The following is a 143874-nucleotide window of genomic DNA, read 5'->3' on the forward strand; positions in this document are numbered from 1 at the left end:
GTCTCTACTTTAAAGAGTTCTCATACTGCCTGTGCTGTAGCACCTCTTTTCACCCTCTGTATGAAACCAGAGCCCAGTCTGCTCTGATTGGTTAGCTGGCCGGCTCTGTTGTGATTGAGCAACAGCTTACAGATGTCCCACCCATGACGGTCCGAACACACCGGACGCGGTGCGATTACATGTGAAATCAATGTAAAGACGCGGAGAGGCACAAATTCGCTCTCGCGGCGCACGCATGAAGCAGATGCCGCGCCGTGAATGACGCGTCTGAAGGGGGTCACGTCAATCGCGAGTGTTATCGCGTTAACCAATCAGCGGTACGGTTCTCAGCCTGCCGTCACTGACGTTGCATCAGAAAACCAAAACAGCCGTTAGCATGCAGAGCCCCAACTCCTCATATCTGTTCAGAAACTGGAGAAACGTTATACATGTACACAGCACAGACTGTCTGTGGCGTGGTGAATACAGTCCCTGCTTTATTTGTGTCTGCATGATGTTGTTGTGAGAGAGGACGGAGCAGCGTAAGCTCAGCCTGACCCATCCGACCTCCACTCAGAAAACACACATTTCAAAGGGTTTTCCGTCTGCCGTGATCAGACGTTAAAGCACTAATTCATGGTTTTTACAAACCGGTATCAGCGAGTGGTTAGTGCGGCATTATTATTAAACGTGTGGTACAATCAGGGTAAGATACGTTCATGTGGATGTAGTTAGTACCGTAGTATTGAATGGCACGGGTACACAACTGACAGCCGCGGTGAAACTTGAGCGATAAGAGCGATGCGACTATTCGCATGTGTCCGGTGTGAACGCACCATTAGTCTATCACGTACAATATGTTGGGACGCTAGCCAATAGGAGCGCGAGTGTTCCATAGTGATGTCACTATGTTCCAGAAGTAAACAAAGGAGTCCAGTGGGAACAAAACAGTTTTTGTGTTTCCTGGCAGAGTGAAGCTGGTGCTAATGCATTAAAACATCAAACCAACACTGATAGTAAAAAACAGGAAGCAGTAACTCAGACACACAATCTTGATAAAGTCAAACCGTTTATTTTCCGTAACGCTGCAGTCATTGTGCTAATGCTACAGATGTTGTTTGCTAACCCTCATACATGAGGTCAACCATCTCCTTATATCTCATATCCCTGTGGGAGCTAACATGCTAACAACAACCTGAGTCTTCTTAAATCATCGTTTCCGTGTCTGAAGGCTGCATTGCATTCAGGGTCAGCGCAGCCTTTAAACCTGTGGTGCATTCAGGTTCAATGCAGCATCTCAGGAGTGTTTAAACCCGCTGTTTGTCAGGATCCACACAGCATCTCTGGAGTGTTTAAACTGGCTGTGTGTCAGGGTCAACGTAGGCCTTAAACCTGAGGTGCGTCAGGTGCTAGCAGGGATCTGGTGCTGGGAGGGCACTTCATTTTGGGTGGCGGTTGGGGGAGTGTTGATGTTGGGGTCCTGGTCTCCATTGTAACACTTCCCCAGGTTCTTGATGACGCTGACAGTGAAGCTACTCTCCAGGATCCAGCCAGACGAGTCCAAGTCCGGATCCCCGAGACGCAGAACGTCCTCCATCGCCGTCTGCAGGTACCTGACCCCCGTCAGGACCAGCAGCTGAGGGGGAAACCACATCCTGTTTACTGGAGCAGGAGCTCTTACAGTGGGGGTGAACCACATTCTGTTTACTCGAGCAGGATTACTAACAGTGGGGGGGCAACCGAATCCTGTTTACTGGAGCAGGACCACTTACGGGGGCGGGGGGGCATACACTTCCTGTTGGCTTCTTAAGTCCATAAATAAACATCTAGAGTATATCTTTAAAACAAAGAAGAAAAGTGTTGTTTAATGCATTAGTGCCGAGTCATGGTTACTGCATTAGTGCCGAGTCATGGTTACTGCATTAGTGCCGAGTCATGGTTACTGCATTTGTGCTGAGTCATGGTTACTGCATTAGTGCCGAGTCAGTCATGGTAACTGCATTAGTGCCGAGTCATGTTTAATGCATTAGTGCCGAGTCATGGTTACTGCATTAGTGCCGAGTCATGGTTAGTGAGTTGGTACTGAGTCATGTGTAATGAATTAGTGCCGAGTCATGGTTACTGCATTAGTGCCGAGTCATGGTTACTGCATTAGTGCATAGTCATGGTTACTGCATTAGTGCTGAGTCATGGTTAATGCATTAGTGCTGAATCATGGTTAATGTATTAGTGCTGAGTCATGGTTAGTGAGTTGGTACTGAGTCATGTGTAATGAATTAGTGCCGAGTCATGGTTACTGCATTAGTGCCGAGTCATGGTTAATGGCATTAGTGCTGAGTCATGGTTAGTGTATTAGTGCTGAGTCATGGTTAGTGTATTTGTGCTGAGTCATGGTTCATACATTAAAGCAGGGGTGTCCAAAGTACGGCCCGCAGGCCATTTTGGCCCACAAACTAAACTTCATATATTACCTCTAAACTTCGATATTCACCTCTATAAGTGGCCCAGCTCTCTGATATTTTTCTGTATGTGGCCCTCGGTGAAAAAAGTTTGGACACCCCTGCATTAAAGCGAGACCATCCTCTCAGTAAACAGTCTGCAGTTATAGTATTGCAGTACCCAGAGGGGGACGAAGTACTTCAGTAAAAGTAGAAATGAAAAGTCTTAGGTGAGAAATGGTAGGGTGGGATTGTACCTCAAACAGCCAGATCAGCATTACGGTGAAGCCAATGGTCTGCAGGATGCCGGTGTAGTGGTCCATAAGCGCCAGCCGGCAGCCCACCCCCCACTGGTTCAGCTGCTGGCTGCGCTGCCCGTAGTTGAAGTGTTTGGAAGCGTCCCGGAGCTGTGTCTGGATGCAGGGCCGCGGAGATGCAGGACTGCAGCAGCTGAACGGGACGCTGTCCTGCAGGAACTGCCCCCCAATGTTACTCCTGAGGCGGCTGCACGACGCACAGTGGTTTGAGTTAATTGAAAATTACAGATTATTAAAAGAAGAGATGAAGAGAAAAACACAAAGTCTTAGAATCTGTGATGTGTTTAAGGTCTGTTTAAGGTCTCTGACTACAGAGGCCTGCACTATAGAGACCTGTACTACAGAGACCTGCCCTACAGAGACCTGCCCTACAGAGGCCTGTACTACAGAGACCTGTACTACAGAGACCTGCCCTACAGAGGCCTGCACTACAGAGACCTGTACTACAGAGACCTGCCCTACAGAGGGCTGCACTACAGAGACCTGCCTACAGAGACCTGCCCTACAGAGACCTGTACTACAGAGGCCTGCACTACAGAGACCTGCACTACAGAGGCCTGCACTACAGAGACCTGTACTACAGAGACCTGTACTACAGAGACCTGTACTACAGAGACCTGCCCTACAGAGGCCTGCACTACAGAAACCTGTACTACAGAGACCTGTACTACAGAGGCCTGCACTACAGAGACCTGCCCTACAGAGGGCTGCACTACAGAGACCTGCCCTACAGAGACCTGCACTACAGAGACCTGCCCTACAGAGACCTGCCCTACAGAGACCTGCACTACAGAGACCTGCACTACAGAGACCTGCCCTACAGAGGCCTGTACTACAGAGACCTGCCCTACAGAGACCTGCCCTACAGAGACCTGCACTACAGAGACCTGCACTACAGAGATCTGCCCTACAGAGGCCTGCCCTACAGAGGCCTGCCCTACAGAGACCTGCCCTACAGAGACCTGCACTACAGAGACCTGCACTACAGAGGCCTGCCCTACAGAGGCCTGCCCTACAGAGATCTGCCCTACAGAGACCTGCACTACAGAGGCCTGCCCTACAGAGGCCTGCCCTACAGAGATCTGCCCTACAGAGGCCTGCACTACAGAGACCTGCCCTACAGAGATCTGCCCTACAGAGACCTGCACTACAGAGACCTGCACTACAGAGACCTGCCCTACAGAGGCATGCCCTACAGAGGCCTGCACTACAGAGACCTGCACTACAGAGGCCTGCACTACAGAGACCTGCACTACAGAGACCTGCACTACAGAGACCTGCACTACAGAGGCCTGCCCTACAGAGGCCTGCCCTACAGAGGCCTGTACTGCAATCTGAACTCAACTGATCCTTCTCCAAAAGGGAGGTCCATCTCAACCCGAAGACTAACCAGGAGGTCCCCCTTTTGGCTTTGTTAGCCAACATTAAATTAAGGAGCTGGATCCCAAACTGTAGGCCTTGCTGCAAGCCTCGCATGATGTGGCTCCAAAAGAAGGACCAGGTTCTAGTGAAAACTATAGGAGACTTACTCCACCACACTGCTGCTGGTCATGTCTAGGTAGCGGTTGCTGATCCACTGGACCTGGAACCAGTCCCGGTACCCAGCATTCCCACAGCACTGAAACTGGATCTGAAGCATGTCCACGGTCTTCTTCAAGTAGCAGCGGCCCGGCGTGTCCGTGTCCTTGTAAAATCGCATGGCGTTCTGCAGGCCCAGCAACAGCGAGTCCTCCAGATGGCTGCGTATGCCGTAGCACATGAGCGCCCCGCCCAGGACGCAGGTGGTGAAACAGAATGTGCAGACCACGTAGGGCATCAGGACCAGCTTCCAGCGCAGGAACCTGTTGCTGTCGGCGCAGTCCAGGCAAATCTTTCCCCCCAGGAAGTTGATGCAGCAAGCCGCCAGTCCGGTGCTGATCAGCATGTTCGGCACATAGAGGATCCCCGGCCCCGACATCACTTCCTGCCACTTCTGAATCTCCACTTTTAAGAACAGGCCGAGTCCGAAAAGGATGGCCCCCATCAGGACGGAGACCCAATTGAGCAGCCAGAGGACCTCAGCCAGCTTCTCCCGCTCTGCCTTGGTGAAGGTCCGCTTCCCGACTGCCATGTGAGATCCACTTCCTGTGTGGATCACGTCCTGGCCGCCGAAAACATTGCTGACAATAGAGTGCTTTAAGGCGCAGTTCCACCCTAGACAGGGGGTGCCTTCACAATGCCTCTCTCTGGAGGTGAACAGGTCTTCCCCGCTCCATGATGAGGTTTCTTTGTGTCCTTCAATCAGGTTTCACATCCTGTTGCCCATTTTTGGAAGTTCCTCGATTGACTCAGGAGGAACAGGCCTCCCATCCAGTCCACATGAGTCTGAGAGGGCCCAGGGTCCAGGGTTCAGGGTCCGGGGTTCATAGTTCTGATAGTTTATTACCTGTGTACAGGAAATAAAGACAGACTTTACCTGGGGACAGGAAATGGACACGTCCACTGCAGTGTCTCTCGGCACAGGTTTTGCTGCAGAGTTTGAAGCGTCTGCTAGCTTGCGCTGCTAATCTGCTTACAGCTAATCAGCCTTGTAATACCCCCCCCTTCCTCCCCCCCAGCAGCACCATCACATGTAACAGGTGTGTATATATGTATTATACACAGCTGTTACATGTGATGGTGCACACTGTATATATACTGTATGTATACTGTATATATACAGTATATATACAGTATATATACAGTATATATACTGTATATATACTGTATATATACTGTATATATACTGTATATATACAGTATGTATACAGTATATATACTGTATATATACTGTATATATACTGTATATATACAGTATGTATATATACAGTATGTATATATACAGTATGTATATATACTGTATATATACAGTATATATACTGTATATATACAGTATATATACTGTATATATACAGTGTATATATACAGTATATATACTGTATATATACAGTATATATACAGTATATATACTATACTGTATATATACACTGTATATATACAGTATATATACAGTATATATACTGTATATATACTGTATATATACTGTATATATACAGTATATATACAGTATGTATATATACAGTATGTATATATACAGTATGTATATATACTGTATATATACAGTATGTATACTGTATATACAGTATATACAGTATATATACTGTATATATACAGTATATATACTGTATATATACTGTATATACAGTATATATACAGTATATATACTGTATAGTATAGATATTTTATATATAAACACCTTATATATGGTATAGAGTAAATGAATAAAAGAGTAAATGAATACATATTTCATAAGTATGTATTTATTACATTTTAATAAATGAAATATTGAATAAATATGTATTCATTAAAACAAATTATTAAATATTTATTTGTATTTATTCTGAAATCTAAACATCAGAAAACATGCTGTGATGACGTCAGAATCGGTGGTCTGTACCAACCCCTCTGTCAATCACGGCTTGACGTCATGTATCCAGAGCGTTTCCTGTGTACGAGGGCGGGGCTTCCGTGTTCGTCAGGGAGACAGGCGAGTCATTTCCGGGAGAGGGATTTCATCCTTCAAAGTAAAAGCATGTACATTGTGTTATGAAGTATAAACAATATTGAAAGATTATGATAACTGTACTCTCACTGTCAAATTCTATAAAACAATAAAACAGGTTATTCTTTATTGTTGAGAAAATGTTCTTTTTCTACATTTTTTTTACATGTTTAGTTTTTTATTCATTTATTTTAATAAATGTCCTTCCATTATTTTTTTTCCACCTAAATTGATTTTCTAATAAATGAGTTCTTTATTTATCTTTATTCATCTTGTTTTTGTTCCTTATTTATTTATTCTTTATTTTATTTATAACTTTAAAACTAATGAATATTTTCAGATGTTTTTAAATGTGAATCATTCAACCTCCCCGGAAGTGCGCCCCCGGTGAAACCTACCCGTGGCCAAACGGTGGTACTGCAGCTTCTGTGACGTCATTTTGGCCCAGAAATACTTCTCCCCATTGGCTTACATTGGGAAAATATGTATGCAAGTCAGAGGATCATTATATTTAAGCTAAATAAATGTGGCGGAGTGGATCACGGAGTGACTGACAGTGAGCGACACACACACACACACACACACACACACACACACACACACACACACACACACACACACACACAGCGACCAAACATTTCCTGCTCCCTTTCGGTAGTAAGTGTATTATTCTGCTCCTATACATATAAAGGGACTACAGAATAACTATATAATAGCCCAACAGGGCAACTGGTTTATTAATTCACTCTCAAGCGAGTCTACATTCAGCATGACCTACGTGCATCTCACGTTCCACTCTCACTCAGGTGTCACACTCAAACAGGTCCGTGTGGACACAATTACTATTGTTACATCCTTTCTCTTTTTTCTTTCTTAATTAACTGTCAAAAATGCACACAATACAAATGATCCCTGCATGACAGAACTAATGAATTACTCATGAAAAACTACTCCTCTTAACCGGAGTGATATTCCTTGTTAACACACTCACATTTGATGAGATCAAAACACAGATCAACATTTTCCTTTTTTTTTTCTTTCTCAGTTACACAGTGTCTGTTTCACTGGATTTTCTATTTCAGTCTAAACCTATGACTACACACATTACTAAAACATGTGGTGCTTTTCTTAACTTTTTTCTTTAGTCCATGAGTGGTCCACAACTATTAGTTCACAAAGTCTTTGTAACGTTGTGGCTTCACCACTGTGCGACCAGCCCTTGTGGTCACAGGCAGGACCTCGTCCCCAGGTGAGTCTGTGTCAGCCATGTCTGCGGCTGTGTGTGGTTCAGGAACAGTCTGTGGAGGAACAACAACAGTCTCTAAGTCTATACACTCAGTAAGGGTCTGTCCGTGAGCACGCCTGAGGTGTTTGCGATTCCTCCGCAGAACACCACCAGACTGCAGCTGGACTTCGTAGGATCTCGCATCCACAGCCCTCAGAACTTTGCCTAGTCTCCAGAGAGTATGAGGTCCAAATGGCTGTATTCGCACACAGTCCCCTGGTTTCAATGAGTCCAGATCTCTGGCTGATCTGTTGTAGTAGGCAGACTGACGTAGTTGGTTACTTCTTAGTCCTTGCTGCACCTGTTCGACCTTTGGCTGCAGAAGGCTTGCTTTTGTAGGCAGTAGTGTTCTGGTGCGGCGACTGAGAAGTCTTTGTGCTGGACTGGTGTCCAGGCCTTGTGATGGTGTGTTCCTGTGATCCAAAAGAGCAAGGTAAGGATCCTGTCCAGCCATTTTAGCTTTGTTCAAAAGTCTCTTGGCTGTTTTGACGGCTGATTCCGCTTTGCCATTGCTCTGGGCGTATCCAGGTGACGAAGTCTTATGCAGGAATTCCCACCGTTCGCTGAATCTTTGGAATTCTTGTGATGAGTATTGTGGTCCGTTGTCTGAGATGACAACATCAGGGGTGCCTTGTCTGGCAAAATGGGCTTTCAGTTTCCTTATCACAGTTGTAGATTTTGTGTCTGAGAGATAATCTATTTCCCAGAAATTTGAATAGTAATCTACAGTGATGAGATAGTCCTTGTTGTCAAAAGAAAACAAATCTGTGCCTACTTTAGCCCATGGTCTGTTTGGCATTTCATGTGAGATCAGTGTTTCTTTTTGTTGCTTATAGTCCACTGACCTGCAAATGTCACACTTGGCTACATAGGTCTTGATCTGGTCATTCATGCCTGGCCAGTATATGCACTCTCTGGCTCTTCGTAGGCATCCTTCTATCCCCAGATGAGAGGAGTGTAGACGGCACGTGATCTCTCTTCTTAGCGCATCAGGTATGACAACACGTTCGCCCCGAAACACTATTCCATCTTGGTGACTCAGTTCATCCTGGAATGAAAAGTATGATCTGATTTCGCTTGGTGTCTTCGATTTGTCATTTGGCCATCCCTGTTGCATGGTTTCAATGAGTTTCTGCAGAGTCAAATCCTGTGTCGTTACTGAGCGGATTGAACTGAGGCTGTCAGCCGAGATGGGTACATGCTGCAACATATTAACAGTCTCTATTTCAGCTTCCACTGAGCCAAAGGATGAACACTCAGGAAGGTACGCTCGGCTCAAGGTGTCTGCTAACACCATATCTTTTCCTGGTAAGTACACAACATCAACATCATACTTTTGAATACGCATCATCATTCTTTGTAGTCTTTTTGGTGCACTCAATAGTGGCTTTCTCACTATGTTCTCTAAAGGTTTGTGGTCACTTTGTACAGTAACCTTGCGTCCATATGTGTACTGATGGAATTTCTCCAAACTGAAAATCATTGCTAAGAATTCCTTCTCTATTTGGGCATAGCCCTTCTCTGTCTGTGTGAGTGCTCTGCTTGCAAATGCTATGGGCTTACCCCTCTGAATCAGTGCTGCGCCCAAACCTGTGTCTGAGGCATCACACTGCACAGTCAATTCCTCCTCTGGGCTGTAGTACTTCAGTACCGGTGTGCTTGAAATAGTCTCTTTTATTTTGAGAAACGCCTTGTCATGCTCCTCTGTCCAATTCCATTCACAGTCTTTGTGTGTCAGCTGCCTGAGTGGCTGACAGTGGTCAGAGAGATGAGGACAGAACTTAGCCAGGTAGTTCACCATACCCAAGAGCCTCTGAACTGCTTTCACATCTGTTGGTTTTGGCATTTGGTCAATGGCACGTACTTTTTCCGGATGTATCCTTAGACCATTCGCTGTCAGGAGATGTCCTATGTAAGTAGTCTCCTTTTCTCTCAGCTTGAACTTGTCTGCATTCAGTTTAATGTTCTTTTGACTGCATCTATTCAGAAACAGTCTCAATTTCTCATCGTGGTCTCGCTGTGCCATTTCCTGTGTCTCACCTTGTCCTGTGATCAGCACATCGTCAGCAATGATGTACAGACCCGGCAGATCATCCAATACCTGTGTGAGCTTGCGCTGAAAGACCTCTGGTGCAGGGCTGACCCCCATTGGAAGCCTCAGCCATCGGTATCGTCCAAATGGTGTAGCAAATGTAGTCAGAAAGCTTGACTCTTCATCTAATTTCACATGCCAGAAACCACTTTTAACATCACAAACTGTAAACACTTTAGCTTTAGCCAGATCGGGGAGAATGTCCTCAATCGTCTGCAATGGGAAGTGGCTACGCTTCAGTGCTTTGTTCAAGGGTCTTGGATCGATACATATCCGTGGCTTCCCATTCTGTTTTTGGACAACCACCATTCCGTTAATCCAGTCTGTGCTGCATTCTACAGGGGTGATGATTCCTCTGCGCTGTAGGTCTTGAAGTTCGGCCTTCAGTGGTTTCATCATGGCAACTGGCACCCGCCTCTTTGGCAGCTGCACAGGTTTCACTGTGTCATCTATCTCCAGCTTATAATCTCCTTCAAGGCAGCCATCACCCTTGAACACGTCAGCATACTCTGCTTGTATCTGCTCCATTGTCCATTGGCCCCTTGTAGTCTTCACTTCTGGCACTGCTGTAACTATGCTGTCAATTGCCATAATATTTTCATAGTACACTTTAATCAGCTGCATGCCCTCACTGGCCCTCTTGCCAAGCAGTGGCACTGGCCCTCCTTCATCCACCACCTGGAACTCCAACTGATACAGCTTTTGGTTTCTGGGATTTCTCAGCTTCAGTTTGCATCTTCCCAGTGGCTTAAGCTTGCTCTTGTTGTACATCACTAGTACACTCTTTGTGTCTTCAATTTTTGTATTCGAATCCAGCAGATCGATTGGAATTATATTACAAGTGGCACCACAGTCTATTTGGAAGTTCACAGTCTTTTTCCCCAAAAGCATTCCAGCAAAAAGCTGCGTGTTGTGTCGTTTATCAGAGTCTACTGAACTCACTGTCTCTATCTTTTCTTCAGTTACACAGAGAATTTCGTCAAACTCATCACTCTCCTGTTCTGCTACATTGTGCACTTGTTTTTTTTCTCTGTTCCCATTCTCTTGGTTGCTGACTTGCTTTACATTTAGCTGCAAAATGATTCTCTTTGCCACACTTTTTGCATGTCTTACCGTATGCTGGGCATTTCTGCTTGCTTCTCTCATGTGATTTGCCACAAAATGTACAGTCCACTTTATCTGCTTGGTGTTTGAAGTGTCCTGGTCTTTGTATTGCATGCACCTCCTCCACTTTAGGTCCGGAGATGGTTTTAACGTTCTCCCCGCGACAATTCCGCGGCTCTACACAATTGAATGCATGTGTCGAGCGTCATGGTCTTCTCGCGGAGCAACCGCTCCCTCATGCTGACGTTGTTGATTCCACACACGATCCGATCCCGAATGAGTGAGTCTCGTAAAGTCCCAAAGTTGCACGTCTTTGCAAACACTCTCAGGTCCGTGACATAACAGTCTATAGGTTCACTCGAGCCTTGGTTTCTCGAGAAAAAACGATAACGTTCCACAGTCTCGTTGACACTCGGATTGCAGTACGCCTCCATTTTATCAAGAACGTCCTTCATTTTCCAATCTGCCTTCGCGGTCTCACCCATTAGTGTGTCCAACAGCTCTCTCCCACTCTCTCCAATGAGATAACTGAAAAGTTTCACCGTTTTCTTTTCGTCGTCGTCCACGGTTAAATCCGCATACAGCATAAACTCTTCCCTCCAGGTCTTCCATGACTTCGAGAGATTTCCTGAGTCCATGCATAACTGTTGGGGAGGTTTCAGTCCTTCCATTCTGGGTGGTGGTATGCTAATCTCTAGCTAACTTCTCAACTAGCGTTCTTCCCGCGAAGCTGATAACGCTCTAACTTGAAGTAGACACTAGACAACCTGGTCAAGTCCGTGACCGCTGCCACCATGTATTATTCTGCTCCTATACATATAAAGGGACTACAGAATAACTATATAATAGCCCAACAGGGCAACTGGTTTATTAATTCACTCTCAAGCGAGTCTACATTCAGCATGACCTACGTGCATCTCACGTTCCACTCTCACTCAGGTGTCACACTCAAACAGGTCCGTGTGGACACAATTACTATTGTTACAGTAAGTAAATCATGGCTTCGACTCCACTAAACATCCCTTTTTCCTCTCGTTTCTGTAGCGCGACCATGAGTGCACGTTTGTTCGTCTACACTTCTATAAACACGCATTCACACTATGATCCGCTGCTTACAGGACAGCAGGTGGAGAGCGGCGGTTTTCGCCGTCTCCCCAACGAGGGAGTATTTTGAAAAGACGGAGGAGCATCACTTCCGTTGTATCACTCCCCAGTATGAACTCTTTGTAAGTCCTTATTTAAATCTTTAAGGTGTAAACGTTTATAAAAGTCTCTAAAATCTGAATCCAGAGGTATTTACTCTCCATTCATCAGACTGACATAGAGGCGGGGCTAAAGGGAAACTCCACTGCGCATGCTCTGAGCCCACATCCTGGTACTTTCTCAATCTCTAATCTCAGTTCTGGCTTCATGTGAGTAGCTTCATAGGAATGAACGAGACGAACAAAACTCTGTTATATATACTTGATATATATCATAACATATGTATTTACTTCAAAGGTGATATTATGGACGCAGATTTTAGTATTACAGTTAATTTAATTTTCATAAAGAGAGCCGGGTTGATTTTCGAAATTAAAACAATATTGACACATTATCAAAAACATTATGAAAAAATGCAATCAAAAGTAATTGTGAAACAGATATTTAATCTGAAATATGAAACCGTTCATTTTGAATGTGTGTTACCTCACATGAGGTAAGATAAAAAGAGGAATGAACGGAGCCCCTCCTCCCTCTCGTTGTTGGGTCTTTTATTTTGAAAGTCAGTGTGACCGGAAGTGTGTTTGTGTGTCTGCACCTCCCAGATCAGCCATATTCCTCCAGAAACCCTCCTGATCCCGGTGATCCCGGTACTGACGGGTACAGACGGTTCCTCCCGGTGAAGAGAGACATGTTCCCGCGCTGAAGCCCCGCCCCGCTCTGACCCAGAGACCGGATTACAGACACGGGGCCGCAGCGGCTCCCTGACCGGAGGAGCGTCACCGACACCGGGACTCCCGGACCACCGAAACCCCGGAGCTAACGAGCTGCTAACTGAGGTAATGACGGTTCCTCCCGGTTCCTTCGGGCTATGTCAGCGGTCAGGAGAGAAAATTAGTACATTTGGTTGACTACTGCACTTCGGTACACATCGGAGCTACTTCGAGTATTTCCATGTATGCCAGAGGTGAGACAAGTACTCTGGTAGATCTGGTACTTGAGTAAAAGTAGAAGCTGTGTGTGTGTGTGTGTGTGTGTGTGTGTGTGTGTGTGTGTGTGTGTGTGTGTGTGTGTGTGTGTGTGTGTGTGTGTGTGTGTGTGTGTGTGTGTGTGTGTGTGTGTGTGTGTTCTACTTTGTAATGATTATATTTCTGTCTCTTTCTGATCGTCAGACCGCTCTGCAGTACCTGTACTGTCACTGCTGTCACCTGGCTCTATCACACTGCTTTATACACCCAGAAGTACTCTTACTGTACTTTGTCCAGATGGATGTGTACTGCTGTACTTTATTCTATAAGTACTCTTACTGTACTTTGTGTATTTATATCTCGGATATTTGATGCCTTTACTGCAACTGTGGACATGTCCCTCTGAGCGACACAGGGATTCTGATTCTGATAAAACATTGAACTATTCAAGTAAAGTACAAGTACCTTTGATGTGTGCTGAAGTATAGAACTTAAGTATTTGTACTAGTGACTTTACACCTGGTTTAATCTTAAAAAATAATCAGAAGTTTTGCTTCAAAATCTAAATTCATAAAGTACCCAGTAAATATGGGAAAATAAATATATTGCAGTAAAAGTACAAAAGGAGCATTAAACAGAGATGGGAAGTAACTAAGTACTTTTACTCAAGTACTGTACTTAAATACACATCTGAGGTACTTGTACTTTACTTGAGTATTTCAACGTTATGCTACATGGTACCTAAGTACCATTGTCCATGCAGAGGCAGTACTTGTACCACAGTATGTTTACCCTGTGGTACTGCAGTACAGGTAGTACTTGTGGTAAAGTGTGGTTGTGCTGCAGGATGTCGGCGGCGGCCCGGCTGAAGGTTCTGGAGGACCTGCTGCTGCAGCAGAAGGCTGCGGGCTGCCTCAGTGTGGAGGCCCTGCTGGACCTGCTGCTCTGCTTCTACACCGAGTGCAGCAGCTGCCCCCTGAAGAGGGAGAAGCACGTCAGCGACTTCCTGCAGTGGGGTGAGAATATACATGTACATGTATTTGTATATATATATGTATATGTACAAATATACATGTACATGTATTTGTATATATATATGTATATGTACAAATATACATATATATGTATATATACAAATATACGGTATAAAAGTCATTTCTTCATTTCTACATATTACATATACGGTTCATATGCCGCTGTGGGGATCATCTAACCCCAACACACTGTGGATATATGAACCGCCGTTAGGTGTGTGTGTGTGTGTGTGTGTGTGTGTGTGTGTGTGTGTGTGTGTGTGTGTGTGTGTGTGTGTGTGTGTGTGTGTGTGTGTGTGTGTGTGTGTGTGTGTGTGTGTGTGTGTGTGTGACCCAGATAAATGAGCAGCACAGTCTGTAGGGTCCTAGTGCCCCCTGGCTCTTATTATTATTCATAATCAGAGGACTATCGAGATCCGATTCGTATATTATAATCAGACCCGGCAGCAGACATACATCTCAGGGCAGACCTGTGTCATATATATGTGTGTATACACATGTCATATCTGTGTCGTATGAGTGTATTATTAGTCAGTTGCTTGTATGGCAGTTTATCTATGTGTATGCTGTGTGCTCTCAGTGAAGCCGTTCACCACCACGGTGAAGGACCTGCGTCTGCACCGAGATGACTTTGAGATGCTGAAGGTGATTGGACGAGGAGCATTTGGAGAGGTGAGACTTCCTGTTGACCTCTGACCCCCCCACCAACCCTCCACCTCCTCCTCCACAGACGTTCACTGTGGAGGAGGAGGTGGAGGGGTTGGAGAATGAACAGGAAATGTTTCCAGTGAAATGTGGCTCTGCACTTCCTGTTTACAACAGTCCACTTCCTGTCTGTTTCCTCTGTGCCTCCCTCAGGAGCTCAGGCTTCTTTAAATAAACTTTATTGAAACAGAACATAATAATACATCTGCAGTTGTTAGAGGGAGGTGATCCATAGTGATCCACAGTGATCCACAGTGATTCAGAGTGATTCAGAGTGATCCATAGTGATCCACAGTGATCCACAGTGATCCACAGTGAGCCATAGTGATCCATAGTGATTCATAGTGATTCATAGTGATCCATAGTGATTCATAGTGATCCATAGTGATCCACAGTGATCCAGAGTGATCCACAGTGATCCACAGTGAGCCATAGTGATCCATAGTGATTCATAGTGATCCATAGTGATTCAGAGTGATTCAGAGTGATTTAGTGATTCATAGTGATCCATAGTGATCCAGAGTGATCCATAGTGATCCACAGTGAGCCATAGTGAGCCATAGTGATCCATAGTGATTCATAGTGATCCATAGTGATTCATAGTGATTCATAGTGATTCATAGTGATCCATAGTGATCCATAGTGATCCATAGTGATTTAGTAATCCATAGTGATTCATAGTGATCCATAGTGATCCATAGTGATTCATAGTGATCCATAGTGATCCATAGTGATTCATAGTGATCCATAGTGATCCATAGTGATCCGTAGTGATTTAGTAATCCATAGTGATTCATAGTGATCCATAGTGATCCATAGTGATTCATAGTGATTTAGTAATCCATAGTGATCCATAGTGATCCATAGTGATTCATAGTGATCCATAGTGATCCATAGTGATCCATAGTGATTCATAGTGATCCATAGTGATTCATAGTGATCCATAGTGATTCATAGTGATTTAGTAATCCATAGTGATCCATAGTGATCCATAGTGATTCATAGTGATCCATAGTGATTCATAGTGATTCATAGTGATCCATAGTGATTCATAGTGATCCATAGTGATTCATAGTGATTCATAGTGATCCATAGTGATCCATAGTGATTCATAGTGATCCATAGTGATTCATAGTGATCCATAGTGATTCGTAGTGATCCATAGTGATCCATAGTGATTTAGTAATCCATAGTGATTCATAGTGATCCATAGTGATTCATAGTGATCCATAGTGATTCATAGTGATCCATAGTGATTCGTAGTGATTCATAGTGATTCATAGTGATCCATAGTGATCCATAGTGATCCATAGTGATTCATAGTAATCCATAGTGATTCATAGTGATCCATAGTGATCCATAGTGATCCATAGTGATCCATAGTGATTCATAGTGATCCATAGTGATCCATAGTGATTCATAGTGATCCATAGTGATTCATAGTGATCCATAGTGATTTAGTAATCCATAGTGATTCATAGTGATCCATAGTGATTCATAGTGATCCATAGTGATCCATAGTGATCCATAGTGATTCATAGTGATCCATAGTGATTCATAGTGATCCATAGTGATTTAGTAATCCATAGTGATCCATAGTGATCCATAGTGATCCATAGTGATTCATAGTGATCCATAGTGATCCATAGTGATTCATAGTGATTCATAGTGATCCATAGTGATTCATAGTGATCCATAGTGATCCATAGTGATCCATAGTGATTTAGTAATCCATAGTGATTCATAGTGATCCATAGTGATCCATAGTGATTCATAGTGATCCATAGTGATCCATAGTGATCCGTAGTGATTTAGTAATCCATAGTGATTCATAGTGATCCATAGTGATCCATAGTGATTCATAGTGATTTAGTAATCCATAGTGATCCATAGTGATCCATAGTGATTCATAGTGATCCATAGTGATCCATAGTGATCCATAGTGATTCATAGTGATTTAGTAATCCATAGTGATCCATAGTGATCCATAGTGATCCATAGTGATTCATAGTGATCCATAGTGATTCATAGTGATTCATAGTGATCCATAGTGATTCATAGTGATCCATAGTGATCCATAGTGATTCATAGTGATTCATAGTGATCCATAGTGATCCATAGTGATTCATAGTGATCCATAGTGATTCATAGTGATCCATAGTGATTCGTAGTGATCCATAGTGATCCATAGTGATTTAGTAATCCATAGTGATTCATAGTGATCCATAGTGATTCATAGTGATCCATAGTGATCCATAGTGATTCATAGTAATCCATAGTGATTCATAGTGATCCATAGTGATCCATAGTGATCCATAGTGATCCATAGTGATTCATAGTGATCCATAGTGATCCATAGTGATTCATAGTGATCCATAGTGATTCATAGTGATTCATAGTGATTTAGTGATCCATAGTGATTCATAGTGATCCATAGTGATCCATAGTGATTCATAGTGATTCATAGTGATCCATAGTGATTCATAGTGATTCATAGTGATTTATTGATCCATAGTGATCCATAGTGATTTATTGATCCATAGTGATTCATAGTGATTTATTGATCCATAGTGATCCATAGTGATTTATTGATCCATAGTGATTCATAGTGATTTAGTGATCCATAGTGATTCATAGTGATCCATAGTGATTCATAGTGATTCATAGTGATCCATAGTGATCCATAGTGATTTAGTAATCCATAGTGATTCATAGTGATCCATAGTGATCCATAGTGATCCATAGTGATCCATAGTGATTCATAGTGATCCATAGTGATTTAGTAATCCATAGTGATTCATAGTGATCCATAGTGATTCATAGTGATCCATAGTGATCCATAGTGATTTAGTAATCCATAGTGATTCATAGTGATCCATAGTGATCCATATTGATTTGTAATGATCCATAGTGATTCATAGTGATTCATAGTGATCCATAGTGATCCATAGTGATTCATAGTGATTCATAGTGATCTATAGTGATCCATATTGATTTGTAATGATCCATAGTGATTCATAGTGATTCATAGTGATTCATAGTGATCCATAGTGATCCATAGTGATTCATAGTGATTCATAGTGATCTATAGTGATCCATATTGATTTGTAATGATCCATAGTGATTCATAGTGATTTAGTAATCCATAGTGATCCATATTGATTTGTAATGATCCATAGTGATCCATAGTGATTCATAGTGATCCACAGTGATCCATATTGATTTGTAATGATCCATAGTGATTCATAGTGATCCATAGTGATCCATATTGATTTGTAATGATCCATAGTGATCCATAGTGATTCATAGTGATCCATAGTGATTCATAGTGATTTAGTGATCCATAGTGATTCATAGTGATCCATAGTGATCCATAGTGATTCATAGTGATCCATAGTGATTCATAGTGATCCATAGTGATTCATAGTGATTCATAGTGATTCATAGTAATCCATAGTGATCCATAGTGATCCATAGTGATCCATAGTGATTCATAGTGATTTAGTGATCCATAGTGATTCATAGTGATCCATAGTGATCCATAGTGATTCATAGTGATCCATAGTGATTCATAGTGATCCATAGTGATTCATAGTGATCCATAGTGATCCATAGTGATTCATAGTGATTTAGTAATCCATAGTGATCCATAGTGATCCATAGTGATTTAGTGATCCATAGTGATTCATAGTGATCCATAGTGATCCATAGTGATCCATAGTGATCCATAGTGATTCATAGTGATCCGTAGTGATCCGTAGTGATTCGTAGTGATCCGTAGTGATCCGTAGTGATTCGTAGTGATCCGTAGTGATCCGTAGTGATCCGTAGTGATTCGTAGTGATCCGTAGTGATCCGTAGTGATCCGTAGTGATCCGTAGTGATTCGTAGTGATCCATAGTGATCCATAGTGATTCATAGTGATCCATAGTGATCCATAGTGATCCATAGTGATCCATAGTGATTTATAGTGATTTATAGTGATTTATAGTGATCCATAGTGATCCATAGTGATTCATAGTGATCCATAGTGATCCATAGTGATCCATAGTGATCCATATTGATTCATAGTGATCCATAGTGATTTATAGTGATTCATAGTGATCCATAGTGATCCATAGTGATCCATAGTGATTTATAGTGATTTATAGTGATTTATAGTGATTTATAGTGATTCATAGTGATCCATAGTGATCCATAGTGATCCATAGTGATTTATAGTGATTTATAGTGATTCATAGTGATCCATAGTGATTCATAGTGATCCATAGTGATCCATATTGATCCATATTGATTCATAGTGATCCATAGTGATCCATAGTGATCCATAGTGATTTATTGATCCATAGTGATTCATAGTGATCCATAGTGATTCATAGTGATCCATAGTGATCCATAGTGATCCATAGTGATCCATAGTGATTCATAGTGATTCATAGTGATCCATAGTGATCCATAGTGATTCATAGTGATCCATAGTGATCCATAGTGATCCATAGTGATTCATAGTGATTTAGTGATCCATAGTGATTCATAGTGATCCATAGTGATCCATATTGATTCGTAATGATTCATAGTGATCCATAGTGATCCATAGTGATTCATAGTGATTTATTGATCCATAGTGATTCATAGTGATCCATAGTGATCCATAGTGATCCATAGTGATTCATAGTGATCCATATTGATTCGTAATGATTCGTAATGATTCATAGTGATCCATAGTGATCCATAGTGATTCATAGTGATCCATAGTGATCCATAGTGATTCATAGTAATCCATAGTGATCCATAGTGATTCATAGTGATCCATAGTGATTCATAGTGATCCATAGTGATCCATATTGATTCGTAATGATCACTTCTGAGGAACACAGGAGAGTCAGTCAGGGCTTAATGTGAGAACACGCACATCCACATACCTGAGAGAGGTGAGTCACTGCCACACCTGTGTGTGTTCTTATATTATGATCTCTGCTGCCGCCTCACACACCACGCAGGATAAACCGCATTACCCACAAACCAGTGCTGCAGTGACGTCACTGATGAAGCCCTGACTGACTCTCCTGTGTTCCTCAGAAGTGAACATTACAAATCATTACGAATCACTATGGATCACTGTGGATCACTATGGATCACTGTGGATCACTGTGAATCTGTGTGTGTGTGTGTGTGTGTGTGTGTGTGTGTGTGTGTGTGTGTCACATACCTGCTGTGTTTTCTAACCTTTTCCTACACAGATTCAGTTTGCTGTCAGTCTGTGAGGAATGTATAGTTATTATGAAAATAACAGGAATAATAATATAGAGTGGTTTGACTCAGATTACATTTCTAGAACAAACATTTGTATTATTTAATAATAAGTGTGTTAACGTCTGTGTGTCTCAGGTTGCCGTGGTGAAGATGAAGCACACCGAGAGAGTTTACGCCATGAAGATCCTCAACAAGTGGGAGATGCTGAAGAGAGCGGAGGTGAGTCTGTTAGCATGTTGCTTCTGACATGCTAACATTAGCGTGTTGCTTCTGACATGCTAACATTAGCGTGTTGCTTCTGACATGTGTGCAGACGGCGTGTTTTCGAGAGGAGCGGGATGTCCTGGTCAGAGGAGACAGTCAGTGGATCACTACGCTGCACTACGCCTTCCAGGATGACAACTACCTGGTGAGTACTACCCATACTCCTAGTAATACTGCTCATACTAGTGTACTAGTATAACATATACAGTACACATCAGTGTCCATATTCTCCTGCAGTGTATGATATATATATATATATATGTACACTGCCCGGCCAAAAAAAAGGTCCCCCTCTAATACGTTGGACCGCCTTCAGCTTTACGGGACACATTCGCTGTGGCATCGTTTCCACAAGCTTCTGCAACGTCTCAACCAGAGGTGGGACCAAGTCACTGTTTGGCAAGTCACAAGTCAGTCCCAAGTCTTAGCAGTCAAATCCAAGTCAAGTCCCAAGTAAGGACAGAGAAGGGCAAGTTGAGTCCAAGTCCGAGTCCCGATCTTTTTCAAATCCTGAACAAGTCATCATGTACTCTTCACTTCATATTGCAAATATTAGACTATGGATCATAATTTGAACACATCAGTCTAAGCTGCAGTCTCATTTTATACAGATTGAAATATGTTCAGTGTTTCTGTACTGAAATCTTTTACGATATACACATGCGCCCTAAGACCTTCAAAGTATCTCAGAGAAGAAGGGAGAGTGAACATTGGGTTTGAATTGTATTAGCACGGAAGGCACCAAAGTGACCATAAAGTTAGTAAAGCGCCTCGACCAGTGAGGCATATGAGCTGAGTGGATGTCTGGAAGCAGTGCGTGTGTGTGTGTGTGTGTGTGTGTGTGTGTGTGTGACAGAGAGAGACATGCGGACTGGACGGACAGCTCTCGACTAGGCTTCCGTTCCGCGGTGCAACAGCATATTTTCCGTAGGTGAGAATCATGAATATGAACGAGGGGAAAGCCGGGGATAATCCGATCACGTTGGTTAAGTCCCTGATCCAATCCAAAAAGGCCAAACTCCGCCACGTGATTGCATCGCTCGCGCTCGCCTGCCGGCTCTCGCCCTTTTTTTCGGGGCTTCGCAAGTTGGCATTGCAGGGAAGGATGTCCGTGATCAGGAACTGTAGTTTTTGACTCGAGACATGTCAAGTCATTAGAAGTAAAAGAGGCAATGTCCGAGTCAAGTCTCGAGTTAATAGTATTCAAGTCGAGGGGGGGCCGATCCATGTGTGAAATGATGTCTCATGCTCTCTGAACCACTCTCTCAAGGTCTGAGCCCGATGGATCCTGGCATTGTCCTCTTGGAACATGCCGGCTCCATCAGGGGAGAAGAGATCCATGGATGGAATAACCTGTCCTTCAGGATATTCAGGGAGTCAGCTGACCTCATTCTTTGGGTTGCTGAACCTAGAGCAGACCAGCTGCAGCAGCCCCAGATCATAGCCCTGCCCCCACAGGCTGGGGACCTGTCTTTTGGCCGGGCAGTGTGTATATGTATTGGTGTATTGTTGGAGGAGCTGCTGTGCATATGGTGATACAGCCTTTGAACTTACTGCTGGTTATCATAATACTGCAAATATTTATACAACATACCTGTGTATTTGCAGTACCTGGTGATGGATTACTACGTGGGGGGGGACCTGCTGACACTGCTCAGTAAGTTTGAGGATCGACTTCCCGAAGACATGTCCAAGTTCTACCTCGCTGAGATGGTGCTGGCCATCCACTCCATCCACCAGCAGAACTACATCCACAGGTACAAATACTGCAGTACTGCGAGTACTACATCCACAGGTACAAATACTGCAGTACTGCGAGTACTACATCCACAGGTACAAATACTGCAGTACTGCGAGTACTACATCCACAGGTACAAATACTGCAGTACTGCAAGTACTACATCCACAGGTACAAATACTGCAGTACTGCGAGTACTACATCCACAGGTACAAATACTGCAGTACTGCGAGTACTACATCCACAGGTACAAATACTGCAGTACTGCGAGTACTACATCCACAGGTACAAGTACAAATACTGCAGTACTGCGAGTACTACATCCACAGGTACAAATACTGCAGTACTGCGAGTACTACATCCACAGGTACTAATACTGCAGTACTGCAAGTACTACATCCACAGGTACTAATACTGCAGTACTGCAAGTACTACATCCACAGGTACTAATACTGCAGTACTGCAAGTACTACATCCACAGGTACAAATACTGCAGTACTGCGAGTACTACATCCACAGGTACAAATACTGCAGTACTGCGAGTACTACATCCACAGGTACTAATACTGCAGTACTGCGAGTACTACATCCACAGGTACTAATACTGCAGTACTGCGAGTACTACATCCACAGGTACAAATACTGCAGTACTGCGAGTACTACATCCACAGGTAAAAGTACAAATACTGCAGTACTGCGAGTACTACATCCACAGGTACAGATACTGCAGTACTGCGAGTACTACATCCACAGGTACAAGTACAAATACTGCAGTACTGCAAGTACTACATCCACAGGTACAAATACTGCAGTACTGCAAGTACTACATCCACAGGTACAAATACTGCAGTACTGCGAGTACTACATCCACAGGTACAAATACTGCAGTACTGCAGTATTTGTACCTAGGGTAGTACACACATGGTTATGTGTTAATGGTTTTGTGTTGATGGTTATGTGTTGATGGTTTTGTGTTGATGGTTATGTGTTGATGGTTTTGTGTTGATGGTTTTGTGTTAATGGTTATGTGTTAATGGTTATGTGTTAATGGTTTTGTGTTGATGGTTATGTGTTAATGGTTTTGTGTTAATGGTTTTGTGTTAATGGTTATGTGTTAATGGTTATGTGTTGATGGTTTTGTGTTAATGGTTTTGTGTTAATGGTTATGTGTTGATGGTTTTGTGTTGATGGTTTTGTGTTAATGGTTATGTGTTAATGGTTATGTGTTAATGGTTTTGTGTTGATGGTTATGTGTTAATGGTTTTGTGTTGATGGTTATGTGTTGATGGTTTTGTGTTATGGTTTTGTGTTAATGGTTATGTGTTAATGGTTTTGTGTTGATGGTTTTGTGTTGATGGTTATGTGTTGATGGTTTTGTGTTGATGGTTATGTGTTGATGGTTATGTGTTGATGGTTATGTGTTGATGGTTTTGTGTTGATGGTTATGTGTTGATGGTTTTGTGTTGATGGTTATGTGTTAATGGTTATGTGTTATGGTTTTGTGTTGATGGTTTTGTGTTGATGGTTATGTGTTAATGGTTATGTGTTAATGGTTTTGTGTTGATGGTTATGTGTTGATGGTTTTGTGTTGATGGTTATGTGTTAATGGTTTTGTGTTGATGGTTATGTGTTGATGGTTATGTGTTAATGGTTTTGTGTTGATGGTTATGTGTTGATGGTTATGTGTTAATGGTTTTGTGTTGATGGTTATGTGTTGATGGTTATGTGTTAATGGTTATGTGTTGATGGTTATGTGTTAATGGTTTTGTGTTGATGGTTATGTGTTAATGGTTTTGTGTTAATGGTTTTGTGTTGATGGTTATGTGTTGATGGTTATGTGTTGATGGTTATGTGTTAATGGTTTTGTGTTGATGGTTATGTGTTAATGGTTTTGTGTTAATGGTTTTGTGTTGATGGTTATGTGTTGATGGTTATGTGTTGATGGTTTTGTGTTGATGGTTATGTGTTGATGGTTTTGTGTTGATGGTTATGTGTTAATGGTTATGTGTTGATGGTTATGTGTTGATGGTTATGTGTTGATGGTTATGTGTTGATGGTTTTGTGTTGATGGTTATGTGTTGATGGTTTTGTGTTGATGGTTATGTGTTGATGGTTTTGTGTTGATGGTTATGTGTTAATGGTTATGTGTTGATGGTTATGTGTTGATGGTTATGTGTTGATGGTTATGTGTTGATGGTTATGTGTTGATGGTTATGTGTTGATGGTTATGTGTTGATGGTTTTGTGTTAATGGTTATGTGTTGATGGTTTTGTGTTGATGGTTTTGTGTTGATGGTTATGTGTTAATGGTTTTGTGTTGATGGTTATGTGTTAATGGTTTTGTGTTGATGGTTTTGTGTTGATGGTTATGTGTTAATGGTTTTGTGTTGATGGTTTTGTGTTGATGGTTATGTGTTAATGGTTATGTGTTGATGGTTATGTGTTGATGGTTATGTGTTAATGGTTTTGTGTTGATGGTTTTGTGTTGATGGTTATGTGTTAATGGTTATGTGTTGATGGTTATGTGTTGATGGTTATGTGTTGATGGTTATGTGTTGATGGTTATGTGTTGATGGTTATGTGTTGATGGTTATGTGTTGATGGTTATGTGTTAATGGTTTTGTGTTGATGGTTATGTGTTGATGGTTATGTGTTAATGGTTTTGTGTTGATGGTTTTGTGTTGATGGTTATGTGTTGATGGTTATGTGTTGATGGTTATGTGTTGATGGTTATGTGTTAATGGTTTTGTGTTGATGGTTATGTGTTAATGGTTTTGTGTTGATGGTTTTGTGTTGATGGTTATGTGTTAATGGTTTTGTGTTGATGGTTTTGTGTTGATGGTTATGTGTTGATGGTTATGTGTTGATGGTTATGTGTTGATGGTTATGTGTTGATGGTTATGTGTTGATGGTTTTGTGTTGATGGTTATGTGTTAATGGTTTTGTGTTGATGGTTATGTGTTGATGGTTATGTGTTGATGGTTATGTGTTGATGGTTTTGTGTTGATGGTTATGTGTTGATGGTTATGTGTTGATGGTTATGTGTTGATGGTTATGTGTTGATGGTTATGTGTTGATGGTTTTGTGTTGATGGTTATGTGTTGATGGTTATGTGTTGATGGTTATGTGTTGATGGTTTTGTGTTGATGGTTATGTGTTGATGGTTATGTGTTGATGGTTATGTGTTGATGGTTTTGTGTTGATGGTTATGTGTTAATGGTTTTGTGTTGATGGTTATGTGTTGATGGTTATGTGTTGATGGTTATGTGTTGATGGTTTTGTGTTGATGGTTATGTGTTAATGGTTATGTGTTGATGGTTATGTGTTGATGGTTATGTGTTAATGGTTTTGTGTTGATGGTTATGTGTTGATGGTTATGTGTTAATGGTTTTGTGTTGATGGTTTTGTGTTGATGGTTATGTGTTAATGGTTTTGTGTTGATGGTTTTGTGTTGATGGTTATGTGTTGATGGTTATGTGTTGATGGTTATGTGTTGATGGTTATGTGTTAATGGTTTTGTGTTGATGGTTTTGTGTTGATGGTTATGTGTTAATGGTTTTGTGTTGATGGTTTTGTGTTGATGGTTATGTGTTGATGGTTATGTGTTGATGGTTATGTGTTGATGGTTATGTGTTAATGGTTTTGTGTTGATGGTTATGTGTTAATGGTTTTGTGTTGATGGTTTTGTGTTGATGGTTATGTGTTAATGGTTTTGTGTTGATGGTTTTGTGTTGATGGTTATGTGTTAATGGTTATGTGTTAATGGTTTTGTGTTGATGGTTATGTGTTGATGGTTTTGTGTTGATGGTTTTGTGTTGATGGTTATGTGTTGATGGTTATGTGTTGATGGTTATGTGTTGATGGTTATGTGTTGATGGTTATGTGTTAATGGTTTTGTGTTGATGGTTTTGTGTTGATGGTTATGTGTTGATGGTTTTGTGTTGATGGTTTTGTGTTGATGGTTTTGTGTTAATGGTTTTGTGTTGATGGTTATGTGTTAATGGTTTTGTGTTAATGGTTTTGTGTTGATGGTTTTGTGTTGATGGTTTTGTGTTGATGGTTATGTGTTATGGTTATGTGTTGATGGTTATGTGTTAATGGTTTTTGTGTTGATGGTTATGTGTTAATGGTTTTGTGTTGATGGTTTTGTGTTAATGGTTTTGTGTTAATGGTTTTGTGTTGATGGTTTTGTGTTGATGGTTTTGTGTTGATGGTTATGTGTTAATGGTTTTGTGTTGATGGTTATGTGTTAATGGTTATGTGTTGATGGTTTTCTGTTCTCAGAGACATCAAACCGGACAACGTGCTGCTGGATGTTAACGGTCACATTCGACTCGCTGACTTTGGGTCTTGTCTCCGAATGATGGAGGACGGAACGGTAAACCCAACAGCTGCAGGGACATCATCATATTATATTAAAGTTCATTATATTAAAGTTTAAAGTTCATTATTGTAAACTGCTGGCTTTAGTGTAACCCGGTTTAGTGTGACCCGGTTTAGTGTAACCTAGTTCCATGCTGCAGGTGCAGTCCTCGGTGGCGGTGGGTACCCCGGACTACATCTCTCCAGAGATCCTGCAGGCGATGGAGGACGGGAGGGGTCGCTACGGACCGGAGTGCGACTGGTGGTCTCTGGGCGTCTGCATGTACGAGATGCTGTACGGGGAGACGCCCTTCTACGCCGAGTCTCTGGTGGAGACCTACGGCAAGATCATGAACCACGAGGTCAGTCTGGGATCTGAGAGGCAGAGGTTTTATAATATCACCCTGGTCCTTGGGCACCAGATCAGTCGACTAATCGTATCTAATGGATATCGGCATCAACCTGTGCAAGGTTTCTGAAGCTGTCGTCCGTGAAATGCCGGGCACAAAGTACAGTATTTCGAACCGTTGAAGGAACAGTGTTAAAATACATTTCAACCACTGACTTCTTCGTGGTTCTGCCTCGGTAAGGCAAACAGATGACATTTCAGGGCACAGTACTTCCTTGAGATGTCAGCCTTCCAACAGTAAACGGTCAGCTGGCAGAGGGTGTGCCTGTTGGTCTATAGCTATGGGCGTGCCAACCTGCCGATTGGTCTCCAGACTTAGTGACGTCAATAGTACCAAGAAGAAAGAAATGGAAAGAAAGATCTCCAACGAGGCGTTTGAGGGCAACATAGACGCGTCTTTTCTGCTTTAGAGTGTTACTCGCTACAGGGTGTGTTTTGCAGACCGTTTACATGCAGAAAAATCTACGTTACACAGGAGAGGACCTTTAGTATTATAAAGTGTTCTAATAACTCTAGTGTTGCTTTCTCTTTCTTCATGCTCCATATTCCTGTATCTCTGGGTCTTCTGCATGATGAAGCTCTGAGAGCAGATCCAGGTCACCTGTCTCCAGACTCTCGTCCTACTTCCTGCTTTCTAAATCCGAACTTGTCTCCGTCCTCGTTTCTCACTCTCGCAGCGTCCGCTTCTGACCTTGTTCTCACTAAGACGTTTAACAGTTTCCTGATTATTCCCCTGGTGTCTCGTTTATTCCTCCTGAATTAATCATCTGCAGGTTCTTCTAATTTAAACCACAATAAAGTTTTGTAAAGCCATCCCAGATTTCAGGGTGATTTGTTGGAGTGTATTAATGTGCTGTGTCTGCAGGAGCGTTTCCAGTTCCCCTCCCACACCACCGACCTGTCGGAGGACGCTAAGGACCTGATCCAGCGCCTGCTGTGTTCCCGGGAACGTCGCTTTGGCCTCAACGGCATCTCCGACTTTAAGAGTCATCCGTTCTTCAGCGGCATCGACTGGGACAACATCCGCTCCACCGAGGCGCCGTATATCCCCGACGTGTCGTCACCCACCGACACCTCCAACTTCGACGTAGACGACGACGTCCTCAAGAACCCGGTGTGTAGTACACAGTACACAGAGGGGATCACAGTACTAATACTATATACCAGTATACGTGTAGTACACAGTACACAGAGGGATCACAGTACTAATACTACTATACTAGGAACTATTGAGCAGCGTTCCAAATGAAGTACTTCTCTAAATGCAGCCTGGGTGTTTTGCAGGACATCAACCCTCCGATGTCTCACAGCGGCTTCACCGGGCAGCACCTGCCCTTCGTGGGATTCACTTACACCACTGACAGCTGTTTCGCCGACCGTAGATCCGTGGGCGGGAGGGCAGGCCAGGAGGTGGAGGTGGAGGTGGGGGGGCAGGAGATGGTGGGGGGAGGGCAGGAGGTAGAGGCGTTCGAGAGGAGGATCCGCCGTCTGGAGCAGGAGAAGCAGGAGCTGAACCGCAAACTGCAGGGTGAGACAGACACTACACTGAAGCCAAACAGGAAGTAGTTCCTCTGATTGCAGAGTAACAGGAAGTAGGTAACCCCCCCCCCTCTGATTGCAGAGTCCACCCAGCGGCTGCAGGTCGGGGGAACTCTGAGTCGGGACAAAGAGATCCAGAAGCTGAACGAGGAGATCGAGCGTCTGAGGAAGAAGCTGGCAGGTCAGAGTTCAGGGAGAGTTCATGAACTGTGAAGTTCCTCTTTCTGATGTGTTCCCTGCAGTAAGCCCCGCCCTCTCTCTATCTGCTAGACTCTGATAGGCTGGAGCACCAGCTGGAGGAGGCTGTCACTCTGAGGCAGGACTACGAGAGCTCTTCCTCAAAACTCAAGAACCTGGAGCGCCAGCTGAAGACCCTGAGGCTGGAGAAGGACGACGTGCACAAGGTACTGGGAATACATCATGTGAACACGTGAATGTCCCCCTGTGTGAACTCATGGATGTCCCCCTGTGTGAACTCACGGCTGTCCCCCTATGTGAACTCACGGCTGTCCCCCTGTGTGAACCCCTGTGTGAACTCATGGATGTCCCCCTGTGTGAACTCACGGATGTCCCCCTGTGTGAACTCATGGCTGTCCCCCTGTGTGAACTCATGGATGTCCCCTTGTGTGAACTCATGGATGTCCCGCTGTGTGAACTCATGGATGTCTTGCTGTGTGAACTCATGTATGTCCCGCTGTGTGAACTCATGGATGTCCTGCTGTGTGAACTCATGGATGTCCCCCTGTGTGAACTCATGTATGTCCCGCTGTGTGAACTCATGGATGTCTTGCTGTGTGAACTCATGGATGTCCCGCTGTGTGAACTCATGGATGTCCCCCTGTGTGAACTCATGTATGTCCCGCTGTGTGAACTCATGGATGTCTTGCTGTGTGAACTCATGGATGTCCCGCTGTGTGAACTCATGGATGTCCCGCTGTGTGAACTCATGGATGTCCCCCTGTGTGAACTCATGTATGTCCCGCTGTGTGAACTCATGGATGTCCCCCTGTGTGAACTCATGGATGTCCCCCTGTGTGAACTGATGGATGTCCCCCTGTGTGAACCCCTGTGTGAACTCATGGATGTCCCCCTGTGTGAACCCCTGTGTGAACTGATGGATGTCCCCCTGTGTGAACTCATGGATGTCCCGCTGTGTGAACTGATGGATGTCCCCCTGTGTGAACTGATGGATGTCCCCCTGTGTGAACTCGTGGATGTCCCCCTGTGTGAACTCATGGCTGCCCCCCTGTGTGAACTCATGGCTGCCCCCCTGTGTGAACTCATGTATGTCCCGCTGTGTGAACTGATGGATGTCCCCCTGTGTGAACTGATGGATGTCCCCCTGTGTGAACTCATGTATGTCCCGCTGTGTGAACTGATGGATGTCCCCCTGTGTGAACTGATGGATGTCCCCCTGTGTGAACCCCTGTGTGAACTCATGGCTGTCCCCTTGTGTGAACTCATGGCTGTCCCCCAGTGTGAACCCCTGTGTGAACTCATGTATGTCCCGCTGTGTGAACTCATGGCTGTCCCCTTGTGTGAACTCATGGCTGTCCCCCAGTGTGAACCCTTGTGTGAACTCATGGCTGTCCCCCTGTGTGAACTCATGGCTGTCCCCCTGTGTGAACTCATGGCTGTCCCCTTGTGTGAACCCATGGCTGTCCCCCAGTGTGAACCCCTTGTGTGAACTCATGGATGTCCCCCTGTGTGAACTCATGGCTGCCCCCCTGTGTGAACCCCTGTGTGAACTCATGGATGTCCCCCTGTGTGAACTCATGGATGTCCCCCTGTGTGAACTCATGGATGTCCCCCTGTGTGAACTGATGGATGTCCCCCTGTGTGAACCCCTGTGTGAACTCATGGATGTCCCCCTGTGTGAACCCCTGTGTGAACTGATGGATGTCCCCCTGTGTGAACTCATGGATGTCCCGCTGTGTGAACTGATGGATGTCCCCGTGTGAACTGATGGATGTCCCCCTGTGTGAACTCATGGATGTCCCCCTGTGTGAACTCATGGCTGTCCCCCTGTGTGAACTCATGGCTGCCCCCCTGTGTGAACTCATGTATGTCCCGCTGTGTGAACTGATGGATGTCCCCCTGTGTGAACTGATGGATGTCCCCCTGTGTGAACCCCTGTGTGAACTCATGGCTGTCCCCTTGTGTGAACTCATGGCTGTCCCCCAGTGTGAACCCCTGTGTGAACTCATGGCTGTCCCCCTGTGTGAACTCATGGCTGTCCCCCTGTGTGAACTCATGGCTGTCCCCTTGTGTGAACTCATGGCTGTCCCCCAGTGTGAACCCCTTGTGTGAACTCATGGATGTCCCCCTGTGTGAACTCATGGCTGCCCCCCTGTGTGAACCCCTGTGTGAACTCATGGATGTCCCCCTGTGTGAACTCATGGCTGTCCCCCTGTGTGAACCCCTGTGTGAACTCATGGATGTCCCCCTGTGTGAACTCATGGCTGTCCCCCTGTGTGAACCCCTGTGTGAACTCTTGGATGTCCCCCTGTGTGAACTCATGGCTGTCCCCCTGTGTGAACCCCTGTGTGAACTCATGGCTGTCCCCCTGTGTGAACTCATGGATGTCCCCCTGTGTGAACCCCTGTGTGAACTCATGGATGTCCCCCTGTGTGAACTCATGGATGTCCCCCTGTGTGAACCCCTGTGTGAACTCATGGATGTCCCCCTGTGTGAACTCATGGATGTCCCCCTGTGTGAACCCCTGTGTGAACTCATGGATGTCCCCCTGTGTGAACTCATGTATGTCCCGCTGTGTGAACTCATGGATGTCCCCGTGTGAACTGATGGATGTCCCGCTGTGTGAACTCATGGATGTCCCTCTGTGTGAACTGATGGATGTCCTTCTGTGTGAACTGATGGATGTCCCCCTGTGTGAACTGATGGATGTCCTTCTGTGTGAACTGATGGATGTCCTTCTGTGTGAACTGATGGATGTCCCCCTGTGTGAACTGATGGATGTCCCCCTGTGTGAACTGATGGATGTCCCCCTGTGTGAACTCATGGATGTCCCCCTGTGTGAACTCATGGCTGTCCCCCTGTGTGAACCCCTGTGTGAACTCATGGATGTCCCCTTGTGTGAACTCATGGCTGTCCCCCTGTGTGAACCCCTGTGTGAACTCATGGATGTCCCCCTGTGTGAACTCATGGATGTCCCCCTGTGTGAACTCATGGATGTCCCCCTGTGTGAACCCCTGTGTGAACTCATGGATGTCCCCCTGTGTGAACTCATGTATGTCCCGCTGTGTGAACTCATGGAGGTCCCCCTGTGTGAACTCATGGATGTCCCCCTGTGTGAACCCCTGTGTGAACTCATGGAGGTCCCCCTGTGTGAACTCATGGATGTCCCTCTGTGTGAATTGATGGATGTCCCCCTGTGTGAACTGATGGATGTCCCCCTGTGTGAACTGATGGATGTCCCCCTGTGTGAACTCATGGATGTCCCCCTGTGTGAACCCCTGTGTGAACTCATGGATGTCCCCCTGTGTGAACTCATGGCTGTCCCCCTGTGTGAACTCATGGATGTCCCCCTGTGTGAACTCATGGCTGTCCCCCTGTGTGAACTCATGGATGTCCCCCTGTGTGAACTCATGGATGTCCCCCTGTGTGAACTCATGGATGTCCCCCTGTGTGAACTCATGGCTGTCCCCCTGTGTGAACTCATGGATGTCCCGCTGTGTGAACTCATGGATGTCCCCCTGTGTGAACTCATGCATGTCCCCCTGTGTGAACCCCTGTGTGAACTCATGGCTGTCCCCCTGTGTGAACTCATGGCTGTCCCCCTGTGTGAACTCATGGATGTCCCCCTGTGTGAACCCCTGTGTGAACTCATGGCTGTCCCCCTGTGTGAACTCATGGATGTCCCCCTGTGTGAACTCATGGATGTCCCCTTGTGTGAACTCATGGATGTCCCCTTGTGTGAACTCATGGATGTCCCCCTGTGTGAACTCATGGATGTCCCCTTGTGTGAACTCATGGATGTCCCCCTGTGTGAACTCATGGATGTCCCCCTGTATGAACTCATGGATGTCCCCCTGTGTGAACTCATGGATGTCCCCCTGTGTGAACTCATGGCTGTCCCCCTGTGTGAACCCCTGTGTGAACTCATGGCTGTCCCCCTGTGTGAACCCCTGTGTGAACTCATGGATGTCCCCTTGTGTGAACTCATGGCTGTCCCCCTGTGTGAACTCATGGCTGTCCCCCTGTGTGAACCCCTGTGTGAACTCATGGATGTCCCCTTGTGTGAACTCATGGATGTCCCCCTGTGTGAACTCATGGATGTTCCCCTGTATGAACTCATGGATGTCCCCTTGTGTGAACTCATGGATGTCCCCCTGTGTGAACTCATGGATGTCCCCCTGTGTGAACTCATGGATGTCCTGTATATTGTGTATATTGCAGCAGCTGGCTGAGGCCCTGGAGCGCCTGCGTTCTCAGGGGAAGGATTTAAAGGACGCACACTCCCAGAGGAAGTTGGCGCTGCAGGAGTTCTCTGAGCTGTCGGAGAACATGGCCGACCTGCGATCGTTTAAGCAGCGAATCAGCCGTCAGCTTCGAGACAAGGAGGAGGAGCAGGATGTCCTGCTGGCCAAGATGGACGCCATGAGGCAAGACATCCGCAAGACCGAGAAAACCCGCAAGGAGGTGAGCTTTAAGATGTTAAGCCCCTCCCTTTAGGCCAACCCTCTGTTCATCAAAGTAACCTAATCATAAATAACTACAAATGTATTCCCAGTTATCTTAAAATAATTGAGTTCATCAGCTGTAGGCTCAGCTGTACGATTCACTGACTTCCTGTCCGTCAGTCCTTATGAATAAAAGCATTGTGTGTTTGTCAGCTGGAGGCTCAGCTGGACGATGCGAAGGCTGAGGCGTCGAAGGAGAGGAAGCTGAGGGAGCACAGCGAGGGTTTCTGCAGCCAGCTGGAGGAGGAGCTGCAGGGTCTGAAGGTACACACACACACCCCCACACACACACACACACACACACACACACACACAAACTGTAAATATATACATAACAAGAGTAGTTTCATGTGAAAGCTGGTTGTGGTTCTTTTCCAGTCTCTGCAGGGCCGCGGGGGGGCAGCGGGGGGATCCCAGCAGGAGCTGTTGCGCCTGAAGGCGGAGCTCGATAAGAAGGTTCTTTTCTACGAGGAGGAGCTGCTGAGGAGAGACTCCGCCCACTCCTCCGATATCAAGAACCTCCGCAAAGAACTGCAGGAGGCCGAGGGGGGGGCACTGTCTGCCAACAAGGAGCTGCTGCAGCTCAGGGACCGGCTGGACAAGGACAAGAGGGACAGGTGAGGGGGAGTGCATAAATCCCCAGGAAGTGCGTTGGCTGCTCAAGCTAATGTTCGTAGTGGCCAAACGGTGGTGCTTCACCGCCTGACAGTCACATGCTAGCATAAGACCCAAAGAGGCTTCATCGAGTAACACTGAGTCTGTAAACCAGCAGATCCTCCTTTCACTGATCCACTGCACAGAACACACACCTCAACCACCATCTGTGAAGTCATTTGGTCCTAAACACTTTGAAAAGCGTGTAATACCGGGATGATCCAGGGATCATATAGGGAAGATCCAGGGAAGATCCAGGGATGATATAGGGAAGATCCATGGGTGATATAGGGAAGATCCAGGGAAGATCCAAGGAAGATCCAGGGATGATCCAAGGAAGATCCAAGGAAGATCCAGGGAAGATATAGGGAAGATCCAGGGATGATATAGGGAAGATCCAGGGATGATATAGGGAAGATCCAGGGAAGATCCAAGGAAGATCCAGGGATGATCCAAGGAAGATCCAAGGAAGATCCAAGGAAGATCCAGGGAAGATATAGGGATGATATAGGGAAGATCCAGGGATGATATAGGGAAGATCCAGGGATGATATAGGGAAGATCCAGGGATGATATAGGGAAGATCCAGGGATGATATAGGGAAGATCCAGGGATGATATAGGGAAGATCCAAGGAAGATCCAGGGAAGATCCAAGGAAGATCCAGGGAAGATCCAGGGATGATATAGGGAAGATCCAGGGATGATATAGGGAAGATCCAGGGATGATATAGGGAAGATATAGGGAAGATCCAAGGAAGATCCAGGGAAGATCCACGGAAGATCCAAGGAAGATCCAGGGAAGATATAGGGAAGATATAGGGAAGATCCAGGGAAGATCCAGGGAAGATCCAGGGAAGATCCAAGGAAGATCCAGGGATGATATAGGGAAGATCCAAGGAAGATCCAAGGAAGATCCAAGGAAGATCCAGGGATGATATAGGGAAGATATAGGGAAGATATAGGGAAGATCCAGGGAAGATATAGGGAAGATCCAGGGAAGATCCAGGGAAGATCCAGGGAAGATCCAGGGAAGATCCAGGGATGATATAGGGAAGATCCAAGGAAGATATAGGGAAGATCCAGGGAAGATCCAGGGAAGATCCAGGGAAGATCCAGGAAAGATATAGGGAAGATATACGGAAGATCCAGGGAAGATCCAGGGAAGATCCAGGGAAGATCCAGGGAAGATCCAGGGAAGATATACGGAAGATCCAGGGAAGATCCAGGGAAGACCCAGGGAAGACCCAGGGAAGATCCAGGGAAGATCCAGGGAAGATATAGGGAAGATCCAGGGAAGATCCAGGGAAGATATAGGGAAGATCCAGGGAAGATCCAGGGAAGATATAGGGAAGATCCAGGGAAGATATAGGGAAGATCCAAGGAAGATATAGGGAAGATCCAGGGAAGATCCAGGGAAGATATAGGGAAGATCCAGGGAAGACCCAGGGATGATATATGGAAGATCCAGGGAAGATCCAAGGAAGATATAGGGAAGATCCAGGCAAGATCCAAGGAAGATCCAAGGAAGATCCAGGGAAGATATAGGGAAGATCCAGGGAAGATCCAAGGAAGATATAGGGAAGATCCAGGGAAGATCCACGGAAGATCCAAGGAAGATATAGGGAAGATCCAGGGAAGATCCACGGAAGATCCAGGGAAGATCCAGGGAAGATCCAGGGAAGATCCAGGGATCATATAGGGAAGATCCAGGGAAGATCCAGGGATGATATAGGAATGATATAGGGAAGATCCAGGGAAGATCCAGGGAAGATCCAGGGGTGATATAGGGAAGATCCAGGGAAGATCCAAGGAAGATCCAGGGGTGATATAGGGAAGATCCAGGGAAGATCCAGGGAAGATCCAGGGATGATATAGGGAAGATATAGGGAAGATCCAAGGAAGATCCAAGGAAGATCCAAGGAAGATCCAGGGATGATATAGGGAAGATATAGGGAAGATATAGGGAAGATATAGGGAAGATCCAGGGAAGATATAGGGAAGATATAGGGAAGATATAGGGAAGATCCAGGGAAGATCCAGGGATGATATAGGGAAGATATAGGGAAGATATACGGAAGATCCAGGGAAGATCCAAGGAAGATCCAAGGAAGATCCAGGGATGATATAGGGAAGATATAGGGAAGATATAGGGAAGATATAGGGAAGATCCAGGGAAGATATAGGGAAGATCCAAGGAAGATCCAGGGAAGATCCAGGGAAGATCCAGGGATGATATAGGGAAGATATAGGGAAGATCCAAGGAAGATATACGGAAGATCCAGGGAAGATCCAAGGAAGATCCAGGGAAGATATACGGAAGATCCAGGGAAGACCCAGGGAAGATCCAGGGAAGATCCAGGGAAGATCCAGGGAAGATATAGGGAAGATCCAGGGAAGATCCAGGGAAGATCCAGGGAAGATCCAGGGAAGATCCAGGGAAGATATAGGGAAGATATAGGGAAGATCCAAGGAAGATATAGGGAGGATCCAGGGAAGATCCAGGGAAGATATAGGGAAGATCCAGGGAAGATCCAGGGATGATATATGGAAGATCCAGGGAAGATCCAGGGAAGATATAGGGAAGATCCAAGGAAGATATAGGGAGGATCCAGGGAAGATCCAGGGAAGATATAGGGAAGATCCAGGGAAGATCCAGGGAAGATCCAAGGAAGATCCAGGGAAGATCCAAGGAAGATATAGGGAAGATATAGGGAAGATCCAGGGAAGATCCAGGGAAGATATAGGGAAGATATAGGGAAGATCCAGGGAAGATCCAGGGAAGATATAGGGAAGATATAGGGATGATATAGGGAAGATCCAGTGATGATATAGGGAAGATCCAGGGAAGATATAGGGAAGATCCAGGGAAGATCCAGGGATGATATAGGGAAGATATAGGGAAGATCCAAGGAAGATCCAAGGAAGATCCAAGGAAGATCCAGGGATGATATAGGGAAGATATAGGGAAGATATAGGGAAGATCCAGGGAAGATATAGGGAAGATCCAAGGAAGATCCAGGGAAGATCCAGGGAAGATCCAGGGATGATATAGGGAAGATATAGGGAAGATCCAAGGAAGATATACGGAAGATCCAGGGAAGATCCAAGGAAGATCCAGGGAAGATATACGGAAGATCCAGGGAAGACCCAGGGAAGATCCAGGGAAGATCCAGGGAAGATCCAGGGAAGATATAGGGAAGATCCAGGGAAGATCCAGGGAAGATATAGGGAAGATCCAGGGAAGATCCAGGGAAGATATAGGGAAGATCCAGGGAAGATATAGGGAAGATATAGGGAAGATAAGATCCAAGGAAGATATAGGGAGGATCCAGGGAAGATCCAGGGAAGATATAGGGAAGATCCAGGGAAGACCCAGGGATGATATATGGAAGATCCAGGGAAGATCCAGGGAAGATATAGGGAAGATCCAAGGAAGATCCAGGGAAGATCCAAGGAAGATATAGGGAAGATCCAGGGAAGATCCAAGGAAGATCCAGGGAAGATCCAAGGAAGATATAGGGAAGATCCAGGGAAGATCCAAGGAAGATATAGGGAAGATCCAGGGAAGATATAGGGAAGATCCAGGGAAGATCCAGGGAAGATCCAAGGAAGATATAGGGAAGATCCAGGGAAGATCCAAGGAAGATCCAGGGAAGATCCAAGGAAGATCCAAGGAAGATATAGGGAAGATGCAGGGAAGATATAGGGAAGATCCAGGGAAGATCCACGGAAGATCCAAGGAAGATCCAGGGAAGATCCAGGGAAGATCCAGGGAAGATATAGGGAAGATCCAGGGAAGATCCAGGGAAGATATAGGGAAGACATAGGGAAGATCCAGGGAAGATATAGGGAAAATATAGGGAAGATCCAAGGAAGATCCAAGGAAGATATAGGGAAAATATAGGGAAGATCCAAGGAAGATCCAAGGAAGATCCAGGGAAGATCCAGGGGAGATATAGGGAAGATCCAGGGAAGATCCAGGGAAGATATAGGGAAGACATAGGGAAGATCCAGGGAAGATCCAGGGGAGATATAGGGAAGACATAGGGAAGATCCAGGGAAGATCCAGGGAAGATCCAGGGGAGATATAGGGAAGATCCAGGGAAGATATAGGGAAGACATAGGGAAGATATAGGGAAGACATAGGGAAGATATAGGGAAGATCCAGGGAAGATATGGGGAAGACCCAGGGATGATATAGGGAAGATCCAGGGGAGATATGGGGAAGACCCAGGGATGATATAGGGAAGATCCAGGGGAGATATGGGGAAGACCCAGGGATGATATAGGGAAGATCCAGGGGAGATATGGGGAAGACCCAGGGATGATATAGGGAAGATCCAGTGAAGATATAGGGGAGATCCAGGGATGATATAGGGAAGATCCAGGGATGATATAGGGAAGATCCAGGGATGATATAGGGAAGATCCAGGGATGATATAGGGAAGATCCAGGGATGATATAGGGAAGATCCAGAGATGATATATGGAAGATCCAGGGAAGATCCAGGGATGATATAGGGAAGATATAGGGAAGATATACGGAAGATATAGGGAAGATCCAGGGAAGATCCAGGGAAGATATACGGAAGATATAGGGAAGATCCAGGGAAGATCCAGCGAAGATATAGGGAAAGTCCAGGGAAGATATAGGGAAAGTCCAGGGAAGATATACGGAAGATATAGGGAAGATCCAGGGAAGATCCAGGGAAGATATACGGAAGATATAGGGAAGATATACGGAAGATATAGGGAAGATATACGGAAGATATAGGGAAGATCCAGGGAAGATCCAGGGAAGATATACGGAAGATATAGGGAAGATCCAGGGAAGATCCAGGGAAGATCCAGCGAAGATATAGGGAAAGTCCAGGGAAGATATAGGGAAGATATAGGGAAGATCCATGGAAGATCCAGGGAAGATCCAGGGAAGATCCAGGGATGATATATGGAAGATCCAGGGATGATATAGGGAAGATCCAGGGAAAAATCAGGAAAGCTCTAGATACTTGTATCCTTGAAAGTCCGGCCATTTTGGCTTCCTGCACTACTGAGCAGTCTGGTAGGACTCAAAACCTTTTCCTTCTTTACTCTCCTTTTCTCTCTAGGGCCGGTGTACAGTGTAGGGGGGATGTCGTACTTTTAGTCTGATAAGTTGGATGTCTCTATCCTAAGTGGTCCTAAAGCAGCTTGTGATTTCCCTCAGACAACTGGAGATGGATGAAGCTGTTTCAGCACTTAAAGAGAAGTCTGAGCGAGAGAAGCATCTGCTGACGCAAGAAAACCTCAAACTGATGAGCGAAACTGACAAGGTGACAAACCAATTCCATTCCCATTCTGCACATGTTCAGGGAGTCTCTGAGCCGTGCTGTGGTTCTGCAGAAGCTCAGGGAGTCTCTGAGCCGTGCTGTGGTTCTGCACAAGCTCAGGGAGTCTCTTAGCCGTGCTGTAGTTCTGCTCAAGCTCAGGGAGTCTCTTAACCGTGCTGTGGTTCTGCAAATGCTCAGTAGGCGTCCTTTGTTCTTCTCACAGCTGTGTGCGTTTGTGGACAAACTGACGGCTCAGAACCGTCAGCTTGAGGACGAGCTGCAGGATCTGTCGTCCAAGAAGGAGAGCGTGAACCACTGGGAGGCGCAGATCGCTGAGATCATCCAGTGGTGAGGGGGGGTTGTAGGGGTCGGCAGGCCTGCATTAATTCTTCTGGCTATTAACCAGACCTACTAACTGACCTATCAGACGATATTGAGTCTATGCAAGTTTACCACCAGGTTCGGATCCACTTGGATCGGCAAGATCTTGCCTCAAATAACCCTGAATGAACCAGGTTCAATTAACTGCTGTTTCAAAGCAGACGACTCACTAAATCCGTTGAAGCGATCCCTTAGGATTCTGGTATCTGTAATGAGGTCTGGCCGTCGTGCAATCTAACCTTAACGCAGGAGAGGATGGCGCAGAATTCTTTTAAGTTATCCCAGTCCAAAAGGGTGGGATGATTTTATTCATTCAAGGAATGGTCCACCGTTGTACAGGGGGTTTTTCCCTCTCATGTTACAACGTGACAATCATCAAAATAGTTCCTACTGTGGTCTAAATCCTAATATAACAACATCAATTCATAGATTTATTTTGAAAAGCCCTCCGGTTAAATTCAGAGGTTAGTCTTCCCCATAGTGACCGGTACCAAAAACATGCAGAAATCAACTGTCCCTCTTTAGTTGTATTTTCGAAAAGCCCTCCGGTTAACATACAGCAATTTGAGAGTACTTACCAAGGAAAAACCGCGTCTCTGTTTTCCTTCTCTTGGCTACTGCTTTTATACCCTTACACAGAGGCAGAACCAAAGACACCCCATACACCCTTATATGAGGGGGAGTGTCATGGCTTCCGGTGTGTGAGACTGGTGTGTGAGACATGTCCAGACTTGCCTCAGATGGTCAAGTTTAAGGTGAACTTGTGGCTCCAGTACTTTCCATTGAGTCAGGGGCCTCGTGTTTACTACCTGTGTGACGACAGCTGTCTCCCCCCTGCTAAACAGTGGCAGCCACAGTTATAAACTATACCAGGCCTTACAGTCCCTCTATCAACTCTCCAAACAGTTAACCTTTTATATATGGGTATAGAGCAATGTGACATATAATGCATTTTCATTATACATAATTATATTTGATCAAGTTAACTTTGGTTTAATTATTTACCTCAATATGGGAACCCCAACAGGGTCAGCACACTATAAATCATGTATTCTCTTTTTTTTCACAATATGTTAATTGGTATTTTCTTATTGAACAACAACCAAAAGCCATGTACATCAGACACATACACACACCCTCAACTTGTATCAGTATTAAAAGCATAAGCCTACAATGTGGACTGCCTCCTTTCAGAGGCAGTCCACATTCCCATCCCTCATAATGTGCACATACGACTCCCAGAGCTGAACAAAGTCCTTCCGCTTGCCTTTAGCGATTTATGTCAGTCTTTCTAGACCAACACTACCAGAGAGTTCCTTCAAGCAAACCTTCAACCAACCTTCAGCAGAGACGTTGACCTTCAGCAGAGACGTTGACCTTCACAGAGACGTTGACCTTCAGCAGAGACGTTGACCTTCAGCAGAGACGTTGACCTTCACAGAGACGTTGACCTTTAGCAGAGACGTTGACCTTCAGCAGAGACGTTGACCTTCAGCAGAGACGTTGACCTTTAGCAGAGACGTTGACCTTCACAGAGACGTTGACCTTCACAGAGACGTTGACCTTCAGCAGGGACGTTGACCTTCAGCAGAGACGTTGACCTTCAGCAGAGGCGTTGACCTTCAGCAGAGACGTTGACCTTCAGCAGAGACGTTGACCTTCAGCAGAGACGTTGACCTTTAGCAGAGACGTTGACCTTCAGCAGGGACGTTGACCTTCAGCAGAGACGTTGACCTTCAGCAGAGACGTTGACCTTCAGCAGAGGTGTTGACCTTCAGGAGAGACGTTGACCTTCAGCAGAGACGTTGACCTTCAGCAGAGACGTTGACCTTCAGCAGAAACGTTGACCTTCAGCAGAGACGTTGACCTTCAGCAGAGACGCAGAGACGTTGACCTTCCGCAGAGACGTTGACCTTCCGCAGAGACGTTGACCTTCAGCAGGGACGTTGACCTTCAGCAGAGACGTTGACCTTCAGCAGAAACGTTGACCTTCAGCAGAGACGTTGACCTTCAGCAGAGACGTTGACCTTCCGCAGAGACGTTGACCTTCCGCAGAGACGTTGACCTTCAGCAGGGACGTTGACCTTCAGCAGAGACGTTGACCTTCAGCAGAGGCGTTGACCTTCCTCTTAAGACGGAGAGAAATCAGAGAAGCCTCCACAGGCGTATGAAGACCATGTCAATATTTGTAACTCACTATGCCTGATATCTTCCGATTCAATCTCAAGCTCATGGCTGTGTGATTCCACATAACACACCAGAGGCTATTGGATGCTTTTGTAGACCTTTTCGGCTTCTTGTGGCGTTGTGAAAAGATGACTCTTGCCGTTGTGGTGCACTCTGAGTTTGCAGGGGTTGTGTTGGAATCCACAGAAGGCGTTGATGTCAACAAATAACTTTGTAGTGGTGTTAAATCCCCGTCGGATCCGGACCGTTTCTGCAGATAAATCTTGCGCGAATTATATCTTACCCCCGTCATGTGTGATGTCTCAGCGTCTGGATTCACGGTAGACAAACTCCTTCTCCTGAAATTTTAAAGCGCGAACGATGACCGCTCTGTGTTGGTTGGGTTTCCCCGACGCTAGGTGTCAGGCTCCAGCCATCGTGTCAGCATGTCGTTAACGAAGTTGAAGAGTGTTTGTTGGCCCTCGACTCCTTCCCGTATACCAAACAGCCGTAGATTCTTTCTTCTGCCCCGGTTCTCCAGGTCGTCCGTCTTCGACTCAAGGTAAGCGATACGTTTGTTAGCCGTGTCAAGTGCGGTCTCCGTTTTTTCAAGCGCCTTCTCTGCCTGGTGTATGCGGCCTGCAGCCTCGATAATACGGGTTGCATTGGAAGAAACATCCCGTCTTAATTCTGTTACTTTACTTTCCAATGCAGCCATTGAGGTTGCCACGACAGTCAGACATGTGTCGATGTTGTCCAGCTTTGTTCCGAAGTCCGCCCGTAGCGGTTTCAACTCGCTGAAAACGTCCGCTACGTTAGCCATGTTGCTATCTTCTGTGTCGCTCAGTGGACTTGGCGGGGCTGTTTTAGTAGACCAACCTCATCCTCGAGTGAAAATATCGCACGCTTTGGTCGCAGGAGTTTTTGACATATCAAAGCTGATATTTTGTTAAAATATTTTGCCGTGTAGGAAGGGATTTTTAATTAAATGATGTGTGGTTGTCGGGAGCCTCCCATCTAAGCTGCCATCGCGGTCTCGTCCATGTGACCCCCTTCTCAAATGTATTCTTATTTTTATTATTAACATGTGTCTGTGTTCAGGGTGAGCGATGAGAAGGACGCTCGAGGCTACCTTCAGGCTCTGGCCACCAAGATGACGGAGGAGCTTGAAACTCTGAGAAGCTCCAGTCTTGGAACAAGACCTCTGGTAACTCACGCACACACTCATGCACACACTCACACACACTCTCAGACACAAACACAGTCTCACTGTGATGTGGGTGTGTATCTGTAGTGTGTGTGTCTGTAGGTTGTATCTATAGGGTATGTTTGTCTGTAGGGTGTGTGTCTGTAGGGTGTGTGTCTGTAGGGTGTGTGTCTGTAGGGTGTGTGTCTGTAGGGTGTGTGTTGATATATCTTTTAATCTGCCATCTCAGCCTGAGTCAGGAATGGCCACACCTCCTAAGAAGCCCTGGCCTCCTATTGGTGGAGACAGGAGGGTGAGTGTGTTGGTCACTGCTTCCAGCCCATCAGGATTTACTCTCAAAGAACCTTGCATGGCTATTGGCTTGCATGTCTGTCACTCATAATCAAAAAGCATGGGTTACAAGGTCTGTCAAGGTGTTCTGTGACTTTGAGTTTCGACAGCTTTCTAGGGTCATTAGTGATATTTATGGTGTTCTGTTCTTTCAAGGTACCTTCAGTAACACTTAGGGTCCTTCAGTCGCTCTATGGGTCCTTCTAAGGTCCTTCAGTAACTCGAAGGGTCTTTTTAAGGTCCTTCAGTAACTCTTAGGGTCTTTCTAAGGTCCTTCAGTAACTCTAAGGGTCTTCTAAGGTCCTTCAGTAACTCTAAGGGTCTTTCTAAGGTCCTTCAGTAACACTTAGGGTCCTTCAGTCGCTCTATGGGTCCTTCTAAGGTCCTTCAGTAACTCGAAGGGTCTTTTTAAGGTCCTTCAGTAACTCTTAGGGTCTTTCTAAGGTCCTTCAGTAACTCTAAGGGTCTTTCTAAGGTCCTTCAGTAACTCTAAGGGTCTTTCTAAGGTCCTTCAGTAACTAAGGGTCTTTTTAAGGTCCTTCAGTAACTCTTAGGGTCTTTCTAAGGTCCTTCAGTAACTCTTAGGGTCTTTCTAAGGACCTTCAGTAACTCTAAGGGTCTTTTTAAGGTCCTTCAGTAACTCTTAGGGTCTTTCTAAGGTCCTTCAGTAACTCTTAGGGTCTTTCTAAGGTCCTTCAGTAACTCTTAGGGTCTTTCTAAGGTCCTCCAGTAACTCTATGGGTCCTTTTAAGGTCCTTCAGTAACTCTTAAGGGTCTTTCTAAAGACCTTCAGTAACTCTTAGGGTCTTTCTAAGGTCCTTCAGTAACTCTTAGGGTCTTTCTAAGGTCCTTCAGTAACTCTAAGGGTCTTTCTAAGGTCCTTCAGTAACTCTTAGGGTCTTTCTAAGGTCCTTCAGTAACTCTTAGGGTCTTTCTAAGGTCCTTCAGTAACTCTAAGGGTCTTTCTAAGGACCTTCAGTAGCTCCTAAGGTACTTCAGTAACTCTAAGGGTCTTTCTAAGGACCTTCAGTAACTCTAAGGGTCTTTCTAAGGACCTTCAGTAACTCTAAGGGTCTTTCTAAGGACTTTCAGTAGCTCCTAAGGTACTTCAGTAACTCTAAGGGTCTTTCTAAGGACCTTCAGTAGCTCCTAAGGTACTTCAGTAACTCTAAGGGTCTTTCTAAGGACCTTCAGTAGCTCCTAAGGTACTTCAGTAACTCTAAGGGTCTTTCTAAGGTCCTTCAGTAACTCTTGAGGTCCTTCAGTAACTCTAAGGGTCTTTCTAAGGACCTTCAGTAGCTCCTAAGGTCCTTCAGTAACTCTAAGGGTCTTTCTAAGGACCTTCAGTAGCTCCTAAGGTACTTCAGTAACTCTAAGGGTCTTTCTAATGACCTTCAGTAGCTCCTAAGGTCCTTCAGTAACTCTAAGGGTCTTTCTAAGGACCTTCAGTAGCTCTTAAGGACCTTCAGTAACTCCTAAGGGTCTTTATCTAAGGACTCAGTAACTCTTAAGGTCCTTTAGTAACTCTCATGGTCTTCAGGTATCGTGATGATGTTTAGGGGTTGTCACGGCTGCATGCGCACTGTCTGAAAGTAAATGATTGGTGCTGGTGTTGCCATGGTTACCTGAATGAACTGTCCCCTCACCCCCCAGGACCCCCTATGGAAGGTGCGTCGCAGCCAGAAGCTGGACATGTCGGCTCGGCTGGAATTGCAGTCGGCTCTGGAGGCCGAAATCAAAGCCAAGCAGCTCGTCCAGGAGGAGCTGAGACGAGTGAAGGCCAACAACATCAGCCTGGAGAGGTACACACACACACACACACACACACACACACACACTCACACACACACACACACTCACACTCACACTCACACTCACACTCACACACAGAGACACAAACAGTATCACCTGTCTTGTTTGTCTGTCTGCAGAAATCTGAAGGAGTCTGAGGAGAGGAGTCTGGAGATGGTGGAGCAGATGGACAGTCTGAAGAGAGAGATGTCTCGCTCTGACAAAGGTAAGTCTTAGTCCCTCAGATCCACCTGTTCCCTCAGGGCCGAACACAGGTCCACCTGTTCCCTCAGGGCTGAACACAGGTCCACCTGTTCCCTCCGGGCCGAACACAGGTCCACCTGTTCCCTCAGGGCCGAACACAGGTCCACCTGTTCCCTCAGATCCACCTGTTCCCTCAGGTCCGAACACAGGTCCACCTGTTCCCTCAGATCCACTTGTTCCCTCAGATCCACCTGTTCCCTCAGGTCCGAACACAGGTCCACCTGTTCCCTCAGGTCCACATGTTCCCTCATGTCCACCTGTTCCCTCAGGTCCACCTGTTCCCTCAGGTCCACCTGTTCCCTCAGGTCAACATGTTCCCTCAGGTCCACCTGTTCCCTCAGGTCCACATGTTCCCTCAAGTCCACCTGTTCCCTCAGGTCCACCTGTTCCCTCAGATCCACATCTTCCGTCAGGTCCACTTGTTCCCTCAGATCCACATGTTCCCTCAGGTCCACCTGTTCCCTCAGATCCACCTGTTCCCTCAGGTCCACCTTTTCCCTCAGATCCACCTGTTCCCTCAGGTCCACCTGTTCCCTCGGATCAACCTGCTCCCTCAGATCCACCTGTTCCCTCAGATCCACCTGTTCCCTCAGATCCACCTGTTCCCTCAGATCCACCTGTTCCCTCAGGTCCCCTTAACAAATATAACCTTTTGTGTGCAGGTCTGAAGCTCCCGGACTTCCAGGACTCCATCTTTGAATATTTCAACACGTCTCCTCTGGCCCCAGACCTCACATTCAGAGTGAGTCGTCTGACAGACCGACAGACCCTCCGACAGACCCTCCGACAGACCGACCTTTGGACAGACAGACGCTGCTGGCTCTCTTGCTAGGTGTACGATGTTGTTAGCACAAGCTAACCCCTGCTGTTGTTAACATGTCTCTTTGACCTGCAGACCTCCGACATTGACTTCCCCCCCCTGAAACCAGAGGCAACGCCCCCATCGCCCTGCACCGAGGTCAGTCTCACTGTGAGTGTGTGTTAGTGTGTGTACATTCACGTCAAACAGACTAAGATGAGCTAAAGATAGCGTGTAGACTGAACAGTGGAATAGAACCTGCTGGTTCTGAGATGCAATATGATCCATGTCCACAGGAAGTGAGACCGGCATCAGTCCCTGTGAGCCCCACACCCCCCACCCAGAGCTCACTGACCACACCAAAGGTAAACAATCAACGGGGGTGATTGGGTCTGTTAGTGGATTCCAGAGTCTATGAGTGGATCCCAGAGTATGGGTACTTCTCACTTCTCTTATTCGTCATTTCCTCGCTCCTCGGTCCTCGGTCTCACCGGAATTTGATTTGTGTGTGCCATCTTAAGGAGCGTCCCATGGCGCTTATTTGTGTCGGAGGAGCGAGGAGTGATAACCGAGGAAGTTAAGAGAAGTGAGAAGTACTCTGTCAGTGAATCCCAGAGTATGACAGTGGATCCCAGAGTCTATGAGTGGATTCCGGAGTCTGATAGTGGATCCCAGAATATGTCAGTGAATCCCAGGTTGCGGTCGAATAATCAGTTTATCTTAGGACGGTTCCTAACGGAGGGAAATGACCGGGAAGTACGTCAGTGGCCGCCATGATAAGAGCTGTTGGAGTTCTGTAGATGATAGGAAAGGAGCTCTGAGGCTTCCTTTATAACCTCCTTTAGGAAACACTGGACCTTCATTTAGGAAAGGGAAGGAGAACATGCTGTCCCACAATGCCTTGCGGCTGCAACATTTACCGTGGCACAACATTCGGACGTTCGCGGAAACAGCCGACAGTGAGATGCGTTTCATGAAAGTTACGGTGCTTATTAAGCAGTTTAAAACTTATACCGTAACTTTCCAAAGAGCTTTATTTTACATTCAGGGGACATCATAAGTTTCACTTTCCTTTTTATCTAAATCCCAGCCTTTGTAATGCAGAGTATCTGTCTCTGCTGTCCAGAGGAGAGGCTCTCAGTAGCTTTAGAGGAGCTGTAGTTCCCCACAGCAGGCGCTCATTAAGGACAGCCTTCATCATCAATACCTGAATAGTGTCAGTCAGTCGCATTCTCAAAGCACCGCAGCCTCTTTTCCTCAGTCCTTTTGAATTCTCCTATCCACTATTCCTTAACCCAGTGACGTTTCACGCAGAGGGCAAGGAACAGTAGATGGGAGCTGATTTTTTGACAATTCGACCCTACCCCCAGAGTACGTCAGTAAATCCCAGAGTCTATCAGTTGATCCCAGAGTCTGATAGTGGATTCCAGAGTACGTCAGTAAACCCCAGAGTCTGATAGTGGATTCCAGAGTACGTCAGTAAATCCCAGAGTCTGTCAGTTGATCCCAGAGTCTGATAGTGGATTCCAGAGTACGTCAGTAAACCCCAGAGTCTGATCGCGGATTCCAGAGTACGTCAGTAAATCCCAGAGTCTATCAGTTGATCCCAGAGTCTGATAGTGGATTCCAGAGTACTTCAGTAAATCCCAGAGTCTGATAGTGGATCCTAAAATCTGAAAGTGGATCCCAGAGTCTGTTAGTGGATGTGCTTTGTGATCTTGGTTTTATGAATAAACTTTAACTGTGTTTACAGCCAAGAGCTCACCAGCTGAGCATCAAGACCTTCTCTAGTCCGGCCCAGTGCACCCACTGCACCTCCCTGATGGTGGGACTCATCCGGCAGGGATTCGCCTGTGAAGGTAAACTGCCCCCCCCCCCCCCCCCCCCCCGCCCTTCCTTTCAGACATTTCACCAAACCTCAGGATCACTGCAGAGAACCTGTTCCAGACCCTCTAATGGACTTTAGATGTGGGATTTAACCCTGGATTTAGTTTGAGGATTGACTTGTGCACATAGGAGAGACTACAGTACTGTAGAACACTCTGTAGGGCTTCAGTCTTATTTTAATAAGACTTCCTGTCTTCCTCAGTTTGTTCCTTCATCTGTCACGCCTCCTGCAAGGATCAGGCCCCCCCGCTCTGTCCAATCCCAGCCGAGCAGGCCAAGAGGCCGGCGGGCATCGACGTCCAGAGGGGCATCGGCACTGCCTACAGGGGCTACGTCAGGGTGAGTCATGGGGGGAAGCACCGCTTACAGGGGCTACATCAAGGTAGCAAGGGATGAATGATGAAGGAATGAGTGATGGAGGAATGAGTTATAAAGGAATGAGTGATGGAGGACTGAGTGATGAAGGAATGGGTGATAGAGAAATCTATCACTCAAAGGAGTTGTGGCTGTTGCTGTGGTCCTGAATGGTGGTATGAGTTGTGGCTGTTGCTGTGGTCCTGAGTTGTGGTATGAGTCGTGGCTGTTGCTGTGGTATGAGTTGTGGCTGTTGCTGTGGTATGAGTCGTGGTTTGTGTCGTGGCTGTTGCTGTGGTATGAGTCGTGGTATGAGTCGTTGCTGTTGCTGTGGTATGAGTCGTGGCTGTTGTTGTGGTATGAGTCGTGGCTGTTGCTGTTGTATGAGTCGTGGCTGTTGTTGTGGTATGAGTCGTGGCTGTTGCTGTGGTATGAGTCGTGGTTTGAGTCGTGGCTGTTGTTGTGGTATGAGTCGTGGCTGTTGCTGTGGTATGAGTCCTGGTTTGAGTCGTGGCTGTTGCTGTGGTATGAGTCGTGGCTGTTGCTGTGGTATGAGTCCTGGTATGAGTCGTGGCTGTTGCTGTGGTATGAGTCGTGGCTGTTGCTGTGGTATGAGTCGTGGTATGAGTCGTGGCTGTTGCTGTGGTATGAGTCGTGGCTGTTGCTGTGGTATGAGTCGTGGTTTGAGTCGTGGCTGTTGTTGTGGTATGAGTCGTGGCTGTTGCTGTGGTATGAGTCGTGGTTTGAGTCGTGGCTGTTGTTGTGGTATGAGTCGTGGCTGTTGCTGTGGTATGAGTCGTGGTTTGAGTCGTGGCTGTTGTTGTGGTATGAGTCGTGGCTGTTGCTGTGGTATGAGTCGTGGCTGTTGCTGTGGTATGAGTTGTGGCTGTTGTTGTGGTATGAGTCGTGGCTGTGGCTGTGGTATGAGTCCTGGTATGAGTCGTGGCTGTTGCTGTGGTATGAGTCGTGGTATGAGTCGTGGCTGTTGCTGTGGTATGAGTCGTGGTATGAGTCGTGGCTGTTGCTGTGGTATGAATCGTGGCTGTTGCTGTGGTATGAGTCCTGGTATGAGTCGTGGCTGTTGCTGTGGTATGAGTCGTGGCTGTTGCTGTGGTATGAGTCGTGGTATGAGTCGTGGCTGTTGCTGTGGTATGAGTCGTGGTATGAGTCGTGGCTGTTGCTGTGGTATGAATCGTGGCTGTTGCTGTGGTATGAGTCGTGGTATGAGTCGTGGCTGTTGCTGTGGTATGAGTCGTGGCTGTTGCTGTGGTATGAGTCGTGGTATGAGTCGTGGCTGTTGCTGTGGTATGAGTCGTGGTATGAGTCGTGGCTGTTGCTGTGGTATGAGTCGTGGCTGTTGCTGTGGTATGAGTCGTGGTATGAGTCGTGGCTGTTGCTGTGGTATGAGTCGTGGTATGAGTCGTGGCTGTTGCTGTGGTATGAGTCGTGGCTGTTGCTGTGGTATGAGTCGTGGTATGAGTCGTGGCTGTTGCTGTGGTATGAGTCGTGGCTGTTGCTGTGGTATGAGTCGTGGTATGAGTCGTGGCTGTTGCTGTGGTATGAATCGTGGCTGTTGCTGTGGTATGAGTCGTGGTATGAGTCGTGGCTGTTGCTGTGGTATGAGTCGTGGCTGTTGCTGTGGTATGAGTCGTGGTATGAGTCGTGGCTGTTGCTGTGGTATGAGTCGTGGTATGAGTCGTGGCTGTTGCTGTGGTATGAGTCGTGGCTGTTGCTGTGGTATGAGTCGTGGTATGAGTCGTGGCTGTTGCTGTGGTATGAGTCCTGGTATGAGTCGTGGCTGTTGCTGTGGTATGAGTCGTGGCTGTTGCTGTGGTATGAGTCGTGGTATGAGTCGTGGCTGTTGCTGTGGTATGAGTCGTGGTATGAGTCGTGGCTGTTGCTGTGGTATGAGTCGTGGCTGTTGCTGTGGTATGAGTCGTGGTATGAGTCGTGGCTGTTGCTGTGGTATGAGTCGTGGTATGAGTCGTGGCTGTTGCTGGGGCTTTACACATACGAAGAGTTTGCTCTGATTTAAGTGGTGCTTATGACAGTAGTATAAATAATACAGTTATAAAAGCTTTTGAAAGAAGATCAAACTGAGTGCAGTGAAATATACTATAGTGTGATGGAGCAGTGCGTCATGTGCAGGGTGTTGTTCTGATATGCCTTCATGTAATGCATTAAGGTTTTCTGGGTTGGATAACAGATAGTGTCAGTGGGGGTCCCAGTCCCTTTTTCCTCAGTAACTGGGGCGGTTCTCCAGTTTTTCCTCAGTAACTTTAGTTTACCCTGCCCGATGTGAGGGTCTAGGGATAGAGGGTCATATTCTGTACAAACTGTAAAGCTGCTGATTGACTTGTGTCCGTGTCTCTTTCAGATCCCAAAGCCCAGCGGGGTGAAGAAAGGCTGGCAGCGAGCATTCGCTCTGGTGTCTGACTGCAAACTGTTCCTGTATGACGTCCCAGAAGGAAAGACAACCCAACCAGGGGTGGTGGCTAGTCTGGTGCTGGATCTCAGGTAACCTCACGTCACCTAGGCCAGTCGGGTGCTGGATCTTAGGTAACCCCATCTAAACCAGTCTGCACACAAAGGGCTTCAAGTGGCAGTCTAAAGCAGTGGTTCTCAACTGCTCAAGCCTCAGGACCCACTTTTACCTTCGTCAATAAATCACGACCCCAAGTTTTGAACCACTGCAGTAATAAATATATTTATTTATCACATCTTTTTTGTATTTGATGAAAAGACAGACTTGGAGCCAATCCTGGATCACTACGGTGACAGCAGCTTTCAAAACCGTTTCTGGTCTCTGACATTTCCAGCCAGCTACTGCACGCTCAGCATTAGAAATTGAGAAAAAAAAAGAAATCACGGAAAAAGTGAAATTCTTATTTTGAAGGCCGGAATTTCTAATGCTGGGCGTGCAGTAGCTGACTGGAAATGTCAGAGACCAGAAACGGTTTTGAAAGCTGCTGTCTCGTAGTGATCATCTTCTCAATAAAACATCTTTGCTGATGCTTCTCGAGTCTTCTTGCCAATCAGAATTAAGATTACGGCATGTTGCTGCAAGTCCCCACGGAGAATAACTTTGCGGTAGAACTACTCGTTAAACATCCGAGTCATTTACCGTTTTTTTTATAATAACGAAAAAATGTGTAGGCTGTCTTTCATTTGACCCACAGAACAATGGGGGCTATCTACCCTTATCCACACATCTTCTCCTCTCTCCTCTTCTCTCTCTGAGGAGCAGCAGCTTCAGCTGTCAGTATCAAAAGATAAATGGCATTAACATATTTAAATACGCCGGGTAATAATGGATGTATTTATGTTCTTCTCGGAGCGAACCAGAATGCGTGGTTTACATGTTTGTATTTCACAAAATCTCAGGGGTTTGATTTTCAACTTGAGTTTCCAGGATTGATTCCAAATCTGTCTTTTTATTTAATACAAAAATATGTGCCTTTTTTTTATTTCATAAAGTTCGATTCTGATTCTAGAAAACGTGATGACCATCACCAGTCTTTTTTTTGTAAAGTATACTTTGGTTCTGTGAAGGGGTATAATCTGCCTTGCATGGCATATCTATATATATTACTACAGCGGTTCCAAACTTTGGGTCGTGATTTATTGAAGAAGGAAGGTGCATTTTATTCTGGGGACTTAAGGAGTTTATGATATACTACATACTGATCCTGACCCGTGTTTTCCAGAGAGGAGGAGTTCTCCGTCAGCTCGGTCTCGGCGTCAGATGTGATCCACGCCACCAGTAAAGACATCCCCTGCATCTTCAGGGTATGAAACCCCATCCTCTCTGCCCCCCCCCCCCCTTTGTAACACTCTGACTCCTATGTAGGGCTGCAGCTATCGATTATTTTAGTAATCGAGTATTCTATCGATTATTCCATCGATTAATCGAGTAACCGGATAAGGCGTTTTAGGAGAATTGTACAGGACAGTAAAGGGGTTGAAGAGAAATGAAAACTAATTGGTTTCCTTTTTAGAAAAAATGACATTTTTATTGCACAATTTAAAAAAGGCATACATTTAACAATGACATAACAACAATGATAATCACATGTTGGGGTTTAAAGAAATCAAACAAATAGAAGAAGTTATATTTCCTGTGGTTATTTTCCTAAGGACATCATGACCTGTTGCCACCATTGATTTACATTCTTAACTAGCCGTTGCATACAGCCATAATTAATGTACACTCTTTCCTATCCTTTATCCCAACTAGCAAACATAATGATAAGTATTTACGTGTAATGCTAACGTTAGCGTTACCTTGTCTCGGGTCCGCTCCGTGGGCTGGATGCCTTCGGTTCAGATGCTGAAGCATCGAATGTACAATGGACACACTGCACACTGTTCTTCCCTTGTAAGGGTGTAATGATCCCAAACTTTTGACATTGTTTTTCTTTTTCTCGTTCCCGTCTCTTCCGTTCGCTGCTCGGTGTTTGTTGATTCTGCCATTTTGACTTTCGCACCGTCAACTTACGTCTACTTTACGTCAGAGCGTCAGAGCGTCTCTTTCAACGGCTCTGTGTCGTAAATCAACACAGCGTTGTCCCACTAATGATCATCCTAGAGAAACAGCGCCGCCGTTATATTGAGCTAGTTATATGGAAACGAAGCCTTGAGGAAGAGAATTTGCCTCGAGGAATTTTAGTAATCGAGTTATTCGAGTTACTCGAGTAATCGTTTCAGCCCTACTCCTATGTGATCCCTGTATTTGTTGTGCACCTGCTCAGGTGACATCCTCGCAGCTGGTCTCGCAGCTGTCCTCAGTGTCTCTGCTGGTGCTGGCAGAGAGCGAGGTGGAAAAGAGGAAGTGGGTCCGGATCCTGGAGGGTCTGCAGAGCATCCTGACCAAGAACCTGCTGAAGAACCGACAGGTCCACATCCTGCATGAGGCCTACGACGCCTCCCTGCCAATCATCAAGACCACGCTGTCTGCAGCCGTGCTTGGTCAGAACCCCCTTCTGAGAGTTACTAACAGCCCCTCAGGGCCGTGTCACATAGCAGTTAGCAGGGCGCTGGGGAATGCCCGCTCCTGACTAAGCTATCTGAGCTTCTCCGTGCCCTGAGTGAAGCATCACATTCTGCAGCTAGCATTGAGTCCTGAGCTAAAGCTAACATGAGCATTGAGTCCTGAGCTAAAGCTAACATGAGCATTGAGTCCTGAGCTAAAGCTAACATGAGCATTGAGTCCTGAGCTAAAGCTAACATGAGCATTGAATTGTAACCCTGTTACTTAAATTAGAGTAATTACAGAGTTGCATTTCCTGCTGTTCAATTTTTTTTCCAATTACACCTGTCTGTCTGCAGATACACTTACACCTGTCTGTCTGCAGATACACTTACACCTGTCTGTCTGCAGATACACTTACACCTGTCTGTCTGCAGATACACTTACACCTGTCTGTCTGCAGATATACTTACACCTGTCTGTCTGCAGATACACTGCAGATACACTTACACCTGTCTGTCTGCAGATACACTTACACCTGTCTGTCTGCAGATAAGGAGAGGATCCTCCTGGGAACCGAAGACGGGCTGTTCGTGGTCGAAGTCACCAGAGACGGTGAGAGACAGACAGATTCAGAGATGAATACTAATCTGCTAAATGGTTCATTTGGACAATTCAGAGGTTGTTAATACTGGATAACTCACCGCTGCAGAGGAGGCAGACAGACAGGATCCTTGAGGAGGGAAAGGGTTCTATTTGTTCATGGGAACAAAGGGCACATTTGAGAGTCAGCGTGTTTATGGCCAGTGCTGTAAGGAATCAGTTCCAGATGAGGGCCAGCAGGGGGCAGTATGGCTACATGAACAGTGCATGTGTAATGAAAGTGTGAAGTCTCCGATATCACGTGAGGAGGTGAGGGTCTGTGTACAGCAGTGGTTCTCAAACTGCGGGGCACGCCCCGGAGGTACTGCAGGGGGGCGCGTGAAGCTTGGGAAGAAGTTGTAAACAAACATTGGTTGCTCTTTGTTATAATAATGAATAAAATAAAAGATCTTATTTATTATTGCTACATCAAAGTTATCTTGCACCTTTTATCGAACCAAATACATTTCTAACTTCTTGCAATATCATTATTTCTGCTCTCCATGAGAGCTCTCTCCTGCAAGTGTGGGGGGGGGGCTGCTCGCTAACAGACAGCCCCATGCTCACACAGACCTGCCAGGGACAGGGAGCACGGAGTGTTCAAAGCGTACACTCTACAAGGCTCGATGTGGACAATGCTCGTTTGACAGAAGTATTTTTGCGTAAACAGGAGAAATCTGTCCAGACAGCTGGCCAAAAGCATCATTCAGACGGAGAGATGGCCAGCTGTCTGCCATAGATCGAAGCTCTGTTTCCCCGATGACGTGTACGGTGGGAGAAGAACTAAAGTCTGATTTAAGAGTTGATTATATTTCACATCATTAATCCAAATCTGTAAAGTAACTAAAGGGATTAGATACATGTAGTGGAGTGAAAGTACTCAGCAGCATATGGAAATGCTCAAGTACCTTAAATTGTACTTAAGTACAGTACTTTAATAAATGTACTTAGTGACTTACTGCAGGTGTGATATGTGTGCTAGCAGCCCAGAATCCACGATATGTATTAAATAAAGCCGTTTGAATTCTGTTTCTAATTAGTTTACTTCCCCAGTATCCATGACAACACACGATGATGGTTGGATCTTTGTGCGTTATAATTAGCAGAGAAAATGTAATGTTTGTACAACTACATACAATTAATCCCACCAATCTAGGTCGGGACCGGGTTCGGGGGGGGCTCAAAAATATTTCCATTACCCAAGGGGGATTGAAACAGTCTGGGAACCACTGGTGTACAGGAAGAGCAGTCGTTGAATGTGGACCTGAACGTGACTTCCTGCAGCCAGGAGGGTTTTACCACACCTGCTCTCACTGTCTCTGGAGAAAAACCAGCTCAATGTGATGTAATGTGACACCCCCCCCCCCCCCCCCCCCCCCCCCCTGTGCAGTGATCGTCCGGGCAACAGACAGTAAGAGGGTCCATCAGATAGACCTGATCCCTCAGGAGCAGATCCTGACTCTACTGTGTGGGCGGAGCCGTCACGTTCACCTACACCACTGGGGGGCGCTGGAGGGGGCAGAGGCCTTCGACGTCAAGTTGGCGGAGACCAAAGGATGCCAGGCCCTCACCACGGGGGTCTTGAGGCCCGGGGGCCCCGCCTGCCTGCTGGCCGCCGTCAAGCGCCAGGTCAGAAACACCTGGGGATCACCTGCCCCCCCCAACCCTCACATCCATACCTTTCAGAATAACCCCCCCAGATTTCCCAGTGGGGTGTAGCTCAGTGAGTGCTGATCCTCAGGGGAGCCCGGCTTCTTTTTTCATAGTCGTAAAGGCACTTTGTGTTCTACTGTAGAACCCGGGTCTGAGTCTGACCCCTCAGAGACCTGTATTACAACAGAAGCACTAAACCCTGGTGAACACCCTGGTGTGTGTGTGTGTGTGTGTGTGTGTGTGTGTGTGTGTGTGTGTGTGTGTGTGTGTGTGTGTGTGTGTGTGTGTGTGTGTGTGTGTGTGTGTGTGTGTGTGTGTGTGTGTGTGTGTGTGTGTGTGTGTGTGTGTGTGTGTGTGTGTGTGTGTGTGTGTGTGTGTGTGTGTGTGTGTCAGGTTCTGTGCTACGAGATTACGCGAGCGAAGCCCCCCCAGCGGCGGCTGTGGGAGGTGCAGGCCCCAGGGTTTGTGCAGTGGCTGGGCATGCTGAGGGACCGGCTGTGCGTGGGCTACCCTGGGGGCTTTGCTCTGCTGGCCCTGCAGGGGGAGTCGTCCCCCATCAGCCTGGTGAGTCCGGCCGACCCGTCGCTGGCCTTCCTGTCCCAGCAGTCTTTGGACGCTCTGCACGCCACGGGGGTCGGGTCCTCCGAGCTGCTGCTGTGCTTCAGCCACATCGCTGTTTACGTGGACGGGCAGGGCCGCCGGTCCCGGAGCCATGAGCTGATGTGGCCTTCCACGCCGTTGGCCTGCAGTGAGTTACAACACAGTCTGTCTGTCTCTCACCTGTCTGTCTGCAGGCTCCACCTCCTCCCACCTGTCCGTCTGCACGCTCTAACTCCTCCCACCTGTCCGTCTGCACGCTCTAACTCCTCCCACCTGTCTGTCTGCAGGCCCTAACTCCTCCCACCTGTCTGTCTGCAGGCTCTAACTCCTCCCACCTGTCTGTCTGCAGGCTCTAACTCCTCCCTCCCACCTGTGTGTCTGCGGGCTCTAACTCCTCCCTCCCACCTGTGTGTCTGCAGAATCTAACTCATCCCACCTGTCTGTCTGCAGAATCTATCTCATCCCACCTGTCTGTCTGCAGAATCTAACTCATCCCTCCCACCTGTGTGTCTGCAGGCTCTAACTCCTCCCTCCCACCTGTGTGTCTGCAGGCTCTAACTCCTCCCTCCCACCTGTGTGTCTGCAGGCTCTAAGGCTCTAACTCCTCCCTCCCACTTGTGTGTCTGCAGGCTCTAACTCCTCCCACCTGTGTGTCTGCAGGCTCTAACTCCTCCCTCCCACCTGTGTGTCTGCAGGCTCTAACTCCTCCCACCTGTGTGTCTGCAGGCTCTAACTGCTCCCTCCCACCTGTGTGTCTGCAGGCTCTAACTCCTCCCTCCCACCTGTGTGTCTGCAGGCTCTAACTCCTCCCACCTGACGGTCTACAGTGAGAACGGGCTGGATGTCTTCGACCTTCAGACCTCAGAGTGGATCCAGACCATCTCCCTGTGCAAGGTAACCAATCACAGCTCATCAAACAGTCACTGTGTAGAACCAGCCAATCACAGCTCATCAAACAGTCACTGTGTAGAACCAGCCAATCACAGCTCAGTATGTGTCCTCAGATCAGACCTCTGAATGTTGAAGGGACGTTAAACCTGCTGAGCTCTGAGCCCCCTCGACTCATCTACTTCAGCAACACGTCGTCAGGTACCCCACACACACACACACACACACACACACACACACACACAGTGCTAACTAACTCTCTCCTGTCTGTCTCAGAGGGCGTCCTCACCCTCCCCCCCCCCTGTGATCACAGCAGGAAGTTGATGATGAGGACTCGCAGTAAGAGGAAGTTCCTGTTCAAGGTTCCTGAGGAGGAGCGCCTGCAGCAGAGAAGGTACATATACATATGTATACATATATATATATGTATATGTATATATATATGTATATACTTTATATTGTACTGTTTCCAGGGAGATGCTGAGGGACCCGGGGCTCCGCTCTAAGATGATCTCCGGACCAACCAACTTCAACCATGTGGCTCATATGGGACCAGGAGATGGTCTTCAGGTCCTCATGGACCTCCCTCTGGTAACTCCCCCTGTCCCCCCCCTGTCTCCCCCTCATTAAAGTACACTCAACCTCACTCTTTCTGAAGTCATCTTATCATGAACCCCCCCCTCTTATCATGAACCCCCCCTTCTTATCATGAACCCCCCCTCTTATCATTAAGCCCCACCTCTTATTGGTGTGTGTGTGTGTGTGTGTGTGTGTGTGTGTGTGTGTGTGTGTGTGTGTGTGTGTGTGTGTGTGTGTGTGTGTGTGTGTGTGTGTGTGTGTGTGTGTGTGTGTGTGTGTGTGTGTGTGTGTGTTAGAGAGTGATGCATTCCTCACAGGACGACTCAGTTAAAGATAAGCCCCGCCCCCTTTCCAGTATCTCCCGGCAACAGAGGAGCAGGACACACATCACACGCACAGCCTCAGGTACACACACACACACACACATCACACGCACAGCCTCAGGTACTCACACACACAGTGTGCACTGTGCGACCCGGGTTGTCATCTGTTATCTGTGTTTTTATTGGTTCAGATTTTGGGGGCGGGGCTTCTCCTCGCAGTGACCCCGACCAGGACGATGGAGAGGTAACAGGAAGTTTACATGAACCCTACAAAACAAAAGCACCCTCATTATAAAACATGATAACTCCTAACCTTTCTTTCCCCCCCTGCAGCCGGACTCATCCCCCCCCTCTAACAGCTCTAACCCCAGCTCCCCCCCAAGCCCCAACTCCCCCCACCGCAGCCAGCTGACTCTGGATAGCCTGGAGATGGAGCCATGAGGCCCTGCCCCGCCCCCCTGCTAAAAGAACCAATCAGGCTACAGACTGGGTTAAGCTTTTACACGATGATTTTATTGTGGCGGGGTCCGTCTGCGCTTCCTGCTGCTTTTATCATTGTTGGATTTTATCTGCTGGGAAGCCCCACCCACTGGTTTTAACCCCACCCTCCCTCCTGCTGATGGCTGCTGCGTTTGACCTAATTGGCTCACTGGGACCAATCACCTCTTGTCTTTATTAAATTACTTCCTGCTGAGCTTTAGCTGCTGAGCTAATGGAGGGGAGGTCTCACTCTGATGAAAAAACACTGTATGAAATAATTCTAAAGTTTTGTTAAAGTTGAAAATCTTCGTCGACGTTGTTGTTGTTGTTATACTAGGAGAAAAAAATCTTTGATTTTGTGTGATGATCTTTCCTACTGCTCCCCCCAGTCAGGTGGGGGGGGGGCACTTGAACACTACTGTTTATTCAGAATCTGCATTAAAGGATCTCTGTCACTATGAACCGTGTCGTACTCAATGAAGCGTCTGCACAGAATGTGATGTAGGTTTGAAAGCGTGGATTGGTTAAAATATTGCTCCTGAGAATATAAAGTTCAACTCCTCAAATGTTTATAAAGAAACAGAAATAAAATATCCTTTATTTATAACACACTCGCCCTCAGCCCTGTCTGACAGGCTCATTAAATATTCACCAGGGGGGGTGCCTGTCTGCTTGTTTACATAGCCGCCCAATCAGAGAGCGACGATACATCAGAGAGCAGAGACAAGGGAGCCAATCAGACAGGAGAGCCAAACAGAGCAGAACGACAGCTGTTGCAATGGCAGCAAGCAGCAAGACCAGAAGACAAACAGAAAGTAGGGGTTTATTCAGTGGATAACATCATGTGACAGTTTATTTCAGACTGTGTTGAAGGTGTCCTGCAGCGCCCCTTCAGGAGGACCTGGAGAAGCAGCTGCTTCCTGTCTGACAGCAGGGGGAGTGGGGGGTGTTCAGTTAGGAAACAATGGTTGGAAACAAGATGGCGTCTGCCGGCTCGGGATCTCTCCTCTCTCGGTCTCCGTCGCTGTGTTCAGCTCCAACCAGTTCTGCAGCTGGATCTGCATTTGATTCTGGTTATGGTCCCTGTCAGGCCGCCGGCGGCCACAGACCGCCAGCAAGCCGTGCTGCAGGTCTTGGCGGATGCTGGTGCTGGACAGGACGTAGAGGAGGGGGTTAGCGGCGCTGTTGACGGTCGACAGACCGAGGGTCACGGTGTACGGCGTGTGGAGCGTCCGCTCCAGCAGACAGTCCTGCAGGGGGGTGCAGGAAGATGCTGATGTACATGTTGGTGAAGAAGATGTAGCCCGTTAGCTTGCAGGCGGTAGAGCTCCAGGGCCAGCAGTGCCCCGCTCTCACGTAGGTGGCCCACAGCGGCAGCGTGAACAGGTAGGTGGGTCGCACAGCGAGAGGCTCAGCAGGTACACGGCCAGCACGTTGTTCCTGCGCACCTGCAGCCAGGTGAGGCCCACGGTCAGCAGGTTAGCTGGCAGCCCGACCGTCAGCACGCTGCCGTACAGCAGCGGCAGCGGCAGCCGGGCCTCGCGTACCGAGGCTGGCAGTCCAGACCGCTTGCGTTGTTGGTCAGAGCGTCGCTCACCGGGGGCTCGTGCATCATGTCTGCATGGAAATGGGGAAACAGAATCAAGATCAGGAGAAATCAAAGGAAAGCCAGAGAGCTGTCATATCAACAGCTCTGACGGACAGATGCTTACAGTTCACTATTATTCTGACTTCCTGTTATAAAGTGAAAGCCCCACAGGGGAAACGAACCTGCGTGAAGTTGGCACCCCATATGTTAAAAAAACATGTAAACTATTTCTGATCGTTTGTGCTTCGTTTGTGCACGGTAAATACGGTCATACGGTTTTTGAGATATTAAACATAACATTTTGTAAACATATGACGTCACTCCGCACAAGCGGGAATTTAGCGACTGCAACTATGAGCCGTGCACAGAGCCCGGACTGTAGATTTGAATGTCATACATAAATAAATTGTTAACGAGATGCATAATTGATTTGGATAATGTGATGTTTTATAGACATGATTATCGGTTGAATGTTTGTGCTGATGTTTATACGGTATCTGTTAATATAGTGAATTCTAAAAACACAACAGCACACACGAGTGAAGGAGTGTGTGTGGCGAACTGTGTGTGTAATTCTGATGCATTTTGCCCTTGCAGAACAAAATAAACCACTTAAAAATTAAATGTGTAGTCGAGGGCAACTTCCTTCTGTACCACGCTACATCAGCACTGGTCACCACTGTCCACCTTCCAATCCCCTTCGCCCACCCACTGTTGCACATTTGATACATTGCTCGGGTTTCCCACAGTCTAGTGGACCTCATGCTTAGCAATATAAGAAATGCTAAAAAGTTGACATTGATGCCATTATTTAAAATAAAGAGTGATCTGTATGACCAACATTATGACTGAAGTGCATCTTTTACCATCACAGGGTACTTTTATGAGTCCTGCAATATATCACACAGTGAGCCTCAAACTATACACCTGATATGAGCATTTAACATTTGCATTTGCTGACATTATCAATGTTGTTAGTAAAAGGAAGGGTTAGGGCAATAAACGCTTTCTGGAATAACCCACGGATAAATAAACGGACACGTCTTTGAAAGCTTCGATATGCTACGAGTCTTCTGAGAGCTCTTGTCATGGAATGAAGTCAACATGTTAGACAGTGGGATGGATGGTTAGACCTTTTTATATGGTGTGATTTTTGATGGTTGTTGTGCGCTATTTAGCGATGAACGTTTTTATGTATAACCCTATGCATGCTTTGTTTAACCTCCCTAACGAACTGTCACAACAAAGACACAGACACTGCAAACTGACACACCACAAACCAGTGAAAATCAGCGATCCCATTCGCCAGTTGGCAAATCCACTCCCCCATAAATACGCCGATCACCTGTTGGACGGGGCGCTTTATTTCTCCTCCACAGTTACTGCCTCAGATCGCCGCAGACCGGACCGGACCGGATCCCTTAACTGCTACTCAAAGGACGGACCCCCGCAGTTCCTCTTCGCCACTGGACCAGACTGTCGTTCGACCCTTGCGATCCAACGCTTGCAGACTCCAGATTAAGGGAAGTAGCTATTTCTCCTGCTCTCGGCTGTTGGTTCTGAGTATTCGGAGTTGTGTTGGTGTGTCCTGAGTCTCCCTCTTAAGCTGGGCATACACTGTGCGATTTTTGGCCCGATATCGACACGATTTTCACTCGTGCGACTATTTTGGAGATCGGGCCGAGTTTTGGCTCAATCGTGCGTCTCGCATCGTGTAGTATACATGGGGTAACGACAAACGATTAAGCCCTCCCGACCACCTCCCGATCGATCGGATGAAAATCAAACTTGTTTGAAATTCTGGTCGCCCCTCGTGAGGCTCTCGCACAGTTGAAGCAGTTTCACGAGCCGATTTGCCTCATCCTGTCACACTACGCATGCGCGAACATAGATACGGAAGAGAAAATTGACAACAGAAGAAGAAGACAACAGAACAGCATGGCAGCACAACGCGTGAACTGGACGCCGGCAACGGAGGGTCGGCTTGTTGAGCTATGGCAGGCACATCCCTGCTTGTTTGATGTGGCTTCACAGTCCTACCATGACCGCAACAACAGGGATAAGAGTTGGATGGCAATTGCAAACCCAATTGCAGCTGCCTGGTAAGTTTTTGTCCGGACTAGCAATTTAGCAATGTGGATAACAACTGTTATCAATAACTGTTGTTGGTGGTGGTGGTGTGTGTGTGTGTGTGTGTGTGTGTGTGTGTGTGTGTGTGTGTGTGTGTGTGTGTGTGTGTGTGTGTGTGTGTGTGTGTGTGTGTGTGTGTGTGTGTGTGTGTGTGTGTGTGTGTGTGTGTGTGTGTGTGTGTGTGTGTGTGTGACTCAATTTCTTTTAAGTTTATGGGACCATCGAAAATGTATAGATGATTAGCAGATAATAATGTTAGCAGTACATGTAGTAAGCATACATCATACAGTATGTTAATGTTAGCCTACTTTTGCAGTGAACGAGGTAAAAACGAGGGTGGCATCACTGCGGACGCAGTTTGGGAAATTGATCAAACCCAAGCCAGTGGCAGTGGGCAAAAAAACACTGACCCCCAAACAGCAGTGGATACTGCAGCATTTGGACTTTTTGAGGGTCCATGTCGCGCACAGATCTACAGAGTCCACTCTGAGAGTAAGTTTTAAATAAAGTAAAGTCTAGTCACTTTATTTATATAGCACTTTCACACAACATAATTGATCCAAATCCAAAAGTGCTTCAAATAAAAAGAATACAAAAAAGTAGGCTAAGAATATGTCTGTGAAGATTCTCATTCATCCAGGTCATGGTATTCAGCTGCAGTTGTTTTAAGGTGCTATATAAATGAAGATGAGTTCAGTTCAGTTAGTTAAGGCAACTGGACTTCTTTTTGGAGTTGAAGACGTTTCACCTTTCATCCAAAAGGCTTCTCCAGATCTGGTTTGGAAATTGGAAACCAGGGGAATAAATCTCTGGATCGTGGGTGGTACTGTGACCTGCAGACCACTCCCCTCATCATGTGACAATCATAATCATTTTCCCATGGCAGTGCTATGTCTAAATTAAGTTACTCCTGCTCACATTGTCTAGGTTTAGTGGTAATACAATGAGAAATTGGTATTTGACCTAAACAACACTGTTAAGATCTTAACTTGTGTGTAATCACTTTCCCTGTCTGCTTTCTGCACTGTTTCCTTCAGCCTGGGTCGGAGTCGGAGGACACAAGTATTACAGAGGAGGGAGAGGAAGACCAAACCACAGTTGACATTGACGCAGATGTCGAAGATGTCACTTCGAACATCAGTAGTCCACTGTCAGAGCCCACGGAAAACCCCAGTCCACCAGTCAAAGTGTCAAGTGGTCAGTCTAGCAAAAGACCTCGAGTCCAGAAATCCAACTCAAAATTTGATGAGCACAACCTTGAAATGGCCAAATTGTCCGTGCTTCAGCAGGTCCAGAAACCCTTATCTGGCTCCGATGCTGATTCAGAGGAACGGTTTGGCCAACAAGTAGCATCAGAGCTAAGAAACCTTACCAATCCCGCTGTACAATTAAGGGTAAGGAGGAACATTATGAACTTAATTTATGATGCTCAGGAGACAGCGATCAGCCAGCAGGGCAGCGTTCCTGGAAATCTGTATGGCAGCCAAGCACAATTTCCAGGTACACAGGTTAGGCCACCTTTATACCCCATGCTGCACCCCTATCAGGTCCAGTCAGCCCCCCAAAGCCACCAGGCCACAACCCAGCCAATGTCATTTTTGTCAATGCTGAACACTAGTCAAGACTAGTCCAACAATAACACCCTTCCTGTGTTCTTTCACTAAATTGACATGTTCTTTATAAGTCACTAATGTGAGTTACCAACTACCTCAATGTTGTTCTTTGTGTTACTGGAAATATTTTTGGATTTATTTATAATTGTTAATGAAGAAAATCATTTTGTTTATTTTCCCCACAGAGGTAGATTTATTTTTGTAATAATGAAGGGATGTGTTTAATGTTTCTGTACATAGTTTTTATACATGTTCAATAAACAAAGAGTAATGTTTCTTCAAATACAGAAGTGAACTGTCATTTTATAATAACACAAAAATAATGACTTGGTAACTTTTCTCAGACAATTTGGTTGTCTCATCTCCTACACCATGCCTTCTTGCCAAGACACACTCCCTGCAGGTGTCTGAAAGTAGCTGCAAAGGAGGTCCCGCTGCATTTTCGCTTCCACTGAAGGGTTTCTTGCTCGTCCCATCGCAACTGACTGAAGACCTCCCTCCCGTCTCCATGCTCCTTCAATGAGCCTGTGGTTGGCATCTTCTGTGTCTACATACCCAGGTGGTACATAGGCATCTGATCTGCGTTGCCGCAGGAAATTGTGAAGACACATGCAGGCAAAGACAATCTTCACAACCTTGTCAGGTTCCAGGCAGATTGTGGTTCTGAAAACTCTGAAGCGGTTTGACAGAATTCCGAATGCATTTTCTACCACACGTCGTGCTCTGGACAGGCGGTAGTTGTAGATGCGTTGGTTGGTGTTGAGGTTTCTGTGGGGGAATGGCTTCATGAGGTCAGGGCGGAGAGGATAAGCCTCATCACCAACCAGCACATATGGCATCACAGCGTCAGTGCCTGGCAGGGTTTCCACAGGGGGGGAAGTTCAGGGTGCCTTTATCCATCGCCTCCCTCAGGTCCGAATGCGCAAACACTCCTGCGTCTGACACCCTTCCTGTGTCCCTGCGGACGCGTAGACGAACTTGTAATTAGCATCCACTACAGCCATGAGAATGATGGAAAATCGTGACTTGTAGTTGTAGAACAGGCTTCCGCTCTTGGCAGGGGGTTGGATGAAAATGTGTTTGCCATCTATAGCCCCCAAGCATTGGGGAAACTGCCACTTATGGTAAAAGTCGCTGGCAATGGCCTTCCATTCGGCATCAGTTGATGGTGTCTGAAGGAAGTACAAAGTAATACATGACATTAATCTGGTGAAATAATGTTTCAAAAACACTTTGAGTTCTTTTTTTTTTAAAATTTCACCTTTCATAAAGACAGTATAAATACACAAAGGACTCAGCTGATTTAGGTGAGAAATCATTGTGCAAGTCAACCTTTCAATAGTCTGACCATGGGTAATGTGATGTTCTGTAATGATTTTAGATTATTTTCCCAGTTAAATTTACCTTCAAGTAATCTTCACGCAACACAGAGGTAAGGACTGTGCATGTTTCCATGACGATCCTGCTCAGTGTGGTGCTTCCAATCCTATACTGGAAAACTCAACGAGTTGAAGGTCTCGCCTATCAAAATGGAGAAAATGTCTATAGTGTTGTGTGGATTTAAATGTTAAAGGTGGACAATGAGATCTTGCCTGGTTTTTAGTAAATTTTCATTTTTGTCTAAAATCGTAAGCATCTCCCTATGATCAGCTTGCTGCCTGCTCCCAGAATACATTGTGAAAAAGTCCGGTCTTGGGAGACAACATGGGCAATGAGCAAAGTTGGGGGACAATAAGTAAAGTTAATTTAGTAGTGTGAAATTGAAAGTAACATTTTGTTTGGTGTTTACGTGGAATATCAACAGAAGTGACATCATGCAGGATCTCATAGTCCACCTTTTAATGTAAGGGAAGATGAACATCGACAGATTTTAGTATGGATTGAGAATAGAATCTAGTAGGTGGTAATAGTACCTACATGGATAGAAAGAGGTGTAGTTTTGGAGGTGCCAGCATAACAGATGTAGAAAGGTGAAAGTTGTATGATGTAGTGTGGTTGTATGCAGTTGCATGTGTGAACTTGATTTTAATATGACAGATAGATGACCTTGCCTCACTTTCAACCTTTGAGTAATAGGGAGCATATGTCAACACACTTGCCTGTTGCCAAAATCTAAGGGTAACAGAAAGCCTCTCCTTAGGGCTGATGGCCTTCCTGAGGTGAGTATCCTGCTTCACAATGTGAGGAGTAACCCTCTCCAGAAGAAAATAGAACTCCTCTACAGAAATTCTGAGGAGGTCCCGAAACCCCTCATATCATCAACCTATAAAACAGAACACAGGCGCATTATAGATGTAGATGTCGTTGTTAATTTAAGAGTCTGATCAAAACATTTAAATGTTGTATAATAAGACAAACTGTCAAAGTAAAACTAATGCCTCCATCACATCAATAAGATTGTTTGCATAGTTCCTCCCCCTAGACAGCTGCAGTCATTGGATAGACCATCACATTTCAACTGTATTGTATCTACTGTAGGCTACCCTAGGCCTACTACAAACACAGAACAGTAGAAAGTCAGTTAAAGTTGACAGAACTATAACAAGTAGTCTACTTATGGATTTATTGACTGACCACGTTGGTGTACACGAGCTGAAAGGGTCTGATAGGCCTAATGTGCTATTATAACAATTTACTTACCTCCAGCTCTCGTTGAAGAATTGACAGGCCATACTGCCCACGTCTACCAAGCCATTTCCTCGTCCATACACGTCGCCGTCGTCTTTTTTTTTGCTGTCTGCACACAGAATGGCACAAATTGCCAGAGCAACGCGCTTTTCTTTGGTGAGTAGCATCATCTCAGGAAAGCATCTGTGAGAATCCAAGCATCTCCCACTTCCGGCTTCTTCTTCTTGCAATTCCGGTCAGTCCGACCGAGTCCGACGTGTCGTGTAGTGTGAGCAGCCAGATCGCATCAGACCATCGGATCGTACAGTGTGAGAACGGGAATCGTGAGCTGCGACGTTTTAACCCTTGCGATTCACTCGTACAGTATGAGCAGCAGCTGAATACCGCGATTCCAAAAATCGCACAGTGTATGCCCAGCATTATTTGTGTGTCGAGGGCCCTGCGACCAGAGGCTGACGGACGGTGTGGCAGGCCGGCAAAGTGCAAACTCTGGCACTGGATTCACCGGACTTGAACAATGAAAGACCCTTTCTTCAGGAACCAGAGTGGAGTTCGGTATTAACCGGGTTAGGGTTATTGATTACTTAATTACTTTATTGATTACTTTATTACTTTATTGATTTATTGATTACTTTATTACTTTATTGATTACTTTATTACTTTATACTTTATTGATTACTTTATTACTTTATTGATTACTTTATTACTTTATTGATTACTTTATTACTTTATTACTTTATTGATTACTTTATTACTTTATTACTTTATTGATTACTTTATTACTTTATTACTTTATTTATTACTTTATTACTTTATTGATTACTTTATTACTTTATTACTTTATTGATTACTTTATTACTTTATTGATTACTTGATTACTTTATTACTTTATTGATTACTTTATTACTTTATTGATTACTTTATTACTTTATTGATTACTTTATTACTTTATTGATTACTTTATTACTTATTACTTTATTGATTACTTTATTACTTTATTACTTTATTGATTACTTTATTACTTTATTGATTACTTGATTACTTTATTACTTTATTGATTACTTTATTACTTTATTGATTACTTTATTGATTACTTTATTGATTACTTTATTACTTTATTGATTACTTTATTGATTACTTTATTACTTTATTGATTACTTTATTACTTTATTACTTATTACTTTATTGATTACTTTATTGATTACTTTATTACTTTATTACTTTATTACTTTATTGATTACTTTATTACTTTATTGATTACTTTATTACTTTATTGATTACTTTATTACTTTATTACTTTATTGATTACTTTATTACTTTATTACTTTATTGATTACTTTATTACTTTATTGATTACTTTATTACTTTATTACTTTATTGATTACTTTATTACTTTATTGATTACTTGATTACTTTATTGATTACTTTATTACTTTATTGATTACTTATTACTTTATTGATTACTTTATTACTTTATTGATTACTTTATTACTTTATTACTTTATTGATTACTTTATTACTTTATTACTTTATTGATTACTTTATTACTTTATTGATTACTTGATTACTTTATTACTTTATTGATTACTTTATTACTTTATTGATTACTTTATTACTTTATTGATTACTTTATTACTTTATTGATTACTTTATTGATTACTTTATTGATTACTTTATTACTTTATTGATTACTTTATTGATTACTTTATTACTTTATTGATTACTTTATTACTTTATTGATTACTTTATTACTTTATTACTTTATTACTTTATTGATTACTTTATTGATTACTTTATTACTTGATTACTTTATTACTTTATTGATTACTTTATTGATTACTTTATTACTTTATTGATTACTTTATTACTTTATTGATTACTTTATTACTTTATTGATTACTTTATTACTTTATTGATTACTTTATTACTTTATTACTTTATTGATTACTTTATTGATTACTTTATTACTTTATTGATTACTTTATTACTTTATTGATTACTTTATTACTTTATTACTTTATTACTTTATTGATTACTTTATTGATTACTTTATTACTTGATTACTTTATTACTTTATTGATTACTTTATTGATTACTTTATTACTTTATTGATTACTTTATTACTTTATTGATTACTTTATTACTTTATTGATTACTTAATTACTTTATTACTTTATTGATTACTTTATTACTTTATTACTTTATTGATTACTTAATTACTTTATTACTTTATTGATTACTTTATTACTTTATTGATTACTTAATTACTTTATTGATTACTTAATTACTTTATTACTTTATTGATTACTTTATTACTTTATTGATTACTTTATTACTTTATTGATTACTTTATTACTTTATTACTTTATTACTTTATTGATTACTTTATTGATTACTTTATTACTTGATTACTTTATTACTTTATTGATTACTTTATTGATTACTTTATTACTTTATTGATTACTTTATTACTTTATTGATTACTTTATTACTTTATTGATTACTTTATTACTTTATTGATTACTTTATTACTTTATTACTTTATTGATTACTTTATTGATTACTTTATTACTTTATTGATTACTTTATTACTTTATTGATTACTTTATTACTTTATTACTTTATTACTTTATTGATTACTTTATTGATTACTTTATTACTTGATTACTTTATTACTTTATTGATTACTTTATTGATTACTTTATTACTTTATTGATTACTTTATTACTTTATTGATTACTTTATTACTTTATTGATTACTTTATTACTTTATTACTTTATTGATTACTTTATTACTTTATTACTTTATTGATTACTTAATTACTTTATTGATTACTTTATTACTTTATTACTTTATTGATTACTTAATTACTTTATTGATTACTTTATTACTTTATTGATTACTTTATTACTTTATTACTTTATTGATTACTTTATTACTTTATTGATTACTTTATTACTTTATTACTTTATTGATTACTTAATTACTTTATTGATTACTTTATTACTTTATTGATTACTTAATTACTTTATTGATTACTTTATTACTTTATTGATTACTTTATTACTTTATTACTTTATTGATTACTTTATTACTTTATTGATTACTTTATTACTTTATTACTTTATTGATTACTTTATTGATTACTTTATTACTTTATTGATTACTTTATTACTTAATTACTTTATTGATTACTTTATTACTTTATTACTTTATTGATTACTTTATTACTTTATTGATTACTTAATTACTTTATTGATTACTTAATTACTTTATTGATTACTTTATTACTTTATTACTTTATTTATTAGTTAATTACTTTATTGATTACTTAATTACTTTATTACTTTATTGATTACTTAATTACTTTATTGATTACTTAATTACTTTATTACTTTATTGATTACTTTATTACTTTATTAATTACTTGATTACTTTATTACTTTATTGATTACTTTATTACTTTATTGATTACTTTATTGATTACTTTATTACTTTATTGATTACTTTATTACTTTATTGATTACTTTATTTCTTTATTGATTACTTTATTACTTTATTGATTACTTTATTACTTTATTGATTACTTTATTACTTTATTTATTACTTTATTGATTACTTAATTACTTTATTGATTACTTTATTACTTTATTGATTACTTTATTGATTACTTTATTACTTTATTGATTACTTTATTACTTTATTGATTACTTTATTTCTTTATTGATTACTTTATTACTTTATTGATTACTTTATTACTTTATTGATTACTTAATTACTTTATTGATTACTTTATTACTTTATTGATTACTTTATTGATTACTTAATTACTTTATTACTTTATTGATTACTTTATTACTTATTGATTACTTTATTACTTTATTGATTACTTAATTACTTTATTGATTACTTAATTACTTTATTACTTTATTGATTACTTTATTACTTTATTACTTAATTACTTTATTGATTACTTTATTACTTTATTGATTACTTTATTACTTTATTACTTAATTACTTTATTGATTACTTTATTACTTTATTGATTACTTTATTACTTTATTACTTTATTACTTTATTGATTACTTTATTACTTTATTGATTACTTTATTACTTTATTGATTACTTCATTACTTTATTGATTACTTTATTACTTTATTGATTACTTTATTACTTTATTGATTACTTTATTACTTTATTGATTACTTAATTACTTTATTACTTTATTGATTACTTTATTACTTTATTGATTACTTTATTACTTTATTACTTTATTGATTACTTTATTGATTACTTTATTACTTTATTGATTACTTTATTACTTTATTGATTACTTAATTACTTAATTGATTACTTTATTACTTTATTGATTACTTTATTACTTTATTACTTTATTGATTACTTTATTACTTTATTACTTTATTGATTACTTTATTACTTTATTGATTACTTTATTACTTTATTACTTTATTGATTACTTTATTGATTACTTTATTACTTTATTGATTACTTTATTACTTTATTGATTACTTAATTACTTAATTGATTACTTAATTACTTTATTGATTACTTTATTACTTTATTGATTACTTTATTACTTTATTGATTACTTTATTACTTTATTGATTACTTTATTACTTTATTACTTTATTGATTACTTTATTACTTTATTGATTACTTTATTGATTACTTTATTACTTTATTGATTACTTAATTACTTAATTACTTTATTGATTACTTTATTGATTACTTTATTACTTTATTGATTACTTTATTGATTACTTAATTACTTTATTACTTTATTGATTACTTAATTACTTAATTGATTACTTAATTACTTTATTGATTACTTTATTACTTTATTGATTACTTTATTACTTTATTGATTACTTTATTACTTTATTGATTACTTTATTACTTTATTACTTTATTGATTACTTTATTACTTTATTGATTACTTTATTGATTACTTTATTACTTTATTGATTACTTAATTACTTAATTACTTTATTGATTACTTTATTGATTACTTTATTACTTTATTGATTACTTTATTGATTACTTAATTACTTGATTACTTTATTACTTTATTACTTTATTGATTACTTTATTGATTACTTTATTACTTTATTACTTTATTACTTTATTGATTACTTTATTGATTACTTAATTACTTTATTACTTTATTACTTTATTGATTACTTTATTACTTTATTGATTACTTTATTACTTTATTACTTTATTACTTTATTACTTTATTGATTACTTTATTACTTTATTGATTACTTAATTACTTTATTACTTTATTACTTTATTACTTTATTACTTTATTGATTACTTTATTGATTACTTTATTACTTTATTACTTTATTACTTTATTACTTTATTGATTACTTTATTACTTTATTACTTTATTGATTACTTTATTACTTTATTGATTACTTAATTACTTTATTACTTTATTACTTTATTACTTTATTGATTACTTTATTACTTTATTACTTTATTACTTTATTACTTTATTGATTACTTTATTACTTTATTACTTTATTGATTACTTTATTACTTTATTACTTTATTGATTACTTTATTACTTTATTGATTACTTAATTACTTTATTACTTTATTACTTTATTACTTTATTGATTACTTTATTACTTTATTACTTTATTACTTTATTACTTTATTACTTAATTACTTTATTGATTACTTTATTACTTTATTACTTTATTGATTACTTTATTACTTTATTGATTACTTTATTGATTACTTAATTACTTTATTACTTTATTGATTACTTTATTACTTTATTGATTACTTTATTACTTAATTACTTTATTGATTACTTAATTACTTTATTGATTACTTTATTACTTTATTACTTTATTGATTACTTAATTACTTTATTACTTTATTGATTACTTAATTACTTTATTACTTTATTGATTACTTTATTACTTAATTGATTACTTTATTGATTACTTTATTGATTACTTTATTACTTTATTGATTACTTTATTACTTTATTGATTACTTTATTACTTTATTGATTACTTTATTGATTACTTTATTACTTTATTGATTACTTTATTACTTTATTACTTTATTACTTTATTGATTACTTTATTACTTTATTGATTACTTTATTACTTTATTACTTAATTACTTAATTACTTTATTACTTTATTGATTACTTTATTACTTTATTACTTAATTACTTTATTGATTACTTTATTACTTTATTGATTACTTTATTGATTACTTTATTGATTACTTTATTACTTTATTACTTTATTGATTACTTTATTGATTACTTTATTACTTTATTACTTAATTACTTTATTGATTACTTTATTACTTTATTGATTACTTTATTACTTTATTACTTTATTACTTTATTGATTACTTTATTACTTTATTGATTACTTTATTACTTTATTACTTTATTGATTACTTCATTACTTTATTGATTACTTTATTACTTTATTGATTACTTTATTACTTTATTGATTACTTTATTACTTTATTACTTTATTGATTACTTTATTACTTTATTACTTTATTACTTTATTACTTTATTGATTACTTTATTACTTAATTACTTTATTGATTACTTTATTACTTTATTGATTACTTTATTACTTTATTACTTTATTACTTTATTGATTACTTTATTACTTTATTGATTACTTTATTACTTTATTACTTTATTACTTTATTGATTACTTTATTACTTGATTACTTTATTACTTTATTGATTACTTTATTACTTTATTGATTACTTTATTACTTTATTACTTTATTACTTTATTGATTACTTTATTACTTTATTGATTACTTTATTACTTGATTACTTTATTACTTTATTGATTACTTTATTACTTTATTGATTACTTTATTACTTTATTACTTTATTGATTACTTTATTACTTTATTACTTTATTGATTACTTTATTACTTTATTGATTACTTTATTACTTTATTGATTACTTTATTACTTTATTACTTTATTGATTACTTTATTACTTTATTACTTTATTGATTACTTTATTACTTTATTGATTACTTTATTACTTTATTGATTACTTTATTGATTACTTTATTACTTTATTGATTACTTTATTGATTACTTTATTACTTTATTGATTACTTAATTACTTAATTACTTTATTGATTACTTAATTACTTTATTGATTACTTAATTACTTAATTACTTTATTACTTTATTGATTACTTTATTACTTTATTGATTACTTTATTACTTTATTGATTACTTTATTACTTTATTACTTTATTGATTACTTTATTACTTTATTGATTACTTTATTACTTTATTGATTACTTTATTACTTTATTGATTACTTTATTACTTTATTACTTTATTGATTACTTTATTACTTTATTGATTACTTAATTACTTAATTACTTTATTGATTACTTAATTACTTTATTGATTACTTAATTACTTAATTACTTTATTACTTTATTGATTACTTTATTACTTTATTGATTACTTAATTACTTTATTACTTTATTGATTACTTTATTACTTTATTGATTACTTTATTACTTTATTACTTTATTGATTACTTTATTGATTACTTGATTACTTTATTACTTTATTGATTACTTAATTACTTTATTGATTACTTAATTACTTAATTACTTTATTACTTTATTGATTACTTAATTACTTAATTACTTTATTGATTACTTTATTACTTTATTGATTACTTTATTACTTTATTGATTACTTTATTACTTTATTGATTACTTAATTACTTAATTACTTTATTGATTACTTTATTACTTTATTGATTACTTTATTACTTTATTACTTTATTGATTACTTTATTGATTACTTTATTACTTTATTGATTACTTTATTACTTTATTACTTTATTGATTACTTTATTGATTACTTGATTACTTTATTACTTTATTGATTACTTAATTACTTTATTGATTACTTAATTACTTAATTACTTTATTACTTTATTGATTACTTAATTACTTAATTACTTAATTGATTACTTAATTACTTTATTGATTACTTTATTACTTTATTGATTACTTAATTACTTTATTGATTACTTTATTACTTTATTGATTACTTAATTACTTAATTACTTTATTGATTACTTAATTGAGGACTTCTCTCACATTACCCACCCTGGTTGAGCACGCTGCCCCTGCACTCGGTTGGTGGTTCGGTGCCTTGCTCGAGGGCAGAGCCCAGGAGGTGAACTGGCACCTCTCCAGGTAACAAATCGTAATGGTTCTTATTTTACTGGTTTGATTTTCTCCTGAATTAGTGTAAACTCCCAGCATGCTCTCTGCTGCTCTTTGTTTCTGCTTTTATATTCTGATTGGCTGATGGCAGAAACCAATAAGGCGCTGCGGCTGCTGGAAATGGGCGGGGCTTGTTAGTTTTTGATCATCACTCTCTTTATCCCCAACTTCAATTATTAATCAATAATGAATAAAGAATGACTGTCCCTTATTGCTCAGACTCATCCACAAACAACACAATAGTATATTTAAGATACAATAACGAGGGCTGTTCTCTGAGATGCGTTATTGTATTATGAGAATAATGAGTCTTATATAATGCTGTATCATTACTGTAGTTTAATAAAGTGTACAAAATCATTTAAATGTGAAAAACCAAGTCGTTTGTTTAGTCTCTCTCTATCTCTCTCTCACACACACACACACACACACACACACACACACACACACACACACACACACACACACACACACACACACACACACACACACACACACACACACACACACAGTCTGCTTTATATGTCCCATGTAAAGGGTTAATCTGATTTAAGGACTCTATGGAGACACGAGGCAGATCACCACTGCTTCGCCTGTTTCAGATCTAATCCTCAATAACTAAATACACACATTAAGAGTATTTATAATAATACGTACTATATTATTACAGATTATATTCCAACACTGATACTGTAATACAAATACAACAAAGAAAGACTGACCTCGCTGCTCCGTCCTCCGTCTGCTCGCTCTGACTCAACATCTGTAATTCATGAGAAAGGAACAGGCTTTTACTCTGAAGGGACAGGAACAGGCTTTTACTCTGAAGGGACAGGAACAGGCTTTACTCTGAAGGGACAGGAACAGGCTTTACTCTGAAGGGACAGGCTTTTACTCTGAAGGGACAGGCTTTTACTCTGAAGGGACAGGAACAGGCTTTACTCTGAAGGGACAGGAACAGGCTTTTACTCTGAAGGGACAGGAACAGGCTTTACTCTGAAGGGACAGGCTTTTACTCTGAAGGGACAGGCTTTTACTCTGAAGGGACAGGAACAGGCTTTACTCTGAAGGGACAGGAACAGGCTTTTACTCTGAAGGGACAGGAACAGGCTTTACTCTGAAGGGACAGGCTTTTACTCTGAAGGGACAGGAACAGGCTTTACTCTGAAGGGACAGGAACAGGCTTTACTCTGAAGGGACAGGCTTTTACTCTGAAGGGACAGGAACAGGCTTTACTCTGAAGGGACAGGAACAGGCTTTACTCTGAAGGGACAGGCTTTTACTCTGAAGGGACAGGAACAGGCTTTTACTCTGAAGGGACAGGAACAGGCTTTACTCTGAAGGGACAGGCTTTTACTCTGAAGGGACAGGAACAGGCTTTACTCTGAAGGGACAGGAACAGGCTTTACTCTGAAGGGACAGGAACAGGCTTTTACTCTGAAGGGACAGGAACAGGCTTTACTCTGAAGGGACAGGAACAGGCTTTACTCTGAAGGGACAGGAACAGGCTTTTACTCTGAAGGGACAGGCTTTTACTCTGAAGGGACAGGAACAGGCTTTACTCTGAAGGGACAGGAACAGGCTTTTACTCTGAAGGGACAGGAACAGGCTTTACTCTGAAGGGACAGGCTTTTACTCTGAAGGGACAGGCTTTTACTCTGAAGGGATAGGAACAGGCTTTTACTCTGAAGGGACAGGAACAGGCTTTACTCTGAAGGGACAGGAACAGGCTTTACTCTGAAGGGACAGGCTTTTACTCTGAAGGGACAGGAACAGGCTTTACTCTGAAGGGACAGGAACAGGCTTTTACTCTGAAGGGACAGGAACAGGCTTTACTCTGAAGGGACAGGAACAGGCTTTACTCTGAAGGGACAGGAACAGGCTTTACTCTGAAGGGACAGGCTTTTACTCTGAAGGGACAGGAACAGGCTTTTACTCTGAAGGGACAGGAACAGGCTTTACTCTGAAGGGACAGGAACAGGCTTTACTCTGAAGGGACAGGAACAGGCTTTTACTCTGAAGGGACAGGAACAGGCTTTTACTCTGAAGGGACAGGAACAGGCTTTACTCTGAAGGGACAGGAACAGGCTTTACTCTGAAGGGACAGGAACAGGCTTTACTCTGAAGGGACAGGAACAGGCTTTACTCTGAAGGGACAGGAACAGGCTTTACTCTGAAGGGACAGGAACAGGCTTTACTCTGAAGGGACCGGAAGAGTCATGTGTTTATGTTAGACATTAGCTGTTAGTGGGACGCAGGGTTGAAGGTCACATGTTCTGTTTGTTGTAATGTATTTTGAGTGTAAGCTAAGAGCTAAGCCAGGGGTGGGGAACCTTTTTGACATCAAGGGCCATATCAAATTTTGGAACTTGTTTCGGGGTTAGGGTTAGGCCTATAAAAATAGCTCATATGTCATACAATATAGTGTAATGTCTGTCAAATCATTTATATGTTTGTAACCCGCTGCCTCTGGCGCGTCCGCTGCCAGACCCTCTTCACCTCCCCTGGACTCTGCGTTGTGTTTATTAATTGTTGTTTATTTGTCGAGGAGCGAGCGGAGGGAAGGAGACACCGGACACAGGAGTTCGGATTGTGGCTGAGACCTTTTTTTATTCTTTGTTCCACCAGACTTCATGGACACCTTCCAGAACACAGGCAGATACACTCAAAAAAAACATGGCGTCCCTCCCGGAGCAAACCTCAGAAACTTGCGTCAACAGCGCCACAGTGCCACCCTGTGGCGCAAACAGGTCACTACCTTACATCCGCCCCTTCTTTAATTGATGGCGTCCCAGCCATCAGATGAAACCAAACATGTAAATATAAACAGAACAAAGACCACCCACTTAACGTGTGGCGCTCAAACAATGAAAAATTCATTAGAGGTAATACATGTGTGGTGAATAAATGATTGGGTTGTGTCATGACTGCGTATGTAACTACCACTCAGATACTCAGTACTACAACTGCTGTGTTACACGTGGCCTGCTGCTCGTCTTGCTTTAACCCTCTGCCACAACTTCCATCCTCTTCTGATCTTCTCCTGGTCACCCTCTGACTTTATGACTTGGGCCTCACAGCTTAGTTTCTGTGGGAGACGTCGATTCCTTGGTGGGTTTCTCCTAGGGAAACTGGGACCCTGAGGGGTGTTGTCACCAACTACAGCTCCACTTGTCTCCCCTCCACTCATTTGTCCTGCATCCATGTCCATGTTCTCTGTGCTTGTGTGCTCATCCTGTCTGTTTGTTCTCCCAGCTCGTGTTCTCCCCACATTTTCCTCTGCATCCTCCGTCATCCAGTCCTCAGCTGTATCCGACTCAGTGCCGGCCTCTCTCACATCCAAAGCCTCCTCTCCCACTGCTCCTCCGCCCTGCTCAACTGGGAGAAACATACATTGTGTCAGGAGGTTCTGGTGAATCACTCTTTCTGTCCCTCCATTCTCTGGTTGCACCACATACACAGGGATGCCAGGTTGCTTTTTCACCACAATGTATGGACGAGACTCCCACCTGTCTCCCAGTTTCTGCCGCCCCTCCACATGACATACTTTGACCAAAACTCTATCCCCTGGACTGAAGACTTGACTCTTTGCTTTTCTGTCATAGTACTTCTTCTGCTGCTCCTTAGCCTGCCGCGACATCTGGTTGGCCTGAGCGTAAGCCTGTGACAGACAGTCGTGGAGAGTTTGGACATAATCACTGTACCCACCTGGCTCATTCTTGGTGGGGAGCCCAAAAATCAGGTCAACTGGGAGTCTGGGATGTCTACCGAACATCAGGTAATGTGGTGTAAACCCAGTCGAGTCATGCCGTGTGCAGTTGTATGCATGTGTCATAGCATCCAAATGCTCATGCCAGCGGGGCTTCAAGTGAGGCTCTAACGTCCCCAGCATGTTTAACAGGGTCCTATTGAACCTTTCCGTGGTCCCGTTACCCTGGGGGTGGTATGGTGTGGTGTGTGTCTTAGTGATGCCAGTACACTTGCACAGCTCTTTCACAACAGCACTTTCAAAATTGCGCCCTTGGTCTGCATGCAATTTTGCTGGGAAGCCAAACCTGCAGAAATAGTTTCTCCATAGCACCTTAGCAACTGTGCGTGCTTTTTGATCTTTGGTGGGGTAGGCTTGTGCATAGCGGGAGAAGTGGTCTGTCACAATTAGCACATTTTCAATACCACCTTTGGATTTCTCCAGGGTCAAAAAGTCCACACAAACAAGCTCCATCGGTGTGCTACTGTGGATGCTGACCAGGGGAGCTCTGAGATTTGCAGTAGGAGTCTTTCTGAGACAGCATCTCTCACACTGTTCACACCACGCCTTGATTTCCTGGAACATTCTTGGCCAGTAAAATCTTTCTCTTATCATCTGCAATGTCCTCTCAAATCCCAAGTGCCCTGAGTCATCATGAAGAGCAGTCTTGACTGCTGTGCGGAGATTCTCTGGGAGCAGAAGCTGCTCCACTGCCCCTCTCTGACAGTCTTGAATGCAGCGGTACATGATTCCATCCTTTACCGTTAGCCTCCTCCACTCCTTTAAGAGAAGGCACACTTGCTCACCCCCTCCGACCCTCTCGCTGCGGCATGGTTTTTGGTTCCGGCTCCTGAAGTGCAAGACTGGGCCAATCACAGGGTCTCCCTTCTGCGCTGTGCGGATCTCCTGCCTTGTCATGGCAGGGAGTGACTCTGTCCCCACGTCCCCATAGGGCTCACTTGCTTCTGGGAGTTGGCTGGGTACAGGCTCTGTGGAGGCAGCAGCACCCTCACCTGGAGGGCTTTCTGGTTCTGGCATGGTTTGTGTCTCCCACTGCTCGCTGGTCACCCGCTGGGGGCAAGTTTGTAGGACCTGGGTTACTTCCTGAGTGGACAAACGAGAGAGAGCATCGGCATTTGAGTTACTCTGCCCCCGTCTGTATTGGATGTCGAAGTCGAATGCAGACAGCCGCGACACCCACCGCTGGCCCGTAGCATCCAGCTTCGCTGAGGTCATCACATACTTAAGGGGGTTGTTGTCTGTCTGAACAGAGAACTTGCGTCCGTAGAGATGGTCATAGAACTTATCTGTCACCGCCCACTTTAGAGCGAGGAACTCGAGTTTGTGTGCAGGATACCTCGTCTCTGCCGGGCTCAAACCTCTGCTGGCGTAGGCTATGACCCTCTCAGCTCCATCCTGCACCTGTGCCAAAACAGCGCCAAGCCCACCCCCAGAGGCGTCAGTCTGAAGGAGAAACGGCAGGCTGTAGTCTGGGTAGCCCAGTACGGGAGCAGTCATCAGCTTTCTTTTTAGGGACTGAAATGCCTCCTCACACTCATTAGTCCACAGGAAGGGTGGGTCAGGATCCACACTTCTCTTTCCACCTCTCTTTTTCTTCCTGGGGTCACCAGAGGTGAGACGGTACAAGGGAGCAGCTAAGGCGGAGTAGCCCTGCACATACCGTCTGTAGTATCCAGCAAATCCCAAAAACTGCAACACTTCTCTCCGGTTGGTAGGCCGCGCCCACTCCTTGACCCTGCTGATCTTCTCCGGGTCTGTCCTGACGCCCTCTGCAGACACCAAGTGACCCAAATACTGCACCTCTTCCCTCACCAGCCAGCACTTGGAGGGCTTTAACTTCAAGCCATGCTCTCGAAGCCGATCAAACACCAGCTGCAATCTCTCCAGATGCTCATCAAAGGTTTTGGAGAATATAATGAGGTCATCGAGATAAATCAGGAGATGAGTGAAGTTGAGATCACCAAAGCAGCAGGTCATGAGTCTCTGGAAGGTGGACGGAGCGTTCTGTAGCCCAAACGGCATTCTGTTAGCCTCAAACAGCCCCATGGGAGTACTGAACGCCGTCTTGTGCCTGTCCTGCTCCGCTACTTCCACCTGCCAATAACCAGATGTGAGGTCGAGAGTGGAGAAGTACTTTGCTTGACCCAGAGCCTCCAGGGCCTCCTCTATCCGTGGCAGAGGGAAAGCGTCTCTTGTGCCGCAGGAGTTGAGCTTCCTATAATCGATGCACAGCCTCAGTGACCCATCTTTCTTAGTTACGATCACTACGGGTGATGCATATGGGCTCTTACTAGGCCGGATGACTCCTGCATCCACCATCTCACTCAACAATCGTCTGACATCCTGCCACTGGGAGGGGGGGATCTTGCGATATGGAAGCCGAAAGGGCTTAGAGTCAACCAGAGGGATTTCATGCTGCACAGTCTTTGTGTGGCCATAGTCTGTGGGATTCTGTGAGAACACACCTGCATTCTTCTCCACCAGCTCCCTAAGGAGGGAGCGCTGGTGTTCGTTCTCCACCGCCGCTTCACTAAGATCCACCGCACAGCCCGCCACCACCTGATCGAAGCTCAGACAGGCTCCATTGTCCCCTTCACTTTCCCCGTCCCCCTGCTTTTTATCAGGAAACTCCACAACATTGTCCACCAGGAAAGCATTGGCTAGTTGTGTATGCGGTTTGATTATAATAGCACGCTGGGACAGGTTCATTACTCTGACTGGGGCACAGCCTCTTTTCACATCAGCAAGCACTTTTGCAACCAAAAGATCTTGAGGGAGCTGCAGGGATGGGTGGCCTTCAATCAGGGCTGTGTAAGTCTTCCTCTGTGGGCCTGCTTTAATCTTGCACATTAAGTCCATCTCTTTCCCTCCAGGAATGCAGATCTTCCGGCCGGTGTACACAACAGGGCCCACTGTGTCATCGCCTTCACTCTGTTTGGTGTCTCCAACCTCCAGTAGAGCTGTGTACCACTCTGGATGGCTTTCTTTGACTTGGTGGAGAAACTGCTGGCCATAGGTTGCTTGGAGATGGCTTTTGACAGCACGAGTGACATTGGTCCCTACAAGCAGAGGGACTGTGGAGCGATATTCAGAATCTGGAACGACAAAAGCTGGTACAGTCTTGTACTCTTTTCCCATTACCTTCAATTCGATGCACAGGACACCTCGATGAAGCACTTTCTGGCCTCCAGCGCCTTCTATGGGTACTTTAGAGGACTGCAGCTTTTGCTCTCGAAGGATGGGGTGGTTACGCCAGTATGTGTCAGTAACAGTTGTTACTTGGGAGCCAGAGTCGATGAGGGCCCTGCACTTTATTCCATTGACTTCCACCTCTCCCTCGTTCCTGGGACCCACCAAGGGAGGGCCCTTTACTCCATCACTGGTCTCTTCTTTCTGCAATAGGGGACCTTGCTGCCCGCCCATGGTTTCCCCGGCTACCATGGGCTCTAGGCGTTTTAAAGGCCGAGATGACCCAGGCGTGTTCACCTCTGCAGGGCTCACTGGTTGAGGTTGTTGAGCCCATGCTGGGTTGGGATTGGGAAAGACTTCTCTGCAGACACGGGCTATATGTCCCTGCTTCCCACACCGGTAGCATGTGACACTTGCACTGGGGATGGGATTCACTGGAGGTGGCTGGGGTCTTGGGGGAGGGATGGGGACTGGAGCAGTGATTCTTGCTTCAAGGTGAGACAACTTAGCCATGTGTTCCTGTTGACTCAGGGTTAACTTTCGGACCATCTCCGTCAGCTCTGATAACTCTGAGGCATGTTTTGTTCTCTCCGTCTTCACGAGTGCACTACTCTCAGATGCAACATGCACTTGTGCATATGTTTTCTTTGATTTGTGTTGTGACTGGAACTTTTTAGTTTCTCTTGCTAGATTTCGCAGTTCAACCTGCAGCTCTCTGAAGCTGAAGAGCCTGGGTTTCATTGGTACAATCCTTGCATATACCTCTTCATCATTAAGCCCTCTCAGAAACTGCCGGGTGAGTTTACTATCACGATCAGGAAAGGGCCTGCCTCCTCTTTGGTTCTCCTCCACAGCCCGCAATGTAGACTCCAGCACAATAGCATAAGAGCAGGCAGACTCCCCTGGCCGCTGGCTGCACTCATAGAAGTCGGCCAGTGGATCCAAGGAGCCCTGCGTGTCACCATACTCTGCTCTTAATTCCTCGAATGTCTTCTCTGGGGTCTGTTCATGGGGGGGAAGGTTCAGGACCAGTTTCCTGGCCTCACCACTCAAGTGTCGCACCACAGTAGAGAAGCGGAGATGTGTGGGCAACTCTATTGCCTCCAGAAGATACTGCATATCACGTGTCCAATCATCGACAAGTATCTTGCTATCCGCGTTACCTGTGAATACTTGGACATTCTTTACCTGATGAGTCTGCATGAACCCGCCATAGGTCATCTGTGAGACGCCAGGGTTAGCTGTGGTTATGGCAGGAGTCCTTGGAGGTGGGCCAGACGGGTATGAGTGCATGAGTGGGTTCGTGGGTTGAGGCTGGGGCATGGCATGTGAGAAAGCGCCAGGATACATGATGGCATGCGGGTTGACTGTCGGTGTCTGTAGTTGCACTGAGGCGGGGGCCTGAAGAGGAGCTGTGTGGCTAGAAGCTGCATTTACCATATTCAGAGGGCTGGGCATTGTTGTGTTTGGATCCCATGCACCGGTGGCAGGCGCCGGAATGGGGGATACAGGATCTTGAGGGTAGTGCACAGGGCCTGGTGCTGTATGCACCTGGGGGGCAGGAGTAGAGTGTGCATAGCCAGTGTAACCTTGAGAACCAGGTTTAAAGGGCTGGGTGAGGTGCTGAACGGCAGCTGGGTGTTTCACGGAGGGCTGTGGCACCATTTGCATTTCTGGTTGGGTGGGATGTGGGGGGCTGTGAAGAGGTAAGGAGGCTTGGGACCCATAGGGATCAGCTAGAGGTGGGTTAGCAGGGCCAGTAACCGTCTGCACTGCTGGCTGGGGCACAGGAGCATCCACTGAAGACATGACACTTGGCAAATTGTAATCTGACCGATTGGTCTGATGTCTTAGTCCTGCAGCTGGTGTGACGTCAAACCTGGGCAAGGGAGCCTGCATTGTAGGTTCAAAGCCTCGCCAGGTGGGTGCTTTGGCAGGATTAATCCAGTAAGGGGACAGCACTGGGGGTAGTGGGGTCAGCTGTGTGCTTACTTCAGGCCTTGGCGGGTGCCCGTGGGTGTGAGGGTCTCTTACGTGGTGCTGTGGGCTCACCATGCCAGGGTCCGCCATGGCCCCATCACTCAAAGGGTGGATTTGGGTTCCATGGTGGGGGCTTGTTGCAGGACCATGGGAGGATTTAATGTCTGAGGCCACAGCAGAGGTTGCCTCCAGCCTTAATGGGGAATCTGCATAGTCACTCCACATTTTGTCTCACTAGCTGGGGCTGAATCTGTATACTGCAAGGCTACCTCAGAATGTAAATGTTGTACGTGAGATTATTATGTCTTGTATGATAACGTGTCATGAAGTATGTGCAACACTATTATCAAATTTTAACACAACCTTGTACACAAACTTCTAAAATGTCAAGAATAGCAATTAACCACTAGCACTACCACTTCATAATATTGTTACTAAATGAAATTTCTTTCAAAGCATTTTTTTTTTTTTTTTTTTTTTTTTTTTTTACACAAAAATCACACACTTTAATGTCCCACTCAATGTTTGGAAGGATACGCTGGTGAAGGTGGACGTTCTTCCACTGCACTCTCCAGAAGCAGGCATGCAACAGTAAGCAACTGTCCCTTATGCCCAGCCGTATTCTTCACACAGTTTATCAGGAAGAGCTGAAACTGGGCACACCGTCCGCTCACTGATGAAGATGCAGCCCGGGCATCCAGCGTTGTTTGGGATGTAGGGCGCTGTCCGTTTCAGTTGCTCTCAGTCTTTGGTCTCGGAGCGTCACAATCCGGGTCACGGCACCAAAGATGTAACCCGCTGCCTCTGGCGCGTCCGCTGCCAGACCCTCTTCACCTCCCCTGGACTCTGCGTTGTGTTTATTAATTGTTGTTTATTTGTCGAGGAGCGAGCGGAGGGAAGGAGACACCGGACACAGGAGTTCGGATTGTGGCTGAGACCTTTTTTTATTCTTTGTTCCACCAGACTTCATGGACACCTTCCAGAACACAGGCAGATACACTCAAAAAAAACATGGCGTCCCTCCCGGAGCAAACCTCAGAAACTTGCGTCAACAGCGCCACAGTGCCACCCTGTGGCGCAAACAGGTCACTACCTTACATGTTGATCGCGTTAACCCCAAGCGCCAGATACGCCCTCCGGCAAGCGTTAACGGAACCTTGTGAATCCTGTGTACGTGCCGTGTCCGGCACACGCCCACACACAAACACACCCCGAGCAGAGCGGAGGAAAGCAGCGTGCCTCTGCGCCTGAAAAGTGGACACCAGAGCAGAGACCAGTCGGACACACATACAAAGACTTGGCCTCGCTCTTTTTCTCAAATCTTAGATTATACAACATAGTCTATAAAACGCCCCCTTTTCAAAGATATTGCTTTCACCGCCCCCGACGGTCTCCAAACGCCCCCTGGGGGGCGCTACCGCCTCCATTGAGAACCCCTGCTTTAGCACATCGCTCCCTGAGATCAGGGGCGGATCTAGCCATTTTGGGGCCCTAGGCAAAATATAGACATGGGGCCCTCATTCTTGAAACACACACATCAACCAAATAACCATTCCAATACCCTTGCTTTAAATTGAGATTAAAGAATCGCAATAAACCAATAGTGCACTGTCACTAACAATGGTCTTAACTCTCCACAGTAAAATCAGTTTCAGATTGCTCCAGCATTTGCCAAAATTATATGTTTATTATTCAGAGAGACAGGCAAAGCAGTGGTTGAGTGTGTGAGTGAATGGGTGGGTGAGTGAGTGAGTAACAGGAAAAACAATGGGAGAGAGAGAGAGAGAGAGAGTTTAGGTTTGCAGGTAGTTAAGTCATCTTCAAATGTCAATTTTCCATGTTGCCTTCACCATTTCATGTGAGTGAGTGGCAAAACAGTGTGTGTGTGTGTGTGTGTGTGTGTGTGTGTGTGTGTGTGTGTGTGTGTGTGTGTGTGTGTGTGTGTGTGAGAGAGAGTGAGAGAGAGAGAGAGAATGTGAGTGAGTGAATGAGTAAGCTGTGTGTGTGTGTGTGTGTGTGTGTGTGTGTGTGTGTGTGTGTGTGTGTGTGTGTGTGTGTGTGTGTGTGTGTGTGTGTGTGTGTGTGTGTGTGTGTGTGTGTGTGTAAAGGAGTGTGTGAGCGAGACAGAAAGCATTTGTAAAGTCCTACTGTTGTCGTCTTCTCAAAAGTCTTCATATCATAGAAAAGTGGTGAGCAGCTGTATGGAACCCAACCTGAAAAACAGACAAACACAGCATTAGAACAAAAACACTCACTACACTGTGTTTCATTTGGCAAGGATCCTTATACAACAGGAATGTACTTTGTCAAATCAAATACCTTGTTCAGCCAGGGCTCACTGATAGAAGGTGATGTTGTTCATCTGTCTTTTCCCCTGTTGTCTTCTCACTACGACAAAAATCAACACCAGGTCAATCATGGAGCATTATAAATAAATGTTTTTGAATGATTACATTCTCTTTGTCCCTCGCTTCCTTTTCTCTGTCTGTATCCCTGTTACTCTTCATCTGTGTCCCTGTTTTGCCTGTTCTCCTTTGCGCCTGTCTCACTCATCTCTTCTTCATGTGCTTTTCCTGCCCTTTATCAGGTCTCATTCTCTCCTTTGTGCCTGTCTTACTAGTCTCTTCTTCGTGTTCTTGTCCTTGCCAAGTTTCTCTTGTTTTTGATCTTTTAACTTTTTGAACTTTCTGAACTTTCTTTTCAACAGTCTCATCCTCTCTCATTTCAGGTTGAATCATCTGACATCAGCTGTGTATAGCTGAGAGGCCTTGTATACATTCTACAGTCTGACCCTGCGAGCTTTGGCTTCTGCAAATCTTGTGATCACTGAGTCCATGTCCAGTGTTTTTGTGATTTCATGTTCAATAGAGATAACAGCCAGGGCAGACAGGCGGTCTTGAGACATGGTGGACCTCAGGTAAGTCTTGAGTCGTTTTAGTGATGAGAAACTTCTTTCCCCTGATGCCACAGTCACAGGGAGACTGAGCAGTAGTCTCAGAGCTATACTCAAATTTGGGTAAATGTCAAGGATGTTTTCCCTGTACACATAATCCAGCATCTGGAAAGGTGAAGAGACGTGTGGGGGGAATGCTCTGACTGCATTAATTATTTCCTGCTTTAGGTCCTCTGCATCAACATCATTCGTTTTCTTCTCGAGCCTGTGGCAACATTCATCTAATTCCTTTCCCTGCATGACATTTTGCATCTGGTCAGTGGAGTAGAGAAAGCCCTATAGCTCAAAAACACCCTCCATGTGTGAAAATCTCTCCCTGACTGTGACCAGGGTTGTGTCCACCATATGCAGGAAAAACTCTCTTCTGAAATGCTCTTCTGCAGTACACACTGTCTCCTCTCTCCCCTCATACTCAAACTGCCTTTTCTTCTTTCTCTGGCGCATCTCTGGCCAGGCCATCTCCAAATCAATCTTCTCTGCTATCTCCCTGGCATCTGTTTTAGCAGAGTTGAATCCATCCTCTCGATAATCTTTCAGAAATCCTATCACTGCAAGGACCTCTCTCCTCATGACCTCCACTGACACCTTGGGGCTCTGCAATAGCTTGCTGACTTTGTTTATGTGAAATAGGACATTGTACCATACAACTGTACTCGCCAAAAAAGGCCATTTCTTCATCTCTTTGTGAATGCTGTTGGCATTGGAGGCACATTCAGAGTCCTGCTTCCCCTCAGCATACTCCCTCAGAGCGGTTAGGGCATCCAAAATTTCAGGCAGCTGGTATCGGACAGCTTTCACGGACTCCACCCTAGCCTCCCATCTGAGTGATTTAATGGTAAAATCCGTCACGTGTTTTTGAAGGATTGTCCAGCGGTGAACTGAAGCACTGAAAATAGCATACAGTCGCTGTAACAGTCCAAAAAAACTTAAAGCTGTCACAGAAGACTTGGCAGCATCACCAACCACCAGATTCAATGTGTGGCTGGCACATGGGACACAGAGTGCTTTGTTGTTAAGCTCCAGGATTCTGCTCTGGACCCCCTGTTTCTTCCCCTGCATGTTACTGCCGTTGTCGTAGGATTGCCCACGACAATCAGCAAGATCCAAATTTAGTGTCTGCAGGTGTCCCAAAAACAATTTGAGTAGGCCTTTCCCAGTTGTGTCCTCTGCCATGATAAAGCCAACAAAGTGCTCATGAATAGACACTCCTTCGCCAGGCTTACAGTCCACAATCCTCAGCACCACGGACAGCTGCTCATCATGGCTGACATCTGGGGTGCAGTCCATGATGACACTGAAGTATTTGGACTTCTTCACCCTCTCCACTATTGTTTTCGTCACGCAGCTTCCGATCAAGCAAATCAATTCATTTTGAATCACTTTACTGAAGTAACTCTCAGAGACTGCTTTCTCAGCTACCCTCTTCACGTGGCCCCTCAGTACAGGGTCAAACTGAGCCATCAGTTGAACTTGGCCTAAGAAATTGCCATTGCCGTGCTCATACAGCTTCTCTGAATGGCCTCGAAAAGCTAAGTTGCGCTCGGCCAGATGTGTAATAATGGCAATCAGTCGTTTCAGAATCTCTCTCCATTTGTTAACTTCATTTACAAACAGCTCTTGGTTCACATTATCTATGGCTTTACCTGTTTGAAGCCGTTGATGAAGTGTTCGCCAAGCAGCCATATTATCAAGATGATCGGCAGACCTCGCGTGATCTTTTAAGAAGGCTGCTAAATTTTTCCAATCGTTTGTGCCATCGGAGCTGAACCGCTGCTTGTTGCAATTGCCAAACAGCCGACAACAGAAGCAAACAGCGCGGTCTTTCATCATGCTGTACACGAGCCAGGACCTCTGGATTTTTTCGCCATTCTTCATGTTCATGTTGTAGTACGTGTTTGTGAATCGTCTGCCCTGAGTGTTCTGGGGGAAATCTCCTCGTATCTGCACTGGTCCTTTCTGTACTATTGAACAACGCTCTCTGTCTGTTAACTTTTCTGGCCGATGTGCAGGGTCGTCGCCTATTATTAAATTATCTCCACTGCTGGTGGTAAATGGCCTATAGCACTACTCACCACTAAATCACCTTCGTCTTCATCATCCAGAGTCACCTGTTCCTCTGCTTCGGCTTCCATAGCCACCTCTTCTCCTTCGGCACCCATAGCCACCTCTCCTTCCACTTCAACATGTTCCTCGTCAATACCTGCTGAGCATGTAGAACTAGCAAGTTCAGGAGCTACTACAGCGGATGCTGTAGCAGCAGGAGATGTAAAAAAGCCAAAGGACGTTCATTTTGGCAGTGTATCTGCAATTCTTTTGCTCTCTTTTGCTCTCTTTCTTTTAGAATAACCACTTTCGTAGCTCCGCTTCATTTTTACCGAGTCGCATACAGTTTACTTCCCGCTGCTTTGGTTTGAAGGCACGTCATTATTGCTACGTCATCATATTATGGACTAGTCAATGCACAGTAATGGAGGGGGGTATGTGTGCTTGGACAATTATTATTTAGACATTAATTCGGTATTATGCTGATATTTCTGGTTTTTTTATTAGAAATGTGTTTTGTTTTTTTACTTCACTTAAGTAACAAATTAACATTCGTTTTTTGTGTCTTTACTGTGACTGGGATGGTCAGATTTGGGGGCCCCTATTTGGTTGAGGCCCTAGGCAATTGCCGAGGTTTGCCTAATGGAAGAACCGCCACTGCCTGAGATGCAACACTGCGTTTATGAAGCACGAGTTTGCGTGACAGTTCAAGTGTTTTCTGCCGATGAGAACAAGTGAACCGCTGGTCTGAGGTCACACTTCTTTCAATGCTAATAGCGCTAATGCTATGTTAACGTGGTGCCAGTGAGTACAGCCGACAGGAGTACATGTTATCACTGCATGTACGCACTGCACTGTACATGCACAAAGGGTTATACTCCTTCACAATACTTTCCATTTGGTTCTTGTTTTGTTAGATATGATAATCTTGAATGAATGTGTTTGAGTTAAGAACAAAGAAAGACTTCAGAGAATACATTTGTAAATGAGTTGCTGCGAGACCGTGTACTTGTAACATTAGCACGTTGTTACGTCAGCGTGTTCACCATATTGTTGGAGAGGGATTTCTGGACTTCCTCTCCTCGTCTTCCAATGAAAAAGAAAAAGTCCCATTTTAAAATAAAAGTTTAATAGTTTTTCAGATATTATTTATAAAATCAAGAGGAATGTTGAAACGATGACTCAGCAGAAACACAAGCCCCACCCACCCAGTGTCCTGTGTGTGGGCTCAAGCAGCGTCTGTACTCTGATTGGAAGTTCTGTTTGTCACAGTGACCGCTCTTGTCTTGTCGCAGGAAGCAGCCTTTTCGTTTTCAAAGTAAAAGACTTTAGTTTAGGCTTTCAGTTCTTCCAACGAATTTGCTAAAAGAGAAGAAGGAAAAAAAGTAGGCATCAGGTCACATGATGACCCCCCTCACCTGGTTTCCCCCTCACCTCGTTGCCCCCCCCCCCCCCGCATATCCACTCACCTGGTTGATCAGCAGCTCATCGATCTTTCTCTCCTCTGCCGACCCCCTCTCCACCTTCCCTCGATATCCTAGCAACTGCTGCCGGTCCTTCAGGTCTCGATACGTCTGATTGGCCCAGAGAGACACCAGTGATCATGACATCTTCAACTTCAGTCACTTTTAAAGCCTCTTTATTCCGATCATTATGAACGTTAACATTCTCACGTTGATCACGATGTCGTGACATTTATGCTTCTGGGCCAACGTTATCCTAAGCTCTGCATCATCAACCAGCGCCACGTAGTCCTGCAGCACCTGTCAATCAACAGCACATCTGTCAATCAAACAACACACCTGCTCGTCAAACACCTGTCTCCAGCAGTGTGCCCTTCCCCTCTCACCTGTGTGGGGGCGGAGTTTTTCTGCAGGACGTCGACCACGCGCTGGAAACTTAGCGGAGATTTCTTCCTGGTGAAGCCGAGCCAGTTCCTGCTGGTGAACAGAGCGTCTACGTCCGTCCATGCCTTCAGCTTGGCCCGCGCCGCCAGGGCCGTCACGAAGAACTGCTTCTCCGAAATCTGAGGTCAGAAGTCAGCCAGGTAAGAGTGAGAAGACCTCACCTGTAACCTCCTGTAGCTCACCTGTTAAACCACCACGGCTCACCTTGAAGGTCTGGCGCACGTTCAGGGGGCTGCTGAAGGTGCCCTGCAAACAGGAAGAGACGCAAGTTTAACTGGTTTAAATACCCCAGATCAGCTAAACTGGTTTAATAATACCCCAGATCAGCTAAACTGGTTTAAATACCCCAGATCAGCTAAACTGGTTTAAATACCCCAGATCAGCTAAACTGGTTTAAATATTCAGGTCAACTGCAGTTATGAAATCAGCTGCAGAATAACCTCAAACTGGTTTAGTTTAACCCGGACTAACCCCGGCCTGGTTTAGTTTAACCCGGGCTAACCTGGGCCTCAGAGTAGTGGTAGAAGCAGCAGTAGTACAGCGTTGTGATCAGTGGCATGTTGAGGATCGAAGCTTTCCTCGGAAACTTCTGGAAAATTTCCAGCTTCCCTCCGCGCTCGGCCTGCCGGTCAGTGGCCTGCAGCATGCAGAGAGACAACTGGGATTAAACTGGAGTCAAACTGGGATCAGAGAGACAACTGGGATTAAACTGGAGTCAAACTGGGATCAGAGAGACAGCTGGGATTAAACTGGAGTCAAACTGGGATCAGAGAGACAGCTGGGATTAAACTGGAGTCAAACTGGGATCAGAGAGACAGCTGGGATTAAACTGGAGTTAAACTGGGATCAAAGAGACAGCTGGGATTAAACTGGAGTCAAACTGGGATCAGAGAGACAGCTGGGATTAAACTGGAGTCAAACTGGGATCAGAGAGACAGCTGGGATTAAACTGGAGTCAAACTGGGATCAGAGAGACAGCTGGGATTAAACTGGAGTTAAACTGGGATCAGAGAGACAGCTGGGATTAAACTGGAGTTAAACTGGGATCAGAGAGACAGCTGGGATTAAACTGGAGTTAAACTGGGATCAGAGAGACAGCTGGGATTAAACTGGAGTTAAACTGGGATCAGAGAGACAGCTGGGATTAAACTGGAGTTAAACTGGGATCAGAGAGACAGCTGGGATTAAACTGGAGTTAAACTGGGATCAGAGAGACAGCTGGGATTAAACTGGAGTTAAACTGGGATCAGAGAGACAGCTGGGATTAAACTGGAGTTAAACTGGGATCAGAGAGACAGCTGGGATTAAACTGGAGTTAAACTGGGATCAGAGAGACAGCTGGGATTAAACTGGAGTCAAACTGGGATCAGAGAGACAGCTGGGATTAAACTGGAGTTAAACTGGGATCAGAGAGACAGCTGGGATTAAACTGGAGTTAAACTGGGAGCAGTGAAATACTGGTTCTAACTGGATCTAACTGGTCCCACTGGTTTCTTTCAGCTGCTGACCTCGATGATGATTTGTCTCTCCAGCAGAGTGTAGTGATCCTGGATGTGTGAAGAATCTTCTGGAGAAAATGGAAGACTGGAAACAGAGTATTTGTACACACGTTAAAGTACGTCAACATCAGTTCAGAGTATTTGTACACATCTTAAAGTACTTAAACATAAGTTCAGAGTATTTGTACACGTGTTACCTGAGGCAGCTCTTCAGGAAGTCCCGCCTCTGGTTCTCGTCAGCAATGCTCAGGTGTTCTTTATACTGCAGCAGCTGTCGCCATGGAAACACACAGGAAGTGAGATCATCTGTGTACTGAGGAGGTGCTATGAGTGTTACTGTGTGTGTGTGTACTGTGTGTGTGTGTGTGTGTGTGTGTGTGTGTGTGTGTGTGTGTGTGTGTGCATGAGTAGTGTGTGCTGTATGTGTGTTCTATGGGTGTGTACTGTGTGTGTGTACAGTGTGTGTGTGCACGAGTAGTGTGTGTTGTATGTGTGTACTCTGTGTGTGTACTGTGTGTGTGTACTGTGTGTGTAATATGAGTGGGAATTTTTCTTTGTCGTATTTACCGCCACGTCCTCCGTACGGCCCAGAGCTCTGATCAGCAGAAGAAAGAATCACATGAGTGAACACAGAAATATGTCTGAACTGTGTAGGTGTGTGCAGGTGTATGTACAGGTGTGTGTAGGTGTGTGTACAGGTATGGTACAGGTGTGTGTAGGTGTGTGTACAGCTATGGTACAGGTACACAGAGACCTGTACAGCTCCTGCAGCAGACGGTGGTCTCGGCTCTCTCTCAGGTAGCAGATGAAGTGCCTCAGAGCCGTTTGTCTGGACTGCAGCTCGCGGAACAAAACCTCTGTCAGTAAAACCACAGGAAGTAACATCAGGTACCACAGGAAGTAACATCAGGTACCACAGAAAGTAACATCAGGTACCACAGGAAGTAACAGCAGGTACCACAGGAAGTAACAGCAGGTACCACAGGAAGTAACATCAGGTACCACAGGAAGTAACAGCAGGTACCACAGGAAGTAACATCAGGTACCACAGAAAGTAACATCAGGTACCACAGGAAGTAACAGCAGGTACCACAGGAAGTAACATCAGGTACCACAGGAAGTAACAGCAGGTACCACAGGAAGTAACATCAGGTACCACAGAAGTAACAGCAGGTACCACAGGAAGTAACAGCAGGTACCACAGGAAGTAACATCAGGTACCACAGAAAGTAACAGCAGGTACCACAGGAAGTAACATCAGGTACCACAGAAAGTAACAGCAGGTACCACAGGAAGTAACATCAGGTACCACAGGAAGTAACAGCAGGTACCACAGGAAGTAACAGCAGGTACCACAGGAAGTAACAGCAGGTACCACAGGAAGTAACATCAGGTACCACAGGAAGTAACAGCAGGTACCACAGGAAGTAACATCAGGTACCACAGGAAGTAACATCAGGTACCACAGGAAGTAACAGCAGGTACCACAGGAAGTAACATCAGGTACCACAGGAAGTAACATCAGGTACCACAGGAAGTAACAGCAGGTACCACAGGAAGTAACATCAGGTACCACAGGAAGTAACAGCAGGTACCACAGGAAGTAACATCAGGTACCACAGGAAGAAGTATTCTCTCACTCACCTTTACTCAGAGTCCTCTTTAAATAAATCAAAACCTGCGTGGAGAGAACAGCTGTTAATAAAGTTATATGAGAGTGTTGTCATGATTCAGATTGTAAATAAAGTTTTCTATGATGTTGTCGTTATGAATAAAGTTACGGCAGTGATGACGTTCCCATCGTTGGCGCTAACGGAAAAGTCAAGCAGCAGCAGTTTGTCCTGCAGGGAGCGGAACTTCTCCAGAGACACCGCCTGCAAGTACAAGTACACAGAGTCCTACATTACTGCACTGTAATATACACCAGGAGTACTGTAGTACTGTAATATACACCAGGAGTACTGTAGTACTGTAATATACACCAGGAGTACTGTGTAGTACTGTAGTACTGTAATATACACCAGGAGTACTGTAGTACTGTAATATACACCAGGAGTACTGTAGTACTGTAATATACACCAGGAGTACTGTAGTACTGTAATATACACCAGGAGTACTGTAGTACTGTAATATACACCAGGAGTACTGTAGTACTGTAATATACACCAGGAGTACTGTAGTACTGTAATATACACCAGGAGTACTGTAGTACTGTAATATACACCAGGATACTGTAGTACTGTAATATACACCAGGAGTACTGTAGTACTGTAATATACACCAGGAGTACTGTAGTACTGTAATATACACCAGGAGTACTGTAGTACTGTAATATACACCAGGAGTACTGTAGAACTGTAATATACACCAGGAGTACTGTAGTACTGTAATATACACCAGGAGTACTGTAGTACTGTAATATACACCAGGAGTACTGTAGTACTGTAATATACACCAGGAGTACTGTAGTACTGTAATATACACCAGGAGTACTGTAGTACTGTAATATACACCAGGAGTACTGTAGAACTGTAATATACACCAGGAGTACTGTAGTACTGTAATATACACCAGGAGTACTGTAGAACTGTATATACACAGGAGTACTGTAGTACTGTAATATACACCAGGAGTACTGTAGAACTGTAATATACACCAGGAGTACTGTAATATACACCAGGAGTACTGTAGTACTGCAGTGTGTGTACTCTGTGTAATGCAGTGTGTGTACTCTGTGTACTGCAGTGTGTGTACTCTGTGTACTGCAGTGTGTGTACTCTGTGTACTGCAGTGTGTGTACAGGTGTGCTACCTTTCCGTGCTGCATCCTCTGAACCGTCTCCTCAGGCGACCAATCACTGACGTAATCCTGATATCAGAAGCAACTTGTTAGTAAACCAGATCATCAGAATCAGATTACATCAGTGTAACCAGATCATCAGAATCAGATTACATCAGTGTAACCAGATCATCAGAATCAGATTACATCAGTGTAATCAGATTACATCAGTGTAACCAGATTACATCAGTGGATCAGATTACATCAGTGTAATCAGATTACATCAGTGTAACCAGATTACATCAGTGTAACCAGATTACATCAGTGGATCAGATTACATCAGTGTAATCAGATTACATCAGTGTAATCAGATTACATCAGTGTAATCAGATTACATCAGTGTAATCAGATTACATCAGTGGATCAGATTACATCAGTGGATCAGATTACATCAGTGTAATCAGATTACATCAGTGTAACCAGATTACATCAGTGGATCAGATGTAATCTGGTTATTTTGTACCTTGTATTCGGATTTGGGTTTTCGGAGTTCTGGAGCGTAGAGCCTGAGACAAGAGTCGTTGAGCGCTAGAACACAAAAAAACCTTAACATTACTAACCCATTCACTAACCCATTCACTAACCCATTCACTAACCCATTCACTAACTCATTCACCAACCCATTCACTAACCCATTCACTAACCCATTCACTAACCCTTTCACTAACCCATTCACTAACCCATTCACCAACTCATTCATTAACCCATTCACTAACTCATTCACTAACCCATTCATTAACCCATTCACTAACTCATTCACTAACCCATTCACTAACCCATTCACTAACTCATTCACTAACCCATTCACTAACCCATTCACTAACCCATTCACTAACCCATTCACTAACCCATTCACTAACTCATTCACTAACCCATTCACTAACTCATTCACTAACCCATTCACTAACTCATTCACTAACCCATTCACTAACCCATTCACTAACCCATTCACTAACCCATTCACTAACCCATTCACTAACTCATTCACTAACCCATTCACTAACCCATTCACTAACCCATTCACTAACCCATTCACTAACCCATTCACTAACTCATTCACTAACCCATTCACTAACTCATTCACTAACTCATTCACTAACTCATTCACTAACTCATTCACTAACTCATTCACTAACCCATTCACTAACTCATTCACTAACCCATTCACTAACCCATTCACTAACCCATTCACTAACCCATTCACTAACTCATTCACTAACCCATTCACTAACCCATTCACTAACCCATTCACTAACCCATTCACTAACTCATTCACTAACCCATTCACTAACTCATTCACTAACTCATTCACTAACCCATTCACTAACTCATTCACTAACTCATTCACTAACTCATTCACTAACTCATTCACTAACCCATTCACTAACTCATTCACTAACCCATTCACTAACCCATTCACTAACTCATTCACTAACTCATTCACTAACCCATTCACTAACTCATTCACTAACTCATTCACTAACCCATTCACTAACCCATTCACTAACCCATTCACTAACTCATTCATTAACCCATTCACTAACTCATTCATTAACCCATTCACTAACTCATTCATTAACTCATTCACTAACTCATTCACTAACCCATTCACTAACTCATTCACTAACTCATTCACTAACCCATTCACTAACCCATTCACTAACTCATTCACTAACTCATTCACTAACTCCTTCACTAACTCATTCATTAACCCATTCACTAACTCATTCACTAACTCATTCATTAACCCATTCACTAACTCATTCATTAACTCATTCACTAACTCATTCATTAACCCATTCACTAACTCATTCACTAACTCATTCACTAACCCATTCCTACTCATTCACTAACTCATTCACCAACTCATTCACTGACTCATTCATTAACCCATTCCCACTCATTTACTAACTCATTCATTAACCCATTCCCACTCATTTACTAACTCATTCACTAACCCATTCCTACTCATTCACTAACTCATTCACTAACTCATTCACCAATCCTATTCACTAACTAATTCATTAACCCATTCCACCATTCACTAACTCATTCATTAACCCATTCCCACTCATTCGCTAACTCATTCATTAATCAATTCCCTAATCATCCATTAACCCATTCACCAGTCTTTCACAGAGTCTGACTCACAGTCGGTGAACTGCTGGAAGTTTCCGCCTTTAGTTTTCCCTGCAGAAAAAAAAAGAACCTTCAGTTTCATACATCTGTCTGTCTGTCTGTCTGTCTGTCTGTCTGTCTGTCTGTCTGTCTGTCTGTCTGTCTGTCTGTCTGTCTGTCTGTCTGTCTGTCTGTCTGTCTGTCTGTCTGTGTCTGCCTGTCTGTCTGTCTGTCTGTCTGTCTGTCTGTCTGTCTGTCAGTCACCTTTGAACAGGGAGCTCAGGGAGTATCCTGATTGGCTCTTGCTGATCATCGAGATGTCGCTGTTGATTTTGGGGAAGGCGGGCTCTTTGTCTGTCCTCTGATTGGAAGCTGCTGTCTCGTTCACAGACCAGGAGATACCTGAGGGGACGCAGTAGAATGATTATAATAATAAACCAACTCCCGACAGCCAATCCCTGCCCAGGACTGTCCACAGGTGTTAGTAATAATAAACTCACTCCCGACAGGCTCCCCGCTCCAGCTGACCTTCTCCACATCCTCTTCATCATCGTCTTCCTCCACCAGTCGGCGGATGTTGTTCACCGCCTGCTTTGACTCTCTCAACTGAAACACAGAGGACAAGCTAGCATCACAACGCTGACTCAGGGTTAAGGACTCATAATGCTGAGTCATGTCAGGGTTAAGGACTCATAATGCTGAGTCATGTCAGGGTTAAGGACTCATAATGCTGAGTCATGTCAGGGTTAAGGACTCATAATGCTGAGTCATGTCAGGGTTAAGGACTCATAATGCTGAGTCATGTGAGGGTTAAGGACTCATAATGCTGACTCATGTCAGGGTTAAGGACTCATAATGCTGAGTCATGTCAGGGTTAAGGACTCATAATGCTGAGTCATGTCAGGGTTAAGGACTCATAATGCTGACTCATGTCAGGGTTAAGGACTCATAATGCTGACTCATGTCAGGGTTAAGGACTCATAATGCTGACTCATGTCAGGGTTAAGGAATCAATGCTGAGTCATGTGAGGGTTAAGGACTCATAATGCTGACTCAGGTCAGGGTTAAGGACTCATAATGCTGAGTCATGTTCTCACCCGGCTGAATTCATCGTCTTCATCGTCGAAGGTGAAGGCTTTGAACTTGGAGCTGTTCCAGTAGTCTTCTTCGTCGGCTTTACTCTTCATCATCTGAACTCACAACAACACATTATTTAACCCAGAGATACAGGTCTCCTAATAGAAGACATGAAGCTGCAGAGATGGATCCCTCTGTCAGAGATACAGGTCTCCTAATAGAAGACATGAAGCTGCAGAGATGGATCCCTCTGTCAGAGATACAGGTCTCCTAATAGAAGACATGAAGCTGCAGAGATGGATCCCTCTGTCAGAGATACAGGTCTCCTAATAGAAGACATGAAGCTGCAGAGATGGATCCCTCTGTCAGAGATACAGGTCTCCTAATAGAAGACATGAAGCTGCAGAGATGGATCCCTCTGTCAGAGATACAGGTCTCCTAATAGAAGACATGAAGCTGCAGACAGATGGATCCCTCTGTCAGAGATACAGGTCTCCTAATAGAAGACATGAAGCTGCAGAGATGGATCCCTCTGTCAGAGATACAGGTCTCCTAATAGAAGACATGAAGCTGCAGAGAGATGGATCCCTCTGTCAGAGATACAGGTCTCCTAATAGAAGACATGAAGCTGCAGACAGATGGATCCCTCTGTCAGAGATACAGGTCTCCTAATAGAAGACATGAAGCTGCAGAGATGGATCCCTCTGTCAGAGATACAGGTCTCCTAATAGAAGACATGAAGCTGCAGACAGATGGATCCCTCTGTCAGAGATACAGGTCTCCTAATAGAAGACATGAAGCTGCAGAGATGGATCCCTCTGTCAGAGATACAGGTCTCCTAATAGAAGACATGAAGCTGCAGAGAGATGGATCCCTCTGTCAGAGATACAGGTCTCCTAATAGAGGACATGAAGCTGCAGAGATGGATCCCTCTGTCAGAGATACAGGTCTCCTAATAGAAGACATGAAGCTGCAGAGATGGATCCCTCTGTCAGAGATACAGGTCTCCTAATAGAAGACATGAAGCTGCAGACAGATGGATATATTCTGACCTCTACTCTGAGATCAGAGGAAGGAATAGTAAATGTTAAAAACTTTGCTTATTTCACTTCCTCAGGTCTGAACCATTATTCACAACATGAAGTCTAACAGTGGAATAGTAGGATATCTGTGGGTCATTGAACAGTCTCACATTCAGTTTAATTATAGATATAGGGTTAGGACAGGGGTGGCCCACCCGCGGCTCTCGAGCCGCACGCGGCTCTTTGCCCAGTCTCATGCGGCTCCTCAGTTCATATGGAATTTTAATTGTGTGGGGGGGTTTTGCGCATATGTATCCAAGTTCAAAAATGGTTAACAACACACAAGTTCCAGGCCAATCGTTACACAGAGTTTTCGACGCATTAGTGCTTTAGCCAATCAGAATGCAGATCCTGCAGTACAGGGGGCGGGTTCTACTGCACTCGCAATGTGACAGGGAAGGGAGAGATCTGCTTCTGAACGGCGGAAATAAACTCAGATAAAACCGTAATAACTCAACACAAAGTTGTCAGATCCAAACGGTAACACTTTGCAGTTGTAGATGTGTGTGAGAGGGCCTGTTCACGGAAAGCTGGCCACCGACACAGAAGGACTCCTGAGTTGCTGAATCGCGATAAGGAAATAATAAGAGAAAGTGCATCTCTGTCAGCAGAGCTTCTGCCAGTCACAGGGTAAACGTTCAGATAGTTATCATGAGAGGATAATTAACTCAAACACACTTCATTTATTTTTAAATAACTGTCATGAGGCAGTATTTGAACCAACCTTAGTCATGGGTTTGTTTGAAATATTGTAAGATCTGTAAAGGAGTGTTCAACGCAATGAATGCCAACTTAGTTCAGAGAAGCAACATGCAGTAATATAACAGTAGTTTTCACATGATGAAGTGAGAGTGTGTGTGAGGCAGTGCACACACTCTTAATGGCTGACAATAACTGGCCTCTGGTCTGAATACTTTGTCAATATCATGGTGTGTGACATTTACAAGAGGTCTGGCTGAGCAGAGGTGTGTGTGTCTGTCTGTGTGACAGCGTGTCTCTATTGGAGTGTGTGTCTTTGAGTGTGTGTGTCTTTGAGTGTGTCTGTCTGTGTGACAGAGTGTGTCTCTATTGGAGTGTGTGTCTTTGAGTGTGTCTGTCTGTGTGACAGAGTGTGTCTCTATTGGAGTGTGTGTCTTTGAGTGTGTGTGTCTTTGAGTGTGTCTGTCTGTGTGACAGAGTGTGTCCTCTATTGGCTGTGTGTGTGTGTCTTTGAGTGTGTGTGTGTGTGTGTGTCAATTATTGTACATTTTTAGATTTTCATTTTCTATGTGTGAGAGACAGAGAGGGGCACAGAGGAAGAGAGTGAGGGAGCACACCAGTGGCGTAGCTATACCTATTTTAGGTGAACTTCAGCCCACCTAAAAAATAAATCCCACCCAAATGAACATTTTGAAATTGAAAAGAAAAATGTATATATTTTTATGTCTCACATTAGTGTTGAGGGTTGTGCCCCCTCCCCTTACCAAGACCACACAGTTCTATTGTGTAGCCTCTTCATGTTGCTCTCAAAGTGCACCAGAAGCATGCACCTCACTTTAAAGTGTTTTTAAACCTCTGCCCGGGGAAGCATGCCCCCGGACCCCCCTAGACGATGTGAAGTCCACCCCACTCAAACTTCAAAACTAGCTATGCCCCTGGAGCACACAGAAAGGGTGAGAGCAAAAGAGAAACGGCACGAGAGAAGTGGGGAGACATGCATCCACGATGTGTGTATGATGTGGCTCTTTGCAGTAACACAGTCAAATAATTGTCTCTTCGTCTCTGACTGGTTGGCCACCCCTGGTTTAGGGGAAGGAGGAGAATATTACAGTTTCAAACCACAGCTGGATAATAACCTTAGAAACTAATATTAAGAATCAATCTATACAAGATGCTTTTGTTGATTAGTTAAACAAACATATTTGTATGATTCCAGAAAGACTAAGACTTGTTTGAAACAGGAATTGATTAAATGACACCAGCTTTATCATTTCCTTGTTAACTCACTAATGTAACATTACTGGAGGCCAAAGGAACAGCTTCTTCTGTGTTCTATTTATTTCATCGCCTGCAGTAATCTCCAATAAATGCTTCAACAGAAAAAGGAGTTAGGTGTCTGGATCCTCTTCAGCTGAGTTTGCTCGTTAAGTAATTTGCTATCAGGCTTCTGGAGCGCAACGGAACAGCTCGTATCATGTGACGTAAACAGGAAGTGCTCCGTCAATTAGACCAGGAGTTTGAGGTTGATAAAAGGCTGACAGGACCCTTCAGACCGGTTCTGTTATTAAATGTGAGTAAATATAGAGAATCAGCTGTTATTAAATGTGAGTAAATATAGAGAATCAGCTGTTATTAAATGTGAGTAAATAAAGAGAATCAGCTGTTATTAAATGTGAGTAAATAAAGAGAATCAGCTGTTATTAAATGTGAGTAAATAAAGAGAATCAGCTGTTATTAAATGTGAGTAAATAAAGAGAATCAGCTGTTATTAAATGTGAGTAAATAAAGAGAATCAGCTGTTATTAAATGTGAGTAAATAAAGAGAATCAGCTGTTATTAAATGTGAGTAAATAAAGAGAATCAGCTGTTATTAAATGTGAGTAAATAAAGAGAATCAGCTGTTATTAAATGTGAGTAAATATAGAGAATCAGCTGTTATTAAATGTGAGTAAATAAAGAGAATCAGCTGTTATTAAATGTGAGTAAATAAAGAGAATCAGCTGTTATTAAATGTGAGTAAATATAGAGAATCAGCTGTTATTAAATGTGAGTAAATAAAGAGAATCAGCTGTTATTAAATGTGAGTAAATAAAGAGAATCAGCTGTTATTAAATGTGAGTAAATAAAGAGAATCAGCTGTTATTAAATGTGAGTAAATAAAGAGAATCAGCTGTTATTAAATGTGAGTAAATATAGAGAATCAGCTGTTATTAAATGTGAGTAAATATAGAGAATCAGCTGTTATTAAATGTGAGTAAATAAAGAGAATCAGCTGTTATTAAATGTGAGTAAATAAAGAGAATCAGCTGTTATTAAATGTGAGTAAATATAGAGAATCAGCTGTTATTAAATGTGAGTAAATAAAGAGAATCAGCTGTTATTAAATGTGAGTAAATAAAGAGAATCAGCTGTTATTAAATGTGAGTAAATAAAGAGAATCAGCTGTTATTAAATGTGAGTAAATATAGAGAATCAGCTGTTATTAAATGTGAGTAAATAAAGAGAATCAGCTGTTATTAAATGTGAGTAAATAAAGAGAATCAGCTGTTATTAAATGTGAGTAAATAAAGAGAATCAGCTGTTATTAAATGTGAGTAAATATAGAGAATCAGCTGTTATTAAATGTGAGTAAATATAGAGAATCAGCTGTTATTAAATGTGAGTAAATAAAGAGAATCAGCTGTTATTAAATGTGAGTAAATAAAGAGAATCAGCTGTTATTAAATGTGAGTAAATAAAGAGAATCAGCTGTTATTAAATGTGAGTAAATAAAGAGAATCAGCTGTTATTAAATGTGAGTAAATAAAGAGAATCAGCTGTTATTAAATGTGAGTAAATAAAGAGAATCAGCTGTTATTAAATGTGAGTAAATAAAGAGAATCAGCTGTTATTAAATGTGAGTAAATAAAGAGAATCAGCTGTTATTAAATGTGAGTAAATAAAGAGAATCAGCTGTTATTAAATGTGAGTAAATAAAGAGAATCAGCTGTTATTAAATGTGAGTAAATAAAGAGAATCAGCTGTTATTAAATGTGAGTAAATAAAGAGAATCAGCTGTTATTAAATGTGAGTAAATATAGAGAATCAGCTGTTATTAAATGTGAGTAAATATAGAGAATCAGCTGTTATTAAATGTGAGTAAATAAAGAGAATCAGCTGTTATTAAATGTGAGTAAATAAAGAGAATCAGCTGTTATTAAATGTGAGTAAATAAAGAGAATCAGCTGTTATTAAATGTGAGTAAATATAGAGAATCAGCTGTTATTAAATGTGAGTAAATAAAGAGAATCAGCTGTTATTAAATGTGAGTAAATAAAGAGAATCAGCTGTTATTAAATGTGAGTAAATAAAGAGAATCAGCTGTTATTAAATGTGAGTAAATAAAGAGAATCAGCTGTTATTAAATGTGAGTAAATAAAGAGAATCAGCTGTTATTAAATGTGAGTAAATATAGAGAATCAGCTGTTATTAAATGTGAGTAAATAAAGAGAATCAGCTGTTATTAAATGTGAGTAAATATAGAGAATCAGCTGTTATTAAATGTGAGTAAATAAAGAGAATCAGCTGTTATTAAATGTGAGTAAATATAGAGAATCAGCTGTTATTAAATGTGAGTAAATAAAGAGAATCAGCTGTTATTAAATGTGAGTAAATAAAGAGAATCAGCTGTTATTAAATGTGAGTAAATATAGAGAATCAGCTGTTATTAAATGTGAGTAAATAAAGAGAATCAGCTGTTATTAAATGTGAGTAAATATAGAGAATCAGCTGTTATTAAATGTGAGTAAATAAAGAGAATCAGCTGTTATTAAATGTGAGTAAATATAGAGAATCAGCTGTTATTAAATGTGAGTAAATAAAGAGAATCAGCTGTTATTAAATGTGAGTAAATAAAGAATAGAAGTAAACGGGCTGACGTCATGTCGCTGGTGGACCAAACAAAGCCAACACCAAAACTAATCTGAGGTTATCACAGACCCTATAGATAACCACAGACCCAACAGATAACCACAGACCCTTTAGATAACCACAGACCCTTTAGATAACCACAGACCCTTTACATAACCACAGACCCTATAGATAACCACAGACCCTTTAGATAAACACAGACCCAACAGATAACCACAGACCCAACAGATAACCACAGACCCTATAGATAACCACAGACCCTATAGATAACCACAGACCCTATAGATAAACACAGACCCAACAGATAACCACAGACCCTTTAGATAACCACAGACCCTTTACATAACCACAGACCACAGACCCTATAGATAACCACAGACCCTATAGATAACCACAGACCCTTTAGATAACCACAGACCCTTTAGATAACCACAGACCCTATAGATAACCACAGACCCTTTAGATAACCACAGACCCTTTAGATAACCACAGACCCTTTAGATAACCACAGACCCTTTAGATAAACACAGACCCGACAGATAACCACAGACCCGACAGATAACCACAGACCCTTTAGATAACCACAGACCCTATAGATAACCACAGACCCTATAGATAACCACAGACCCTTTAGATAACCACAGACCCTTTAGATAACCACAGACCCGATAGATAACCACAGTTAGCCTGTTAGCTTGTCGGGCTCACAGCACCAGCAGAAGCGGCTTCACTCCGTCAGTAGGAGCAGACATGCTAGCTATGGTTGTCAGAAACTGTCAGTAATGTACGGCTCACTTTAATCTCGTTAGTAGAACCCGGAACTAAGTCCTTCCTCAGAGGGTTAACTTCTGTTGACCAGTTATTTTATAGTCTTTGTAGCTCTCCATGTTTTACTGAGATCAGATGCTGCTTCCAAACACCGAGTACTGCTGTCAGCTGTTTGCCTTATTAAACACGATCACATATTACAGAGGATCAGCTGTTTGCCTTATTAAACACGATCACATATTACAGAGGATCAGCTGTTTGCCTTATTAAACACGATCACATATTACAGAGGATCAGCTGTTTGCCTTATTAAACACGATCACATATTACAGAGGATCAGCTGTTTGCCTTATTAAACACGACAAATATTTCAGGGTCGCTGTTTGCCCTTTTTTAAAACGATCCATATTAAAAGGGTTAAACTGGTTTTCCCTTTTTAAACACGGGTCAAATTACAGAGGGTTAGTTTGTTTTGCCTTTTTAAACACGATCCCATAAAAAAGGGAAACCGTGTTTCCTTATTAAACACGATAAAATTAAATTAGAGGTCAACTGTTTGGGCCTTTTTAAACCCGATACATATTCCCGGGGTCTGTGTTTTTAAAAACCGTTTTACATATGGCCCCCGAATCTGTGTTTCCCTTTTTCAAAAAATCAGTAAATGTTTTTTGACAAACAGTGGGTTTCCTTCTTCTTGGGGCCCCCGGCTTCACAGCTTCCCGGTTTCGCCGGGTGTGGGGTTGTAGTGCGGCTGACACGGGGAAGTGGTCCTCTGGGGAAACTGGGGTTTTGGGGGGAATTAAGCTACACTTTAAAAAAAAAATTAATCCATTAATTCGCTGCTGTTACATGTCTGGGTGTTTTCCCCTTTTAAGGTTTTACTTGTTTTTAAAACTTAATTAAAATCTCCCCAAAAGTTTTACTTTTTTTAAAAAACCCCAAAAAGGGAAGTCCGGTGACTTTTACTTATTTTTTAAGTTTTCAGCTGAAGGCCCTTTTAAAGGGCGAGAGGCCGGTGGGAGGGAGTTTCCGCCGTATCAGTACAGCAGGTATTTTTACGAGCAGGGATCCGTACAGAAGGGATATCCCGCAGTTCAGTACGAGGTTTTTCTATTTTAGTATCAGTCCCGCAGGTTAACCCCGCAGTATCAGTCAGAGGTTTTACTACAGCAGTATTTGTACAGCCGGTTTTTTTAAAAGCAGTTTTGTTTCGAGGTTTTACTAAAAGCAGTATTAAATTTCCCGAGGGTTTTCTCAGCAGTATTTTGTTACAGCAGGGGATCCTTTTAAACTTTTTAGTACAGTTTTGGTTTTACTACAACAGAAATTTGTATGGGAGGTTTTTATTCAGGTTTTTAGTACAGCCCCCTTTCTACATCAGTTTTAGTACCCCCCGGGTTTTTACTACCGAAGTATTAGTACAGCGGTTTTACAAACCGTTTAGTTCCGCAGGTTTCTACAGAAGGGTTTGTACAGCAGGGTTTTAACCCTTATGGCAGGATTAGTAATTCCGGGGATTTTCTACGGGGAGTTCCGTTACGGGGGATACTACAGAAGTATTTGTAAAAGCAGGGGTTTTTTACAGCAGTTATTGTTTCCGGGGTTTTCTCCCATAATTTGTACAGCAGGTTTTTACCGAAATTTTTGGTTTCCGCAGGGGAACTACAGAAGTATCCGTCCCGGCCGGGGTTTACACGAAGAATTTAGTAAAGCGGTTCCCCACCGCGTTTAAATACAGCAGGGTATACTTTCTTTAGTTTAATACCGCAGGTATACTACAGAGTATTGTACCGCGGTTTACTACCCCCAGTATTTGTACAGAGGTTTAATACAGGGAGGTATTTTTAAAAGCAAGTATCCGGACAGCCGGTTTTTTACATCAGTTCAGGGCAGCAGGTATTCAAGCGTTTCCGTCCCCCCCGGTTTTACCCCCTTCCCGCAGGAAAACAGTACCCCGCAAAGGGTTTTACCCCCAACCCCCATTATTAAGGGAACCCCCCGGGGATCCTTTCAGCAGTATTTGTCGCAGGTATCCCACAACAGTATTAGTTTCAGGCAGAGGTTTTTTTTTACTTTTTTAAATTTTAATTTTTTGGGAAGGGAGGTTTTTTTTAATTTTTTTTTTTTTGAGGTTTTTTTTTTTTAAGGGTTTTTTTTTTTTTTTTATTTTTTTTTAAAGTTTTTTTTTTTGTTTTTTTTCCTTTTTTTTTTTTTTAAAGGTTTTTTTTTTTTTATTTTCAAGTTTTTTTTGGTTCAAAACGGGGTTTTTTTTTACATTTTTTTTTATTTTTTTTTTTTTCAGTTTTTTTTATACTACCGCCGTTTTGTACAGCCGGTAACTTCACAGTATTAGTACCCCCCCGGTTATTTTACCGCGTTTTTAGTACCCGGTAAAACTTCAGAAGTATAGTACCGCCGGTATACTACCAGTATTTGTACGCAGGTTTTTACTACCCCCCCCGGTTTTTTTTCAAGTACCGCAGGTAACTACAGCAGTTTCGTACAGCCGGGGATACACCCAGTATCGTTCCCGAGGTAAAAACCTTTACAATCATATTTTGTTTCGCAGGTATACTACAAACCCGTATTAGTACCGCAGGTTTAAAATAAAATAGTATTAAATTTTAAAACAGGTTTTTTCTACAGCAGTATCGTTCCCGCAGGGATACTACAGCGTTTCAGTTTCAGGGAGGTAAAAACTACATTCCCGTATTAGTTCAGAGGGATAATAAGCAGTTTGTAACAGGGGGGGGGAATTTCTTCAGCGTTAAATTTGTTTCGAGGTTTACTACAGCAGTATTAGGTTTTCGCAGGTTTTACTACCGAAATTATTGTAAAGCAGGTATTTCTCAGAAGTTATTTGTACAGGAGGTATACTACCGCGTATTTTTTACCGCCGGTTTACAGAAGTTTAGTCCAGCAGGTTACTCAGCAGTTTAGTACAGCAGGGGATATACAGCAGTTTTGGTTCAGCGGTATACTACAAAAAAGTATTAGTACAAAAAGGTATAAATACGAAGTATTTGTACAGAGAGGGATATACAACAGTTTTAGTACAGCAGGTAAAAACACAGCGTAATTGTCCCCCCAGGTATAAACCCGCCCCCAATTTGTACCGCAGGTTATTTCAGCAGTATTAGTTTCAGCAGGGAAAACTACAGAAGTTTTTAGTACGCGGTTTATACATCGTATTAGTACAAACAGGTTACTCCCCAAATTTAGTTTTAAACAGGTTACTTTTCATCCGTAATTAGTAAAAGAAAGGTTTTTAAATCAGAAATTTGTACAGCAGGTATATACATCCCAATTTTGTCGCAGGTAACTCCCGCATTTAGTACCGAGGGTTTTCTACAGCCCGTATTGTCCAGATTTTTACAAATGTATTAGTCCGCAGGAATTTCTAAAGCAGTATTTGTACCGCAGGTTTTCCCAAGCAGTATTGTACCAGGTTTTCTAACCTTTGTTTTGTACGCAGGTATATACGCAGGATTAGTACGCGGTATACTACGCCGTTTTCGTCCCCCCCCCTAAAAATAAATTTGTATTAGTACAGAGGTTTTTCTACAGCAGTATTAGTACCGCCGGTAAAACTACAAAGTATTGTACAGGGAGGTATTTCTACGCAAATATTTATACGGGGTATACTAAACAGTATTTTGTACCGCAGGGGAAAATTTCATCCGTATTTGTACAGCCGGTATTCCCACGCAGTATTTGTTTCCGCAGGGGATCTCCGAAGTATTTTGTACAGCGGGGATATACAGGTTGTTTTGTTCAGCAGTATTTTCTTCATCAGTATTAGGGCCGCAGGGTTTTACCAGCCCGGGTTTTGTAAGGGTTTTCCCCTCCGTTTAGTAAACGCCGGTAATTTCCGCCGTTTGTTTCCCCGGGGGAAAACATCCGTTTAGTCCCGCAGGTATACTACCCCGTATTAGTCGCCGGTTTACTACCGGGAAATTCAGTCCCCCAGGTTTTTTCCCCAGTATTGTACAGAGGTATACTACGCAGTATCAGTACCCGGAGGTATCCCACGCGTATTGTACGCAGGTTATAAGAAAAAATTTTTTCCCGCAGGTTACTCCCTCAGTTTAGACCCCCCCGGTTATACCGCCCGTATTGTCCGCAGGGTTTAAAACCCCGCCCGATTTGTAAGAGGGGGATTACAAGTTCAGTACAGCAGGTAAAATACGAAGGTTTAGAAAAGCGGTTACCTCCCCGGGATTAGTCCCCCCCCCTTCCCCCAGCCCTTTAGTCCGCGGTATCTCCCGCCAGTTTTAGGAAAAGGGTATCCCACATGTTTTAGGCAGCGGGATACTAAACAGCCGGTTTTTTAGTAAAATCCAGGTAAAATCCAAACAGTTTCGTACCGAGGTTTAAAATACACAGGAATTTAGTTTAGCGGTTATAACCCCCCACCCCCCCGGTTTTTTAGTAGTACAAGGGATCTCAGCAGTATCCGTTCCCGCTGTTTACTTTTGCCGTTTTAAATCCCGCCGGTTTCCCCCACAGCCTGGGGAACAGTTAAAAACGCCCCCCTTTCCCCCATGCAAGGGATTTTGTCCCCCCCGGTTCTATCAGGGAGTATTTTTGTCCCCCCCCCTAACTTACAAGCCTTATTAAAAGGAACCAGCAGGGGTTACCCCCAGATTAAAATAACAGCAGGGTTTACTCCCGCGGGGGGTTTGTTTCCCCCGGTAACCCCCCATTTTTAGTCCCGCGGTTTTTACCCTACCCCGGGATTTTTTGTCAAGCCCCCCGGGGGAAACCCTTCCCTATCATTTCCCCCCCCAGGATATCCCCAAGTATTGTACAGCAGGTATTCCCCAGCAGTAAAAGTCCCGCCAAGGGAAAACCACCCCCTCCAAGTAATTAGAAAAGCCGGGGATACTACGGAAAAATCAGTACCGGTATTACCCCCCGTATTGTTTCAGCAGGTAAAACACCCCCAGTATCAGTACCCCCCCGTTTCCCCCGTTTTTCCCGCAGGTATATCCGGATTTTTTGTACCAGGTTTACTACAGAAATTTCAGTACAGGGGAAAAACTCCCCCCCCGTTTTGAACGAGGTTCCAAAAGGTATTGTACAGCCGGTATCCCACAGAAGTTCCGTTTCCGCAGGGGATTTCTACACAGTTTGTACAGGGTATCTTCCCCCCCGTAAAAGTACAGCAGGTTTACTCCCCTTTGTTTAGCCAGCAGGGTATTTTCCCACCCCCGCAGGGGTTTAGTAAGAAGGGGGAAATTTCAGCCGTAACGTTTCAGCAGGTTAAAATACCCAGTTTTTTAGTACCGAGGTTTTTTACTACCCCGTTTGTACAGAGGTATATACCGGTTTCGTCAGCCGGTTAAATACCGCAGTATTAGTAAAAGCAGGTTTTACTACAGCAGTAAAAAAGGAAAAGGGAGGTTACTAACCTCAGGATTTGTACAGCGGAAAACTCCCCGTATTGTCCCCTGGTTCCCACATCAGTTTGTACAGAGGTTACTCCGCCGTAAAGTACAGCAGGTATACTCCGCAGTATTAGTACCGAGGTTTTACTACATTAGTATTAGTTAGAAAGGGATCTACAGCAGAAATTAAATACAGCGGTATATACAGCAGTTTTTCCGTAATCAAACGGTTTGTACAGCAGGGTTTTACAGGTTTTTAGTACGCCGGGCTAATACGCGTAAAGTACCGGGAGGTATACTTTCCGCAGTATTAGTACAGGCAGGGGATACTCCCGCAGTAACTTTACAGCCGGTATATACAGCAGTATCCGTCAGCCGGTTTTACAAAAGCAGTTCAGTAAAAACAGGTTTTGCACTATTAGTTTTCACGAATACAGCAAATTTTGTTTTAAGAGTTTTTTTCAGTTTCGCAGGGTAAAATTTTTTTTGAAAATTTTTTTTTTAAAGTTTTTTTCAGCAGGGGTTTTTTTTTAAATACGCAGGGATAGTAATATACTTCCCATATATTAAGAGTTTTTTTTTTAAAAGCAAGGTTTTTATTTTTCAGCAGTTTCCTTTTTTTTACATTTTTATTTACAGGGTTTTTTTTTATTTTCACAGGGTTTTTTTATTTTTTTTTTCAATTTTTTTTTTTCAAATTTTTTTTACGCAGGGGTTTTTATTTTTAAAACTTTTTTTCTTAAAAAGCAGTTATTAGTTTTAACTTTTTATTTTCCGTTTAAATTTCAGCAGGTTTTTATTTTTTTTCGATTTTTTTTTAAAACAAAGGGTTTTACCCCCAATCCCGATTATTTTACAGCCCTTTTTTTATTTTTTCCAATTTTTTTTTGTCCGCAGGGTAATTTTTTTACAGGATATTTTTTTTCAGCGCAGGTTTTACTTTTTTTTTTGGGAGTTTTTTTTTACGCAGGTATACTACCCGCAGTATCAGTTCCCCCCGGGGATACCCCCCCGGGAGTATTAGTACAGCAGGTATATCCCGCAGTATCAGTACCCCCCCGGGTTTTTAAGCAGTTCAGTTTAAATTCCGTTATACTACAGCTGTTTCAGTACAGGGAGGTATTACTAAACAGTTTAGTACAGAAAGGTTTACTACAGCAGTATTTGTACAGCAGGTTTTTCCCACAGCGTTTTCAAAACAGCCCGGGATTTTAAGGGGTACGACAGCGTTATTTTTACGCAGTATCGGGACAGCAGGTATAAATAAAAGCAGTATTTAGGGACCGCCCGGGAACTACAGCAGTATCAGTACAGCAGTTTTACTTCAGCAGTATTTAGTACAGCAGTTAAAACTCAGCGTATCAGTACGCAGGTTAAAACTACCCGCCAAATATCAGTACAGCCGGTATACTACAGCAGTCCTCGAAACATTTCTTACTCCAGGCAAAATTTGTCCCGCGGGTTTACAGCAGGGTTTTGTACAGCAGGTTTAAATACCGCAGTAAATTTGTACAGCCAGGTATTTTTTTCAGCAGTTTCAGTACAGCCGATAGTTAAAAGCGGTTTTCCCACATCCGTATCCGTTCCCCAGGTTTTTACTACAGCAGGGTTTGTTACCGGAGGTATCCCACGGGGTTCAGTACCGCCGGTATAGTAAAAAGGTTTTGTGGGGGGGGGAAAACCCCCCGATGGGTGTGCCCCGGGGCCAAAAATGAAACCTGGCCTTTTGGGCTGGTAAAAAGATTTATTTTCATTATGGGTTCCCCAAATTAAAAAATTTTTACGATATTATTAAGAAAATATTTTCATAGTGTTTTTAATCGTTAAAAGGGGGTTTAAAAAATTACACTTTTTAAAAACATGAAAATGATTATTTTTTCAAATTTTTGTTTATCCAATTAATAACAATTTTTCTAACCCGGGAAAAAAAACATCGTTTAAAAGGGTTCCCCCTTTTAGAAACTGATCTGACCTTTATCTGTTTTTTTTTCTTTGAGCGTGGTGGGCTTTGTGTGTGTGTCAGAGGGGGGGGGGGCCTTTTGGTTTGGTTGACAAGGAACAGGGGAGTGATCAATTTGATGATTTGCGGTTGTGTCAGGGTTTTTGGTAAGTAATGGAGGCCTTTTCCCGGGGTTGGTTTTTTTTAATGCTGAAATCCCGGCGGTTGTTGGTATTGATAATGCTGAGTCATGTCAGGTTGTAGACCTGATAATGCTGAGTCATGTCAGGTTGTTGGTATTGATAATGCTGAGTCGTGTCAGGTTGTAGACCTGATAATGCTGAGTCATGTCAGGTTGTTGGTATTGATAATGCTGAGTCATGTCAGGTTGTTGGTACTGATAATGTTGACTCATGTCAGGTTGTTGGTATTGATAATGCTGAGTCGTGTCAGGTTGTTGGTACTGATAATGCTGAGTCATGTCAGGTTGTAGACCTGATAATGCTGAGTCATGTCAGGTTGTTGGTATTGATAATGCTGAGTCATGTCAGGTTGTTGGTATTGATAATGCTGAGTCATGTCAGGTTGTTGGTATTGATAATGCTAAGTCATGTCAGGTTGTTGGTATTGATAATGCTGAGTCATGTCAGGTTGTAGACCTGATAATGTTGAGTCATGTCAGGTTGTTGGTATTGATAATGCTGAGTCATGTCAGGTTGTTGGTATTGATAATGCTGAGTCATGTCAGGTTGTTGGTATTGATAATGCTGAGTCGTGTCAGGTTGTAGACCTGATAATGCTGAGTCGTGTCAGGTTGTAGACCTGATAATGCTGAGTCGTGTCAGGTTGTAGACCTGATAATGCTGAGTCGTGTCAGGTTGTAGACCTGATAATGCTGAGTCGTGTCAGGTTGTTGGTATTGATAATGTTGAGTCGTGTCAAGTTGTAGACCTGATAATGTTGAGTCATGTCAGGTTGTAGACCTGATAATGCTGAGTCATGTCAGGTTGTTGGTATTGATAATGCTGAGTCATGTCAGGTTGTTGGTATTGATAATGCTGAGTCATGTCAGGTTGTTGGTATTGATAATGCTGAGTCGTGTCAGGTTGTAGACCTGATAATGCTGAGTCGTGTCAGGTTGTAGACCTGATAATGCTGAGTCATGTCAGGTTGTTGGTATTGATATTGCTGAGTCATGTCAGGTTGTTGGTATTGATAATGTTGAGTCATGTCAGGTTGTTGGTATTGATAATGCTGAGTCGTGTCAGGTTGTTGGTATTGATAATGCTGAGTCATGTCAGGTTGTAGACCTGATAATGCTGAGTCATGTCAGGTTGTTGGTATTGATAATGCTGAGTCATGTCAGGTTGTTGGTATTGATAATGCTGAGTCATGTCAGGTTGTAGACCTGATAATGTTGAGTCATGTCAGGTTGTTGGTATTGATAATGCTGAGTCATGTCAGGTTGTTGGTATTGATAATGCTGAGTCATGTCAGGTTGTTGGTATTGATAATGCTGAGTCGTGTCAGGTTGTAGACCTGATAATGCTGAGTCGTGTCAGGTTGTAGACCTGATAATGCTGAGTCGTGTCAGGTTGTAGACCTGATAATGCTGAGTCGTGTCAGGTTGTAGACCTGATAATGCTGAGTCGTGTCAGGTTGTTGGTATTGATAATGTTGAGTCGTGTCAAGTTGTAGACCTGATAATGTTGAGTCATGTCAGGTTGTAGACCTGATAATGCTGAGTCGTGTCAGGTTGTAGACCTGATAATGTTGAGTCATGTCAGGTTGTTGGTATTGATAATGCTGAGTCGTGTCAGGTTGTTGGTATTGATAATGCTGAGTCATGTCAGGTTGTTGGTATTGATAATGCTGAGTCATGTCAGGTTGTTGGTATTGATAATGCTGAGTCATGTCAGGTTGTTGGTATTGATAATGCTGAGTCATGTCAGGTTGTAGACCTGATAATGCTGAGTCATGTCAGGTTGTTGGTATTGATAATGCTGAGTCATGTCAGGTTGTTGGTATTGATAATGCTGAGTCATGTCAGGTTGTTGGTATTGATAATGCTGAGTCATGTCAGGTTGTTGGTATTGATAATGCTGAGTCATGTCAGGTTGTTGGTATTGATAATGCTGAGTCATGTCAGGTTGTAGACCTGATAATGTTTAGTCATGTCAGGTTGTAGACCTGATAATGCTGAGTCATGTCAGGTTGTAGACCTGATAATGCTGAGTCATGTCAGGTTGTTGGTACTGATAATGCTGAGTCATGTCAGGTTGTTGGTACTGATAATGTTGAGTCATGTCAGGTTGTAGACCTGATAATGCTGAGTCGTGTCAGGTTGTAGACCTGATAATGCTGAGTCATGTCAGGTTGTTGGTATTGATAATGCTGAGTCATGTCAGGTTGTTGGTATTGATAATGCTGAGTCATGTCAGGTTGTTGGTACTGATAATGCTGAGTCATGTCAGGTTGTTGGTACTGATAATGTTGAGTCATGTCAGGTTGTAGACCTGATAATGCTGAGTCGTGTCAGGTTGTAGACCTGATAATGCTGAGTCATGTCAGGTTGTTGGTATTGATAATGCTGAGTCATGTCAGGTTGTTGGTATTGATAATGCTGAGTCATGTCAGGTTGTTGGTATTGATAATGCTGAGTCATGTCAGGTTGTTGGTACTGATAATGCTGAGTCATGTCAGGTTGTTGGTACTGATAATGTTGAGTCATGTCAGGTTGTTGGTATTGATAATGCTGAGTCGTGTCAGGTTGTAGACCTGATAATGCTGAGTCGTGTCAGGTTGTAGACCTGATAATGTTGAGTCGTGTCAGGTTGTAGACCTGATAATGCTGAGTCGTGTCAGGTTGTAGACCTGATAATGCTGGGTCGTGTCAGGTTGTTGACCTGATAATGCTGAGTCGTGTCAGGTTGTAGACCTGATAATGTTGAGTCGTGTCAGGTTGTAGACCTGATAATGCTGAGTCGTGTCAGGTTGTAGACCTGATAATGCTGAGTCGTGTCAGGTTGTAGACCTGATAATGCTGAGTCGTGTCAGGTTGTAGACCTGATAATGCTGGGTCGTGTCAGGTTGTTGGTATTGATAATGCTGAGTCATGTCAGGTTGTTGGTATTGATAATGCTGAGTCATGTCAGGTTGTTGGTATTGATAATGCTGAGTCGTGTCAGGTTGTAGACCTGATAATGCTGAGTCGTGTCAGGTTGTAGACCTGATAATGCTGAGTCGTGTCAGGTTGTTGGTATTGATAATGCTGAGTCATGTCAGGTTGTAGACCTGATAATGTTGAGTCGTGTCAGGTTGTTGGTATTGATAATGCTGAGTCATGTCAGGTTGTTGGTATTGATAATGCTGAGTCATGTCAGGTTGTTGGTATTGATAATGCTGAGTCATGTCAGGTTGTTGGTATTGATAATGTTGAGTCGTGTCAAGTTGTAGACCTGATAATGCTGAGTCATTTCAGGTTGTTGGTACTGATAATGTTGAGTCGTGTCAGGTTGTAGACCTGATAATGCTGAGTCATGTCAGGTTGTTGGTATTGATAATGTTGAGTCGTGTCAGGTTGTAGACCTGATAATGCTGAGTCGTGTCAGGTTGTAGACCTGATAATGCTGAGTTGTGTCAGGTTGTAGACCTGATAATGCTGAGTCATGTCAGGTTGTAGACCTGATAATGCTGAGTCATGTCAGGTTGTAGACCTGATAATGTTGAGTTGTGTCAGGTTGTTGGTACTGATAATGCTGAGTCATGTCAGGTAGACCTGATAATGATGAGTCGTGTCAGGTTGTTGGTACTGATAATGCTGACTCGTGTCAGGTTGTTGGTACTGATAATGCTGAGTCATGTCAGGTTGTTGGTACTGATAATGCTGAGTCATGTCAGGTTGTTGGTATTGATAATGCTGAGTCATGTCAGGTTGTTGGTACTGATAATGCTGAGTCATGTCAGGTTGTTGGTATTGATAATGTTGAGTCATGTCAGGTTGTTGGTATTGATAATGTTGAGTCATGTCAGGTTGTTGGTATTGATAATGCTGAGTCATGTCAGGTTGTTGGTACTGATAATGTTGAGTCATGTCAGGTTGTAGACCTGATAATGCTGAGTCGTGTCAGGTTGTAGACCTGATAATGCTGAGTCATGTCAGGTTGTTGGTACTGATAATGTTGAGTCATGTCAGGTTGTAGACCTGATAATGCTGAGTCGTGTCAGGTTGTAGACCTGATAATGTTGAGTCGTGTCAGGTTGTTGGTACTGATAATGCTGAGTCATGTCAGGTTGTTGGTACTGATAATGCTGAGTCATGTCAGGTTGTTGGTACTGATAATGCTGAGTCATGTCAGGTTGTTGGTACTGATAATGCTGAGTCATGTCAGGTTGTTGGTACTGATAATGCTGAGTCATGTCAGGTTGTTGGTACTGATAATGCTGAGTCATGTCAGGTTGTAGACCTGATAATGCTGAGTCGTGTCAGGTTGTAGACCTGATAATGTTGAGTCATGTCAGGTTGTTGGTACTGATAATGCTGAGTCATGTCAGGTTGTAGACCTGATAATGCTGAGTCATGTCAGGTTGTTGGTACTGATAATGCTGAGTCATGTCAGGTTGTTGGTACTGATAATGCTGAGTCATGTCAGGTTGTAGACCTGATAATGTTGAGTCGTGTCAGGTTGTTGGTACTGATAATGCTGAGTCATGTCAGGTTGTTGGTACTGATAATGCTGAGTCATGTCAGGTTGTTGGTACTGATAATGCTGAGTCATGTCAGGTTGTAGACCTGATAATGCTGAGTCATGTCAGGTTGTTGGTACTGATAATGCTGAGTCATGTCAGGTTGTAGACCTGATAATGTTGAGTCGTGTCAGGTTGTTGGTACTGATAATGCTGAGTCATGTCAGGTTGTTGGTACTGATAATGCTGAGTCATGTCAGGTTGTTGGTACTGATAATGCTGAGTCATGTCAGGTTGTAGACCTGATAATGCTGAGTCATGTCAGGTTGTTGGTACTGATAATGCTGAGTCATGTCAGGTTGTTGGTACTGATAATGCTGAGTCATGTCAGGTTGTAGACCTGATAATGTTGAGTCGTGTCAGGTTGACGGTCCGGAGGCCATCTGTCAGCTGACTGACGTTCCCAAACTGTACGGAGAGTCTTCCATCAACAACCGGAAGGGAAAACTTTTCTTGTTCTACGAGTGGCAGCTGAGGGCCAACTGGCTGGGTCAGTGATGATGTCACTGATGATGATACTTCTCTTCAGTGGTGCTCACTGTTTCCTGTCTGCAGTGATGTCCAGCAGCGGCGGGAAGTTCTGAGGAACTGTTGAGGTTTCCAACCTTTCGGAGGAAAATGACCCTGAAGACCTGGATGTGAGTCAACAACTAACTGTTGCCTGCTCATACCAAACACTCTATCAGTTGAAGCTGCATCCTGTCTAATATCCAGCAAGAGGTGAATCCTCAGTTTGTATAGAAGTCTATGAGAAAATGTTCCTGCTTCACTCTTGATTAATAACCCCAGATTGTATAGAAGTCTTTGAGATGTTTTTTTTTAAATGGGCTTGTGTTGCAGATTTTGGTGTCTTTGTGTAAGGATCAGCGCGACACGCCGCCATGAGGCTTTGAGGAGGTTCGAAAAGTTCTGGGCAACTTTGTCTGCCAGCTCAAATCAGGTCTGTTACCCACAATGGCTCGGGATTAACAAATCAGTAACCACCCCTGTAATAACATCAGTGACCTTTGACCTGACAGAGTTCAGTCAGGGGATGATCCTGCCGACTGGAGACCAACCTCAGAACCAGAACCAGGAGACCCTGATCAACAGAAGCACACTTGAGACCCACACCCAGCAGACCATGATCCAAAGCAGTAAATCTCAGGTACACATCTGCAGATACGGGGAAGATAGGGGTGACGGGAAACTAACCTTTGAACTCTTTCCTACAGAAAAGCTCCGCCCCCAGGTGCTCCTCTAGCCCCGCTCCCCTGCGCCTCAGGTACCTGCAGCTTCACCCTGATGGGAACCTTCCAGACAGCTGTATGAGACTTTCATCAGCCAGGAGATACCAGACCAAGACTAGGACTGAGACTAGGACTGGGAATCAGGACTGAACCATGACTGAACAGGACTTAAACCAGGACTGAATCGAGACCAAATCAGAACTAACCCACTGGAGTCAAAGTCCACTTTATTGTCAAAGTTTCCACATGTGTTATACATACAGAACATTGAAATACCGTTTCTGGTAGTCCCACAGTGCAAATATAAACAAGAATATAAAACATAAAAAGAGAAGAGTGTAGAAAAAAAGGGGAGGGGTAAAAAGGGGTATACAAAGAAAAACTAAGTAATACATACATGTGTTGGACACCATCAACAGTTTGAACCCTGACAGTCTGTGCGCCTGCAGCTGGTGCAGGTTTTCACTCACTCGGCGGCAGTGGTGGCGGCTCTTAATGATGGACGGCTACGTCAGCGGCGAGTTCAGCCAATTGGTGGTGAGTGTTCCCGCGGTAACAGACGGTGGCTCCCAACAGGTACCAGGTCGGAGGATCGGGAGGAGGTGGTGCTTCAAGACCTGGCCTTTCGGTACGTGTGGACACGAGGCCTGGACCAGACCCAGCTGAGACTGCAGTGTGGTGGGGTCCCACCGGGGGAGGAGGACGCAACCTGGGAGGGCTGGAGGCGGTTCTACTTCAACGCCATCAAACCGACTTTCGGGTACTGAGACCTCCCGGACCCTGAGACCGGTCTGATTTCGGGTTAGAGATGATGCAACCTCACATTCAAACAGGAAACCAGGATCTACTTTCTTCTTCTGCAGCACTGTAAGAGTTTCCTCCATCAACAAAACAACAAGCTGCCTGCTTTCGATGTGTCATACGTCAAGACTGGATGCTGAAAACAGTTAGCCTAGCTTAGCATCAAGACTTGAAGCAGGGGAAACAGTTAGCCTAGCTTAGCATCAAGACTGGAAGCAGGGGAAACGGTGTGCCTAGGGTTAGCGTCAGGGCTGGAATGACTGAATGTGATGTATGTGGAAGAAGAAATGGTGTAAAATCAAAGGAAATAAAAAGCAAGATCAACACGATGACGTTTATCTTCACCACTTCTGTCAGTACATATTTTTTACATCTCATCAGGAAGTTAAACAACGTTAAAATACACATAAAAACAGTAAAATGGTTGAAACCGCTTGAAGCTGCTTCAGGAGGGAATGATTTCATATTTACATTCATAAAAATACAGACACATCTACAGCCTTTTTACAGCATCAACAGCTCCAGGTGAGGATAGGTGAGCCACCAGCTTCATCCCTGCAGGTCGAAGCTCATCTCCTCCTCTTCGCAGCCGTAATCTGAAACAAGATCAGATTTTAGTGTCAGGTTTTTATCGTCTGGCTTTACTGAACATGGTTACTATAATGTCTGTGATATCTGTCTTTCATTTACCCGCTGCAGGGAAAGGCATTCCAAAATAAAACAGCTTACTCACGGCTGCAGACGTGAACAGAGTAAAGTTTTCAGAATAAGCCTGGACTGACCTCCTACGAGCTGCAGAGCGCTTACACACTCTTCCTCCACTTCCTGCAGCTCCTGCTCTTCTTCCTCTTCCTCTTCTTCCTCCTCCTGCTGTTCCTTGTCTACAAAGTGGGGGGCAGCAGGGGGGCAGGAGACCTCGGGCTCTGGTGATGCATCTGTTGACATGGTAATGGCATTCCCTGCCTGAGAAAAACAATTAGCAAACCGAAGCACTGTGACCCCTCTGTGTACTGTGTACTGTGTACTGTGTACTGTGTACTGTGTACTACACGTATACTGGTATACAGTATTAGCACTGTGACCCCTCTGTGTACTGTGTACTGTGTACTGTGTACTGTGTACTGTGTACTACACGTATACTGGTATACAGTATTAGCACTGTGACCCCTCTGTGTACTGTGTACTGTGTACTGTGTACTGTGTACTGTGTACTGTGTACTACACGTATACTGGTATACAGTATTAGCACTGTGACCCCTCTGTGTACTGTGTACTGTGTACTACACGTATACTGGTATACAGTATTAGCACTGTGACCCCTCTGTGTACTGTGTACTGTGTACTACACGTATACTAGTATACAGTATTAGCACTGTGACCCCTCTGTGTACTGTGTACTGTGTACTGTGTACTACACGTATACTGGTATACAGTATTAGCACTGTGACCCCTCTGTGTACTGTGTACTGTGTACTGTGTTCTACACGTATACTGGTATATAGTATTAGCACTGTGACCCCTCTGTGTACTATGTACTACACGTATACTGGTATACAGTATTAGTGTACTGTGTTCTACACGTATACTGGTATACAGTATTAGCACTGTGACCCCTCTGTGTACTGTGTACTGTGTACTGTGTTCTACACGTATACTGGTATATAGTATTAGTGTACTGTGTTCTACACGTATACTGGTATATAGTATTAGTGTACTGTGTTCTACACGTATACTGGTATATAGTATTAGCACTGTGACCCCTCTGTGTACTGTGTACTGTGTACTGTGTACTGTGTACTGTGTACTGTGAACTACACGTATACTGGTATACAGTATTAGCACTGTGACCCCTCTGTGTACTGTGTACTGTGTACTGTGTACTGTGTACTGTGTACTACACGTATACTGGTATACAGTATTAGCACTGTGACCCCTCTGTGTACTGTGTACTGTGTACTGTGTACTGTGTACTACACGTATACTGGTATACAGTATTAGCACTGTGACCCCTCTGTGTACTGTGTACTGTGTACTACACGTATACTGGTATACAGTATTAGCACTGTGACCCCTCTGTGTACTGTGTACTGTGTACTACACGTATACTAGTATACAGTATTAGCACTGTGACCCCTCTGTGTACTGTGTACTGTGTACTGTGTACTACACGTATACTGGTATACAGTATTAGCACTGTGACCCCTCTGTGTACTGTGTACTGTGTACTACACGTATACTGGTATATAGTATTAGCACTGTGACCCCTCTGTGTACTGTGTACTGTGTACTACACGTATACTGGTATATAGTATTAGCACTGTGACCCCTCTGTGTACTGTGTACTGTGTACTGTGTACTACACGTATACTGGTATATAGTATTAGCACTGTGACCCCTCTGTGTACTGTGTACTGTGTACTGTGTTCTACACGTATACTGGTATACAGTATTAGCACTGTGACCCCTCTGTGTACTGTGTACTGTGTACTGTGTACTGTGTACTGTGTACTGTGTACTGTGTACTGTGTTCTACACGTATACTGGTATATAGTATTAGCACTGTGACCCCTATGTGTACTGTGTACTGTGTACTACACGTATACTGGTATACAGTATTAGCACTGTGAGCCCTCTGTGTACTGTGTACTGCGTACTGTACTGTGTTCTACACGTATACTGGTATATAGTATTAGCACTGTGACCCCTATGTGTACTGTGTACTGTGTACTACACGTATACTGGTATACAGTATTAGCACTGTGACCCCTCTGTGTACTGTGTACTGTGTACTGTGTACTGCACGTATACTGGTATACAGTATTAGCACTGTGACCCCTCTGTGTACTGTGTACTGTGTACTGTGTACTACACGTATACTGGTATACAGTATTAGCACTGTGACCCCTCTGTGTACTGTGTACTACACGTATACTGGTATACAGTATTAGCACTGTGACCCCTCTGTGTACTGTGTACTATGTACTGTGTACTACACGTATACTGGTATACAGTATTAGCACTGTGACCCCTCTGTGTACTACGTATACTGGTATACAGTATTAGCACTGTGACCCCTCTGTGTACTGTGTACTGTGTACTGCATATACTGGAGGATAGAACCCTCTTTATTGCTCACACAGTGACATTTAACCCATCCTAGTACTGGGAGCAGGTGACCTCTCCAAGTAGCAGTCCAGTTTCAATATTTCAAGTCTGTTCGGGGACTTGAACCGGCAACCCTATGGTTCCCAGTCCAAGCCCCTACTGACTGAGCCACTGCTGGATACATATATATCTTTTAGTACTGTGACCCGCTCTGTATACTGTGTACTACATATACCTGTATGGTAGTACTAGTACTGTGATCCCCTCTGTATACTGTGTACTACATATACCTGTATGGTAGTACTAGTACTGTGATCCCCTCTGTATACTGTGTACTACATATACCTGTATGGTAGTACTAGTACTGTGACCCGCTCTGTATACTGTGTACTACATATACCTGTATGGTAGTACTAGTACTGTGATCCCCTCTGTATACTGTGTACTACATATACCTGTATGGTAGTACTAGTACTGTGACCCCCTCTGTATACTGTGTACTACATATACCTGTATGGTAGTACTAGTACTGTGACCCCCTCTGTATACTGTGTACTATATATACCTGTATGGTAGTACTAGTACTGTGATCCCCTCTGTATACTGTGTACTACACATGTACTCTATAGTAGTATTAGTACTGTGATCCCCTCTGTGTACTGTGTACTACATATACCTGTATGGGAGTATTAGTACTGTGATCCCCTCTGTGTACTGTGTACTACATATACCTGTATGGTAGTACTAGTACTGTGATCCCCTCTGTATACTGTGTACTACACATGTACTCTATAGTAGTATTAGTACTGTGATCCCCTCTGTGTACTGTGTACTACATATACCTGTATGGAAGTACTAGTACTGTGATCCCCTCTGTATACTGTGTACTACACGTGTACTCTATAGTAGTATTAGTACTGTGATCCCCTCTGTATACTGTGTACTACATATACCTGTATGGAAGTACTAGTACTGTGATCCCCTCTGTATACTGTGTACTACACATGTACTCTATAGTAGTATTAGTACTGTGATCCCCTCTGTGTACTGTGTACTACATATACCTGTATGGTAGTACTAGTACTGTGACCCCCTCTGTATACTGTGTACTACATATACCTGTATGGTAGTACTAGTACTGTGATCCCCTCTGTATACTGTGTACTACATATACCTGTATGGTAGTACTAGTACTGTGATCCCCTCTGTATACTGTGTACTACATATACCTGTATGGTAGTACTAGTACTGTGACCCGCTCTGTATACTGTGTACTACATATACCTGTATGGTAGTACTAGTACTGTGATCCCCTCTGTATACTGTGTACTACATATACCTGTATGGTAGTACTAGTACTGTGATCCCCTCTGTATACTGTGTACTACATATACCTGTATGGTAGTACTAGTACTGTGATCCCCTCTGTATACTGTGTACTACATATACCTGTATGGTAGTACTAGTACTGTGACCCCCCCTGTATACTGTGTACTATATATACCTGTATGGTAGTACTAGTACTGTGATCCCCTCTGTATACTGTGTACTACACATGTACTCTATAGTAGTATTAGTACTGTGATCCCCTCTGTGTACTGTGTACTACATATACCTGTATGGGAGTATTAGTACTGTGATCCCCTCTGTGTACTGTGTACTACATATACCTGTATGGTAGTACTAGTACTGCGATCCCCTCTGTATACTGTGTACTACACATGTACTCTATAGTAGTATTAGTACTGTGATCCCCTCTGTGTACTGTGTACTACATATACCTGTATGGAAGTACTAGTACTGTGATCCCCTCTGTATACTGTGTACTACACGTGTACTCTATAGTAGTACTAGTACTGTGATCCCCTCTGTATACTGTGTACTACATATACCTGTATGGAAGTACTAGTACTGTGATCCCCTCTGTATACTGTGTACTACACATGTACTCTATAGTAGTATTAGTACTGTGATCCCCTCTGTGTACTGTGTACTACATATACCTGTATGGTAGTACTAGTACTGTGATCCCCTCTGTATACTGTGTACTACACATGTACTCTATAGTAGTATTAGTACTGTGATCCCCTCTGTGTACTGTGTACTACATATACCTGTATGGTAGTACTAGTACTGTGACCCCCTCTGTATACTGTGTACTACATATACCTGTATGGTAGTACTAGTACTGTGATCCCCTCTGTATACTGTGTACTACATATACCTGTATGGTAGTACTAGTACTGTGATCCCCTCTGTGTACTGTGTACTACATATACCTGTATGGTAGTACTAGTACTGTGATCCCCTCTGTATACTGTGTACTACATATACCTGTATGGTAGTACTAGTACTGTGACCCGCTCTGTGTACTGTGTACTACATATACCTGTATGGTAGTACTAGTACTGTGATCCCCTCTGTATACTGTGTACTACATATACCTGTATGGTAGTACTAGTACTGTGACCCGCTCTGTGTACTGTGTACTACATATACCTGTATGGTAGTACTAGTACTGTGATCCCCTCTGTATACTGTGTACTACATATACCTGTATGGTAGTACTAGTACTGTGACCCGCTCTGTGTACTGTGTACTACATATACCTGTATGGTAGTACTAGTACTGTGATCCCCTCTGTATACTGTGTACTACATATACCTGTATGGAAGTACTAGTACTGTGATCCCCTCTGTATACTGTGTACTACATATACCTGTATGGTAGTACTAGTACTGTGACCCCCTCTGTATACTGTGTACTACATATACCTGTGTGGTAGTACTAGTACTGTGATCCCCTCTGTATACTCTGTGCTGTGAAACAGAGTGCTGTGATTGGTCAGGATATGTAAATGAGCGTGATGTCACCTGGAGGGCAGGTATCTTCTTCTTTGAGGTGGAGGACAGGAGGAGGCGGACCCTGAAAAAAGCGGACAGGGTTAAGGTTAGGGTTAGGGGTCAGGGGTCAGGGGTCAATCCGTTTGTTACTTCCTGTTTTGACTGTTGTGTTAACACCGACCAACCTCTTGCTCATGATGCTAGTGTTAGCCGCCAGCTCTCGGTTAGCGTCGCTTGCCTTCCTGCGGCGGCGGCGGTTGAGTCGTTTCTCAGCGGCAGGGTTGTCGGGGGGGTCAGGGGAGGATCTGCTGGGACTGCTGCCCCCCCCACTTCCTGTCCCTCGGCTGTTCAGGTCCCGCAGGACGTCGTAGTTGATCTTACTGGAGATCTTCTTCTTCTCTAACATCCTCTCGATGGCCTCGCCCGCTGTGGACGCCGCCACCTGATCCTTCTTCCTCTTCGACTTCTTTGGCTGCAGTCACACAGAAAGATCAGCAGGTAGAAGCACCTGGACACAGGAGCCCCTGGACCCCAGGCTGGGAGACGCTGTTCACTCACCTTCTCTTTATATGTCCCCTGTTCCTTCTCCTTCCTGATCCTCTCCTCTTTCTCTGCAGACACACAGAGCCATTACACCACATAAGAAGCAGAAGAAGAAGAAGAAGAAGAAGAAGTCTCCCTACCTTTCTGCTCCTTCAGGTACTCTGCGTTCTGTTTCATCCACAGCTCCGTCTTCACCTCGACCTCCTGATCATTCAAGATGTACTGCAGCAGGAAATGTCCACAATATAGAAGTCTATGAGGAAATGTTCCTGCTCCTCTCCTGATGTATTACCTCAGATTGTATAGAAGTCTATGAGGAAATGTTCCTGCTCCTCTCCTGATTTATTCCCTCAGATTGTATAGAAGTCTATGAGGAAATGTTCCTGCTCCTCTCCTGATGTATTACCTCAGATTGTATAGAAGTCTATGAGGAAATGTTCCTGCTCCTCTCCTGATGTATTACCTCAGATTGTATAGAAGTCTATGAGGAAATGTTCCTGCTCCTCTCCTGATGTATTCCCTCAGATTGTATAGAAGTCTATGAGGAAATGTTCCTGCTCCTCTCCTGATGTATTACCTCAGATTGTATAGAAGTCTATGAGGAAATGTTCCTGCTCCTCTCCTGATGTATTACCTCAGATTGTATAGAGGTCTATGAGGAAATGTTCCTGCTCCTCTCCTGATGTATTACCTCAGATTGTATAGAAGTCTATGAGGAAATGTTCCTGCTCCTCTCCTGATTTATCACCTCAGATTGTATAGAAGTCTATGAGGAAATGTTCCTGCTCCTCTCCTGATTCATTACCTCAGATTGTATAGAAGTCTATGAGGAAATGTTCCTGCTCCTCTCCTGATGTATTACCTCAGATTGTATAGAAGTCTATGAGGAAATGTTCCTGCTCCTCTCCTGATTTATCACCTCAGATTGTATAGAAGTCTATGAGGAAATGTTCCTGCTCCTCTCCTGATTCATTACCTCAGATTGTATAGAAGTCTATGAGGAAATGTTCCTGCTCCTCTCCTGATGTATTCCCTCAGATTGTATAGAAGTCTATGAGGAAATGTTCCTGCTCCTCTCCTGATGTATTACCTCAGATTGTATAGAAGTCTATGAGGAAGTGTTCCTGCTCCTCTCCTGATGTATTCCCTCAGATTGTATAGAAGTCTATGAGGAAATGTTCCTGCTCCTCTCCTGATTTATCACCTCAGATTGTATAGAAGTCTATGAGGAAGTGTTCCTGCTCCTCTCCTGATGTATTCCCTCAGATTGTATAGAAGTCTATGAGGAAATGTTCCTGCTCCTCTCCTGATGTATTACCTCAGATTGTATAGAAGTCTATGAGGAAGTGTTCCTGCTCCTCTCCTGATGTATTCCCTCAGATTGTATAGAAGTCTATGAGGAAATGTTCCTGCTCCTCTCCTGATTTATCACCTCAGATTGTATAGAAGTCTATGAGGAAATGTTCCTGCTCCTCTCCTGATGTATTACCTCAGGTTCTATAGAAGTCTATGAAAATCTGTGGTACAGAAGTAATTGATGGACTGACCTTATCAATCTCCTGATCATCAATATCCTTCAGGTCCAGCTCTCCACTCTCCGACTGCTCGTCTGTAAAACCACAGAAACAGATAAGAATGAACGATTCCGGTTTAGCGCCTCATTGACCTTTGTGTCATGAATAAAGTACATGCTACTAGGAGCCATTCAAACACATTGATTTCCACTTTTGTGAATGAAGCAAGTCAACAATTTTTCAACCTAAATTTTTAAGCTATTACTCACTCGATATTAGGATCGGATATCGGTCCTGATATTGTCAAAATAGCTGGATCTGTTATCAGAAAGTTCAGCCGATCCATTAACTGTTGATTTGCGACGTGTTACGGCATGTGTCCGCAGCACATGCACAGCACGCTGGTTAAGTGCACTGACAACAACCGCTACCAACATGGAGCGAACTAAAGAGTCGGCTGTATGGAGGTACTTCACCTTGGCTACACCAAATACTCCTACGGCTGGTTGCAATATATGTCAAAGTAGTGTTGCTAGGGGTGGTGGTAGCACCGCTAAATATAATACCAGAAATATGATCAAGCATCTCCAGAAGTACCATGGTAAGGAGCACGCGGAGCAAAAGTAAAGGAGCAGGAGACACGACACAGCAGTTAACTCTGTCAGAATCATTGCAGAGACGGGAGATCTTTCCTCCAACCAGCGCGAAAGCCACAAAGATATCGGAGAAAGTTATGGAATTTATTGTTTTGGATGGCTAACCTTTGTTAGTGGTAGAAAACGTGGGCTTCGGTCGCGTAGTTGAGTTCCTGGAAGTGAAGTACAGTATAACTTCACGAAAGTATTTTTCCGAGACCGCACTGCCAGAACTGTAAAAGAAAGTGTGCGAACACATCTCAAAAGAGATGAAAGATGTTAACGCAATGAGCTTCACCACTGATATCTGGAGCTCTGGCGTGTGCCCTATGTCTCTCTTAAGTTTAACTGTTTACTGGTTGGACACGAGTTGTAAACCGCAGAGTGCGATGCTCCAAACCAAACATTTTCATGGTTCACACACCGGCGCCACGATTTCGACTGCCTTAAAGGAAATACTTGCTCAGTGGCATATTGAGCAAAGTGCACGTCATTCTGATAGACAACGCTAGAAATATGAGAAAGGCCATGGCCAACATGGGCGTGCGCAACTTAGGCTGCTTTGCGCATACGTTACAGCTCGTAGTCAACGAGGGACTATTGTCCCAATGGAGTGTGATACCATAACCTGCTGTCGACAAATTGTGGGGCATTTTAAACATTCTCAACTTGCATATTCACACCTGCAAGACATTCAGCTCCAAATGCGAATGGAGCCTAAACGCCTGCAACAAGACGTCAGAACAAGGTGGAATAGCACTTAATGATACAAAGTCTTCTGGAACAGAAACGAGTCCTCTGTGCCTACATTGCTGACCATGATGATCTGCCAACAACACTGACTGCTAACCAGTTGGCCCTGCTGGAAACAACTAACATTGTTTTTGCACCATTTGAAGAGCTAACTAGGAAGGTGAGCTCATCCACCGCCTCCACAGCCGATGTCATTCCAGCTGTTACTGTCCTCAGACGTATGCTGGCCAGCGAAGGCAATGCAGATACTGGCATTAAAACAATGAAAAGGACCCTGCTGCAAGCTCTCGACAGACGCTCTGGCACTGTGGAAGATGAACCCCTATATACATTTGCCACCTCGCTGGACCCGAGATACAAAGACAGGTAAGATTGTAAACTAACGTATTTTTGTAGGCCTGTATAGAATCCTTCTGTCTCTCCATAACAGTACCAATAGTGCTGTGCAATGAATGTGATAAGATGCTATGATGTACATTTATGTAGAACATTTGAAATGGTAAATTATATATGATTATCATTCTGAATACCTATTAATTAGTATATTACTTTGATCAACCAGGAGTTTCAAGTTTTAGTGCCAAATCAAAGAAGTTCACAATGAGGTTTTAAGCAATGTTTTATTTCTGTTTCAGATACTATACAAGTGCAGACGTTGCAAAGCATGCAAAAGATGCACTGTTGAAGGAATTTGAGGAAGAAGACTCGAGGAGCAGCACAGCTGGAGCGTCAGGGGCTGCAGAGCCACTCGAAAAGGCCCCTCAGATGGAAGCAGCAGCACCATCATCAAGCAAGAGCAGCTTCATGAAACAATTTGACCTGAGGATCCTGGTGCAGCAAGCAAGTCAAGCCCTGCTGTCGAGCTGCAAGGATGTTTTACTGAGAAAACAATCGCTACCTCAGACAACCCATACCAGTACTGGGGTGTCAACAAACATCGGCTACCTGGTCTTGCTGCTTCTGCCACAAAATACCTGTGCCCCCTGCACTAGTGTAGAGAGTGAGAGACTGTTTAGCACAGTTTCCGACATCTTGGATGAGAAGAGAAACAGACTGACAGCAGAGAGGGTAGAAATGCTTGTTATCACAAAAAAGAATCTGCCATTACTGCTGTGAGCATCCAGACCAATCAGAGGTTATGAGTGGTGTGCCTCTAAATGTTTACAAATGCTTACTGTTTGTATGTTTGAGCAATTTACTTCTTTGCTCTCAGGTTCAGCTGCTGTATTTTGTTATGTAATATATTTATAGCTACAGTTTGCACTAAATATTTAAAAATGAGTTTGATTAGTGATTGAAGAATGTTTGGAGAAGGTCCTTATTCTGTTTCAGCTGCTGTATTTTATTTATTTGAACTTATTATATATATTTAAGTTTGTTCTCATTTTATGGAAGACTGATTTCATTTGATTTTGAATTTGCTGCTGGTGCACAACAGTTTATTTTTGAATAACACATAAATAATGGTTCATTATATTTATGTGTTATTTCGTTACGTTTTATGTTAGGAAAGTAAAGTTTATTTTATAAAGTAATGTTGAAGTCAAACCTGAAGCCTTAAGTCTCTTCTACATAGTGAAGTATACAGTTTTTAAATTCAACAATGGTATCGGATCGGTATCGGTATCGACCGATAGATATGCAAAACCCAGATATCGGAATCGGTATCAAAATCAAAAAAGCCGGATCGGTGCATCCCTATCCGAGATACTTACTGTTATATTATACAAAATACTATTTCTGTTGTGATTCCACCAGATCAGAGGTGTCCAAACTTTTTTCTCCGAGGGCCACATACAGAAGTATATATGAAGGGCTGGGACGCTCACTAGATATATATATATATGTGTATATACATAAATATACATATATATATATATGTATATTTATGTATATATACATATATATATATATGTGTATATACATAAATATACATATATATATATATGTATATATACATAAATATACATATATATATATGTATATTTATGTATATATACATATATATATATATGTATATATACATAAATATACATATATATATATGTAGATACGTTTATATATTTCAAGCTTGTTATGTTAATCAGTTATTGGGATTTTTTCTAATCAACTTAGATTTGGTAGACATATTTTTGTAACTTTAATTGACTGAATTAATTTGTAAATTGTGCTTATTAACATATTAATGCTACTGTGTAATATATTTGTACATAAATATTTAAGAAGTACAATATAAGACAAGCACAAGTTTCATGTGTGGGCCATATTTCATTATACGCTTTGAATTAGCTGATGGCCGATTCAAAAGGGGTAGTTTGGACACCCCTGCACCAGATCCTCAAACACCATTTCCTGTCAGTATGGCTTTTCGAAGCATGCATTACGTTTGTCTGAGCAGGTGATTCTTACCGTCTGGTTTCCCTTGTGTTTCCTCATCGAAGGTCTGGAAGGTCTGCTGGAGGGTCAGGCTGGCGGCGCTCGGCAGCTTTCCTAGGATGACGGCCAAAGAGGCGGCCTGACGCTGAGGCCCCGCCCCCTCGTTTTCTGGCCCTGCCCCCTGTTCGCTATCATCGGCCTTCTGCCCGTCCTCCTCCTGGATCACCTGACTCAGGAAGTTCTGTGTCAGGTGTTGGGCAGCGGCTTGGAGCTCTGCCTCCTCGACCTCAGGCACCTCGGGCTCAGAGGTCAGGGACAACACCTCGGCGTCTTCGGGGTCTGAAAAATTAAAGGGTTGATGAATATTTTTGATTTTGCTGGAGAGTTTCTTGACTTAGAATCAGTACAAACCAATTTCTTTGGCGTAGGCAGCGTAGATTCCTCTCAGTTTAGGGCGGCTCTTCTCCAGCTCACTCTCAATCTCGTCTTTGTAGCAGCTAATCTCTCCTGACAGGACCAGGTAAAAGGGTTTGTTTTAGTTTAAAATAATTCCTTGCTTTAAAGTGTCCTCAGTCCTTCTTTTAGTTCCATTTAAAGTGTCCTGAATGATCCCTACAGTTCTCTCTGGAGCATCCTGAATGATCCCTACAGTGATCTCTCCTGAATGATCCCTACAGTGATCTCTGGAGAATCCTCAATGATCCCTACAGTGATCTCTGGGGAATCCTCAATGACCCCTACAGTTCTCTCTGGAGAATCCTGAATGATCCCTACAATTCTCTCTGGAGCATCCTGAATGATCCCTACAATTCTCTCTGGAGCATCCTGAATGATCCCTATAGTTCTCTATGGAGCATCCTGAATGATCCCTATAGTGATCTCTGGAGAATCCTCAATGACCCCTACAGTTCTCTCTGGAGAATCCTGAATGATCCCTACAGTTATCTCTGGAGAATCATGAATGATCCCTACAGTTCTCTCTGGAGAAGCCTGAATGATCCCTACAGTTCTCTCTGGAGAATCCTGAAAGATCCCTACAGTTCTCTCTGGAGAATCCTGAATGTTCCCTACAGTTCTCTCTGGAGAATCCTGAATGATCCCTATAGTTCTCTATGGAGCATCCTGAATGATCCCTACAGTGATCTCTGGAGCATCCTGAATGATCCCTACAGTTCTCTCTGGAGCATCCTGAATGATCCCTATAGTTCTCTCTGGAGCATCCTGAATGATCCCTATATTTCTCTCTGGAGCATCCTGAATGATCCCTATATTTCTCTCTGGAGCATCCTCAATGATCCCTACATTTCTCTCTGGAGCATCCTGAATGATCCCTACAGTGATCTCTCCTGAATGATCCCTACAGTAATCTCTCCTGAATGATCCCTACAGTGAACTCTGGAGAATCCTCAATGACCCCTACAGTGATCTCTGGAGAATCCTCAATGACCCCTACATTTCTCTCTGGAGCATCCTGAATGATCCCTACAGTTCTTTCTGGAGCATCCTGAATGATCCCTACAGTTCTTTATGGAGCATCCTGAATGATCCCTACAGTGATCTCTCCTGAAAGATCCCTACAGTGATCTCTGGAGCATCCTCAATGAACCCTGCAGTGATCTCTGGAGAATCCTCAATGACCCCTACACTGATCTCTGGAGCATCCTGAATGATCCCTACAGTTCTCTCTGGAGAATCCGGAATGATCCCTACAGTTCTCTCTGGAGCATCCTGAATGATCCCTACAGTTCTCTCTGGAGAATCCTGAATGTTCCCTACAGTTCTCTCTGGAGCATCCTGAATGATCCCTACAGTGATCTCTGGAGCATCCTGAATGATCCCTACAGTGATCTCTGGAGCATCCTGAATGATCCCTATAGTTCTCTATGGAGCATCCTGAATGATCCCTACAGTGATCTCTGGAGTTTCTTAAATGATTCCTACAGTGATCTCTGGAGCATCCTGAATGATCCCTACAGTGATCTCTGGAGTTTCTTAAATGATCCCTACAGTGATCGCTGGAATGTCTTAAATGATCCCTACAGTGATCTCTTGAGTGTCTTAAACGATCCCTACAGTGATCTCTTGAGTTTCTTAAATGATCCCTACAGTGATCTCTGGAGTGTTTTAAATTATCCCTACAGTGATCTCTGGAGCATCCTGAATGATCCCTACAGTGATCTCTGGAGTGTCTTAAATGATCCCTACAGTTCTTTATGGAGCATCCTGAATGATCCCTACAGTGATCTCTGGAGCATCTGAATGATCCTTAGTTCTCTCTGGAGCATCCTGAATGATCCCTACAGTTTCTTGGAGCATCCTGAATGATCCCTATCAGTTCTCTAATGGAGCATCCTGAATGATCCCTACAGTTCTTCTGGAGCATCCTGAATGACCTACAGTTCTATGGAGCATCCTGAATGATCCCTACAGTTCTATGGAGCATCCTGAATGATCCCTATGCGATCTCTGGAGCATCTTAAATGATCCCTACAGTGTCTTGGAGCATCCTGAATGATCCCTACAGTGATCTCTGGAGATCTGAATGATCCCTACAGTGATCTCTGGAGCATCTGAATGATCCCTACAGTGATCTCGGGTGTCTTAAATGATCCCTACAGTGATCTTGGAAGATCTAATGATCCTACTACCTGGAGCATGATGTCTAAGTTCTCTGGAGCATCCTGAATGATCCCTACAGTTCTCTTGGAGGTCTAAATGATCCCTACAGTGATCTCTGGAGCATCCTAGAATGATCCCTATAGTTCTCTATGGAACATCCTGAATGATCCCTATAGTTCTTCTGGAGCATCCTGAATGATCCCTACAGTTCTCTCTGGAGAATCCTGAATGATCCCTTTAGTTCTCTCTGGAGAATCCTGAATGATCCCTACTAGTTCTCTCTGGAGCATCCTGAATGATCCCTATAGTTCTCTCTGGAGCATCCTGAATGATCCTAGAGTTATCTCTGGAGCATCCTGAATTATCCCTACAGTTATCTCTGGAGCATCCTGAATGATCCCTACAGTTCTCTCTGGAGCATCCTGAATGATCCCTATAGTTCTCTATGGAGCATCCTGAATGATCCCTATAGTTCTCTCTGGAGCATCCTGAATGATCCCTATAGTTCTCTCTGGAGCATCCTGAATGATCCCTACAGTTCTCTCTGGAGCATCCTGAATGATCCCTATAGTTCTCTTTGGAGCATCCTGAATGATCCCTATAGTTCTCTCTGGAGCATCCTGAATGATCCTTATAGTTCTCTATGGAGCATCCTGAATGATCCCTACATTTCTCTCTGGAGCATCCTGAATGATCCCTATTGTGATCTCTGGAGCATCTTAAATGATCCCTACAGTGATCTCTGGAGTTTATTAAATGATCCCTACAGTGGTCCTCTGGAGTTTCTTAAATGATCCTACAGTGATCTCTGGAGTGTCTTAAATGATCCCTACAGTGATCTCTGGAGCATCCTGAATGATCCTTATAGTTCTCTATGGAGCATCCTGAATGATCCCTTACATTTCTCTCTGGAGCATCCTGAATGATCCCTACAGTGATCTCTGGAGTGTCTTAAATGATCCCTACAGTGATCTCTGGAGCATCCTGAATGATCCCTACAGTGATCTCTGGAGTGTCTTAAATGATCCCTACAGTTCTTTATGGAGCATCCTGAATGATCCCTACAGTGATCTCTCCTGAATGATCCCTACAGTGGATCTCTGGAGAATGCTGAATGACCCCTACAGTGATCTCTGGAGCATCCTGAATGATCCCTACAATTCTCTCTGGAGCATCCTGAATGATCCCTATAGTTCTCTATGGAGCATCCTGAATGATCCCTATAGTGATCTCTGGAGCATCCTGAATGATCCCTACAAGTTCTCTATGGAGCATCCTGAATGATCCCTATAGTTCTCTCTGGAGCATCCTGAATGATCCATAGAGTTCTCTATGGAGATCCTGAATGATCCCTACAGTTTCTATCTGGAGCATCCTGAATGATCCCTACAGTTCTATATGGAGCATCCTGAATGATCCCTACAGCTATCTCTGGAGCATCTTGAATGATCCCTACAGTGATCTCTGGAGTGTCTTAAATGATCCCTACAGTGTCTTATGGAGCATCCTGAATGATCCCTATAGTTCTCTCTGGAGCATCCTGAATGATCCCTACAGTTCTCTCTGGAGCATCCTGAATGATCCCTATAGTTCTCTCTGGAGCTTCCTTAATGATCCCTACAGTTCTCTCTGGAGCTTCTGAAATGATCCCTACAGTGATCTCTGAGTGTCTTAAATGATCCCTACAGTTCTTTATGGAGCATCCTGAATGATCCCTACAGTGATCTCTCCTGAATGATCCCTACAGTGATCTCTGGAGAATGCTGAATGACCCCTACAGTGATCTCTGGAGCATCCTGAATGATCCCTACAATTCTCTCTGGAGCATCCTGAATGATCCCTATAGTTCTCTATGGAGCATCCTGAATGATCCCTATAGTGATCTCTGGAGCATCCTGAATGATCCCTACAGTTCTCTATGGAGCATCCTGAATGATCCCTATAGTTCTCTCTGGAGCATCCTGAATGATCCATAGAGTTCTCAATGGAAGATCCTGAATGATCCCTACAGTTCTATATGGAGCATCCTGAATGATCCCTACAGTTCTATATGGAGCATCCTGAATGATCCCTATAGCTTCTCTGGAGCATCTGAATGATCCCTATAGTTCTCTCTGGAGCTCCTTAATGATCCTATAGTTCTCTCTGGAGCATCCTGAATGATCCCTATAGTTCTCTATGGAGCATCCTGATGATCACTACAGTTCTCTATATGGAGGCATCCTGAATGATCCCTATAGCGATCTCTGAGCATCTTAATGATCCCTACAGTGATCCCTCTGGAGTAATCTAAATGACCCCTACAGTGATCTCTGGAGCATTCTGAATGAATCCCTACAGTGATCTCTGGAGTGTCTTAAATATCCCTACAGTGATCTCCGGAGGTCTAAATGATCCCTACAGTTCTTATGGATCTATTCCCTGAATAATCCTATAGTTCTCTCTGGAGCATCCTGAATGATCCCTACAGTTCTCTCTGGAGGCACCTGAATGATCGCCAAGAGTTCTCTATGGAGCATGCCTAAATGATCCCTACAGTTCTTCGTCTGGAGAATCCTGAATGATCATCTACAGTTCTCTCTGGAGCATCCTGATTGATCTCCCTACAGTTCTCTATGGAGCATCCTGAATGATCCCTATAGTTCTCTCTGGAGAATCCTGAATGATCCCTACTAGTTCTCTCTGGAGCATCTGGATGATCCCTACAGTTATCTTGGAGCATCCTGAATGATCCCTATAGTTCTCTCTGGAGCATCTGAATTATCCCTACAGTTTCTCTGGAGCATCCTGAATGATCCTACAGTTCTCTCTGGAGCATCTGAATGATCCATATAGTTCTCTATGGAGCTCCTGAATGATCCTACAGTTTATGGAGCATCCTGATGAATAGATCCCTATAGTTCTCTCTGGAGCATCCTGAATGATCCCATAGTTCTCTCTGGAGGCATCCTGAATGATCCCTATAGTTCTCTCTGGAGCATCCTGAATGATCTATAGTTCTCTATGGAGCATCCTGAATGATCCCTACAGTTCTTCTGGAGCATCCTGATATGATCCTATAGGATCTCTGGAGCATCTTAAATGATCCCTACAGTGATCTCTGGAGGCATCCTGAATGATCCCTACAGTGATCTCTGGGGTCATTAATGATTCCCTACAGTTCTTATGGAGCATTTCCTGTTCATGATCCCTACAGTTCTCTCTGGAGCATCCTGAATGATCCCTACAGTTCACTCTGGAGCATCCTGAATGATCCTTACAGTTTTCTCTGGAGCACCCTGAATGATCCCTACAGTTCTTTATGGAGCATTCTGAATGATCCCTACAGTTCACTCTGGAGCATCCTGAATGATCCCTACAGTGATCTCTGGAGCATCCTGACTGATCCCTACAGTTCTCTCTGGAGCATCCTGAATGATCCCTACAGTTCTCTCTGGAGCATCCTGAAAGATCCCTATAGTTCTCTCTGGAGCATCCTGAATGATCCCTACATTGATCTCTGGAGCATCTTAATGATCCCTACAGTGATCTCTGGAGTGTTTTAAATGATCCCTACAGTGATCTCTGGAGTGTTTTAAATGATCCCTACATTGATCTCTGGAGCATCCTGAATGATCCCTACATTGATCTCTGGAGTGTTTTAAATGATCCCTACAGTGATCTGTGGAGCATCCTGAATGATCCCCACAGTGATCTCTGGAGCATCCTGAATGATCCCTACAGTGATCTCCGGAGTGTCTTAAATGATCCCTACAGTGATCTGTGGAGCATCCTGAATGATCCCCACAGTGATCTCTGGAGCATCCTGAATGATCCCTACAGTGATCTCCGGAGTGTCTTAAATGATCCCTACAGTGATCTCTGGACTAAAATAACCTCTTGGCAGATTAAGATACTGACCTTCGACCTCATCTAGTTTCCTGGCCAGCTCGTGTTCCAGCTACAGAAGAAGAGAGTAACACGATCAGTTGGGTCATTGGATCTTTGTGAACTCATTTGGCAGCAGCCAATCACAGACAGAGTGATCTACCTGTTGCATCTTGGCTTTGTGCTTGGAGGCAGTGAAGGAGGGCGGATCACATTCCTGCTCCAGATCTACCTTCATGAACTCATCGATGGTCAACTGACTGGTGGGCGTGTCTTCAAACTCTGTTAACCTGCAGGGCGGGAGAGAGCATTCTAATCTAACCCCTTTTGTAATCTACTGAGCTCTATTATGATATATTGTAATCTACTGTGATATGTTGTGAACTAATGTAGTCAGCTGGGATCTACAACGGTCCACTGTGATCTACAGTGATCTGCTCTCACCTCTTCCTCAGAGTTGTCTGGCAGACCTTCACCACACCGATTACGTCCTTCACCGTTCGTCGAAACTTGTGCATCCGAGCTGCTACCAGGAGAGCTGGGGGGGCGGGCAGATGTTGAATAAATGGTTGTTCTTTGCTGTTTCCATGTTAACGTTGCCCATCTTGTACCTGCTCCACAGAGTCCGGAGGGGCGACGTCCGGTGTGCATCCAGTCCCTCTTCATCCTCTGCACCAGGCGCAGAGCCGTCATAGAAACCTCGTGAGTCTGAACCCCGAACTCCAGCATGTGGGCGAAGCGGGGGATGTACAGGCAGGGGTCTGGGTTTGGTTGGGGTGGGACACCATCAGCTGGCTTCCTAACTAACCATTTCAATTATTCACATTCAGAACCCGGGTAATTATCATGATGATACTCTTTCTAGGTTTCTACTCAGCCTGCAGGTGGAACGTTGAGGAAACATCAGTAAACTACAGACCCAGAGACCCAGACGCTGTAAAGCACTGGGAGTGGAGTCAAGACGATTGTTATACTCTGTCCTCCAATCCGGACTTACCTCTGGTGGTCATTTAAACACATAAATAAAAAAAAACACCTGACCGTTTAAATTATAAAGTAATAAAGGTTCACACCAATTGCGGGAGCGTTGATGCAGAGCTCCCGAGCCAACAGCAGGAACGTTTTTCCAAGGATGTAAACATTCACCTGAGCACATCAAACAAACCTGATTTATACACATATAGGAATACATATATACATAAATAAGTACACAGACTATGTGTGGGTCAGGCCTACCTGCAGCAGGTCACTCAGGTCCAGCAGCATGTCTGACACACAGTTCAGGAAAACCAGCACAACTTGCGGAGGTCGAAAGTAACAGTATTATACAGAAACCTTCAAAATAAAAACATGTGAGAATCAGTGTTTGCTAGGATACGTGGCGTCCCCTCAGTGCGACACACCAGGTAGAGGCAGGCGGCGATGACGTGCTCCGTCTTCCGTCCTCGAGTCAGGTGCTTACTGACCACCATTTTGAAGAAGTTGAAGGCCGTGTCCAGGCAGTGCTGGTTCAGCTGCAACTGACTGCCTAGCTGCTGGATCTGACGCTTCCCTAACACAGGAACAGAAGGCTGACAGGTAGCTGACAGGAAGCTGACAGGGGCTGATAGGTAGCTGACAGGTAGCTAACAGGGGGCTGACAGGTAGCTGACAGGAAGCTGACAGGGGCTGATAGGTAGCTGACAGGTACCTAACAGGGGGCTGACAGGTAGCTAACAGGGGGCTGACAGTTTGCGAACAAGTAGCTAACAAGAAGCTGACAGGGGGCTGACAGGGAGCTGACAGGTAGCTGAGGGGACTGACAGGAAGCTGACAGGGAGCTAACAGGAAGATAACAGGGAGATGACAGGAAATTGACAGGGAGCTGACAGGAAGTTGACAGGAAGTTGACAAGGAGCTGACAGGAATTCTTATTCTTTATTAGAATCCCCATTAGCACTAGCATAAGCGTTGGCTATTCTTCCTGGGGTCCTCACACACACACAAAACAAACAGTAAACAAAACTAAAAGCAAAATAGAACAACTCATTTCCTCATATGAACAATGGTTTACCAAGTGAACAAAAATGGTCATCACATTTTAGCCATCATCACAAGGCCAACCCACAGGCAGTTACATTTGACTCTGTAGTGCTCATAGAATGTTTGAGCAACCTTTTAAAATGTACTTGAGAATTTTCCTGAATTATGTGGACTGGTAACGAGTTCCAGCTGACCATGGCTCTGAACATGACTGTTTTCTGTCTGATATTTGATCTAGATGTGGGTCATACGAACCTTCTTTCTATTGCATGTCTTGTTTGATAGTTATGTTGAGTGTACTGCGATATAAACCTGTGATAATATATGAGGTAAGTGTGTCACTGTAATATTCCTGTAAGTGGACCTCTGTCTGACACTCAACCATTTAAGGGTCTCCAACATTTCAGTCACTCTGGTTCTGTAGGAGCACTGCAGTGCACATCGTGCTGCCTTATTTTGAGCTACTTGTAGTTTGTCTAGATCTTTTTCTGCAGCACTAGACCAGATAACAAAACAGTCATCAAGCTGTGACAGAACCAAAGCATCTAGAACTTGTCTACTGACATCTTTTGGCAAATATTTTACAATTCTTTTAACAAGTGACACACCCCTTCCCATTTTACTACATTATCAATTTCTTTAGACCAAGATCATTCTTGATCCAGAGTTCAATGTTCAATTTCAATATGGTTTAAATGTAATAGCAACTTAGGTTCACCTTTTAACTGATGATTTGATCCTATTATTAAAGATTTAGTCTTCCAGCATTAACTTATTATTTATGACCCACTCTGAGATCTGTTCTAGACCCTTGTTCATACAGTGACTCGGCTCACTTGTAGATGAAGCTGCTCCATATATTGTCGACTCATCTGCATACATTACAATTTTGGATTCTTGTAGCACTAATGGTAGATCACTTGTAAAAATAGAAAATAAAAGTGGCCCCAAAAACTACCCTGAGGAACTCCACAAGTGACTGACTTAATCTTTGACAAACCTCCATTAATAAAACAGTTTGACATCGATTGGTCAAGTAACGTTCTACCCACCTCAGCGCATTCAGATTAAAGCCATATTGTTTTAGCTTGTGCAACAACAATGGATGATCAATGACATCAAAGGCAGAACTAAAATCAAGTAGTACTGCACCCACTAACTTCCTATCATCTACCTCCACCTTCCAGTCACCGGTCATCTGTGTTAAAGCAGTACATGTTGAATGGCCCGGCCGGTAAGCGTGTTGGTAACCAGTGTTAAGATTGTGACCTTCAAAGTGTTTTTGTATTTGGTTAAAAATGATTCTCTCCATTATCTTTCCTAGTGCTGGTCACAAACGTATTGGGCGGCTATTTGTACCAGAAAATGGTCCAGCTGGATTTTTTGCAAGTGGAATAATTTTTGCTATTTTCCACGCCTGTGGGCAAACACATGTTCAATACTCACACTGATGATATAGCAGATAGGCTATGCAACCAAATGAGCAGCATATCTAAGAAATGTACCGTCTAAATGATCCACACCTGTTTATCATTACATTTACCCAGTAGACATTCAACATCTGCAATTGTCACTTTCTCTATTTTAAATGTACAGCTTCTTATTTTCCATAATTAAATCATTTATTAGAAAAGTGGAGTTTATAGGTTGCTTCACATTTCTCCTGAGATCATTCACTTTATCAAGAGAATAATCATTCAAAGAATTAGGAATGTGTACTGGTTTACTCAAGAATTTCCCTTCCACCTCAAGATATGTGGAGGTGGATTTCGGCTTACGGCCCATCCTGCCATTCACTAAACTCCACAGCTGTTTCTTCTCATCCTTAATGTCTTTGGTTTTATTTCCGTAATACAATTGGTTTTCCTTTTTATTTAATGCTGTAACATCATTTCTTAACCTTCTATAAATTTGCCCATCTGACTCATCACTTGAGGAGAAAGCTACACTTTTGGCCTCATGTCTTTGTTTCATCAGATCTCTTATTCCTCATCTAACCAGCGTGCTCTAAAGTTCCTTACTGTCAGTTCTCTAAGTGGTGCATGTTTATCAATCACTTGCATGAATAACAAATTAAATACTGCAAGAGCATCATCTGGATTTGGTTTTTCAAAGATATGTTTCCAACACATCTTTGAACCTCCTTTATAAACGACTCCTCACAGAAACATGTCACTGATCTCCTCACAATTACTTTCAGTCCTGCTTTTGGCCCCTTTGTCTTTCTCATGGTAATTATTCAGTTATGATCAGTACACCCTACTGGAGTTGATATGGCCTGTGAACATAAATGGCTAGCATTTGTAAATATATGATCAATACAAGTTGCACTTGTTGCTCCACCTTTCTTTATGCATCCTAGTAGGTTTAGTCACCATTTGTACCAAGTGACATGTATTAGCTGTTGTCTGCAACTTGTTTTTTGAGGCAGTGGGACATATTCCAGTCAATGTTTGAATCACCGATAAAATAAATCTCTCTATCACAAACTTTATCTAACATTTGACAATTTAGGTTTGAATTAGGAGGTCTGTAACAACATCCCACCAACAAAGGTTTCAAATGAGCTAAATGAATTTGAAGTACTTCAATATCAGCAGACATCAAATCCTATCTGACTTCAGCTGGTATTTCCTTTTGAGTGTATACTGCCACCCCACCTCCATATGCATTCCTGTCTTTTCTAAATATACTATATCCCTGAATGTCCACTGCAGCGCCATTAAAGGCGTCATCTAAGTGAGTTTCTGATATTGCTAACAAATGAATACCACATGATAATATTTCCTCTATCTCAGGCACTTTATCTCTTAGGCTACACATATTGATATGAGCCAATTCAAACCTTTATTTGGTCTTTATTTGACATTAATGGCAATTTAAATGTTTTTCCTTTTTCCCTTCTTTTCAAATTGAGAGCTGAACCAAAACATACAAGCAACACAACTTCAACCACACACACCATCACACACACAACCCCACACCTCACTGCCCATAGATTGCTATCCATGTGCACACTCACTCACCTAAACGAGCAGCACGGTAGCTCCCTAACATTTTAGATAAAAACCTTTGTGTTAAACACATTCATGGTAATGTCTTGCAACGCAAGATCAAATTTATAAATCAAAATGACATTTTTAGGAGGAATGAACAACAATAGAGACCAGTTCAAATTGGCCTCTATTCAAAATCTATTCAACCTAATCTCATAGTCGCAGTTGATGAAATAAATAACCTAAAATAAGGTAGCAGATAACTCATAGGCCAGTGAATATTGGCCTACAATGAATAAATTCGCAATACACCAAAACTGCAACAGTTCCCTTTGCATAATATCATTCATTTCATCTCCTAATGTGCATAACCATCTAATGACGTCATGTCCATCAGTCATTTCCCACCTATTTCAGCTTTGAGCTGAAACCGGGTTTATCACTGTTTTATAGAAATGCTCAGCTTCACTTCAGTCCCGATACAGTTTTGTTTGTCCATTGAAGGTTACGATGAGTGTTGCAGGGAACAGTAGTCCATGCCTCACCTCAGCCTTACGCAGCTTCATCCTGACGTCATTGAAAAGTGCTCTCTTCCTGGCAATATCCGCAGTAATAGCAGGAAATATCTTCACTCACATGCCTCGGAAAATGATCTCTCCCTTGCTTCTTGCCAGCTTCAAGATAGCTTCCTTTGCTTGGTATCTCTGCATAGTGACAATCATAGGTCTGGGTCTCATATCAGTCCCATGCCCAATCCTGTATGCCATCTCGACTGCCAGGTCACATGAGAGCTCACTTCCGAATACCTCCTTTAAAAAGTTTGTCACAAAGGCAATGGGATCGCTCTTCTCTATATCCCTTCTCAGTCCAAACACAGGTAGATTCAACTTTCTGTTTTGAATCTCCATCCTCTCAATTTTGTCTTTAAACTCTTTGTTTTCCTTCATTAGATTTCCATTTGCGGTTTCGAGTATAGCAACCCTACAATCCATATCGGTCAGTCCCTCCTCCATATCACCGAGCCTCTGACAACATGAGTCGAGTTCTCCCTTTAAAGCATCAAGCTGCGGCTGGAATCTCTCGAAAGCAGCCCCTATCTCCTCTCTTATTATTGAGCGTATTAGTGCCGACAGCTCCGAGTGGCTCACCTGCGAGGACTCGCTCTCCATGGCGTTCTCCTCAGCTGCTCGTGTGTCATTCACTCCCGACAGGCCGCTGCTCTCGTTTAACGGCACTTCAGCCTTTTTGTGTGCTTTCTTTGATGCCATTATATTCCTCAGATTATATTTCACTATGGACTTTGACTGAACAACTTGATCATCCGTTCATAACCTGATTTTTCAAAAGTTTGAAACGGGAGCTACACGCTCCTAAGTTTTACACACCACTTCCGCGCATGAGCAGCATCGAGTTGACTGGAAGGAGAGGAAGCTGACAGGGAACTGAAAGGGGGCTGACATGGAGCTGACAGGTAGCTGACGGGACTGACAGAGCCTATAGGAAGCTGACAGGGACTTAACAAGGGGCTGACAAGTAGCTAACAGGGGGCTGACAAGTAGCTGACAAGGATCTGACAGGGGGCTGACAGGTAGCTGACAGGTAGCTGACAGGGGACTGACAGGTAGCTGACAGGTAGCTGAAAGGAAGCTGACAGGGGGCTGACAGGGAGCTGACAGGGAGCTGACAGGAAGCTAACAGGGGGCTGACAGGTAGCTGACAAGGATCTGACAGGGGGCTGACAGGTAGCTGACAGGTAGCTGACAGGAAGCTAACAGGGGGCTGACAGGTAGCTGACAGGTAGCTGACAGGAAGCTAACAGGGGGCTGACAGGGATCTGACAGGGGGCTGACAGGTAGCTGACAGGTAGCTGACAGGTAGCTGACAGGAATCTAACAGGGGGCTGACAGGGAGTTGACAGGTAGCTGACGGGACCGACAGGGAGCAGATAGGAAGCTGACAGGGAGTTGACAGGGAGCTGACAGGAAGTAGACAGGGAGCTGACAGGGGGCTGACAAGGGGCTGACAAGTAGCTAACAGGGGGCTGACAGGTAGCTGACAAGGAGCTGACAGGAAGTAGACAGGGAGCTGACAGGGGGCTGACAAGAAGTTGACAGGAAGTTGACAGGGAGCTCAAAGGAAGCTGACAGGGAGTTGACAGGGAGCTGA

The 143874-nt window shown here is 43.4% G+C and overlaps 7 protein-coding genes and 1 long non-coding RNA gene across 22 annotated transcripts in view; 3 read left to right on the top strand and 5 right to left on the bottom strand.

Annotated features, from left to right (window-relative positions):
* Positions 1-1053: 1053 nt before the first annotated feature.
* On the bottom strand, positions 1054-6829 carry LOC134863211 (photoreceptor outer segment membrane glycoprotein 2-like). Of its 3 annotated transcripts, XM_063881586.1 has the most exons (5): positions 6713-6829; positions 6210-6329; positions 4264-5159; positions 2675-2921; positions 1054-1615 (listed from the first exon to the last, which is right to left on the bottom strand). In XM_063881586.1, the coding sequence occupies exons 3-5, from the start codon at positions 4842-4844 to the stop codon at positions 1382-1384; spliced, it is 1062 nt and encodes a 353-aa protein (XP_063737656.1). In that variant the 5' UTR covers positions 4845-5159; positions 6210-6329; positions 6713-6829; the 3' UTR covers positions 1054-1381. The 3 variants fall into 3 exon arrangements, with proteins under 3 accessions (XP_063737656.1, XP_063737657.1, XP_063737655.1); XM_063881587.1 differs by lacking the exon at positions 6713-6829 and having other exon boundaries at positions 6214-6556; XM_063881585.1 differs by lacking the exon at positions 6713-6829 and having other exon boundaries at positions 6210-6556.
* Positions 2979-6580, top strand: LOC134862635 (histidine-rich glycoprotein-like). The gene is made up of 3 exons (XM_063880643.1): positions 2979-3023; positions 3079-5352; positions 6171-6580. The coding sequence occupies exons 1-2, from the start codon at positions 2979-2981 to the stop codon at positions 4150-4152; spliced, it is 1119 nt and encodes a 372-aa protein (XP_063736713.1). The 3' UTR covers positions 4153-5352; positions 6171-6580.
* A 5744-nt stretch (positions 6830-12573) lies between the features above and the next one.
* cdc42bpb (CDC42 binding protein kinase beta (DMPK-like)) lies at positions 12574-58709 on the top strand. 12 transcript variants are annotated; one of them, XM_063881550.1, is made up of 39 exons: positions 12578-12837; positions 13813-13982; positions 14581-14672; positions 20094-20177; positions 20272-20367; positions 21831-21979; positions 26244-26337; positions 26483-26683; positions 27596-27844; positions 28015-28258; positions 28352-28450; positions 28540-28673; positions 32689-32931; positions 33126-33236; positions 33351-33589; positions 38832-38937; positions 39158-39282; positions 42583-42688; positions 42918-42980; positions 44672-44820; positions 44950-45035; positions 45736-45815; positions 45969-46043; positions 46169-46237; positions 47626-47731; positions 47962-48098; positions 50491-50630; positions 51821-51902; positions 52865-53081; positions 53635-53697; positions 55115-55353; positions 55771-56125; positions 56774-56871; positions 56982-57066; positions 57142-57259; positions 57339-57456; positions 57741-57849; positions 57959-58011; positions 58101-58709. In XM_063881550.1, the coding sequence occupies exons 2-39, from the start codon at positions 13814-13816 to the stop codon at positions 58206-58208; spliced, it is 5091 nt and encodes a 1696-aa protein (XP_063737620.1). In that variant the 5' UTR covers positions 12578-12837; position 13813; the 3' UTR covers positions 58209-58709. The 12 variants fall into 12 exon arrangements, 10 of the variants coding, with proteins under 10 accessions (XP_063737627.1, XP_063737629.1, XP_063737628.1 ...); XM_063881551.1 differs by having other exon boundaries at positions 45969-46031; XM_063881552.1 differs by lacking the exon at positions 42918-42980.
* A 104-nt stretch (positions 58710-58813) lies between these two features.
* On the bottom strand, positions 58814-89467 carry gpr132b (G protein-coupled receptor 132b). The gene is given in 7 exon segments (XM_063881597.1): positions 58814-59512; positions 59514-59641; positions 59644-59864; positions 75222-75262; positions 85586-85650; positions 85757-85825; positions 88463-89467. Coding segments are annotated over 5 exon segments (732 nt in total). The 5' UTR covers positions 85613-85650; positions 85757-85825; positions 88463-89467; the 3' UTR covers positions 58814-59197.
* LOC134863199 (uncharacterized) lies at positions 77151-84417 on the bottom strand. The gene is made up of 2 exons (XM_063881548.1): positions 78208-84417; positions 77151-77877 (listed from the first exon to the last, which is right to left on the bottom strand). The coding sequence occupies exons 1-2, from the start codon at positions 83660-83662 to the stop codon at positions 77474-77476; spliced, it is 5859 nt and encodes a 1952-aa protein (XP_063737618.1). The 5' UTR covers positions 83663-84417; the 3' UTR covers positions 77151-77473.
* A 73-nt stretch (positions 89468-89540) lies between the features above and the next one.
* Positions 89541-98444, bottom strand: vipas39 (VPS33B interacting protein, apical-basolateral polarity regulator, spe-39 homolog). Its single transcript, XM_063881575.1, has 18 exons — positions 97893-98444; positions 97296-97401; positions 97060-97197; positions 96829-96867; positions 95141-95205; positions 94651-94707; positions 93621-93713; positions 93484-93517; positions 92594-92696; positions 92407-92434; positions 92037-92110; positions 91849-91924; positions 90843-90977; positions 90545-90586; positions 90283-90459; positions 90107-90196; positions 89903-90007; positions 89541-89795 (listed from the first exon to the last, which is right to left on the bottom strand). Exons 1-18 carry the CDS (start codon positions 97983-97985, stop codon positions 89775-89777), a joined length of 1476 nt encoding a protein of 491 aa, XP_063737645.1. The 5' UTR covers positions 97986-98444; the 3' UTR covers positions 89541-89774.
* Positions 98445-116737: 18293 nt separating this feature from the next.
* Positions 116738-118733, top strand: LOC134863219 (uncharacterized). The gene is made up of 4 exons (XR_010165634.1): positions 116738-117043; positions 117246-117345; positions 117425-117552; positions 117620-118733. It is a non-coding gene; the product is annotated as an uncharacterized LOC134863219 (long non-coding RNA).
* Positions 117845-143874, bottom strand: part of LOC134863204 (transcription factor IIIB 90 kDa subunit-like) — a 30127-nt gene continuing 4097 nt past the window's right edge. The window contains exons 4-19 of one of the 2 annotated variants that reach the window (XM_063881565.1): positions 138069-138242; positions 137927-137958; positions 137764-137836; positions 137302-137451; positions 137135-137228; positions 136854-136980; positions 136724-136763; positions 130616-130711; positions 130238-130543; positions 126474-126535; positions 125067-125148; positions 124942-124994; positions 124569-124855; positions 124414-124465; positions 119218-119398; positions 117845-119031 (exon numbers count right to left, since the gene is read on the bottom strand). In XM_063881565.1, the coding sequence (XP_063737635.1) occupies positions 118985-119031; positions 119218-119398; positions 124414-124465; positions 124569-124855; positions 124942-124994; positions 125067-125148; positions 126474-126535; positions 130238-130543; positions 130616-130711; positions 136724-136763; positions 136854-136980; positions 137135-137228; positions 137302-137451; positions 137764-137836; positions 137927-137958; positions 138069-138242 (1856 nt within the window). In that variant the 3' untranslated portion in view covers positions 117845-118984. Of the gene's footprint in view, positions 119032-119217; positions 119399-124413; positions 124466-124568; positions 124856-124941; positions 124995-125066; positions 125149-126473; positions 126536-130237; positions 130544-130615; positions 130712-136723; positions 136764-136853; positions 136981-137134; positions 137229-137301; positions 137494-137763; positions 137837-137926; positions 137959-138068; positions 138243-143874 lie in introns of both variants that reach the window. The other variant, XM_063881564.1, reaches the window with a different exon arrangement.

The sequence above is a fragment of the Eleginops maclovinus genome, chromosome 4, assembly GCF_036324505.1.
Source record: "Eleginops maclovinus isolate JMC-PN-2008 ecotype Puerto Natales chromosome 4, JC_Emac_rtc_rv5, whole genome shotgun sequence".
Lineage (NCBI taxonomy): Eukaryota > Metazoa > Chordata > Actinopteri > Perciformes > Eleginopidae > Eleginops > Eleginops maclovinus.

Bases quoted from the DNA above. Each gene is read 5' to 3' on its own strand.
- LOC134862635 (XM_063880643.1), top strand. From the start codon at position 2,979: ATGAAGAGAAAAACACAAAGTCTTAGAATCTGTGATGTGTTTAAG. The intron at 3,024-3,078 runs GTCTGTTTAAGG...CCTGTACTACAG, and splicing joins GAATCTGTGATGTGTTTAAG to AGACCTGCCCTACAGAGACC.
- LOC134863211 (XM_063881586.1), bottom strand. From the start codon at position 4,844: ATGGCAGTCGGGAAGCGGACCTTCACCAAGGCAGAGCGGGAGAAGCTG. The intron at 2,922-4,263 runs GTAAGTCTCCTA...TGCGTCGTGCAG, and splicing joins ACCAGCAGCAGTGTGGTGGA to CCGCCTCAGGAGTAACATTG. The intron at 1,616-2,674 runs GTACAATCCCAC...TTTCCCCCTCAG, and splicing joins TGCTGATCTGGCTGTTTGAG to CTGCTGGTCCTGACGGGGGT.
- cdc42bpb (XM_063881550.1), top strand. From the start codon at position 13,814: ATGTCGGCGGCGGCCCGGCTGAAGGTTCTGGAGGACCTGCTGCTGCAG. The intron at 26,684-27,595 runs GTCAGTCTGGGA...CTGTGTCTGCAG, and splicing joins GCAAGATCATGAACCACGAG to GAGCGTTTCCAGTTCCCCTC. The intron at 50,631-51,820 runs GTAACCTCACGT...CGTGTTTTCCAG, and splicing joins AGTCTGGTGCTGGATCTCAG to AGAGGAGGAGTTCTCCGTCA.
- LOC134863199 (XM_063881548.1), bottom strand. From the start codon at position 83,662: ATGTGGAGTGACTATGCAGATTCCCCATTAAGGCTGGAGGCAACCTCT. The intron at 77,878-78,207 runs GTGGGTACAGTG...TGTTTCTCCCAG, and splicing joins CCCCACCAAGAATGAGCCAG to TTGAGCAGGGCGGAGGAGCA.
- vipas39 (XM_063881575.1), bottom strand. From the start codon at position 97,985: ATGATGAAGAGTAAAGCCGACGAAGAAGACTACTGGAACAGCTCCAAG. The intron at 93,714-94,650 runs GTAGCACACCTG...TTGTACTTGCAG, and splicing joins AGAGGATGCAGCACGGAAAG to GCGGTGTCTCTGGAGAAGTT. The intron at 92,111-92,406 runs GTAAATACGACA...CCATGGCGACAG, and splicing joins GCCGTACGGAGGACGTGGCG to CTGCTGCAGTATAAAGAACA.